Below are 141,340 nucleotides of genomic sequence, written 5' to 3'. Positions count from 1 at the left end.
GCCACCCCAGCCAGGGCAAAACATGAGGGTTTTTTTGTGACCAGTCAACAATGTTAAAATGCTGAAAGAACTAAAAATGTATAGAAAGTAGGAAAATGATAGCATGAGCAAAATGTACCTAGCAATAAAGAAAAAGCAGAAACCATGAAGAAATTTTGGAGCTGAAATTTCAATAACTAAAATGAAATACTCACTAGAGTGATTCAAAGGCAGATTTGAGTAAGCACAAGAAAGAAACAGCAAACTGAACAAGAAGACCATGGAAATTATAGTCTGGGGAACAGGAAAAAAAACTGAAGAAATGTTAACAGAGTCTCAGGGACTTGTGGGACACTATCAAACAGACCAGCATGCACACTGTGGGAGTCCCAGAAAGAGAAGAGAGAAAGGGGTACAGAAAATATTTGAAGAAATAATGGCTGAAATTTTCCCACATTTGGTGAAACATCCAGGAAGCCCAGTGAACTTCAAGAAGGACATACTAAGAGACATGATTAGACTTTGAAAAGCCAGACACGAAGAGAATCTCAAAAGCAGCGAGAGAATCAAGTCCTCACATACAAGGGAGCCTCGATTAGATTAACATTTCTCATCAGAAACTTTGGAGGTCAGGAGGCAGTGGGGTGATATATTCAAAGTGGTAAAAGGGAAAAAAATCAAGCGTCCTCTTTGGCAAAATTGTCCTTCCAAAGTGAGGGAGAAATTAAGGCATTCCCAGACAGAAGTGAGGAGTTTGTGACCACTAGACCTGCCCTGCGAGAAATGCTCAAGGGAGTCTGGCAGGTGAAATTAGGGTCCTAGACAGTAACTCGAAGTCATGTGGATCTCAGTAAAGGCCAATACAGGGACAGTTATAAAAGCTGATTTTACTGTAAGAGCAGTTTGTAATTGTTCTCTGGTTTTTTTTATGATTTAAGACATAATTTTAAAAATTAGTGTAAAGGCTAGTATGATCGTAACACATGTTTTTTACATAATTTAAAAGACTATAAAGAATTTAAAAGAGTTACTTACGGTGTAGGGCACACAGTGTGAGAGCAACAAAAAGGGCTGGAGACATAGCCGTTAGTCGTTTTTCTGTGCTACTGAAATGGAGCAGGTATAAATTCAGATTAGAATGTTATAGCTTTAGGATGTTAAATGCAATCCCCATAGTAACAACAAAGAAAATAGCGTTAGACTACATACAAGGAGACATACAGAAGAAAATGAGAAAGAAGTTTAAATGTTTAACTACAAAAGCCCCACAAACACAAAAAGTAATGCAAGAAATAAGGGACAAAAAATAGCTATACAGTCCTGGCTGGTATGGCTCAGTGCATTGAGCGCCAACCTCCGAACCAAAGGGTCCCTGGTTTGATGCCCAGTTGGGGTACGTGCCTGGGTTGTAGGCTAGGTCCCCCCAGTTGGTGCATGAGAAGCAACCACACATTGATGTTTCTCTCTTTCTCTTTCCCTTCTCTCTAGAGATAAATAAATAAAATCTTTTAAAAAACAAATGCTGTACAGGATATAGAATAGAAATTGCAATATGTCAGAAATTCTTCCTTATTATTATTTTAAATATAAATTGATTAAACTCTCCAGTGAAAAAAACTGGCTTAAAAACAAACACTGTCCAACCTATATGCTGTCTAGAAGAGATACACTTTAGATCCAAAGACATAAATTGATCAAAAGTGAAAGGATGTAAAAAGACATTCCATGCAAATAGTAACCAAAAGATGCCACAGTTGGCTACACTTACACCAGGCAAAAATGACTTAAAATAAAAAAGAAGCCTTCCAGTCAAGTGGAGGAGTAGGTAGATATGCTTCGCCTCCTTGCACAACCACAGAGAGAATTACAACTATATTTCAAAACAAATAACCAGAACTGTTAGAAAATTGAGCAGTATGGAGGTCTGACAGCCAAGGATTTAAAGAAGCCACATTTATCCAGATGGGTAGGAGGGGTAGATTCGCGGAGATGGGCCCAGGGGTCCAGAGGTGCGGAGACATAAGAGCGGTGTGGAGGGGCGGTGGCAGAACAGGTGTTCCCACACTCAAATGTGGATAAAAATCAGGAGGGATATCTTGGGAGCAAGTGATCCCAGCCCCAGGCCACACTGCACTGTTCAGGGTTCCAGTGCCTGGAAGATAAATCCCTATAACTTCTTGTTGTAAAAACCAGTGGGGGTTGGGGCAGTGGAAGAAACTGTCTGATTTTCAAGAGAGTTTGTTTAAAGGGCCTTCACAGACTTAGAATGTATGCAAACCCACCCACTCTGGGATTCATCACCATGGCAGTAGCTGGAAGGGTGCCAGTCACATACGGGAAGTGGGTGAAGTGACTGGAAATGGGACAAGTGCCAGTCAAACCTCCAGAAGTCAGGCAGTGGCCTTGTCCCCTCTCCAAGCCTTTTCCCACACAGAGCCACAAAGTGGTGACGCGGGTGGCCCCACTCTGGTGATTGCCTAAGGCTCTGCCCCACACAATTTACAGGTGCCTTTCCTAAGACAGGGAATCAGAGCAGCTCTACCTACTATACCGAAACAAACAGGGAGACTGCAGAATTGAGGAGACAAGTATGGCCCAAATGAAAGAACAGAACAAAACTCCAGAAAACTAAATGAAATGGAAGTAACCATCCTATCATATACAGAGTTCAAAACACTGGTGATTAGGGTGCTCAAAGAACTCATTGAGTATGGCAAAAACAAGGGAAGAAATGAAGGTTACATTAAGTGAAATGAAAAATCTACAGGCAACCAACAGTGGAGAGGATGAAGCCAAGAATCAAATCAATGACTTGGAACACAAAGAAGAGAAAAACATTCAGTCAGAACAGCAGGAAAGAGAAAGAACTATTAAAAAAAAAAAAGGATAAGGTTAGGAGCCTCTGGGACAACTTTAAACGTACCAACATCCGAATTATAGGAGTGCAAGAAGAAGAGGAAGAACAAGACATTGAAAACTTATTTGAAAAAATAATGAAAGGAAACTTGCCAAATTTGGTGAAGGAAATAGACATACAAGTCCAGGAAGCACAAAGGGTCCTAAACAAGAAACAAGTTGGACCCAAAGAGGACCACACCAAGACACATCATAATTCAATGCCAAAGCTTAAGACGAGAGAATCTTAAAAGCAGCAAGAGAAAAGCAGAGAGTTACCTACAAAGGAGTTCCCATAAGACTATCAGCTGATTTCTCAAAAGAAACGTTGGAGGCAAGAAGGAACTGACAAGAAATAATCAAAGTGATGAAAAGCAAAGACCTACAACCTACACTACTCTATCCAGCAAAGCTATCATTTAGAATGGAAGGGCAGATGAAGTGCTTCCCAGACAAGGTAAAGCTAAAGGAATTCATCATTGCCAAGCCATTATTACATGAAATGTTAAAGGGATTTACTTAAGAAAAAGAAGATAAAAACTATGAACATTAAAATGTTAGCAAACTCACAACAATCAACAACTGAATCTAAAAAACAAAATCCAACTAAGCAAACAACCAGAACATGAACTAAATCATAGATGTGGAGACCATTTGGAGGGTTATCAGCGGGCAGGGAAAAGGTGGAGAATGGGGGAAAAGGTGCAGGGATTAAGAAGCATAACTGGTAGGTTCAAAATAGACCAGAATGTTAAGAGTAGCATAGGAAATGAGAAGCCAAAGAATTTATATTCATGAACTAAGCGGGGGCGGGGGGGGTATTGCTAGAGGGAAGGAGGGTACCAGGCAGAGGGGGGCCAAGGGGGAAAAATTGGGACAACTATAACAGCATAATCAAAATATGTATATTTAAAAGTTAAAGATAAAAAGTTAAAAAAGGATTACTTGATACAAAGGAGGACATATATTTTAAAAGTTTCAGCCCTTGCTGGTGTAGCTCAGTGGATTGAGTGCCAGCCTGCAGACTGAAAGTTCGCCAGTTCAATTCCCAGTCAAGGCACATGCCTGCGTTGCAGGCCTGGTCCCTGGTTAGGGGCATGCAAGAGGCAACCAATTGATATTTCTCTCCCTCCTTCCCCCTCTATAAAAATGGATAAAATCTTTTGGAAGAAATTTCAATAAAAGAAGGTAACATAATTATATAAACATTTAGGCACTTCATGATGAACCATCAAATATTAAAAACAATTGACAGGAGAAATTTTTCTAAAATAACAAGCGGAGACTTTTGTAACCCTCTCACAATAATGGATACAAAAAACAGATAGAACATAAGGAAATAGAGTACTTATAACAAATGAACTACATCTAACACATACCGCATACATATTCTCAGATGCACATGAGACATTTTACTGGATAAACCATCAGGTCTCAAATTGTCTCAATAGATTTAAAAACAGCTATCATACAATATCTTCTATGAACATTATGGGATGAAGTTGGAAATCAACAAAAATAAAATGGAAATTCAAATCTGGAAATTTAACAACATGTTGCTTTTAGAGAGGAAGGGAGAAGGAGAGAAACATTGATGCGAGATAGAAGCATTGATTGGTTGCCTCCTGTATGCGCCCGGATTAGGGATTGAACCCACAACATAGGTATGTGCCCTGACCAGGAATTGAACCTGCATACTTGGTTACAGGATGACGATCCAACTAAGCCACACTGACCAGGGTTAACAACACACTCTTAACAATGGATAAAATCGGAAACCACAGGGAAATTAAAAAATAGAGATGAATGAAAGTGAAACAAACATATAGAAACTTCTGGGACATGGTGAAAGCAATCCTAAGTGGGAAATTTATAGCTGTAAATGCTTACATTAAAAACAGAAAATGTTAAATCAACAATGTAACTTTACAATTTGAGGGAATAGAAAAAGAACAAATGAAACCCGAAGCTAGCAGAAGGAAGGAAAAGATTAGAGCAGAGATAAGTGAAAAACAGTACAGAATATCAATGACTAAATGTTCTTCAAAAAGGTCAACAAAGTTGACAAGTCTTCAGCTAGATGAAGTAAGAAAAAAAGATTCAAATTACTAAAACCAGAAATGAAAGGGGCCATTACTACCTATTCTATAGAAATAAAAAGGATGTAAGAGTATGAAAATTTTTATACCAGCAAATTGGAAAACTTCATTTGAATGGATAAATGCCTTGAAACAATCCTACCAAGACTACACCATGAAAAATCAGAAAATCTGTGTAGACCTATAACTAGTAAGATTGAGTCAGTAATCAGAAATTCCCAACAACAACAGCAATGACCTGGACCTGATGACTTCACATTCTACCAAATGTTTAAAGAAAACCAATACCAATACTTCTCAAACCTGACAAAAACTTGAAGAGGAAGAAACACATCTTAACTCATTCTGTGAAGCCAGCATAACCCTGATTCTAAAGCCAAAACACTGAGGAAAGAAAAGCACAGACCAATATTCTTATGAACATTGATGCAAAAATTCTCAACAAAAATTCTAGCAAACAATTCAACAGCATATTAAATGCATTACACACCACAGCCAAGTGGGATTTATTCCTGGAATGCAAGGTTGAACATAATGAAAAAATCAATGTAATATGCCATATCAACAAAATTAGGGGAGTAAAGAACATGATCATCTCAACTGATCCAGAAAAAGCACTTGACAAAATTCAATACTTTCATGAAAAACAAAATAGGAATAGAAATAAATTATAATACAAGTCATATATGAAAAACCTACAGCAAACATAATACTCAGTGATGGAAAACTGAAAGCTTTCCAAGATCGAGAATAAGACAAGTATGTCCACTTTCACCACTTCTGTTCAACATTCTAGCCAGAGCAATTAGTCAAGAAAAAGGAAGAAGTAATCCAGATTGGAGAGGAAAGGTAAAATTATCTTTTTGCAAATTATGTGATCTTATGTGTAGACTCCACACAGTGCTACTACGCTAAGTTCAGCTCCAAACTACCATCCTCTTCCACCCGCCGTCTCCAGCAACCTCCTGCCTCATTCCTCCAGCCCCCACCTGCACATGACAGCCAGCTCTGCTTTTGCTTTTTCCCAGATTTTTGAAACTAATAAAAAATTTAAAACATCATGAATTTGAACTGGAAAACATACATGTTTCACACACAAATGTAATAAGAACACACTCCAACTCCATTTGAAAATGTGTGAATCAAACTACAGTTTTAGAAGTTAGTGATTCACATTTAAGCAAGTTAGTGCCTTGCTGAATTCAGCCTTTATGAAGAGAGGCTTAGTGCGTATTGTGATGGCACCATGTGCTTTTGTACCATTCTGTTGAATTTCTTCACTTTCTTGGAAGCTGGTAGATAATGACTAACTTCCTATGACGTGAAAGTTCCAATGTAACAGTTACAGTTTGTAGGAGAACATTTCCTATAGATTTCTTCCTATCTTAAAATTTTAAAAGCAGTCACTTGCAAGGATTGCATCAACATCAACTTAGCAAAGGAAAATCAAATTTTATTGAAACTGCTTGCATACAAAACATATTGCACTGTAACCAAACAAATGTCAAAATAAATTCCAATCTGCTGTTGCTAGTATGTACAGAGAATATTGCCCAAGAGCAGTTATATTACAAGCTCATTCTGCATTGGTTAATTATCTACCATATTTTAAACCAAACAGCTTACAGGTGATGTATGCAAGAAACAGAACTTTGGTTTGTACAGCTCTGTACAGATTCAGTGGTGCCCCAACTTGGAGTCTGTTAGTTTTTTTAAGAGAAATGCCGGTTGTACTTCTCAAATACAAATCTGGCGCTTTCAGCTCCCCTACTAAAAACACTACATTGACTTCTCTTAAAAAGACCAAACGGCTTCATGATCTGGTCCCGAGTCTCCCCTCATAACGTGTTCCTTCCTGTGACCTGCACTCCAGTCATTCTTGTTTCTTTGGTCTGTCTGCCTGCCATCCTCCCTCCAGGCACAGGGCCGTCCCAGGGGCTACACCTGGTGCTTGGGGGTCATCGCTCTCCCCCGACCACCTCACTGCTTCCATCTGCTGGTGTCCACTTGTCCTTCTTGTCGCGCCTCCGAGACCGCTGGTCTAGGTCCGTCTTCTTGGTCATTGGATGGTTGCAGAGCCTACCTTCTCCAGGAGCGTTTGCCTCAGCTTATAATTTACCTGTCATGGTGTAGTTAATTAATTAATGGCGTCCTTTCCACTGGACTTTTAAGCTCCAGGAAAGCAGGGATTGTGTCTGCTTTTCTGCTCATACTGTCTGCTTGGCACCTAGTAGACACACACAAAGCATATGTGCAACAGAGGCTGTAAGGGCAAGATTACATATAAATTGTTCACAAATAGTAGTTCCCTTTTTTAGGGAAATTTCAGTGCTTTTAGATTAATCTTAGCAATTAATTTTATTGCAGATGAGCATGTGCGCACTTGTCTGATTGTTGAGTATAGTTGAGTAGCATACATATGCTACCTGAAAACCAGCTGTGGGAGGGGAGTGGCAGCTGGCATCCAGCCCCCTCTGCTGCCCAGGTCTGCACCCTGATGTGGGGCTGGCACTTGACAATAGCACTTTTATCCTGAAGCCAGAGCCCTCAGGCAGCATGTGCCCACAGGGCTTACTCCCTTTTCCAGTTTTCACAGAGGTGAGCTGATGTATCAGGCTGTGGCGCCAGTGTGAGATTTGCCTCTGCTCTGTGGGCACCCAGATTGCTGTCTTGATGCTGGATGGTTGTTTTGACAAGTGCTGATGCCAGTTACAGCGGAGCCAGGTGAGAGACTAGGGAAGGGGCAGCTTAGCGTTCTTTCTTATAAACCCACACGGGCAACTGCTATCAAAGTATCAGAATTTACACTGGTACCGAGTAGGCTGAGAAGGAGGACCTATTTGCTTGTGCTGTGATGTGTCCAGCAGACAGGTCCTCAGGTCTGACTTCTGATTGAGGATGGCTGATAACATCACTGTCATGCACTTTCCTAAATTGAAAATAATCTTGATGAGATTCACTGAGTCATATTGCTCACTCCTTCTGTGCTGGGGAGGGACCGTCCTTTCAGGAGCAAAGCTGTTGACTGTAGTTTTAAATGTCATTTATTATATATCCATGCTGAAGTATTTAGGAATGTAGTGGGTTGATGTCTGCAATTTTCTTTGCCTGCATCAAAAACTATTAAGTAAATAAAGATGGATCAAGACATGAATAGTTGGATAGCTGGGTGATATAGCAACACAGCAAAATGTTAATTGTAAGATCTAGGTGATGGTGTTCACTGTACAATTGTTTCAGCTTTTCAGTATGTTCCAAATTTTCATAAGATGTTGAAGGAAAACAACTCATTTAGTTTCATTAAATTTTTATTATATTTATTTGAACATTTATTTATTTCTATTAAAGTAACCTAGGCATCAGGGAACCATGATGACTGAGAAGGTATGGTCTTTGTTCGTGTAGCCTTCCTGAGAGAAACACAACAGCGGATAAAAATAAAACAGCACAGTGTTTGCTGTGAAGGACACCGACAGTGTTCTGGGGAAATAGAGAAGCACCCGCCACATTGTGTCATGTTTGGGAGTATGGTGGTGGTGGTTGGGGAGGACTTCCTGGAAGAAGGGCTCACAGAACTCAGCCTTGAATGGCAACGGAGTAGGAATTACTTCAGGTAGTGGGGAGGGAAGGCATTCATGTGCAAATGTGGTGGGGTCTGCAGGGCAGGAGACAGGCAGGGACTGGTCAATCTCAGCAAGCTGGTGTGCCCTGCGGCCCTCTGGGTGTGGTCCTGCAGGGGTGGGGGTGGGGAGGGGGCTGAAGATGAGAAGGGGAGTGTCAGGGTCCCATGTGCCCTAAGAGGGCTGGCTAGGGACCGCCCCCCTAGGCACCAGAGCTGGAGAGGGGCAGGGGTGGGTCGAGGTGCCCTAGCCAGGAGATGGCCTGAACGCATGCCTGGAGCTAGGGCTGCAATTGAGAGAGCGGATTTGAGGACTATTTAGGATGTGAAATTGGGGGACTGGAAATGGGGGAAATAAAGACTAGGTACGCACACTGCGTACTGTAAGAGAGGCTGTTGAGGGGATAATGGCTTCAATTTTAAGCATTTTGAATTTGAAGTAACTCTAAGACACCCAAGTGGAGCTGCCCAACTGGCACCAGAAAAAGAAAAAAATCTTAGGAAAGAGCTGGATATATTGATTTTGAATTGAAACGGTGAAGTTTGAGCCTGCGGTTGTGAGGAAAAAGGGGGAGCATGCAGAGTAACCCATGGAAGGCATGGGATTTTCAGTACCTAGTTCAGCGTCTGGCACGTGGCACACGGGGATGAATGTGGGTGAAAATGAACGGAAGGGCGCAGGATTCTGGAGACCGACTTTCAAGGATGGGTGAGGAGGAGAAGCTGACGAAGAAGCCAGGAACAATCCGAAAGGCTGGAGAAGATAAGGGGACACGTTTAGGAGTCGCCAGGGAGGAAAGGACATAAGGAAAGGGACGGGGTTACAAACGAGGACTCAAATCTGTTCTTGGCTTGGACGTGTAGGAGGCGACGGGTGACCAAGGCATCTCCGCGCCGTGGTGAGGGTGGGGCCGAGAGAGCAGGATGGGGAGCCAGACCGCAGAGGCGTCCCCTGGAGAAGTGTGACAGCGCGTCCTGGTTGGATTGTGGTGGACCCAAAGGCTTTGACTGGACTTTCCGTCCCACCCACGATTTCTCAGAGGAAGGTCTAGGGAGGGCTGTCACACCCACTCAGCGCTGTAACTCATGATCGTCATAATTAATACATGCACAGCTGTCCTTCAAGTATGATCAGTCACATTTATTTGGTGCCTGTTAACATGTTTAGTCGCTAGACTGAACCAGGAAAGGAGACAGGGGATGACTGGACCATGAGGAGCCTGCCGGGCAGGCAGACAAGGTCCAACCATGGACTGGCTGGTCGCGAACGTGGCCCACACATTCCCGAAACGAGCTCTAAGGTCAGGGTGATGGTTGAGGAAATGGGCACGCGTGTAGGGCTGGGAGGTCACAGGAGACCAAGTCTGATGGTCTTGGTGCTCTGGAAGGAGGAGAAGGGCCTTCCCCCGAAAAGGAAGTAGAGGAGCTCAGGTGTGGCCCCGGGGGCTTCTGGAAGTGGGAAGGGACTGCAGTGGTCATTGAGGAGCGACGCTGGGATGGGCCGATGAATACAAGTAGGTTTTGCACGCCGGCCTGCGGCCCGGTGAACTGCAAGCTCCCTGCGGGCCGTGGAGCGTTCCCAATCCCGTGGACGCTTGACTCAACGGATGAAGACCGAAGCCATCTTGAATGCTGCTACTCCATGTTTTCACTCATCTTGAAAAATATATTCTTGCTTCATAATATTCAATAAATCTGGGCAACAGTGAACTTTAAAGCCTTCCAGGAGTTTTTACAAGTGTATGCGATTAACCTACAAAACACATAGTTCCTCAAACTTTAAAATCAGAATTCTCAAGCAAAGGTGTGATATACATCATCTTAGACTCAAGTCAAGAGACCCTATCCAGTCAGTTCACCAAGATGTATCGATCAAGGACACACTTGTAAAAGTTCTGATAGCCAAGCTCTACTCTCCAATGGCATGGCAGGGTTCTCCTCACAGCTGGTTTCCTATTGGCCCTGAGATGTGGGCGGGGCCACCCATTCCTGCTGCAGCCACTAGCTCCACCCCCGTTCCATGCAAATGAGGTCAAAACTGGTGAGCCCACGTGATTGATGACACAATTGCCCCACCTCTTCAATGATGTCATTACCCACTCAAACTCTCACGAGAGTTTGCACAGATGATGGTGAGGGGCTGGCAGGCCAGGCCACTGGGTCAGAAGTGGGGTCCGGGTAGGGGGCTCCTGCAGGATACCCCTACTCTCACCCCAGGACTTCCAGTCCAGCTGTAGGCAGGGGCCCCAAGGGGTATGTGGGGCCCGGCCCAGGGGGTCCCATGCATCCTCTCTTCCCATTGGCTGGGTGCACCGACATGCAAATAAGGGTCCGCGTCACTTCCGGAGGCAAATCGAGCGCCATTTTCTCTTTCTGGCAGACCTGGGAGGAGGGGACAGGGTCGCGCGGGGGTGGGAGCGCGCCGAGGCGGGGGTCCCGCCGCGCGGGGCCGAGGCGGGTGTAGGCCCCGGCGGGGCGAGGCGAGAGGCTGCGGGGGACGCGGTGGCGTTCCAGGCCCCCAGCGGTAGGTACGACCCTGGTCCTGCCCCACGACGACGCCCCCGGCCCGGCCCGCGAAGTCGGGGCGGCGGCTCCGCCCCGCCCCGCCCACACCCGCGGCAGCCTCAAGAATCCCGCGGCGTTCTCCGGGCGCGGGTTCGCGGCCCGAACGGTGCCGGTCGTTCTTCCACGTCACGTGGGGCCGGGGGTGGTCGCCGCGGGCGGGGCAGGGTTGGGGGAGGGGCCGGGGCTGGGGCGCAAGTTGGCGAGGGGGCGGGGGACGGGGGGTGGCGGAGAAGGGACGGAGTGGGAAGAGGGGGCCGGGCAGCGGGGAGGGCGGCCCGAGTTCCTCCCGGCGCGTCCCGGGAGCCGCCGCAAGTGGCGGCGAATGCGGGCCGCGGAGCTGCGGTCGCCCCTTGGTCGGCCCCGCGGTGTTTTTCCCCAGGACGGGACCGTCAGAACTACAGCTGACGGCACACCCCGACTCCTTCGCCCGGGAGCGTTTGATGTGAATATCGATGATTTGATAGGCAGGTGTTCACATTAAAATTTGAACTTTTCATAAGCCAGTGCTGACTGCGTTGACGTAGGTGGTTTGCCCAGTTTCTGCCAGCATTTGGCTTTGGAAGGTCAGAAGTGATAACTGCCGGTTGAAAGTGGGCGCAGTGGCAGAATGGCCAGTGATGAGATACTTTAAGTGTTTTCTTTGCGTCTGCGGGAGAGACTTGCCTGCATGCTGTTAGGTGATGATGAGAGGGTATGCAGGTTTTATCCAATAAGTCGGGGTTTGAGCCGTGGGTGGGAGGGAGGACGCCACGTGAAAGCTGCGTGTCCCTCCATCCCCGGTTGGAGTGTCACTCGGAGCTGCTGCGGGAGAGAGGGGATCGGAGAGGGAGCCGGTGCGAGGCTGGAGTTGGGGTAGGGGTTTGCTGATCGCTTCGGGGGTCCGTGCCAAGATCTCTAGCTGAAGCGATCCTGGGGCACCTCTTTAATGCGAACCCAGGTTTGCAATATGCTGTTGGTGGATTTACGGTTGTAGGCACTTGGAGGGGCCAGGCGCCCAGCATTTTGTTCCCTCCACTGTGCCGTCACCCACCTGTCGGGGCAGCAGGTTTTGTAAGAGGAAGCGGGAAGGCCACCCGGCTGGCAGGGCATCTGCCTGGGTTTGAACCGAGACCTTCTGACTCTTGCTTTCATGTATGGCACAAATAATATGTGTGTTTTTTTAAGGTTTTTTTTTTTTTCTTTTAAGCCCCATATTCCAATGCTTGGGACATTTCATCTAGATTTTTGGAATTAGGTCAATAGCAAGCTCAGTGTGGATGTTTTCAGTGCTTTTCTCGTATTAACTCATTGATCTTCACAGTTGCTTCATGGAGCAGCTTGTACTCTGCCAGTTTCACAGGCAGCTGAGGCCCAGGAGATTGATAGACCGAGGGGCGGATTCGAACCCAGGCAGGGTGGCACTGGGACCCTTGCTGGTGCGGTCACGCTGCTGTGCTGCCTCTCAAGGGAGATTCTAGTTAGTTTCAAAGAAACTAAAGAAGTTCTGTGCCTTAAAAGTATTTATTATCCGATTGATTTTATGCTTTAGAGTGTATTTGTCCATAATGGAATATTCTTAAATGATCACGATACTAACAAACAACAAAGGAAAGCCCTTTAAGTGCCCCTTCGGTAAATGACGTTTCCTTGTACACATCAAAGCACGTTCTGGTAGTTCCATGCCTGCTAGTTCCATGCCTGCCCAATGCTAAGAAATTACAGGTAACGTGCTGCCAGCTGAGGCTGACAGGTGAGCGCAGCTGCTTCAGACTGCCGGTCCCTGATGCGCAGTCTCTGCAGATGCTCAGGTTGCACTGAGTACGAAGGATGTGTGGAGAGCAGCATCGTTAGAAGCTCTTATCAATATGAAAACATAGAACAGTTTCTTTCCTGGTTAATCCACCTGGTATTTTGTATGGAATCCTGCTTCTTAGAATAGATAGATCATGGTATTCTGGAATGAACAATCATGATAAAACTCAGCTGCTTTTCCCCAGTGATTGGCAACATTAGACCAGGGCTCTTGAAAGGTTATGAAACTTTTATAATTTACTTATGTTTTAATTTTTTGTTATCCTTAAACAGCAAACTGCTAAAAAAGGGGTCTGTGTGCTTGTTTGGGGGGAACCACAGTAGCAATGATGAGGGAATGTGAGGGAATGGGGCCACTTACATTTGATAATGAAAATTTCCTGTTCTCCAAATTTAAGAGAGAAGACTTGGCAGTTCCTTGACCCTGCTCCTAGTCCTTGAACACCAGGTAACTACAGAGCCTGTTTAAAACCTGCCCCACCCCAGTCCCTGTTCAGCCCCCTCCTCCTGAGTCAGCCCTTCGTGGGGTCAGCTCCTCCCAGAAGTGCTGCTGGGAAGCCCACCAGTCCCTGTCCCGAGGTTTCTCAAGACCCTGTGATAGGATCAGCACGAGCTCGGTGAGGCCAGACTTCCTTGAAGGCAGTCAACCCGGCCTCCTTGGTTCAGAGGGAGCCGTGGGCTTGGGGCAGGAGAGGAGAGCCCTCCAGCCTAGCGGGAAGCGTCTGACCGCTCCGTTGAGGCGCGAGCCGTGAAGAGGGTGGCTGGGCTAGGGAGCGGCCTTACTCGGGGTTCTTGAAGAAAACCGTCATGGGGTTCTTGACACTTCCTCTGTTAGATGACGCTTTTGGAGGCTGGAACCCAGTTCAATGCAAGTTACTTTGGATAATTTTATTACTTTTACCAAGTTCTGCAATACTAAGGGGTCCTTTAATCTCCCGTCCTGAATCTAAGATTCTTTTCACAGACATAGCTTCTCTGAAAATTTACCCGTTCCTAATCAGCCTCTCAAAAACACGCTTCCTCATTTTCCATCAAAATGCCTCCCTCTCCCACTTTAACCCTCTCTGCTTCCCGCCCATCCCTCATTCGGTTCCGGTCTACCTTTTAGGCTTAATTTATCTTTTGCCAAAGATATTCAGGCTTTTCCTCCTTTATCTCATTTTAGCCCTTTCTACGTGTCTCATGATTCTTACTGTTCTTTTTTACACTTTCTGCTCATTTATTATAAACATTTGCTATGTATTATGCTCTGTGATAGGCCCAGCCATGCAAATGAAACAGGATTCCTGCCCTGAGGCTTAGTCCAGGAGGGGAATAGACGTCACTAGACAATCACAACACAGCAGGTGAGTGTCGGGGGCAGGGCACTGAATCCATCCTTGGGTGGCCCAGGAGGGGTGTCATGGAACTGCTGACTCATAGAAATTGTCATCGAAAATCTTGGGAGATTCTGCCCCGTTGCCCTTTAATCATGTGTAAATTATAATTTTTCTACTTCACTACTATGGATATTGTCGATCTTTAAAAGCTATTGTTTTGATAATAAAAATTTGGCTTTCATTATTTTACCTGGTGTTTCTTTAACTCAAATTCTACTGATTTTGTTTTTAGCTTTTATAGTTTATACATTAAAAAGCTTTCTTTGAATTAATTGCAGATTTATGGAAAGTTGCAAGTACGATCAATGAACTTTTCCCCCTGAACCATTTGAAAGTGGGTTACCAGACAGGAGGCCACATTACGCCAAATACTGTCTCTGTTTCCTATGAATGTGAACATTCTCCAGCATATCCAGAACACAACTACCAAAGCAGGAAACTGATACATTATCACCAGTGACGTTTTGCCAGCTGTTCCAGTAACAGTTACAGTGAGAGAACCGAGAGAGAATTGCACGTTACATCTAGTTCCCTAGTTTATTTCAGTCTGGAACAGTTCCTTAGCTTTTCCTTCCGTGATCTCTTAAGTGTGTAATTCATTGATTTTTAAATCAATTCACAGTTGTACAGCCATCACCACAATCCAATATTAGAACATTTCCAGCACTCTCCTCGCCCCCACAAACCTACCCTTTTGCAGTCAGTACCTGTTTCCTCCCCTGGCCAACCACTGACTACCTTCTGTCTGTAGATCTGTCTTTTCTGGGTGTTCCCTGGGAGTGGAGTCAGACACTGTGAGGGCTTCTACATGCATCTTCCACTTGGCACCCAGTTTTTGAGATCATGTAGCGCGTGCCACTGCGGGGCTGCTTTTCATTGCCAGGTAGAATTGTGTCTGCTGGATGCACGTACTTGTTCAGCTGGTCACCATTTGATGGACTCGCGTGGATTGTTCACACCTTTTGCTACTGTGGGAAGTGTTACCTTGTATGATCTGGACATTTTTTACTATTTAAGGCTTTTTTTTTTTTTTTTTTAACAGTGCCTCTTAATTTGGGCTTCTCTGCCAGACTTTTCTGAGTTACTCTTTTTTTTCCTTGGTTATTAAGTATTTTGTGGGGAGAGGCTTGGACACTGTAGATATTCTGTTTCTCATCAAGCTTTCAATTTATTTCATTATAGCACCATGGACTTACGTTTATATTCTAGTGGATTTTGTTTTAGTTATCATTGCTGTATGCCAAACCATGCCAAAACTTGGTAGAATAAAACATTTTATTTAAAAAGCACAGTAATTCTTTGGTTCAGGAATTCAGACAGGAGCAGGGGCGGTGGCTTGCTTCTGTTCCACTATGTCGGGCGTCAGTGTGGGGAGACTCAGAGGCTGAGGTGGAATGGAGAGGGCCACAGAGGCATCTTCACTCACATAGCTGGTGGCTGGTGTGGACCCCGTGGGCTTGTGAGCTTCCTCACCACGTGGGGTCTGAGTTCCAAGTGTGGTGGGCTCCAGAGAACAGGCATTGTTATGGTCTAGCCTGGGAAGTCACATGGCGTTAGTTCTGCCCTACTTGATTGGGGGAGGCGGCGTCAAGGGCTGAGGGCTTAGGTACCCTCACTTTTTGGAAGGAGTGTCAAGAGTCATACTTGAAGAAGAGCAGGTGGGATGGTAGATACTGCTGCTTTACCTTTGGAAAATCGAGTGCCACAGGCTAAGCTCTCACTCTCACTTGATCCCCAGTTGTCCCGTAGTGGCTTATGGGACCTCCTTCAGGGTGGTTTATGATGAGTCCTTTTGACGTGTCTCACTGTGGTTTGTCCAGCTCCCTTAGTTTCTGGCACAAGGTGTCCTTGGAGCAGCTTGTCTTTTCCATGTTCCAGCCCTTGAATTGGCCATTTTTTCCAAGGAGCCCTGATTCCTTTTAATGGAAAGTGGTATCTAGAAGTTAAGATTTGGGCTCTGGGGGTGTTCACAGCTGCTGGGATATGTAGCTGCTTCCAGGCTTTCTCAGTGGGCAGAGCTGTGGGACACACACGCATTTAGTTTTCATGTGTGTACATTGAAGCAGTGAGGTCACACCTGTGCCTTCTTTTCCAGTGAGGTATCGCAGGGTTTTATCTTAATTTTATGCTTTTTCAGGTATTTTAAAAACAGATTTATTGAGATGTAATTTACATATTGTACAATTCACTTTTAGTGTATTTGCAGAGTTGTGCAGTCAGTTTTAGGACATTGTCATTATTCCAAAAAGAAACTGTCCCCCTTACCCTGACCAGTGTGGCTCTCGGTTGGGTGCTGTCCTGCAAAGCAAAAAGTCACCGGTTCGATTCCCGGTCACAGTACATGCCTGGGTTTCGGGCCAGGTCCCAGTTGGGGGCATGCGAGGGGCAACTGATTGATCAATGTTTCTCCCTCTCTTTCTCCCTTCCCCTTCCTCTAAAAAAATAAAAACAAATAAAGTCTTAGAAGAAAAGAAAAACTGTTGCCCTCAGCCATGCCCTCCTAAGCCCTAGGGAACCAGTGTTGTATCTTCTGCCACTGCATACAGTGTGTCTGCTGGACACGACGCGTGCCTGGAACCAGACAGCGCATAACCCTTCGTGTCTGGCGTCTGTCACTGAGCACCCTGCTCCCCGAGGCGCATCCACATGGGAGCCTGTCGGTGCTTATGTCTCTTCAGAGCCCGTGACGCACCCATTTTATTTATCCACGCACCAGGATGGGTGTTGGGGCCAGTTCTACTTTCCGGCTGTTCAGAACAGTGCCTCTGAGAAGGTTCCTGTACGCGTTTTTGCTTGGATGCATGTTACTCGTTTCTCTGGTGGAATTGCTGGCTCCTGGTGCCTGTGCTGTGTCTTTGGAGGACCTGCCAGACTGTCCCCAGTGGGCCGTGCCGTTGCCGGCAGTGGGTGAGGGGTCAGCCTCCCAACGTCCTGGCCAACATTTGGTCTGCTCTTTTCTCAAAGTTACAGCCTTCCTCGTGGTGTAAAGCCTCACAGTGCAGCTTCCATTTGCATTTCCTCGCAGCTAATGCCGTTGACCATCTTTTCACGTACTATCCGTTGGTGGTCTGTTGTCTTTGGAGAAGTAGGCGTTCAGACCCTTTGCCCATTTTTGAGTCGGGTTATTTGTCTTTTAGTTATTGAGTTATCAGGGTTCTTTTTATATTCCAGATGGGATTCCTTATCAGAAAGGCAATTTGCAAAAATTTCTCTCATTTTGTGGAGTCTGCTTTTTGCATGGTTTCCTTTGAAGCACAAAGGTTTTAAATTTTCATGAAGTCCAACTTACCTTGTTTTTCTTTTGTTGTTGGTGCTTTTTGGTGTCATCTAAGAATCCATTGCCAAATCTAAGGTCATGAAGACTTATGCTTATGCATTTTCTGAGAGTTTTAAAGTTTCAGCTCTTACATGGGAGGTGTATGATCTATTTTGAGTTGGCTTTTGTAGATGGTGTAGGAAAACAATGTGACCTCATTCTTTCCCATGTGGAGAGCTAGTTGTCCCAGCATGATTTGTTGAAAATTACTCTCCTCTCAGTGTTTTACCAACCCTGTTACTTATTACCGTTTTGTTTTCTTCTCTTCCAAGGAAAATTTCAAAAATGTTTCAAATTCCCGTGGAAAACCTTGACAGCATCAGGAAGGTACGGAGAAAGGTGAAAGGCATTCTTGTGGATATCGGGCTTGACAGCTGCAAGGAGCTGCTGCAGGTAAGGGGACAGCCGGTGACAGGCTAAGAGCGGACAGTGGTCCTGGAGCTGCCGGGACTGGTGTTTGGAGCTGGGATTTGGGGAGGAAAGGCTCCTCAGTGTGGAAGTGCTGGTAACTGAACTGACTACCTGAGAGCATCGTGCGTTCCTCCTTATGTCTGTCTGACTTAAATTGAGTTACTTTAAGCTGTTCAAGATTTTAAAGTGAGTTTTACGAGGGGCTTTTCATAGTCATTAGTTATAACATACTGTTGGCACTTGAGCGCGGGGTTTGGGCTGCATGGGCCCACACGCACAACTTGTGCCGTGGGTCTGTGGTCGGCCCTCTGTGTCCCTGGGTTTCATGTCTGTGGGCTCGGCCAGCAGCAGATCGAGGACAGTATTTCTGACCTGCGGCTGGGGGTTGTGGGTGCGGGGGGCTGACCACAGGCACTGATCGAGGCCATTCCATAGAGGGGACCTGAGCATCCCCAGACCCTCATATTCGCAGGGCGTCCTGGGACCAGTCCCTGGAAGATGCCTGGGGACAACTACACTCTTGGGGCGTTGAAAATTATATGTGGATTTTCAGCTGTGGGCAGAGAGCTGGGGTGGGGGTCGGGACCCCTAACCCCTATATTGTTCAAGGATTAACTGTGTATTTGTTTTTTCTCTTTTAGGGGAATGTATTGAATTATTTATTATTTTAGCAGAAGACCCTAATTTAATCTCCCATTATTGTGATAGTGATCAGTAAATGAGACGCATACATGACATGATAGGGTGTTGTTTTTTTCTCATCAGTGAATTTAATAATTCATTCTTATAAAAGTTTAAAAATTAAGGTCAGAGTCACACTACTGATAAGTTGTGTTTGCTTATAATTTTATAGTTTTTCTTATAACTTGAGAATACATGGCTGGCATATCTAGTAAAGACGTAAAAATTATTAAATAAGGCGTGTTGTGTAACCTTATAGCCACTGATAATTCTGTGTGTATTTTACTCGTAATGGGGACCATGTCTGCTTTGGTTTTTTTAAAACTTGTGAAGAGTTTGATTTAGTGTATGTTGGCCTTTCTTAATTTTCAAATCTCAGACTTTCAACCAGATTGATTTTACCTGTAAAAAGGCAGCCTGATACTGAAACACTAATAATTCCAGGATTCTCATGAATGGTCAGCAGGTAGACATGTTAATTTCTAAAAGGCCCCAGCGAGCCCTTCCCTCTGAGATGCTTCCCTCTCCGCTGGGCTCCTGTCGGGGACCTGGCGCTCCTTTGTTCATTCTCTTGTCTCCCGCCCCTGAGTGTGAGAAGACCTCATTGCTTTGTCATCAGCTCTCTTACCTGTGATCGGAATTGGGTCTGGCAAGTGGATGCTTCACAAAATTTTTAAATGAATCAATGAAAGTAACTACTTTTAATAACAGACTGACTGAAAGTTCATTTGGAATTAAAAGGATGGGAGATACACTGAAGTGGACGCTCTTAGGTAGACATGATTTCTTAGGAGCAGTAATAAAATAAGGCAACTCCCAGAGGAAGATCAACAAAAGTCAAAAAAAAAAAAAAAAAAGTAACCCTGAAGGTAAAATAGTACCTTTCTTACTGACTGGCTATTATCGAGTTAATTATTTGGGGAGTAAAGAGATACCTTTTATTTCAGGCCTGGCTGTTAGGTGATGGTGTGGCCTTGGCAGCTCAGTCCATCTTTGAACCTCAGTGTCTTTGCCAGACAGTGGGGGACCAGAGAGACTGGTCAGAGCCTGACCCCCAGGAGGGAGGGGGCAGTTGAGGAGGAGCTGAGGGCAGGGATCTATCCAAGCAACGACAGTGAGAAATAGGCAGGAAGGTCCCTCCAGCTGGAGGCTGTTGTGGACTCAAAGGAAAAGGTGGGATTCGAACTGTTGTCAAGACTGGGTAGGATTTTCCCTTGGAAAGCGTGAGAAGGGTGTTCTAGGAGCGTGGGATCAAGAACCGCATCCCAGGCAATGAGTCTGCATCACACAGAAGGAGCTGATTAAGGTCTCTTTTTTAATTGTTCTATTTGGAAATAATTTAAGCTTACAGAAAAGTTAAAATAATAGAAACAGTATGAGGAACACTCACTGCCCTTTACCTAGATTTAACACTTGTTAACATTTAATCCCTTGTGCTTTAGCATCTCATTCTTCTGCCTGTGGGATATGCGTGTGTTTTGTGTGTGATACTTTCCCTGAGCCACTTGAGAGTAAGCTGCACCTCTTGACCTTTATTACCTAAGTGCTTCAAGTATGTTTTCTAAGATTAAGAATAGTCCTTGCCCTGGCCAGGTATCTCAGTTGATCATAGTGTCATCCTGACCTGCCACGGTTGTGGGTTCGATTCCCTAGTCAGGGAACCAGTGAATGCATAAAACAAATTGATGATTTTCTCTCTCCCTTCCTCTCTCTAAAATATCAATAAATTTTTTAAAAATTTTGAAAATAGAATAGTCTCATCACAGGATGATTATCACTGAAGGAGATTTAACATTGAGGAGACTCTTAGGTCTGGTCTGATCATGTGTAGCATTTCTCCTCTGTCAGTGGTGGTCCAGCCTAGGGTCAGGTTGCCGTCTCTCTTTAGTCCCCTTTAGTGCAAATGCAGTTTTTATTTTTATTTTTATTTGTTTAAAAAATATTTTTTTAAAGATTTTATTTTTAGAGGAAGGAGAAGGGAGGGGGAGAGAGAAACATTGATTTGAGAGGGAAACAGGACCAAACCCATAACCCAAGGCAGTGCTCTGACTGGGAATCGAACTGGCAACCCTTTGCTTGCTGGGACGACAACCAACCGAACTACCCCGCTCAGGGCTGACCTCAGTTTTTAAACGAAGTTCTGTTACAAAATTGGATTTGTTTAATTTTTAAATAAAACATCAGTAACAATGTAACTGAAAGTTTTCATCCTGGAGTCCTTTTTTTGACATTGTGTAGAACTGAGTAGTCTTCACTAACTTCTGCTGCCTTCGTCTGTCTGCTGTGTTGACTCATCTAATCTGCTCAAGACTACTTTTTATTTCCAAGACACCGCTGACGCCACTACGTACACACTTAACAAGGGAGAATTCAGAGAGTTGTATGGTTGGCAAATATTAAATGAGTTAGATTAACTGTTGAGTTAAATGTAAGTAATTCTTTTGGGGGAAATTTGTTGTTTTTATTCATTTGTAGTTGGTCCTGTATTTACGAAATTAAAAAAAAAAATCCAGTCAATGTAAAAGTTTATTGCAGGACAATTACAAAATGCTGTAACAGAAATGTAGTGCAGAAGAGAAGACTCGGGTGTAAGCCACTCCCCTACAGTGCCCAGTGTTAATGTTGTGGTGTGTCTTCTGGATTATTTCAGATGGGACGTGATCAGACTGCACTCGCTTTGCGCTGTCTTTTCACTGAATCTCACATTCAGAGCTTTTCCATGTCAAGTGCATTGTTCTTAGTCCACCATAGTATGTAGAGTTCCTTGTTTTCAACGGAAACCAACACTGACCAAGTTAAGCAAAAGGGAATTTATCAGAAGTCTGCTGGGTAGAAAGGGAACCCCACAAACGGCGTGAACTGGGTGGGGGACGGCACCTGCCCATGGTCCTCGTCTTTCTTTTATTGAGGTTGTAAATGTCTTTGGATCATGTGGTCTAGTTTTCAGTGTGCAAGACCTTCAGCTTTCTGGTTGTATTTATACTGAGGCATATTATGTATTTTCAATGGTATTGAAAATAGAATTATTTTCTTTTTTAAAAAAAATTATTTATTTTTAGTGAGAGGGGAAGGGAGGGAGAAAGAGAGGGAGAGAAACATCGATGTGTGGGAGAAACATTGATCAGTTACCCCCAAGTGGGGACATGGCCCAGGACACAGGTGTGTGCCCTGACTGGGAATTGAACCGGCGACTTGTGGTTCACAGGTTGGCACTTCATCCACTGAGCCACACCAGCCAAGTCAGAATTATTTTATCTCCTTTTCAGATCGTTTATTGCACGTTTATAGAAACACAACTGACTTTTGTGTGTTGATTTTTAACCTGCAGGTCTACTGAACTTATTACTTCTGGTAGTTTTTTTGTGTGTGTGCAGATTTTCGGGCATTTTCTATAGGTAGAAGCATGTCATTTGTGAATAGAAATAGTTTTCCTTCTCTCAATTTGGATGCCTTTTATTTCTTTTTCTGAGCTAACTGCTCTGGCTGGAGCTCGAGTGCAGCCCTGTGCTGGCTCAGGCGCGTGCCAGCGCCCTGTCTCCCTCTGGGTCTTAGGGAGCCCCCAGCGTCGCAGCGTTGAGCTTACGGCTTTCATCAAGACCTGCGCCATGTCAGGGAAGTTCCTGAGCGCGTTTGACGCGGGGGCGCGTTTTGTCAGAAGCCACCTCTGTGTCCACGGAGAGGGTGCGGTGGTTCCCTGCCCTGCTGTGTGGCCTTTCGCTGCATTGCGTGGATGGGTTTCCCCTGCTGAACACTCTCCTGTGTCTCTGGTGTAAATCCACTTGGGTGTTGTGTGTAATCTTTTTGATACACTGTAGGGGTCTGCTTGCAGTGTTTTGGTGAGGATTTTTCATCTTGATAAGGAGTATTTGTAATTTTCTTGCAATGTCTGTATTTGGCTCTGGTATTAGGGTCCTAGACATTTCCTTGTTTGACGTTTTTGATTTCTGATTGAATCTCTACTTGCTGTACGTCTTGAAATTTTCTATTTCTTCTTGAATCAGTTTAGATGATCTGTGTTTCTTGAGCTCTGTCCAGTTCGTGTTTTTATGTGAGTTCATACAGCTCTTGGTTGTATCTGTTCTCGTCTGAGCCTCTTACTCCTGTGAGCTCGATGGTAATGCCCCCCTTTCATTTCCAATGTTATTTTTATCTTCTCTTTTTTTCTGCAATGTAGTTCACCATTTGTCATTTTTTTACTTTATTTATCTTTGCTCAGCTCCCAGGTCATTTTGATGTTAATGTGCAGCGGGAGGTTGAGACGCCTTCTCTCAGCTCATACCACTCAGATCAGTTCTGAACCCTGGGAAGCTGAGAACGGATCACATGAGCTTCTGCTGGACTATATTTTAATGTTAGAAAACAGTCATGTGAAGTTTTCTACTACATTTGTTCTTAATGTGTTTTCAAGTACATTCATGATTGTACCTAGATTTTCCCACATAAACCATGACAAGAAGTTTCTTTTCAGAGCTACTGTGGGGCGAGTACTTGGCATATCTGAGTGTCTCGGACCCACAGCACGGTTGGTCCTGACGCCCCTTCTGCCGCGTGGTCGGCCCGGGCGGGCAGGCCCATCCCTCAGTTACTGGCTCTGCTTTTCACTCGTTCAAATGCAGGGAAGCCCGTGCCAGGCTGGAGGAGAACTAGATGGAACCCGTGGCAGAGCAGGAGAGACCATGGGCGCCCTCCCTGTGTGTGGTGCATCCGTGTGTGTGAAGTGAGCAGTTTGTAGCCAGCGTAGAATCGGATCTTGTTTTTATGCCCAGCCTGATGATCTGTGTCTCTTAACTGGAGTACTTCAACCAGGCGTAGGCAAACTGTGGCCCAAAGTGGGCCAAATTTGGCCGTTTTGTACATAAACTTCCCCGGCACGAGTGGTACTTGCCTGCGTTCACGTGTCGTCTCTGGCTGCCCGCGTGCATGACGGTGGGACAGCAGCGGAGCCGACTGCCTGGCCGGCAGAGACTGACCCCCGGAGTCTCATTGGGTCCCTCAGGGGCGTTCACCAGCCCTGCTCAGCGGTGTGATCGCCGACAGGGCTGGCGTCCAGGTTCACATCTCGCTGTTTCTTTGACTTGTCCCATCGGCTCTTTGTTCCTTTCTCTCCTGTTTCCTTTTGGGTTGAGAGCTTCTCATGATTCCATTTTCATCTCCGTTAGTAGCTTAAGAGCTCCACGCTGCTCGCTGCACGTGTGACGGGAGAGCGTGGGCCCCACTCCGGCCCTGGCGCCGCTGTCTCTCACATCTCGCTGCTGCGTGTGGCGGCCCTCATAGCACACGCGTCCCACTTGAAGTCCTTGCCGTGAACTGTGCTTCCCTCTTGTTCTGAGTGGGCTTGGTCCGTGGTGTGTTAGTGCAGGTGTATTCAGGGACAGCGGTAACGTTAACTGTCTTCTTCTGGCTTAACTAGCATTTTTTAATTTTTAAAAACAATTATAAAAACAATGACAAACTGTGGAAGAGAAACTACAGATAATTATTTCTTTAGAAAATAACATTTTAAACGCCCCATGCCTGCCATTCAGAGATGACCTTCGTTAGTGTCTCTTGTTCAGTCTGTGTCCGCATCTTTGCCACGGGGAGCTCGCGTGGGTCACGCTGTGTCATTTATTACTTCACTTTGTTCCGTGACCTTCATCTTCCTGTGTCATTCAATGTCTGTCTTACCTACTACCCAGTTTATATTAAAGTTTCTCCAATTTTCCCTCAAATATTTTTTACACTTGGTTTGTCTGAACCAGGACTCAGTCTGGGCCCGGTCGCATCTGGTTGCTGGGTTATCAGTGATTCCACCTCCTTCTGCCTCCATGCGGTCACTGTCATGAGTGCCATGCCCCGGCCCACGTGGCCTCCCTGTGGCCAGTGCCGGGCGCCTGGCCCACACGGAGGAGCGGCTCCTGCTGCTCACGTCCAGTGCCTGTGCGTCCTCAGCACTGGTGGGTGTGGTGCGTGCTCAGGGGGCTTCTCTCTTCTGAAAACTATTCGTGGGAAGTATCATCTGTTTATTTCTTATAAAATTATAATTTTAGCTTGAATTCTTCCAACCTTTTCCTCGGCTCTCATACTTAAGAGGCATTCGGTTACAATTTGCTGTTGGGCTGCGATTTCATTTAACTTCCTGTGTAGATATCTTAGTGCCAGGTAATTCCATCAGGTTCTAAGTAAATGTTTCTTTATCTGCTGAAATTCCATAACGATGTCTCTCCTTTTTTCCTTTCTTAAAAAGGACCTTAAAGGCTTTGATCCAGGAGAGAAGTACTTTTCTAACACATCATGGGGAGATATTTCTCTCTGGGAACCTTCTGGAAAGAAAGTGGTATGTATGTTTGCATTCGATTGTCATGTTGCCTCAAAAGTTGGGCAAAAGGCTTGAGCCACTTCTGAGGGACGACACGTGTCTGGGGCTGCCGACAAAGGAATGGGCAGGAGGGAGGTGTGGCGGCAAACACTGTCTCCTAGCCTGGGCTTCTCCTACTGTTTTTAAACAGTGTCTTTCAAAGAACAGAGGCTTTCTTACTTTGATGAAGTTTAGTTTATTATTTTTTTCTTCTGTGGATCATATTTAAGATATTCTCTGCCAGCGCAGAGTTCTGTGCCACACTCACAGATGGTAACATGCAGTTGTGGGTGACTTCTGTTGGCTCTGATTGAGTGTAACTTTTGCCGAATTTCTTGTGATTCATTGATATGAGACACTATTTTTAAATAAACCCCTAATAAAGTGAGAGTCACACTTCACTTAAACTGTGTACCACTGAGCCATCGGTTATAAAGTATTCAGGGATACTCCCCAGATTTTAGGGATGTTAGAGTATGAAATGAAGTCTCTCAGAATCATTGAAAAACGGGGGTGCCCTGGGTTTATCATCGATCCCGCCAGAATCGCCAGAACCTGGGGGTGCTGACTGCAGAGGAGGAATAACGTGTCACTGAGCGTGTTTGGGTGGTCTCTGTGGCCTGCGTCCCAAGACGACGAAGTGCCAGAGTAGGAGTGGGACAGGTGACAGTCACAGAACAGGGACACTGTGTGATGGATGAGAGACTCAGCGTGAGAGTGCAGGTGTGGGGTGGTGGGGCTGGCTGGGGCCACTGCAGCAAGGAGCCATGTCCCCATGTGGGACGATGGCTGCGGTCTGCAGCGCGGCCTTGGTGCAGCATTCGGTCTGTCTGGGTCTCACCGCACCCGGGGCTCCATGGTGCCCCGCTCTAGGCTCTGGAGACTCACGAGGCCCGAGGGCCCCCTCCTTGCACAGCCCACAGACGGCGGGCTTCCTTCACGGCCCTCCTCTGCTGGCCCGGGTGGCTCAGGTGTCTGTTCTCATGCCTGAGCCTGTCCAGTTCCCCTCCCCGTCCCTGTGTGTCTTCAAGAGAAATTATGTATTTTTACTGACCTGTGACCTGAGTTTCCCCGAGGGTGTTCCTGGTGCCTCAGGTGCAGGAGGTCGCACGGTGGACTGGGTGTTCACACCTGCTGGGCGCTGTCCCCAGGCTTCCACCTTTCCTGGGACTGGAAATGGGACGGCAGGGTGATGGGGTTCACCATCTGCAGGCCGGGCTTTCCCATCAGTTGTGCAGGGTGTAGAGTGTGGAACCAAAACACATCAGAGAAGGGGGGGAAGAATCTGTCTTTGCAGAGAACTGAGTTTGTCTTAATTAATGCAGGAAATTCTAAGTATAGGATAAAAGGGTGAGATTTGTGGTTTTAGTGGACGGTTTGGAAACGGGTCACATGTGTTTGTATGGACTACAAGTTAAGAGTTGTTAAATTTGTAAATGTTTGAGAAGGAGAAAATGGAAAAGAATACTGTTTTGTGGCATGAAAATGCTAAGAAATTTGAGAGTGTAGTTTTATTGGCACAGAGCCATGCTCACGGGTGTTCATGTGACTCCGTGGGTGCTTTTGTCTTAACAGACGGTGCTGAGTGGTTGACGCTGATGCTGTTGTGCGGCCCCCAAAGGCTAAAATGTTTGCGCTTGGCCCTTTAAGGGAAAGCTGGCCTGGCTAACATGCCCCTTGTTCCTTGAGGGTGACAGCATCAGCCATCTAGCACACTCAGAGGACGAGGTCGCACGCTGCTGGACTGTGTCCAGTGTGGCTGGCATCTGACAGCTTTATTAAAGGACACTTGACTTTTTCTTTTGACAGAGATATCGAACAAAGCCGTACTGCTGTGGCCTCTGTAAGTACTCCACGAAGGTGCTCACTTCATTCAAGAATCACTTACATCGCTACCACGAAGACGAAATTGACCAGGAGCTGGTGATCCCTTGCCCGAACTGTGTGTTTTCCTCTCACCCCAAAGTGGTGGGAAGACATTTCAGGATGTTCCATGCGCCTGCCCGGAAGGTGCAGAACTACACGGTGAACATCTTAGGTGAGACTAAGCCATCCCGGAGTGATGTCATCAGCTTTACGTGTTTAAAATGTAACTTTTCCAATACTCTGTACTACAGCATGAAGAAGCATGTGTTGGTAGCCCACTTTCACTACCTAATTAACTCCTACTTCGGCCTACGAGCGGAGGAAGTGGGAGAGCAAGCCAGAGCGGACGACGCCCCTCCCGCAGAGAGGCTGCCGCCCGCGGATAAGTACTACTGTAAGAAGTGCAGCGCCAACGCCAGCAGCCAGGACGCGCTCATGTATCACATTTTGACGTCAGATTTACACAGGGATTTGGAGAATAAGCTGCGGTCCGTGATTTCGGAACATATTAAGAAGCCTGGACTCCTGAAGCAGATGCACATTGCTCCCAAGCCCGCCGCCCACCTGGCCGTCCCCGCGGGCAGCAGCGCCCCGGCCGTCCCCGCCACGTCCCCCTGCTTTCACCTCGCCTTGCCGCCGCCGAGCGGTCAGAACCAGACCGCCGTGCCGCCAGTTCAGGGCACAGTCCAGCCAGTGACGGTGACCTCGGGCGCTTCCGGAAGCCTCACGCATTCTCCGCCTGCTGCTGCCCAGTCCCATGTGACTCTGGTCTCCAGTCCCCTGCCAGGGGGCCAGAGCAGCCTCACGCTGCCGCCCTCGGCAGCGCAGCCCGTCTTCCTGTCTCCTGGGGTCCCGCTGCCTCAGTCAGCAAACCCGCCTGTGCTGCCCTTGAGCCGGCCGGTCGGGCCTGTCAGTAAGGCCATTGGGACTGGTGTCCTCCCCACGAACCAGCCCATCCGCCCAGGGGTCCTACCCCTCAACCGGCCTGGCGGGCCCATGAGCCGCCCAGCTGGGTCTGGAGTTCTTTCGGTTAACAGACCTGTGGGGCCTGCCGTGCTTCCGGTCAGTTCCTCTGTCCCCCCTGGGGTTCTTCAGGCGGTCTCGCCAGGGGTGATTTCTGTGAGTCGGACTGTCCCATCAGGCGTCCTTCCTGCAGGCCAAATGACCCCTGCTGGGGTTATCCCTTCGGGACAGACGGCAACTTCTGGGGTTCTCCCTGCTGGCCAGATGGTTCAGTCTGGGGTTCTCCCTATTGGCCAGACGGCCCCGTCGGGGGTTCTTCCCCCCGGGCTGACGGTCCCATCCCGGCCGCTCCCTCCCGGCCAGACGGTCCCACTACGGGTTCTCCCTGCAGGACAGGTGGTCCCACCTGGGCTCCTTTCTCCCAACCAGACAGTCTCATCCAGCCTTCTCCCCGGGAGCCAGGGGGTGAATTCCGGCATGCTCCATCTCAGTCAGCCGGTCATGCCAGGGGTCCTTCCCGTGAACCAGCCGGGGAGACCTGGGGTCCTGCAGCTCAGTCAGTCCGTGAACACCAACCTTCTGCCCACACCTCAGCCCCCGAGACCCGGTGCCTCCCAGAACACAACCTTCCTGACATCAGGCTCCATCCTCAGGCAGCTGATACCCACAGGGAAGCAGGTGAACGGCATTCCCACGTACACACTTGCCCCAGTATCTGTCACTTTGCCCATGCCCCCTGGAGGCGTTGCAGGTGTCACCCCGCCGCAGGTGCCCATCCAGCTCCTGCAGTCGGGCGCGGCCGCACAGATGGCTGGTCCAGTGGCCGGCATGCCCTCTCCGGTGGTGGTGAGCGCAGCTCCGAGCGTGTTCCTTCAGCCCTCCTCTGTGGCGGAGGCGGCCCCGGGGCTCAAACAGGCAAAGCAGTGGAAGACCTGCCCCGTATGCAACGAGCTCTTCCCTTCCAACGTCTACCAGGTCCATATGGAAGTGGCCCATAAGCACAGCGAGTCCAGATCTGTTGAAAAACTGGAGCCGGAAAAGCTGGCCGCATGCGCGCCGTTTTTGAAGTGGGTGAGGGAGAAGACGGCCCGGTGCCTCTCCTGCAAGTGCTCGGTCTCCGAGGAGGAGCTCATCCACCACCTGCTGATGCACGGCCTGGGCTGCCTGCTCTGCCCGCGCACGTTCCATGACATCCGGGGCCTCTCCGAGCACAGCAGGACCGTGCACCTGGGGAAGAAGAAGGTGCCCATGGATTACAGTAACAAAGGTTTCCAGCTGGACATCGATGCCAACGGCAACCTGCTGTTTCCCCACCTCGATTTCATCGCCGTGTTGCCAAAGGAGGAGCTGGGGGAGCGGGAGGTCTACCTGGCCATACTGGCCGGGATCCACTCCAAGGCGCTTGTGCCCGTGTACATCAAGGTGCGGCCGCAGGCGGAGGGCGCCCCCGGGGGCCCCAGCAAACAGGCGCTGACCTGTCCCTTTTGCTTCGGCACCTTTCTGACAGCCGAGGCGTATGAGCTGCATTTGAAGGACAGACACCACATCACCCCGACGGTGCACACGATCCTGAAGTCTCCCGCTTTCAAATGTATCCACTGCTGCGGGGTTTACACTGGGAACATGACGCTGGCAGCCATCGCCATTCACCTGCTGCGCTGCAGGAGCGCCCCGAAGGACAGCAGCTCGGACCTGCAGGTGCAGCCGGACGCCATCGAGAACAGCGAGCTGCTGCTGGTCAGCGGCGAGGTGCTGCACGAGCCTGGCTTCGCTGCGAAGAGAAAGCTGCCTGATGGCCACTCGGGGGCCGAAGACCAGCGGGAGGGGGAGCCGCGGCCTCTGGTCGTCAACTCCGATCCAGCCCTGGCTCCAGAGAGGGTGACGAGTGTCGTGCCTTTGAAACGACAACGGAACGAAAGCAGGACGGAGGGACCGCTCGTTGTTAATGATGACGCTCTTCAGATTTTAGCATTAGATCCCAAAAAATATGAAGACCGTTCTTACGAAGAGAAAAAGCAGTTTCTTAAGGATTATTTCCACAAGAGACCATACCCCAGTAAAAGGGAAATAGAGCTGCTATCCTCACTGCTGTGGGTGTGGAAAATTGATGTGGCTTCGTTTTTTGGAAAAAGAAGATATATTTGCATGAAAGCAATAAAGAGTCACAAGCCTTCTGTCCTTTTAGGCTTTGATATGTCTGAACTTAAAAATGTTAAACACAGATTGAACTTTGAGTATGAACCACAAAACTTGTGAGAAAGAAATTAGGAAAGTAGTTTTTTCAATTGAGATTTTTTAAACGTTATTTTCTTCACTGTATGTTGAGCTGATCAATGTCAGTGGTCTTGATGCTGCTCTCGATGTATTTCAGGTGCTCAGCAAGACTTTTAGGTGAAGAACTGATAGTTCTTTCCAAGTCACTGTTCCCTGCAGTTGGATTTTGTCACCGTTATTTTTAGTTTTCTTCCCTGTCAAGTAAATTAAATCCTTTGATATCTCATGCACGCCTTGCTTTCCCAGTAGTGCCAGGATCGTATAATAAAAACTGAGACGTACATATGTTCGCTTCTTCATTTAAGGAAATTTCGGCTTGCTTCAGAATACTTAATTAACTGCAAACTAAAGCTTTGAAGTCCTTCAGCTTCACATGTAGCCGCAAGTGACGTAAACATTCAGCGACGTGAGCACAGGCCCCTGTGGCATGTGCGGGGCAGTCACCCTGCTGGTTACTTTGTAAGATATTTGCTTATAATTTTCATTTACTTTTTTTTCAGGTTTGCCTTGGCTTTTTTTTTTTATCATAACTCGGAAAACCAAATGTTCTCATTTGTTAAAAATAAGTACCTGGAGTCTGGTATTTTAGCTCATAAGTCAAGTTATTTTACAAATAAAGTAATTCTGTAGGTGCAGGAATACTTTTCAGTGTAGACTATTCCTCTTTTTGATATGGTGATAAGTCATGTTTCCATTCAGAGGTAAGACAATGAATCTAGTGCCTTTAGAGTAAACACTGAAAGTACACGAACTCTCCTACTAACCCAGCTATTCATAAACCATGAAAGGGAGGGCATGTTACTCAGGAATAAAATTTTTACCCCTGAGTGTGGATACTGAGTTGTAAACAGGTTTTCAGGGACAAGGGGAAATCAGTAGAAGGTTTCATGGTTAGGCCATTAATTTTTGACAGTTTCCTAGCAGTGAGTTTATCTGTCTTAGGAAAGTGAGTGTTCTGTAGCCTGGTGTCTGGCTGATGGGAGGGGTATAGCAATGAACTCCATTGTGTTACTATTCTTTGAACAGTTAAACCTTGGTGTTTTTTTATGTAATAATACAATATGAAAGAACTTAAAGCCCCAGAACCAGCAGTGGGGACCTGCCAGGTCAGACATGAAGTCGTGTTTCTTGCTGGTGACACAGTGGAGGCCCCTGTCCAGTAGGTTCAGAGGATATGAGTCTCTGGGAAGTCAGACCATGTTACTATATGGATTTAAAATTACTACTTGCATGCAGTTGCTATAATGTGCATTTTTTGAGACAGTTGTGAAACTGGTCTGTGATATTGGTGTACTCTTGTAAATTCAAAAAGAGCTTGTTGAAGTTTATTTTTTTTTTTTACCTATTGGTTTCAGAGTGTCTATTTTGAATTAAAATTTGTTATACCACTACAAATAGAACTGTTTAATTCTTTGATTATTTTTATTTATTTTTTTATTGTTGTTCTTTTACAGTTGTCCCAGTTTTTCCTGTTGCTCTGCACTGCCGCTCCCCCCCCCCCCATTTCCCACAGTCAATCCCCACCCTGTTTAATTCTTTTAATTGTTAAAATGTCACTGTGACTCATAGGAATACTTTCAGCATCGAAAGAGTACCACATTTATTTCATTAAAAAAAGAAAAGGAAGAAACCTTGTCACTGTGAAAATAAGCCAGCATAACCCCGAAGGGCCGGTTAATAATGAGGTTCACAAACTAGGTATGGCTTGGTGTTCTTGACGTGTCTACCCAGATTGTCCCAAGGGGTTCCTTTCTGGAGGTTGTGCCAGTGGGGGGCCTGGCGTGGAGGAGCTGACGGGCAGGCTGCCGTCTCACGGTTTAACCCCCCTGTGTTGTGATGTGTTGGGGTTTCTGTTGACACTTAGCACCTGACAGCTCGCTGGGGTGACTGTCCTGTGCCTTGCAGGACGGCAGCAGCACCCCTTTCCAAGTGTCGCTGGGGCGGAACGGGCCCTGACGGGACTCTCTGTGACTTGGAATTGTGCTTCAGCTGTGGTTCAGCTTTGGGTGCTGAGTCTCCTGTTGTACTAGTCACTGTTCATTAAACGATTTTGGGGGCTCACAAAGTTAGGCAAAATGTGATAGAAGCCAAGCTTCCAAAAGCACATGGAAATTCCTGCAAATGTGAAAAATGAGTGTACCAGGATGGACAAAAGTAGGTTTACAGTTCGAATGGACGAGGGCAAGCGGGTTAAGATGATTACAATAGCTTTATCAGCTCAAAAGACAACTGTTAACCTGCTTTGCCCATCCCTGTATTATTTGAAAATTAGAAACAACTACAGATTAATGGTTGGTGGCGGGGGTTATTAAAACTCTTCAAAGATGATTAGAGCCCTGGCTGGTGTGGCTCAGTGTATTGAGCACCGGCCTGCAACCCAAAGGGTACTCTGGTTCCATTCCCAGTCAGGGCATGTGCCTGGGTCGCAGGCCTGGTGCCCAGTTGGGGGCGCACGGTAGGCAACCACACAGTGATGTTTCTCTCCCTCTCTTTCTCCCTCCCTTCCCCTCTCTCTAAAAATAGATAAATAAAATCTTTAAAAAACAAAAAAGATTAGAAATTGAGAAGGGAAGGAGACTTGGATGGCTACAAAAAATTGTATATTTAAAATATTTTTTTATGTAGCAGTTTTTAAAATATTACGTATTTGAAGTCTATTCAGTTAAATACTAGCATACCATTTTAGCTTCTCTGAATTAAGTGGTGTTTATTTGATGTGTTTTTAATAAGTAATAACATCAGTTCATTAGTTACTAGTGAATAAATGAGCCAGTCAGACACAAGTCAGCGTGAGTCCCGCCAAGCTGCCGGGAGCGTGTGCCTCCGGCTTCTCTGTAACACGGGCCTCGGTACAAATCATCGCCAGATGTGGCCAGGAGGGTGCATGGGGACCAGGCAGGAGGCCAGGCGGAGGAGCGCACGTGGCCATGCTCGAGGCTGGTGCCGGGCACACTGGCAGCCGGGGCGCCAGAGTCGGAGAGCACACGGTGGCCTCCCAGTCTGTAAAGAAGCCCCCAAAAGACTGGTGTCCACCTCCCGCAGGTGACACAAAAACACGTGCTGCCCAGCTGCTGTGGCACCTTGCTGGGCTCTGACTGCCCGATGTCAGTATTTCGGGCATAGAGGCGCTTCAGGGAACCGCAGGGCCTTGCAGGTGCCAGGAGAGGGTGCTGGTCATCCAAGACCTGCCGCCTGCCCCCGTCATGCTGGACAAGCGAACTTGGATCCGTGTGCCTCTCGCTCGTGAGGGTCCAGACGTGCTGCGCTATAGTGCACACTAGAGACTCCCGATCAGAGGCAGCAACTGGCATGGCCCTGCGGGTGTTGTCTGAGCTCAGCAGGTCCCGGTGTGACCTGGGAGGGGCGCCCATGCGACCCTGTCCAACAGCCCCTGTAATCCCATGATCCATGTGCACTCCATGGAACAAAGCAACTTCACCCTGACTAAGAAAAGTAAAAAAAGCTCCAAAACTGGAATCTTCTTTACATTAGGTTTTAAGCAGGGCTTCCTAGTAAATAAACATTTATCAACCATTGTTCGGAAATAAGCGAAATACTTTAATAAGAGTGATAATAGTGTCGGTGCTCACTGCGCTCTGCACTGTTGCAGGGGTGATGTGCATTTTACTACAAAGTAGCATTCCATTTCCCATAGGAAGAAACTGGCAGAGTTTGCCCCAGGGATGGTGCTCATGGGCTGGGGAGAGCTGGGATAACAGACGGAGGCCTGGCTTACCTGGTAAGGTGCGGGCTCAGCTCGTGTGTCCCCCACTTAAACCTCAGCACCCGTGTGATGTGGGTCTTATTTTATCTGCATTGTACAGGACTTGGATTTCTTGGGACTTTCGGTGCCCAAACTGGAAACATCCAGGCAAGCAGGGACAAGTTTGTACCCTATTCAAAGGTCAGTTTGCTCCCCAAAATGACATGTCACTTGATGATACAATACTATGTCTAGTACTCTACTATCTAGACTTGTATGTAGCTCTTCAGTGTCGCAATATGTAGGGAAATCTGATCCAAGGTGCCCTTTCCAATGTCACAGCATCAACAAGAACGGCTCACTGTGCCAGGTACCATGTCAGCACTTTGCGTGATGTCGTGAAGAGTGAAGGCAGGCATGCGTGGGTGGGGTCAGAGCAACAATAACAGATGCACACAGTTTTGCTATTTAGATGCTTGAGGATATTTCCCCTTGTTACTGAAGAGTGTCTGTGCTGAACTTTCTTTTCCTTTAAATCCTCACTTGAGGATATATTTTCATTGATTTTAGAGAGTTGGAAGGGGTGGGGGGGACACGGAGAGCAAGAAACACTGATCGGCTGCCTCCTGCGCGTGCCCTGACTGGGGATGGGCTCTAACCTAGGCCTGTGCCCTGACTGGAATGGTGAACAGGATGACTCTCTGAGTCTCTAAGCCACTTGGCCAGGGCTGAACTTTCATCAGCTAAGGAATAAAATGTCCATGTAGAAGGTGCTGCCAGAAAACTTATTTTTAGCTTTAAAAACTTAAGGTGAATTTTATTCTCTTATTATAGTTTTAATGTTTTCAAACCAGTTCCCATCTCTTGGGTGGTCAGAGTCAACACCTAAATGGACATTTCTTAAATCTAAAGTTTCACTTCATAGCACACCTGCCAATCGATGCTTCTGGAATATAGGTTTTCTGTTCCACCGTTATTAAATTTCAGCTTGAGAATTTTTCCAATTTTCAGTTATTTGTACTACTTAGCCTTTAAAAGTAACTATAAGTTTGAAAATCATTTTAGCAGTAAAGATGTTACATAGGGAAACTTCTCATATTCAGTGACTGCCACAAGAACATACTACTTATAAGCAGTACCCAGTAGTGGTTTTGGATTCCAAACTCAGGAGTTCTTAAATTTGTGCTCCAAGAACCATCAGAGTGAACATGTAAATGTCAACAGAAGTTTAAGCCTAGATTACATTATCTGATTTTCCAAAAGGCACAGCTAACTGGACCTGCACTGTCAACCTCAGGGGCCTGTGCTCTGGTGCACAAAAGCAGCCTAGATCGGGTGATGTTTGGGGTCTTCTGTACACAAGGGCCACCTCATTAAACAGGTGAAAATCAAAATCTGCTGTATCTGATAGGGGTCTTTAAATCCACCATATTTTTGCTCTGGCTGCTGTGGCTCAGTGGATTGAGCGTCGGCCTGCGAGCTAAGTGTCACTGGTTCGATTCCCGGTCAGGGCACATAACTGGATTGCACGTCAGGTCCCCAGCTGGGGGCGTGCAAGAGGCAACCAATCACTGTTTCTCTCACACATCGATGATGTTTCTTTCCCTCTTTTCCTCCCTTTCCCTCTGTCTAAAAGATAAAATAAAATCTTAAAAAAGTAAAGAAAGAAGGTACTTCCCAAACCACTTTATCCCACTCATAAAATCATGAGCAATGTGATTGTTTATTTTTAAACAAGAGAGTACATAAAGTCCTTTTCAGAAGGGAAGCTTTTCCAATAAAAATTTTATATTTTATTAATATTTAAAATACAACCCAAAATTCAGCAGCCATATAGACATGTTTACTATATATAAACTAAGATTGTATGGTCATATTTTCAAATACAAATTCAGAATTAGTTGTCATGAATGATTACAATTTTTCAGAAATTAGTTTCTTGCAGTTTATAACCCACAATATGGAAATTTTAATACAATGTTAACTTGTGTAAAAATAAAAGAAAATTGAGTAATTAATAGCAATGAATAATAATAAGGCTTTAATGGGTTTGGTAGTTTTTCCTAAGACTGTTTCCTGAGAAAGTGGGAAGGAGCTTTCAAACAGACTTGAGACAAGGTCTCCTCAGTACAAGGAAGGGTCTTTGGCCCTAACCAGCACAGCAGCCTCACCCGTGGTCTGGTGTCGTCCTGTGGAAAATGTCGTCTGGAAACAATGGGAAATGCATAAGTGATCATTTTAGAGACATTATGCATTTTGCAGGGAAGGTCATTTTAGGTTATTTTAAAAACTAACTTGGTCTAGATTTTGTAAGTGCTTTCAAATAACTAACTGGAGTGAAGGTGTACACCAGTAAGGCAACTTACACAAAAGCAGGGGCACAGTACCTGGTGTCTGGGGAACCCCAAGTTCAGCCCCCACCATGACTGCCCTCCCCTTAGTCACGTGACAAGTGTGCCAACAAAGGCCTGCTGCTTGTTTGGTCCCAAGGCGGCAGGTGCTTTCCTGTAACCTACTGGAGCATCAGCGGCCTCGGACCAGAGCTGCAGGGTTCTCACTGCGGTTTTCTGGTAAGTATCTGTCTCCCTGTTGACTTTCTTTCACGCTCAGGTGGTGGCAGCAAACATCTTTGTCCACCGTGTTACTGAATTAGAAGCTAGCAGAATACACAGGTATCGACACCCTTACTATACAATTCTCTAGTCATACTCCAGCTATCTTTTGCCAATTATTTCGTCTTCTACATAAAAGTTGAGTTACTAAAAATAGATGTATTACTAGAAAAAGGTTAAACATGGTATCAATTCAGTATTTTAAAAACTAAAATGACAAGCTTGGTCAATTCAATATGAGATGTATTCAGTAATAGATTATTTGGGGACATTACCATATTTAAAAAGTTTTTATCATTTTGAATCCCACTTAGAGATGAATCCTTAAATATATGTTTAGAGTTGCACAATATTGTCCAATTGAAACATATCTTGTTTCTCGGATCAAAATATTTACCCATAATATCTGAAGGACTCAGTATAATTTAAACAATATACCCAGTCTAACTTCTCAACACTGAGAAGTTCTGAATATGAACTGTCAACCCTATTCTGCCATGTCTGGGAATCTGCACCGCGTTCTTGCCACACCTTGCCCGTTTTTCACCTAAGAAATGGTGGTGAGGAGGTGACTTAAGTAACTTCATGAGAAGTGGCCTCAATATGATCGCACGCTCTACTTCCCACGCACTAGGAACAGAGAGTGGCTCTTTGCTGCTTCCTGATTGGTTGGGAGCTGCTGACTTGCAGTGACCTCTGCATGAGGGTAGTTTCTCTGGCGTCTGTACCCTGCTTTCCCACTGGTTTCTAAAGTGACTGCAGAACAAACAAACAAAAAAAGATTAGACAGGAAGATGCAAAGAGTCCAGAACACAGTATATTATCAGGGACAACCAGAACAGTCTTTCTGCTTTGTCATATGAAGTCTGCCTCCATCCAGGTCATCTGGATGCACGCAGGACTGTCTTTCCTTACCTGGTCTGTGCACCTCAGCAGCCAGGTGCCTCCCCCTGTGAGGACATGCAGTGTGCAGGAGAGATGTCTAGAAAGACAGTGCCGGAACAATATTTTTTTAATTTAAAATTTAATATTTATTAATTTAAAAAATGAAGCTGCTTGCTCCATGTGTAATGTTCTGTTCTTGCAGCACTGTTTCCAACTGTTAACACGCTGTCTGTTCGGTCTGGTCCGACGGAGCACGGCTGTGGCTTGTCCCGCTGCTGGCGTTCACTTCCATCACTTCACTCAACGGTGTCTGGCAGGCTCCTGCTCTGTGAAATCCCGCGATTTCCCTTTGTAATTAATACCTGTGTGGGGAGGTACTTTGAGATTGTGCCAGTCTCCTATTCCTCATCAAAAGTAAAGCATGATTTGTATGCATACTCGAAGATGATCAGCAAAGTTATTTTATGAGCTCACTATACAGATCATACTGCTGTCCTTTCTTGCTAAAGCAGTAAAGTATCTTTGGGCCAGATTTCCCTGGGAATGTGCAATGTACATTTCTCCTCCTATTGAAGCTTCTCTCAAATTAGATGACATGTCCAGTATTGGAAAGCGGCTTGAGACCCAATAAAACAAGGTAAAGTGCTTCAGCACATTTCCTGTTTCACGGTGCTTCGTAGATACTGCGCTTTTATCGGCGTCGGGGCAGACCTTCCACCAACAAAAGATTCATGCGACTTGCTGTATGGAGACGCTTTGTTGCGGTGCTCGGAACCAAATCTACAATACCTCCAACGTGTGTACATAATTCTGGGTAAATGTGGCCTCCGTTACTATATCATATATTATAGGTTCCTATAGGTCAAAACCAGTCTTTAATGTTGGACCAAAAGTGTTGGAATGACTCAGTCCCTCGTTGCTGGAGGCTCCTGGGTTTACACGAAGCACCTGTGACTCGGGTCTGTGTTTAGGTCGCTCTGGAGCCTGCGCCTCATTCTCATGTTTCACTAGTTCTCACCTGTGAGTTGGTGTCACGTGGCTGTAGTCCAAAAGCAAGAACTGCCCTCAATTTTAATGTTATTTTCAAACTTTATTGATTTTAGAGAGAGGAAGAGGTTTGGGGAAGAGAGAGAGAGACATCAATTTGTTCTTCCTCTTCTTTATGTATTCATCGGTCGCTTCTTGTATGTGCCCTGACTGGGGATTGAACCCACAGCCTTGGCGTATTGGGACAGCACTCTAACCAACTGAGCTGCCCAGCCAGGGTCCTCGTTTCAGAACTCTGTCTGCATGTCCAGCTCCCTGGCCAGCCCGGTGCTTCTCTCATGGACATGGACTGTAATTCTGGGCCTCTGTGATCATATTTTGCACAAAACAGGACGTTTAGTGAAATTAAATAAAAATCAAATATTGGGTAATGCAATTTGGCAATCTATTAAAAGGGTTTAAATATACATGTTCTCTATGGCCTAGAAATTCAATTTTAGGAGTTAATTCTAATGAAATAATTAGAAATAAGTGAATCCAAGAAACACAGCACTATATAAAAGCTAAACATTGGAAACACCTTAAATATCCAATAATGGAATGGTTGACACTTATGCCTGTATTCATAGACACAGCTTTTGAAAACCATGTTTTCTAAGCACACGTAATGAAAATGTTCTTTACACAACATGAGGCTACCTCTGCAGGCTGCCAGACTGCACCCTCACGATGTTGTAAAATATGTCACTATGTGCGCAGAAAATAAACAGGCATCGAAATATACCAAAATGTTAATAAAATCGAATGCTGAGTAGTATGATTATTGGTGATTTTAACTTTTTGCTTTTCATTTCCTCGTATTCTGTACATTTCTTTTACAGTAAATTTCTATATAGTAGGTGCACAGTAGTGTAACAGATTATAATTATTTACAGTATACTTCGTCATCGTTTTCTCTGGGTCGTAACAATCGACGCCATCTTCCTGCCAGCGCGCGCTTTCCATGACCCGTGGCAGAAGTCTCCTCGACGGGAAGGCCGAGGTGGCTCTGACCCTCTCCTTCCCCCTCTGCTTCGGTCTGCGCGGTGCTGTGCCCCGGACGCTTGCCTCCTGCAGAGCCTTCGCCCAGCCCACCTACCGCCTGGCAGCGGGTACAGACAGGTGTGGTTCCCATGTCATGCCCGACGAGGCAAAACTCAGCCTAAAGCAGCCCCCTTGCCGGACAAGGCGGTGGAAGTGAGGCCCCCGGAGACGGGGCTTTGCTCTTCGCCCGGGCTCGGGGTGACGCCCACAGAAGCTCTCACCTTCCGCGACCCGCAGCCTCGCGGGCGGGACCTGGAGAGACAGGTCCTCAGCATTCGGAGGGCGGGTCCTCGGGGCGCGGGGCGGGGATTGGGAGAGCGGGTCCTGAGGGGGCGGGTCCTCGGGGCGCGGGGCGGGGATTGGGAGAGCGGGTCCTGAGGGGGCGGGTCCTCGGGGCGCGGGGCGGGGATTGGGAGAGCGGGTCCTGAGGGGGCGGACCCTCGGGGCGCGGGGCGGAGATTGTCGGCGGGTGCGCTGGGTGGTGCGCGCCGGCGTCCTCCGCCCCTCCCGCGCGCGGCCGCTGGAGTCCCCGAGGCGCGCGGCCAGCCCAGCTCGGGCCGCCGCAGTGCGAGCAGCGCCGCGGCCGGGGAGCGCGGGCCGGGGCCGAGGTCGCGGCGGGGGGCGCCGCCCCCAGCGTTTTTCTGCAGCCCCTGGAGCGGGGCGAGGGCGACGACGGGGCTGAGCGGGGCCGGAACCATGAACCGGAGCTTCCACAAGTCTCAGACCCTGCGCTTCTACAACTGCAGCGCGGTGGAAGTCAAGAGCAAGGTGAGCCCGGCCGCCGGTCTGCGGCCCCGGCGAATGAATGGGTTCTCCGCGGGCGCTGGGCGGTGCGGGGGCCCGCTCGGGAGACAGCTTTGGCGTGCGGACGCCGTCTGCGATGTGCAGGGTTCGGCCGCCCTTCCCGCCGCTGCGAGCACACAAAGCCCGCAGCCCGGTGCCTCCAACGGGAGCCCCAGCGCTCGGAGGGCTGAGCCGTCGGCCGAGCCGCGCGGGCTCGGGACCCTCCGCGGGAGCGGCTCTTTTGTTCCACGAGCGGGAGGCGCCCGGCACGCTGCACGGTGCAGGGGATTCGGGGGCCCGGCCGAGGGAAGGCCCTGACCTTGCCTCCTCCTTCGCTGCGGAGGAACCTTGGGACCGGCGAGGGGGAGACCGCAGCGGGCCCCGACCCCCGGACCAGACCCCAGTCTCCCGGCGCGCCCCCGGCCCAGCCTCCCCGGGCGCGCCCGCCACGGCTGCTCCCTCTGCCCGCGCCCGGCCTGAGCGTGCCCGAACTTGCGGGCAGCAGTGCGCTTTTGGGTTCCTGGCTGATAGGATCTGGCGCTTCTGTTCTTTGCAGGGGCGGCTCCTTCTCACTAGACGCTTTTGTCTGCGAGGGTCTCGGTGGGGAACCTCGCGGGCAGAGGCGGAGCTGCAGTGGTTCGGGGTGCTGGAGAAGGGGGCCCCCCTCGGGCCTTTCGCTGATTGCTGCCTGGTGGCTGGCTCTCTTGCCCCATCCCCGCGGTCCAGCCGGGCGGAGCAGCCTGGAGGGTGGGCTCTGACCCCTAACTATGCGCACTCTTGGGTCGCGGGGCGTGTGTACGCTGGCTGGGTCTCTGGGGAGCCGAGTCCGGCGGCCCCCGTACCCGGGCTGCCCCTACTGGCAAGGGGGACCCTCTGGTGTAGGATTTCCAGGGCATCCGCCGACGAAGGGGGTCGTGGGGGATTCGAAGCTGCAATGAGTTTCAGGATTTCATTGTCATCTTCACTCTTACAGACTTTTTATGAACCCCTCTTTTCAATAAGGTCAATCCCTTCCCCCCATCCCGATTTCGTGGGCCTCGCCCCCACCCATCCGCTCTTTAGCCATCAGTGCTGCCCCCCCCAATCAAATGTGCCCCCTGAGTCGTGTGGGAGAAAAACCCACAGGCATGAGTGGGAGTTCCAAGTAATTGTCGATTTCTTTAGCTCAGTGGGAATGTGGCTTTTTTAGCTTGCTGTCCACTACAATAGCTGAGCAGTGTGGCTTTTCTTTTTTTAAACTTTATTTTGAGATCATCCGAGACTCACAGGCAGTTGTGGGATAAAATACAGAGAGACTCCTCAAGGTGACATCTTGTAGCCAATGTCCCACCCAGGACCTCAGCAGACACTCTGGCACGTGTGGTGGTCATCACCTCTGTCGTGTGCTCATTTCTGCTGCCACCAACACTGTCAAGAGGTCCCTCTGGCTGCCCCTTCACAGTGGCTGCCGACACTGACAGTAGCGCTGTTCTGGGCCGCACCTGCCACTGTCCGTGCTCAGTCCCTTGGGAGGTTGCAGCAGCCTGGTACACAGCTCCCAGGGCCCACCTGCAGGAACCGCCCTCCCAAAGACCCCCTCCGGCCTGCCGCAAAGGCCTCTGGGGACCAGAGAGTGAGGAACTGCCCTGCTGCTCCTGGGCCCAGTGCGATGCCTCATGCCTTCCCTGTTCTGGGTTCAAGTTCAAACACAGTGAATGCCCCCTGGGGGTGAGTGGCAGAGCCAGAGTTTTGGTTGAGTTTGGGAGCACTCATGGAAGGGCCACACCCACTGGGCCCTGCGAGGCTGGCTGGCTCCACAGCCCCCACCCCTTGCTGTTTGTCCCAAGGGTCCTCGAGGCTCTTCCCTCTGCTCAGCCTTCCACGGACCCTCTTGGTAGTTCATGTTGGCTCTTAGTGAGCCCGTCTCCCAGGGAGCCTTTATTGCTGCTGTCAAAATGCAGGAGGTGCCGTGGCTGGAGTGGCTCAGTGGGTTGGAGTGTCCTCCCGGAGCCCGGTGGGTTGCAGGTTTGATTTCTGGTCAGGGTATGTGCCTGGGTTGCTGGCTCGAGCCTGGAGTCCTGATCCCTGGTCTGGGTGAGCGAGAGGCAACCAATGAATGCTTCTCTTGCTTCCATGTTTATCACATCGATGTTTCTCTTTGCCTTCCTCCCTCTCTAAAAGCAATGAGAAAAAAATGTCCTTGTGTTAGGATAAAAAAACACAGGAGGCAGAACTCTGTGACAGCGATGTCTTTATTTGACCATAATACCTGGGTTTGTATGTGAGGAAAATGGTGCCAGGGAGCCAAGTCCAGACGGTTCTGACACCAGTGACCCGTGTGAGCTGTCAGGTGTGTTGCCTCGCCCTTCCAAACCTCAGTTACTCATCTATGAACAGCACGGCGCCTGCCCTGTCACCTCCGCACATGCAGGGAGGTGATGGGGAGAAAGTGCCCTGGAAGCTGCGCGGAACCCCCAGTCGTGAGAGTGAAGGCCGCAGGTCAGGATCCCCCTGCACTTCAGGATGTTGGATCTGAAGGTTGTCTCTGATCCTCTCAGAATAGTTGGGATCAAGCCACTTGTCACAGCTGGTCCAGTCCCAAAGCGTTGGGGACATTATTTCTTGACCTGGTGGCTGTCCTGTCCTTGTAGCCTCTTACACTCTGCCTTAGTACCTGTGATTCCCCAGTTCTGGCTTCAGGTCCCCTGTTTTCCCACCTATTTGGGCTTCTGCCTCTCCTCCCGCAAGACCTGCCGTAGGAGGCAGGGGCTGAGCAGGCATCTGGGGGAGCAAGTTTTGGCTGGGAGGGTCTTCGGTGGCAGTGACTGGAGGTGACGTGTCATCTGGAGAGAAGTTAGGAACTGACACAGTGCCATCGAGGACTCACCGGGCCGGCGTGCCTGTCCCCCCAGCACCTGCAGGGGCCTGAGAAAGCAAAGGGGCACAGTCTGGCCGGCTCAGGCACGAGCTGCACCCTCACCAGGCCCCACTCGGGTCTCCTCTCCGTTCCCGGGACCCTCCCTCAATGCTCTCTTGAGTATCCGGCCCTGATGGCGCTACTGAAAGCCCGTCCCCTGCCTCCACCAGGCCGGCGCCCCCTGTTCTCTGGTCCCTTTTCCGTGGTCCCTCATCCCAGGGCCCTTGCCACGTGCTGGCCCTGAGCAGGGGCCGAGGTCCGTTTCCTCGCACAGCACTCGCGTGCGTTGTGTCTGGGGGAGAACGACACTGCTGCAGCTTTTAGCACAGCTTCTGCTACTCCGTTTAAGGGATCTTGGAGGCCTCTTCGGGTTCTAACCAAACACATGGTCATCATAGACGTAGAGGCCGCGGGAGGCAGAGGCGAGGGTAGTTCTCCCCGGCCCCTTCCCTGCAGAGCGCGCGCTCTCCTGCTCACCGAGGGAGGGTCGGGCGTCACTCCTCGCTGCTCCTCAGCGTCCCCTTCAGCCTCACTGTGCATTGCATGTGTTTTCTCCCGTCGTAAATAGTTTTAGAAAACATTTAAAAGTAACTATACAGTATTCCATCTTATTTGTAAACTATAATTAATTTAACTAATATCCTATTTCAGATTTTTCTATAATAGTGCTGTGAACAACATCTTTATAGTTAAATCTTTATAGAAGTATGTAAAGTATATAACGAATATTTTTATATTAAATCAGTGAATAACTCATTTAATTTATTTTTTATTGTACAATGTTTTTGGTTTTATTTTATTTTTTAAAGATTTTATTTATTTACTTTTGAGAGAAGGGAAGGGAGGGAGAAAGAGAGGGAGAGAAACGTAGATGTGCAATAGAAACATCGATCAGTTGCCCTTTGCACGCCCCCAGCCGGGGACCTGGCCCGCAACCCAGGCCTGTGCCCTGACTGGGAATCGAACTGGCAGCCTTTCTGTTCGCAGGCCAACCCTCAACCCACTGAGCCACACCTCACAGGGCTATTTTTTTATTTAAAAACATTTTTTTATACTTTTATTATTTCTTGAGGACAAATTCCTGGAAGTCAAATTACTGGGTGAAGGCTTTGGATACATAATGCTAAGTTTTCTAACAGGAAGTCTCTTCTCAGAATTCATATGCCTGTTTCATGTCTACTCACCCCTCTCACCCCTCTCCGTCCCTCCCACATGTTTTCTTATTCTTTCCCCATTAGACCAGGAAAACGCTGTCCCTTGGTCTTAAGTAGGTCTCAGGTGTTAGTGAGCTGCTGTGTGTCTTGCTTCTCCCTGCACCCTTTCCTCTCTTCCTGCCCTGTTCTCGCTGGGCCACGAAGCTGCTGGGCCAGTCACTGCCGACGGTGCTGGCGTGACAGTGCTGCAAGTCCGTGTGTCCCCTGTTCCCCACCTCTTGTCTCCGGCTGCCTGCCGCAGGGACACGCCTTTCCGGCTGCTGCGCTGGCTCCCGGCCAGGCTCCCCACGGGAGCTGGGCCCTTGCCTTCCCAGGGAGGCCCGGCCCATTGAGAACCACCTGACACGGTTTGACTCACCTGTGTGTTGGCTACACCCTTTTAAGGTTCTGGTTTTGTATCTGTGCATGCCACGTTTAACAGGTTCGGTGACTTGGTCTGTGACGTTGCACCTAGAGGACACTGCTCAGGAACCCAGGTGGCGTGTCACCTGTGGGCACTGAGGGTGTCAGCGAGAAGCCTGCGTGTGGCACGGAGCCTTATGAACCATCCTGGGGCACCCTAGCTAGCTGGGGCTCAGGTCCTTACCTAGGACCCCTGGTGTTTCAGGACAGGGAGGAGGTCAAGGGTCAGAAGATGCCACCGCCGTTCAAGGTGTCAGAATTTCTTGTCTGTGAATCAGCTCAGAGGGGCGGCATCCTGACCTTTCCCGGGACAGGCCCTCCTGGGCTTTCAGAGACCAGCAAGGCAGGGGGCTGGAGGGATCATAGCAGGAGCCCCATGGCATGGATGCTGAGGGGTCCGGAGGTGTACTTGTTCAGTCGCCTGTTGTCATGATTACTGGCTTCTCCTGTCCTGGCCACAGATTTCTGCTCTGCTGTGAACCTGGAGCCGTGGCTGCCCCAGAAGGCCTAGGTTGGATCCTGGCCTTGGGACAGGTTGTGGGCACAAGTATTTCTTCAGATGTGTTAACCACCCACCCCAGTATAGATGTGTATTCATGTGCCAGATGCTGCTCAGAGTAACAGATCGCAAACAGTGGTTCATTCGCCCGCGTCACAGCCCTGCAGGGTGAGTCCTGTTCCCGTTCCCATTCCGACAACACCGGGTCCAGGCGGGGTCGCGAGGCTGCCCGGAGTCAGAGTCCTGCTTTGTCACCACGGCTGTGGCCTGACTCCTGTCTCTCAGGCGGCCCCGTCCCTCTCGGTGCAGGTGGTCCCAGCTCGCTCTGCGTGCCAGCGGACAGGCCCTTGCAGTGTGGATCTAGAGCCGGAGGGTAAGCTCTTGTGCTTTTGGGGGAACAACTTCTGCTCTTCCTGCCTCTCTGTAGCTGGTTCCGCCTGTACGGCCTCGAGGGACGTCCTCTACTCAGTAGCTGTCCCTAACAGTCTGGTTCCATGTGCTTACTCACAGCCACTATGTGCCAGACATGGGTCTCGTGCTGGGGCACAAAGGTAACCCCCTTAGGTTACGGTCCAGTGAAGGTTCGCTTGGCCAGTGAGCAGATTGGGGGGGGGGCTGGGTGTGGGACCCTTCACATCTCCTGCGACTGGAGGTGTCAGAGCCACCTGCTGCCCACCTGCCCAGCAGGACCACACGGGAGCCGGGGCCTCCAGGAACTGCTCTTTGCTGCTTCTTCTCATCAGCCTCCCCTCGTTGGGCGCCAGTCCCCACCTTTCGTCACCTGGGGGCTCTTGGGTCCTATCTCCCGTCCCCACTGCCCTCCAGCTCAGAGAGTCGGCCACATTTCCCAGCAGCAGGCTCCACAGAGAACCCAGCACCTACAGTGTGAAGGGCTGCGCTCTGCACACAGTAGGTACCCAACAAGCCCTGGGGAGCTGGAGTCAGGTGGGCAGTCACTGTCTTCCTGGTCGCTGCTGGTTCAGAAGAGGGGGCCGGGGGGCGTCAGAAGGGAGCTCCTTCGTGAGGGGAATCAGCAAAGTTTGACCCACCTACTGGCTGGTCCCCAAGGCGTCTCAGAGGGGTCAGCGGCCTGTCCCCTCCCTGCTTGCGCCATGAGGGAGGACGGGGACCTGGGGGGGGGGGGCTGGACAAAGAGAGGCTGTGAAAGTTGAAAGGAAGCGGCTGTGAAGGTTGGGAGGCGGGTCTGCGGTGTCACTGGCTCCGGCCCTCATCCCAGCGCCATCTCCGTGCTGACAGGTGCCCTCCCATGTCCCCTCAAGAGCCACTGGGCAGCCCCGTGTCACCCGTGGGGTAGGGCTGTCACGGCCAGCGGGGACACACATTACCTTTGGTCCTAAGTTCCCGGGCCCCTAAAATTCCTGGGGTCCAGGGATATTTGTCCTGCACACACTGTCCATCCCTCCATCTCCCCAAGGCCGTGTTTCACTGAGCTGGTGACCCACTCCACGTCCCCAACCCACCGTCTGGTCTGTACTCGGGGTACATGTGCAGCACTTTACTTGGGGTGGGGGGGGTGAAGAAAAACCCTTAGCTGCTGAGAGAGTTTGAAAGCCCCCCAGGTCCTCCTGCATAGCCCGCCTGTTGAATTCTTACTTTGTCGCCACCTGGTACAGTGCCCCGCGTCCAGCCACTGCCCGTCCGTACTGCCCCCCGCGGAGGCTCAGCCTCCAGGAAGCTGCTGCGGGCCACCCTCTGGCGTGGGGGTCTCTGCGTGGTGTCCAGTGGGCGGGACAGCAGAGCGCGCTGGCCGCGGGCATGCCGCGGGACCCAGCTTCACGTGCGCACCCTGGTGACCGCGGATCAGCTTGAGATCAGCATCTGCGCTCTCCTGGCGGCTGTGCGCTCTTCCCCTTGCGCACACTGCGGTCCTGCGCCCCCGTGAGCCCCGACTTAGCAGGGCACAGCTGACTGTCCAGGTGGTCCCGCTCAGTGTCGCCCCAGCTTGGTGGACTGTTCTTGAATCTGCGGTGTGAACGCCAACCCTGGCCTGACTGCTGAGGGCTGGGGGTTCCCACAGACCTTGCCGATGGATGCACGAGACAAGAGTCGCGAAGACGCTCCTGGCCTTACAGAGTTTAAGGTTCCCGCCGTCCGTGTGCGAATGGCTGTCCAAGTCCTTTGTTTAATTCTGTGGCTTCACTTGCTCCCCTTATGTCCTTCCGGGCGTTCCTGGCCACACCTCTCTCTGTGGGCCTTTCTGGGGGGCCGCGCCTGAGCATGGGAGGGCCTGGGAGCCCTTCCGCAGGTCATGGGACAGCTCAGGCCACAGGCTCTTCAAACCTTCCTTTTAAAAAGTTTCCCATGTGGGAGGAAGACCCCAGCAGCCTCCAGTGTGGGGGACTGTGGGGACCTCCAGAGAGTCACCTGCAGCTCACACCTGCGCGCACCTCAGGAGGGTGGTGGACACTGTGTGACTGACTTCAGGGGTTTCTCTGCCCTCCCAGAAGCCCTGTCTAGTGAGCAGGCACATTAGTTATCCGTGTCACCTCAGAATGCTTGTCAGAGGCCGGGTCCCAGGCCGGTCAGGTCACCCAGCAAAGCCCCCTGTGCCTTTGCGTCTGAGACATGACGTCAGCCCTGGTGTGTGGTCCAGAAAGTTCCCCTCAGGTGACTCCCGTTTGGGGACACATGATGTTGTGGAGGGCCCTGTGGCCCTGGGTAGGAGCTGGGGGGCTGAAGTGGTGCTGGTGCCCTGTTCCCACGGCCCAGGGGCCTGAGCCTGGGCTCCCCACCCAGAAGTCCTGACCTCACTTCCCTCACTGGTCTGTAATAATAGCGGGGTGTTGCTATGGGACCAAACACACTTATCCGCCTGTAGTATGGGCCCCAGTCCCCACACGTAGGAGGAAGGGACCCGGCCCAGGCAGTATCAGCAGACGTGCAGGTGCAGGCGTAGGAAGGCGCAGACCAGGCTTCCCGGGCACGTGCTCCTTCTGCCTCGAAGGTGCCGCGGAAGCTCTGGGTGTCTGCACAGGTGTTAGGCAGACACCCAGACGTCACGGAACACTCTCGTGAGAAACGGTGTATTGAGGAAGCCCCGTTTTGCTTCTCACCTTGAGCTCAGAGTCCCCTGTCCCGCCCGCACCTGCCCTGAGCTGGGAGCATTTTCCTGGGATGTGACTGATTGCTTGTCACTGGCGCCTCTTCTTGGCCCACATAGTCATGGACTCTGGTCGCAGCCTGAGCCCCAGCGCCCACCCCCAAGCGTGGATAGGCTGTGGGGCTGCCCTGCAGTTTCAGCTCAGGTACGTTTCAGGGAGCACCCAGTCTCTGGGTTCCTTCCCTGCCCCGGGGGCCTGGTCCAGACTGGTGGGAGCAGCTGCCTCCAAGTCACAGCAGGTGGAGGAGAGTCCAGGTGAAGTGTCATTTCTTGGAGCATCAGGTGTGCGCTGGGCTTTCTGCTGTCCCTCCTGCTGGGTGAGCACATGGCACAGCTGTTCTCCTGATGCTCATGACACCTTGTTCACTGGGGGCAGAGCGGAGGCCCCGAGGGCTTGACCTGGTTGTTCGCTCCCCCAGCCAACCACAGTCCCAGCCAGAAGTGGCGGAACCAGGTCCTAAATGCCCAGCTGCCACACCTGGTCCTATCCAGTTCCCCTGTCCTTGGATTCCACCTCCTGGGAAACAGACAACACCTACGTGCTCAGAGATGACCTGAAGTCACAGCGTGTGTCCCAATACCTCCCTGCCCAGGCATCCTGGACCCTGGCTCAGGGCTGAGCTGCTTCCTGTGAACCCCCATGAGCACAGACTGTGTGTTGGGGGAGGTGGGTGGCTGCAGGGGGACCCTGGCTGCCTGTCTCATTTCCTCCTGTCCTGCTGCATAGGCTCTCTGCAGCTGTCACCTGAGTGTCATTGGTGACTTCCCAGGGCCCTAGCACACCTGGACATGTCACTTAGCAGAGGCCACTTAGATTTCATGGCTGGCTGAGCAGCACCCGCTGGCTCTGAGTCTTGACTTGTGAGCACAGCTTTCCTCTTTTGGGATAAAAAGGTTGTTTCACTTTGAAAAATAGCCCTGAGAAATAACTGCCCGCCTGCAAGGGAAGGGACCGGGCCTGGGAAAGCCGTGACCCGATCAGAGCTGAGGAGGCGCCTCACCTGGGGGTGGGGTGCCCCCGGCACACGTGCTGGTCTGCCGTGGGGAAGCCATGCACGCAGGAGGGCAGCCCTGTGCGTGTGGGAAGGCCCCAGTGTGCTCCCTGCCCCCACACTGGGCCCAGATGAGGGGGCTCGTGGAGGTCGGCGGTGGGCAGCTGCTGTTTGCGGGTCTCTCTTGGCTCACGCACTTGAATTTGATTCTCATAATAACCCCAAATAGGAACATGCTTTGGCCCCTTCCTTACGAAGGAGGAAATTCACTCAGAGATGGCCCAGAGTCATGCAGCCAAGAATGGAGAGCCGGGAATTTGAGCCTGGTGTACCCATCCTCAGCCTTGCTCAGAATATCCGCCCCAGAGCTCGTGTTGATTAGATGCCCCTGAGCGGACTGCACCCCTGCTCAGCCCGTCCCTGTCCAGTGCAAGGTCATGCTGGGATGTGACCCTGCTTCCCTGTGCAGCTCGGGGTCCAGGTTCCTCAGCCTGAGAAGATTTCTGCTTCAGAGTGTCCCATGGACAGGGCGACCCATGAGAGCCCCGTCCGCACCAGGGTCTCCCCACCTGCACCCCAGCTCTTGAGCAGCCCCTCCTGCCCACACTGTCAGCTGTCCTTTCCTGCGGCGTTCCTGCTCCTGCTTGACCTTCCAAGTGGACCTCACCCTGCCGGGGCCTCTGTGGGATGCTCTCAACTCCCTCCTGGGTCAGCCTTGGCTCCTGTGGTTTGTGGCCTGTGGCTGTGGGCAGGTTCTGAGTCCTGCTAGCCGTGAGTGGGGACAGGGACCCCTCTGGCTGCTGTTAGGGTGAAAGAACATCACATGGCGCTTGGTGCTGGCCACAGCTTTTCCTCCAAAATGGAAATCCCCGCTGTGCAGAGGCTGTAGGCCAGGGCCCTAAATCTCTGTGCCCCTCCTCAGCCCTGCCGCATGCTGGATGCAGGTGAGACACGTGCCCTTGGATGTGTATTTGTCAGGGCCATTCCGCAGGTGCCGGCGGGGGCCCCATCGTCGCCCTGGATCGTGGTGGGCTCATGCTCAGCTGCACCCCGTCGGACTCCCAGGTCTGTGGCCCGATTTAAATTGTCCCAACGTGCCATCCCAGGAAGTCATGCCACGGCAGGGACCCACACTCCGGCAGACTCAGATGCCTAGGCAGGTCAGTCTGCACTTTGTGGCCCTTCCCCAAAAGGAGGTCTTTCTCAGTTTTCTGTGTGGCCCCTTGGCTCTGTCCCCAAATCGATCCTGAGGTGCTTGCACAGACCCTGCCAGCGCACAGACCTTTTCTACTTGGGTCCAGCCCCCGCTGACAGGAGCCCTGACCCTGCTCGGGGTGGGGGACTGTGAGGGTCATGCGGAGTCCCGGGCCCCGGCAGTGTGGCTCAGAGAGGGGCGTGGGATCCTCCCCATCCTCCCGACAGTGCGACAAAGGATCCTCTTCCCCTGAATGTCATGTTGATCGTGAGTGCAGGACCTGCCTCAGCAAACAGGGGCCATCGGAGGTCCCGGCTGCAGAGTCGCCCTTGCAGCACCCTAAGGCGCACGTGAGGGCCTGTGGGTCTGGCCGCCCACGCCGCTCCCCCGGTCCTGGGCCGCCTCCGCGGGTGCTGCGGCGCCTGCCCTCCCTCTGCCCTGTAAACCCGGCCTGTGTCTGTGTCGCAGGGGCCTTCATTTGCATTTCATGGCTTGTAACTGCACATTTGCTCACCACCTGGCTGTCAAACAAAACGGTGGCCCATGAGGAGCTCAGGGCCAGGCCCGTCTGCATCCAGTCAGTTTTGTTGAATGAATCAGCCCGTAGCGGTGACGAGCAAGATGCTTAGTGCGTGCTTCCGACCCTGCGTTTCAGACCAGCGTGCAGCTGGGATGCAGCCTGGGCGTCTCCACAGGCCCAGGCGGGCTGCTGCTGCACCTTTGGGAGCAGGACCTGGGGCGTCAGAGCCTGGGAGCCTGGGGGCCTGGGCGCAGCCCCCGAGACCCTGGCTCGCGACCGGCCGGGCCAGGTGTGCTGGGCTCGGGGCTCCGAGAACTTCTACCCACGCCCCGGCCCTGCCGCCTGTTCTGCGTTTTTCTGCCTAAGTGGGATCACTGCGCACACGTGTTGTAAAGGCTTCCAGATCATTAATCCTGAAGCGGCTCTCTGCGGCGTCGTCACATTTCACCCCTGGGAACGTGCTTTGTCTGTTTGAGGAACTTTCACAGCTTCCATTTCCCACTATTGTTTTGATGAACATTTCCTGTCACCGTCTGTCTGTTTCTGATGACCTGCCACTACTGCTCTCACCTGACAGGCGGGGCTGGGACTCAGCAGGTGGGGGCGGGGCGGGGCTGCCCTTCCTGCAGCCAGGGGCTCAGAGCTGCCCTGACACCAGTGTCACGTGCGTGCCTGGTTCAGGCCTGTGTTGTAGGACAGACAGATAGCAGGGGCCATTCGTGTGCGAAGGGCATTGTGGCTCCCGGGTGCCGGCAGGAGCCTCTTGTGTCCCAGAGGAGCACAACCTCTGGCACTGGGGGCCGGGGGCTCCCGGGGGCCTTGGCCAGGCCCCAGGCAGGGGAACAGGAAGGTCTGGAGTCCAGGGCCCTTGGTTCCTGGAGATCAGGGCAGTGATTGTATTGGGCGGAGCAGTCACAGCCCTCAGCTCTCTGTGCTGTGCGTGGGAAGCCCCACAGCCCCGCCCTGACATGGGTAACGGGAGTCCAGGGTGGCCCGGGCTTGTCCCAGCGGCCAGAGCAGGACATGCAGAAGGAACGCAGGCCCTCTGCGGGGACGGCCTGAGCCCCACATCGTGCCCAGCGACCGTGAGATGGACATGGCCGGTCTCCTGCAGTTCTCTCCTTCCCCCGCTTCCCACGGCTGTGTGATTTAGGGGCTCACTGCCTTTACTTCTACTGTCTCTCTTCCCCGCCAGGAGGTAGTTCCACAGGGACAGGCATGTTTCCGCGTTGCTCAGGTGCTCCCCAGTGTGTAGGACCGTTAGTCCCTGGGCCTGGAGCCGTCGGACAGAAGCTGAGGGTAACGGAAAGCAGGGCCCACACGTCACGCTCACGGTCCCAGAGCCGTGTTTTGAGTGCCTGCTGTTGCCGAGGCCTGTGGGACATGAAATAAGGTCACTTTTTTGTTTTTACAACTGAAAAGACCAAAGCAGGAGTGCCTGTTCGATTGTTCGATAAGTTCCTGTTGGCAGTTGGGAGAAGGGAGTTCACGTAAAGAGGCGCATGTCACTTAAAATGATACTTTTATAAGAGTGTCCTAGTGGTTTGAGAGTGCTGGGGGTCACTTGTGAAGGGAGCAGCAAAGGAGGATGGTCGTCCTGCCTTTTCTCAAGGAAACAGCCACTGGTTATAGTTGAGACTTCATGTCTTTCAAACTGGCATTTCCTGTTGAGCTTTGACGTTTGAAATAAAGTCACAGCCAGTGCCCCTCTGGCTTCCTGCAGAGAGTGTGTTTTACACATTTGGAGACCCCCAGGTCTCTCGTTTACTTGTCCATCTGCAGATGTTTCAACATGCCTTCTTGGTGGTGCCCCCGAAAACATCTCCCCTCTTGCGGACACGTGGCACCTGCTCCAGGCTCATGGCCGCGGCAGGAACGCTGGGCGAGGCAGGTGCAGGCAGGTCACATCTGGCCTCCTGTCTGGTGACTGTCAGTCCATGCTAACTTAATTGAAACACTTGAGCTTTATTTAAAATGGGCAACAGCAGTTCACCCCGTGAGTTGGCGAGGAGTTGAGTGCCTGCTGTATGCGGAGCATGCTGGGCTACAATAGCCAGACCTGCCCTCATGGCCTGTCCATGCAGTGATTCAACTTCTGTGGCTGCTTGGGGTTTGGGAGGTGTCTTAGGGTGACCCACTTCCTAAGCAGATTTTAACTGGTAAACACTCTTCCTTACTGCCTGGTTCTGCGGTCTTGCCTGGTGAGTCTTTCAACACCGTCATGCCCCTTGGGCACTGTACAAACCAGGAGCCGTTTGACTTAGCCATTCTGAAGCTCAGAGCATCTGGAGTCCGAGCTCCGCCCCCACAGGGCCGGCCAGTGTAGGGGTCGCAAGGGCACTTCCAAGTGGGAAGCTTGCCAATGTCATGGTGGGCACGCAGACAGCTGGCAAGCCTTTCCTGCTCCAAGTTAAATTTGTTTCTACCCACAATGGAGTTGTTTAAACCTATGGGTAAGTATGGAGACACCTCCTTGGGTATCAAGAAAAAGAAAAGTTTGCACTTCTAATATCTGGAAAACAATAATCGTGTAATGGATTATCCTTGGGGTCACATGACATTGAATCTTGAAAATAGATTTATATTGCCAGAGCCCTGTGACTCCAAAAATATCATTCATATGAAGTTTGAGTTCCTGAATTGGATAAGAGACTGCGGGCCCTTTGCCATTTGTGGTCGGGGTGGAGAGGGACATGTGAGAGAAGGCAAGTTCTGTCCTGCTCAGGGTGCCTGTCCGAGATCCTCCTTCCCAGTTCAGCTCCGTGGACCAATTCGAACTGGAAAAGCCTGCCCTGCCAGCTTGGACCAAGTGTCACTTCCTGCTTCTCTGTAGCAGGGCGGGCAGTCACCAGCAGTCACCTGGGGCCTTTCCCAAGTTCTTAGATCTTCATCCTCTAAACTGGTGACAGCATCGGTTGGACTCTTATGCCTTGAGGTCCCTGTCTGTCCGGAGCCAAAGCAGACCCTGGGTTTTCCATGGTTTTTTTGTTTTTTGTTTTAAATTGTTAGCGTTTTTAAATTTTATTTATTTGTTTATTTACTTATTTATTTTTAGAGAGAGGGGAAAGGAGAAAGAGAGGGAGAGAAACATCACTGTGCGGTTGCCTCTCACTCACGCCCCCAACTGGGGACCTGACATGCAATCTAGTCATGTGCCCTGACTGGGAATCGAACCAGCGACACTTGGCTCGCAGGCTGACGCTCAATCCACTGAGCCACAGCAGCCAGGGTGTTGCCATGTTTTTTGAATGTGGCTTTCAATCACCCTTCAATTGGCTATTTAAAAAAAAATTTTTTTTTTAAATAGTTCTTTAAGCTATAAGTCACAGGAACTAAAAACCACAGCTCAAAAGTGTAAATTCAGTAGTTTTTAGTACATTCACAGAGCTGTGCGATCATGACCACTATCTAATTTCAGAACATCTTCTTCACCGGATACCACTGGCAGTCTTTCTCAGTTCCTTCAGATCCCCAGCCCCTGGATCCACCTGTTCTGCGTGTTCCGTGTGAATGGAATCGTGAAATATGTGCTCTTTTGTGTCTGGCGTCTTTCACTCCACGCCGTGTTTTCGAGGTTCGTTTCTGTGGTGTCATGTGTCAGTACTCATTCCTTTTGGGGCCGAATAGCACGCAGTTCTAAGGACGGACCACATTTTTGTATCCATCGTCCGTGAGGGGCATCTGGGCTGTCCCCACCCTTGGCTGCTGTAAGTGACGCTGCCGTGAACACTTACGTACAGTTTCTGTGTGGACGTCTGTGTTGTCACTCTTGGGGGTATACCTGCCTATGAGTGGAGTTTCTGGGCCCTGTGTTAGCTCTGTGGTCAACATTGTTCAGAGCTTCCAAACTGGTTTCCAAAGCGATTCCAACCACTTCGCGTCCCTACCAGCAGGTGATGAGAGTTCAGTGTCCTCTACTTCCTTCCCAGTGCGCCGCCCTCTGTCTCTGTGGTTAGAGTCATCCCAGTGGGTAAAATTGCAACTCGTTGTAGGTTGGCTTGCACGTGTCTAATGAGCAACGATGCTGAGGTCCTTTTGTGTGTGTATGAGCCATTTGTACATCCTCCTTGGAAAAATATCTATTCAAGTTTTTTGCCCATTTTTAATGGGGTTACCATTTTATTATCGGATTTTAAGGGTTCTTCATATATCTTTGATGTAAGTCCCTTATTATACATATGATTTGCAACATTTTCTCCCTTCCTTTGATTTTCTTTTCACTTTCTTGATGGTGCCCCTTGAAGCACAAGTCTTCTGTTTTGATGCTGGCCAGCTTATCTGTTCTTTTCATTTGTTGCTTATGCTCTTAGCACCGTATCAGAGAACACTGCCTAACCCAAGTCATGAAAACTTAATTCTAGGTCTCCTCAAGGTTTTGTAAACTTATTACATTTAGGTCCATATCCAATCTGAGTTCATTCTTGCTTATGACACGGGGTAGGAATCCAGCCTCATGTTCTGCATTTGAGTATCGAGTCAGCACCATCTGTTGAAAAGACTGTTCTTTTCCGCCCCTGAATTTTCCTGGCATTCTTAGTGAAAGCCAATTGATCAGAAATGCAAGGCTGTTCTTTTCTGGACTCCGAATTCTATTCTATTGGTTGTACGTCTATTTTTATGCCAGCACTACACTGTAAGATTTGAAATTGAAAAGTGTGAGCCCTCCAGCTCTGTTTTTTTTCAAGAATCTTTTGGTCTTTTGGAGTCTCTTGCATTTCTGTGTAAATTTTAGGAACGGGTTGCCAATTTCTGCAAAAAAGGCAGCTAGAGTTTTAATATGGGTTGAAATGATTCTTTAATCAACCTGGGGGTATTGCTATCTTAAAATATTGTCTTCTAATCCATGAACATCAAATGTCCCCCTCCTCCATTTTTAATGTCTTAAATAACTTTATCTGTTCCCTGAAGACATCTGCTGTTAACCTTGAGGAGAACACCTGGCAAAATGGGAACTCATTAGGTAGCTGTAGTTCGTGTATTAGAGATGAAGCGCAAGATGGCTAATATTTCAGATAGTCCAACTTCATGAACGAAAGGCTGTTTCCTCCTGCTTTGTCCTGTCTAGATGCCCACCTGTGTGCTCGTACTATTTAAGTTGCCTTTAATTTTTTCAACAATGTTGTGTGCACTGCAGTTTTCAGCGTACCGGTCTTTTCACTTCTGTAGTCACACAGCCGTCCCTCTCTGTATTGCGGCTCACTTATCATGGCCTCGCTGTATCACGGGATTTTTGTAAATATTATATGTAATTATTTATCGCGGATTTTTCGCTATATCGTGGGATTTTGCGGTACCGTATCGAGGTCGGCAGCCGTCCGTCTCGAGAGACGATGGTGTAGCTTCTTAAGAGTCTATCTGCACCGCCGAGAATGGCTGTGCAGTCCGACTCGGGAGTGACACGGTATCTGTCTCCTCCCGTGTTGAATCGACATCTTGCGATGACGCTGGAGTGTCCTCTCCAGTGAAGCTGAAGCTACAGAGCCTGGGCAGGGTGATATGGAGGGTCTGCTGTTGCCCATGCAGCAGACCCCCCCTCTCTTCGCAGCTGAAGGGTCCAAGGGAAAGACGGAGTCAATACAGCTTGGCTTCAGGTGCGCCGCAGGAGTTGCCGGTGTTGACTACAATGTCAAACCGCCTTAGGGACTCCGGCTCCGGATTTTCTGTTGGGGTTTACTCCCTTAGCCTTTCCCCTGAAGAGGTATGCCGCAAGGCAGCGGAGGTTTTTTGGAGTCAGAGTTTTCCTTCTCTGATGTGCCCTGACTGGAAACCTTCAGCCTCTGCTTCTTGGCTGCGCAGAATCCCACGGTCGGCTGGACACGAGGGAGGGCGGGCTTCTCAGGACTGTCCTGACCCGCAACAGCCCCGCGCCTGCGTGTGGCTTCCCAGAGCTCTAAGAGCAGACTTTCCCCAAGCTGCACGAACATTTCATTCCCCCGCATTTTTTCCTCCTTTTTTCATTATAGTAAAATACACATAACAGAACTGACCATCTAAGCATTTGCGGCGCACAGCTCGGTGCTCTCACAGACGCCTGCGCTGCTGTGCCGCTGCCACCGCCCACTCCACACTGTTCTTGTCCTGTGCTGTGAATCTGCAACTGCACCCGTGAAACGCCCACTCCCGCTGCCCCTGCTGCAGCCCCTGGCACCCGTTCCACCTCCGTCTCTGTGACTGTGAGTTGCTCATTCAGAACTGTGTACGTAGCATCAGCCAGAATCTCCCTTCTTTTAAGGCGGAAGAACGTTCCAGTGCACGGATGGTCAGCTGAGTGGCTTCTACATTTTGGCGATTGAGAGTAAGGCTGCTGTGACCGTGGCTGAACAAACGTCTCCGAGACCCTGCTTCCAGTTTTCCTGGGTATATACTCAGAAGTAGAATTGCTGGGTCAAAGGATAACTCTATTTTGAATCCTTTGAGGAGCCTCCATGTTGTGTTCCACAGTGGCTGCACCATTTACATTCCCCTCAGCGGTGCAGAGGGGTTCCGATTTCTTCGTGTCTTTGTCAACACTTGCTTTTTGGTGTCAGAGAGTGTGTGTGTTTTTATAGCAGTTGTCCTCACAGGTGTGACTCCCCAACGTTTCTCTGTATTGTTTGTCCGGGTCTTGTTTGCTGCAGCGGCACCTTGCCTAGGGTGCTCCCACCGTGGTTCCTTTACCCTTCAAGTTTTCAAACCTCACAACCCCCCTGAAAGAACCGTGAGAATTATGTCTATACAGGTGATAATGTATTTGGAGGTTGGCATCTGAATTTTCTCATAGTAAATATAGTTGCAAAGTACATAATTTCCACTATGTTGTAAAAATTTCATTTGCAAATATAACTTTTATCATATGATCTTTAATCATTAAACAATTGCTGCTGATTGTTCTTAACAAATGCCCCAAGGAAAGGGGTTTGCCTCTGAGTGAGCTCCCATGCAGGTCGGTAAGGACCAACCCTGTGCGGTGGGCTTCCCCAGGGGCGTTTAACCATGACAGTCCTGTGGGTGAAGGGTTTTGGGTGGGGTGCACACCGGTCCTGCCCTGAAAGGCTACTCGGCCGCTGGGTTCCAAAGCTGAGGAGAGGGAGCTGGGAAGTTAAAACACCATGCAGCTTGCTGCTCTGAGGTTCAGACTGAACGCCCCTGGGTTGTTACAAGCCTTTGGTTAATTCCCACAAATCTCAAAAAGTTGATTTGGACCATTTTTGCCAGTATGCTTATTGCTTTTAGGAGGAGTGGAGCCCTGCAGATTATGACTCCATGGCTCCAGAGGTGCTCAGAGTTGATGTCTTAGAACAGCAGCTGCTCTGTGCTGCCGAGGGCTTAGCTGTCTTGGGTTTCTACCGCGTTTGGTCTCCTAGCTTCTTGACCAAGGAGAACTTTCCTGTTGTTTGACAAAGAACTTACTCAATAGTACATTACTTTTGTAACAGCGGGTATTATTTACTCCAAAAGCTCTTGTCGAAGCCTCCCCTTAACGGTGACAAGAAATTAGATAAATAGATAGCTAGATATCTTCTAATTATACATAATGACCATGTTGTTATTAGTTGTTTCACATTTTTAAAGGGAATATAAATGAGTTACATGTAGAAGCTGATTGATTCACTTTTCCTCATTGGCCTCCGTACTTTGTATTTGAGATAATGTTTTTTAAATTTTAAGAAATAACCCCCATTTTTATTATTCTGTTGTAGAATAATAGTTGGGTTCAGCTATGAAATATAATAATTATCAAAATAATAATAGAATGACAGTTTATCTGCAAGTTCTGGGAAATAAGGAATTGTACTTCTGTGAATTTCCTGATAACAAATGATGTTACTTTTGAAAGAGTGTTTGATTCTTTACCAGGTTTCAAAATAGTGAGTTGCTTCCCTGGTCTCATCCAAAAAGTGAAAAATAAATATTTGATTATTATAAACAAATATATTTATACATACTGTATATGTTCCAGCCCATGAGAATTATGATCCTTGCTGATGATCAAACGCACAACTAATCCCATCTTTGGCTGTCAGGAGATTAGTCAAGCTCGTTCCTCAGTCCTGGTTTGGCCCTAATAATCTTTCAGGTGACTAGTGTGTCCGCACCACTGGGCCCCACAGGACAGCTACTACCTAAGGCCATAAGAATGTCAGCTGATTTCTCAACAGATACTTTGCAATCTAGAAGGGATTGGCATGAAGTAATTCAAATTGATGATAAGCAAGGACTTACAACCAAGATCACTGCACCCCGGGAAGTTAGCATTTAGAATCAAAGGACAGATGAAGGGCTTCCCAGACAAGGAAAAGCTGAAGGAGTTTACTCCCACCAAATCAGTATTACAAGAAATGTTAAAGGGACTTTTTAAGAAGAAGAAGAAGAAAAGATAAAAAATGTGAATAATAAAGTGACAATAACTGCATACCTATCAACAATTTCTTTAAATGTAAACGGATTAAATGCTCTAATCAAAAGACACAGGGTGGCTGAGTGGGTAAGAAACAAGACCCTCACACACGTTGCCTGCGAGAGACCCACTTCAGATCGAGAGACACAGGGATGGAAAGTAAAGGAACGAAAAAGATATTTCATGCAAGTGTAAACAAACAAAAAAGGTTGGGCTAACAATACTTATATCAGACAAAACAGACTTTAAGACAAAGTCTATAACAAGACAAAGAACATTTAATGTACGATAACCAAGATATGGACACACCCTGAGTGTCCATCGATAGATGAATGATAAAGAAGCTGGGGTACGCAGATACAATGGACTGTCACTCAGCCATAAAAAATTATGAGATCTGTCCTTCGTGACAACATGGACGGACCAGGGAGCAGACTGGCGGTCGCCAGGTAGGAGGGCGTTTGGGGAGCTGGGTGAAAAAGTGAAGGGACTGAGAAGCACAGATCGGCAGCTGTGCAGCAGTCACAGGATGTCAAGGCGAAGTGCAGCCTGGGAAACAGCGATATTGTAACACCCGTGGCTGGGGCTGGGGGGCCCTGGAACTACCGGGGGACCACTCTGTGAAGTGCATGATGGTCTAATCACTGGGCTGTGCCCTGAAACCACTGTAAGATCGTATGTTATTTGATACTGAAAAATAAAAAATAAAAGAATGCTTAAAATTTATGTTATGTGTATTTTGCCACAATTACAAAATTGGAAAAAAGTGCTTTTATCATGTTGCATTTCACATCTCTTTTTTCAAACTTTGTAGTTCATCTGACAGAACCAGCCTTGCGATCAAACACAAATCAGACCTGCTTCCCTCATGGAAAAATTTGAATTTGTGTTAATTTTAAATCATTATTGTACACCTGAAACTAATATGACCAATGCAAGTTTATATGACAACCATACTTAAATTTAAAATGGGGCGCCCGCCCTCCCCGGCCCGTCCAGGCCCTGCTGGTCTCTGAGCCTTCCTTCCCGACCCAACCACTGAAGGAGGCTTTTTTCAAACCGGCGCTATGAGCTGTCCCACTGCTGTGTGCCTTGAAGTTCTTTATTCCCCGGGCAGTGAAGGACAGTGAGGAGTCAGTTTTCCTTTGCTTTTTAGAGGGGAAATGGCTCAGGAGGCTGGTTCTCCCATCAGTGGAAGTTGACGTCTGGATCGCAGTTCCCTTAAAACCCGGGGTTTTGTGTGTGGGGTCCCCAGGCCAGCAGCACCAGCTGCTCCTGGGAACTTGTTAGAAATGCAAGTTATTGAGCTGCCGGTCGCAGAGCCTGGGGCTGGCCGGGTGCCTGGTGCCAGCCCTGATTTGAGGCCGCGCCGGCCTGGATGGTCTGAGTGGGTTTGCCTTGACATAAAGACCAGAGGATACAGCAAGTAGTTTTGTGTAAACACCAGGCATCTCTCTTTTGTGTATTTTGGAACCACTCTAATTAGTTCGCAGTTATGTGGAAGAGCGCAGAATCTGTCGTGCCTGTTGCCAAGTGAGGAAAACAGCCAGAACCTCAGTCCAAACAAACAGAGGCGGTGTCTCTGGACCCCTGGACGGGTCACCCGGTGGGAGGTGACCTGGGATCCTCTCCTGGACGTGGCCCAGAGCCCCACAGGCAACGCTGTGGCGTCTGAGTCAGGGCTGGCGCAGCAGGAAAGAGGGGGCCTGGGCGGTTCCCAAAGCAGGAAGCGTGAGGAGCATCTTTTTTGAAGAGAGCCCTGCTCTCTCTCTGGCCAGTTCCAGAACCTGCGCTCTGTCTCCCGTGATCCGTGACGCATCCCTCTCACCAGGTTCCTCCTTTCTTTCCTTTCCTTCCACTTCTGACGCCTTCAAAGTGCCGCCGTTTGTTCTTTCTAACATGCAAATTATACCAAGTCATTTCCTTGCTTAAAATTAAAATTGTTCCAGGACTTCTGTGCCCCGAGGAAAAAGTCCAGAAGCTCCAACCGCACTAGCCCCCCCACCCCTGCCTTGGAGCCCCTGGGCTGCCTCGGCCTGTGTGGACCGGAGGGGAGGGATGGACTCTGCGCTTCATCCGCTGGCTCACAGTTCGCGTCCACGTCGCCCTTCCCCTGCGGCCTGAGCAAGGGCGGCCATGCTGCTCCCTGGTGCGTGCCGCAGGCCTGCGGAGGCTTGGTGAGCGCCGCTGCTGGCGGCCCTGCCCTTTCCCTGACGTTCATTCATGCCCGTGCCTTGCATTGCAGTTTGGGGCTGAGTTCCGGAGGTTCTCCCTCGACCGCCAGAAGCCCGGGAAGTTCGAGGACTTCTACCAGCTGGTCGTGCACACCCACCACATCGACAACACCGAGGTGACTATCGGCTACGCAGACGTGCACGGGGACCTGCTCCCCATCAACAACGATGACAACTTCTGCAAGGCGGTGTCCAGCGCGAACCCCCTGCTCAGGGTCTTCATCCAGAAACGAGGTACGGAGGCCCCGCGGCTGCCCTGGCCGGGCTCCCGTTTCAGAGAGAAGCGCGCCCTCGGTTTTGTCCGGCAGCACAGAGCTGCGGGGCCTGCCTTCTGGCCAGTGGTAGGGGACGAAAGGAGTTAACGTCTGCTTGGTCAACGTTATTACTGTGTTAGAAAGGCTTACAAACATTTAAACTGCATTTTCCACTTTAAATAGTGTTGACTTCTGATTTCTAAATACCGAGGAGAAAATAATATTGACACTTTCAGTATTTTAACTGGAAGCAAGTTAATTCAATAATGAAACCTTAGTCAGAATCTAGGAATGAAACTTAAGGCTGCCAGTATGTTTTCCCCTGTTTCTGAGATTGGAAAAAGATGTCCGCTCTCAATTGGGCCTTAGGGTCACTGTAGCTCTGAAGGCCCAGCTTTGCTGTAACAACGTCACTGTCTTATGTGACAATAAGGGACTGACGTGGGTCAGTGAAGAAAGGCAGGACCTCGTGCTGCTCAATCCTCAGAGCCGCATCTTAAATTTGTCTTCTCTTTTGCTAAGCTTGGGAGAATCTTAGCATTTCAGAGCAGTATGCTGTTCATCCTTGAACAACGTGGCGTTGGGGTGCCGAACCCCACACACTCGAATATCTATGTAGTTGTCCCTGGGCACCCCTGGGGCTCGGTTCCAGGACCCCCGTGGGGGCTGGGATCTGGGGATGCTCAGGTCTGGAATGGCCTGGGTCAGTGCCCACGGTTGGCCCCCCACACCTGTGGACCCTGTTGCGGATCAGAAACGGCAGGTGTTTATTGGAGGAAGGCCGTGTGGAAGTGGACCCGAAGAGGTCGTACATGTTACTCAAGGGTCAGGGGTCAGCTGTACTGATGGAAAGAAGTCCCCGATACGGCACCTGACATTCTGAAAATGGCATTTGATGGTTGACTTGGTCATGACCCTCTTTCCCCAAGGGCGCTAAGCGCCCACCAGAACAGAGTAGCCGTGGGGACACGCGCAGTTCACATGTGTGCCACTGTGACTTAGAGCTTCGCAGGAGAGGAAGGGTCCCTGTCTCCGGGTGGTGGGCGGCGTCCCCAGGGCAGAGCCTGAGCTCCGGCTGAAAGCAGCAGCCACGGTGTCCTGGGCGGAGGCCCTGGGGTCACAGGCCCGGTGCGAGCAGGTGTCGCTCTCTGTCACAGATGGTCCTGAGGTGAGTGGGCAGCACATGCAGAGCTCAGAGCGACCTGGCCGGTGGCCAGCACTCGTGGCTGTGAGCTGTCACATCCTCCTGTTTGTGGTGACAGAAGGAGCAGCAGGAGGCCGCTGACCTCACTGTGGACAGCTCTTTGGCTTGAGATCACAAAGCTCTGCGTCTGTGTTCTTGCTGAGCCAGGTGTCCCGCTGATGGCCCCGAGAAGTCAACACAGCTGTCCTTTCCTCAGGATGGCCGGGGAGAGTGGCTGTGGCGTCAGGAGCCTCCTCTGCCTCTGCTGGAGCTGCACTGCAGCCCCCATCACATGTCACGTGGGCAGGTGTCCACACGTCCCCCTGTGGAGGGCGCTCGCCCAGGCTGCTTCCTCTGCCGTGGCTGCTCGCTGCCCTCGGGGCTGGCTTGTCCCGCAGCTGTGCCCGCACCGTCACCGCTGCCGTGCATCAGTGTGGGAGGTGTGCGGGGGGTGCGTGGCACTGTGGGGACTGCCGACCACAAGGGCTTTGTCTTCAGTGGGACGGCAACGCCTCTCTGTGCTGCTGCGTGCAAAGCTGGGCTTGGAGCAGGACAGAAGGCACCCTCTGCCCTTTGCAAGGCCAGGCCTCGTGACACTTGGCAGCCTTGCTGTTGGTCCCCTGATGCTGAGTGACACAGGAAGCTCCAGTCTGTGCTTGCAGGTGGGGATGCGTTCACTTCCCCGGCTCTGCCGCTCCCATGGGGCCGAGCTCTGCATCCTGTCCTCTTGATTTACCTCCCTCCTTCCTGTGGCATCAGAGGAACAGCCCAGAGTTTTCCTAGCTGCCTGTGGTTCCAGCCCCTCCTCGTCTCGCGTGAGCTGGACACCTACAGGCCCTGCCTGTCTCTGTCAGGTGATAACAAGGTGCTGGGGACATCTGAGTGCAGACCGTTCCTCCAGCACCTGGTTCCTGGCTGTGACCAGCAAGACCCTCCTGTCCTCATCTGAGGCTTGAATGGGAGGACTCACAGGCTCAGGGTCAGGAGGACCTGCTACGTTGTTGCCAGTAGAAATCATACACGTGGCCATATCTGCTCCTTGTAGCCAGATATCTGATTGTCAGTTGCAGTAAATCATTGTTTTAAAACAATGGTGCAGATTGTTATTTAATGCGTTAGTGAGGAAGGACATCAGCCAGCCCTCCCTCTCTGGGCTCATCATCCACAGGTTCAGCCAACCACAGATCAGAAACACTCGGGAAACAATGTTTTGTTTGCGATGACATGGCTGCGCAGCGGGCCCAGAACGGCTGCATCCGCACTAAACACCAACAGACCTTTTTCCTCGTTGCTTCCTAGACAATGTAGCGTAACAACTGTTTACACGGCATCGGCACTGTCTCGGGACTTATGAGTAATCTAGAGCTGACCTAAGGTATATGGGAGGTCGTGTGCAGGTTAGGTGCACACGCTCAGCTGTTTTATATGAGGGACTCGCGCCTCCGCAGACGTCAGTGTCTGGGGGGGTGGGTCCTGGCACCTGTTCCCCACAGACCCTGCAGGACGGCGGCTCGGTGTCGTCTCACTCGTCTCTGCAGTGTTCTGGTCATTGTCCTCAGTGATTGTTTGCTCCGTGATCCCTTGAAGAACGTTATCCCAAGACGGCCTTTTTCCAGCGTCTCCAGGCTGCTGAGGGTCTTGGGCACTGGGGCTGAGACCCTGTTGCAGCAATCAGCCAGGAGCTCAGACGACAGGCCAGGACCCACTTGGAGGTCCCCCTCCAGCAGCCTGGTCAGGGCCTGCCCTGAGGACGCCAGAGGGTGTTGCTGTCTGGTGCACAGGGCCAGGCTCCTGCTGCACTGACTGGATGTCCCCACCCTTGTCCGGGCCAGGCTGCTGTCGAAAGCTTTGGCTTTTCCTTGGTTAAATGATAGAGGTTACCTTTTGCTTCCCTGCTTTGCCCACTTTAGTAAGAGGAGAAAGTGCTCATAGTGGCAGAATCGAGGGTCCGATTTGCATATTTGGGTCAGAAGCCTAGCTGGTGTTGAGGAAGCTGTCTGTGCCCGGAGGCCGATCCTCTCCCAGGAAGCCGGCCCAGGCCAGAGGGAACGCAGGACGAGACCACAGACACTTGGAGGATCTCTTTCTAATTTTAGCAGAATAAACAGGAAGTGTGAACACCCATCAAGTAATTACTTCAACTACCCGTGTCCCCTTACTCTTGTTACTTAAAAGATGGGCCTATTTACTTCTCGGTCCAGCCCAGGAGAAGAGGTGGGACCCTCACTGAGTTTCAGCTGCGGTCTGTCCCTGGGGTCCCTGCCGCCCAGGGTGTCAGTAGCGGATGCAGTCTTCCTTCTACCGCAAGAATCCCAGCACCAGTCGAGGGCGTGGACTGTTTACTGTTAAACTAGCCTCAGTACAGCACGTCTGCGTGAGTTAGTGAACTGTTCTGCGGCGTTTGTTGGGTTCCTAGAACGAGGAAGACACAGTTGTCAATTTTTAAAATTAGAAGTTGCATGATTGGCAGCTGGGTGAGGGGCGGTGCTTGCTTGTGATGTCACTTAAGCGAGTTGTCAGAAAATGTAATTGGGGGTGTTCTTCAAAGTAAAACGCATAGAATTATGGAGAGTTTGGTGTAGGCACTGACAGAATCTTAAGGTACCAGGCATATAAATCTCGATCGTGATGGCTGTTCTTGGATTCTTCATGCAAAGTACGGGAGGCATGCTTGGCTTTCAGTCGGGCTCACTGTGCGGCAGGAAGCCCTCCGTGCGTCTCATTGTGAAGCTGCTGCCACTGCATTCCTGGGTCCCTGCCCTGCTCTGGGCTTTCCTCCGACGCTGCCCGGGCTGTGGAGGCGTTTGAGGGAAAAGGCACAGGTTTGCAGAATTGAGCTCGTCTGTGTCCCCAGGTCCTGAGGTTTAACTCCTTGTGCTTCAGAGGTTTTCCTGAGACATGTTTGCTTCTCGTCACTGCTTTCTGGAAGTTTTCATTTTTGGAGAATTTCTTTCTTTTTATTTTTAATTGAAAAATAGGGCAAAACCTCTCCCACTGCCTCCCGTGGGAACATGCAGAAAACAAATGCCTGACCCGCCCCCTGTCCCCCGAGGAGTGGGAGTGATGGGAGAGAATGTGCTGAGGCAGCTCATGAGAAGGAAAACAAAGCCCAGCCACCCACCCGCCAGGGAAGCCGGGGCCCGTCCCTGCGGCCGGCCACCCTGAGTCTCTGTGAGCACCCAGCTGCCTTGTGTCCCAGGTCTGCGTCTTCCCCTCTGGCCGGTTCTATGTTCTGGGAGCCCCAGCAGCACGTCTTGTGTCTAAATAGGCATAGTTTACACAATGGAATTGGAATATAATCTTTTCTTATGTATTTTCCATTTATATGTTCTTTTACATATTCAAGTCTGTAATTTGGATCCATGCATTTGAAAAAGATCATAACCATATCCTATGTCATTAAATTCTTTGTAAAACATTTTGTTTTTAAAAGTCTTTTATGTTTTTAGCATATTTGTAAAAGAAAATTAAACAACATGGAAACAAACCCCTGCCCTGAGGTGGTCACTATGTCCATTTTGGTGGGGGCTCCAGCTTAACATTCAGACAGGGACATGACACATGTACCATAGCGGTTAATCTAACCTAGCATTATATTTTTTACTGTTTGTACATGTATGTAGATATACACATTCCTTTTATTGGACTTGTCAGTCATATGAATGTAACAAAATGTAACCAATTTTTATTACTTTATATTCCCACTGTTCCAATTCCTCGTCATCATAAACCGTGTCGTGCATGCTTAGGTACTGTCCGCTTAGATTAGCAGACATGTTCCTGCCGGACTGAGGGGCATGTGTGTTTTGAACCGCAGGGCATGAGGAGAGTGGCCTTTGAGTTGGAGGCCGGCGCGCGGAAACAGATGCGCTTTGAACTTGCTGTATTGACTGCCGTGGCGAAGGCCCATGAGGGTCTGGGCCCAGGCGTGGGGCGGGGTCTGCCCAGCTTGGGCCTCCATGGATCCCAAGAGTCTGGAACCCCCGCTGCTGACTGTCCTGCCCCCAACACCTGGTGTTTCAGGTCCTGCGTTCAGGGGCCCCCTCTCTGCCTGGCCTCACCGGGTAGCAGCTGTTGTCCCCGAGGGGGCTGTGCTGGGGACCGGTGGCTTTCCCAGAGGCCACCCCATTGTTTCTTGTCTGCTACATTGGAGTGGCTCTCTGTGACAAGCTCACATTTATTCAAGCTGGTTTGCAGTGAGAACGAGCTCAAAGATTTATGTGTCTGATAGGAAGCAGGGCCAAGTGGGCTCTGGGCTTTCTTTCCATGGTTAAGCCCGCACCCCTGAGCTGAGTGGTGGCTTCCAGGCTGCCTGTGTCAGCAGGATTTCTGTGTGAAACAAAGAGCAGCAGGCTCCTCAGATCAGAGGCAGACGCTGCATCTGTCTGCAGGGGGTTAGGGCTGGGGCCGGTGCTGCTCCCTGGGGGGGTGGGGGCTTCCTCAACCCTGGGACAGTCGGCAGCCCACACCTCACTGTCCTGTATGCCTGACCGCGGGGTGGTTCTCTGCCCCCAACCCCCACCCCCTGGACCTGCAGGCTGCAAACTGGCGTTCCTTCCCGGGCTCTCAAAACCTCGCACCCTCCTCAAGCACCGTCGCTGCTGTCAGGTTTTACAGGGGCTGTGGGTGCGCAGCGGAGTCTGGAGGTGGGCAGGCCCTTCCGGGTCTGCAGACTGTGCTGCGTCTGAGCGGGACCAGGGGGAGGGTTAGGCAGAGGGTAGACTGTTCAGTGTCTCCTGCAGCAGGTGTGCAGGTCGGGAGGGTCCTGTCGTGTCCGGGAGCATGGAGTTAGACCCTGGTTTTCCTAAATGTCGCTGAGACTGGAAGAACAAGAAGTGCACCCCCCTTAGGGGAATGAGGGGTAAATTTGTGCTCTGTGGCCCTGGGCGGGGGTGGGGGGATGGCCACAGGAGTCAGCAGAGAGGTTTTGGCCTCTGGCACCTTCCAAAGTGGGTTCTTGCTTTGTGCCCTTCAGCCTGGATGGCGGAGCCCAGGCCAGTCAGCTCCAGCTGCACTGTGACAACATCTGGAGCCCTCGCTGCACCGTCACCACCGTTGTGCTCCCTGCTTAGAGACAGTGGACGTCCGTGGTAATTCGTGGGAGGTGTTCATTGTATAAAGGATTTTACCTGCACCGGTTTGGGCTCTAGAGATATGAAAATTTCCACCCCGACCACTTTCCCAGCAATGGAAACGAGATTTGGATTTCCTCCTGCACAGTGGTTTGTCTTCCTGTTTTCTCCCTCTATCTCCATACTTTCCACCCTGTCCTGTGGGAAAGTGACTCAGGGCGGAGGCTCCGCCTGCACCCCAGGTTCCCGTAAACACCAAAGCGCTTCGTAGCCTTCAGCACGTGCAGAGAATTGGGGTGAGGCTGACAGTTGAATTTGCAGCTATTCACTCCTAAGCTGCCTTTTGTGGGGGGTGTGGGTGCAGGCCGCACCCCCACGGGCCCGCCCAGCCTCCACAGAACCACGGATCGCAGACGGCGGGCTAGTCTTTTATTGTGGCGAAGCACCCGTGACGCAAAAGTTACCACTTTAACCATTTTTAATTGTGTGATTCAGACTATTAAGTGCATTCGCGTTGTTGTGGGACACCAGCCACCTCCTGAACCTTGTCGCTTTCCTGCCTGGGACTGTAGCCTTCACGCAGCGTCTGTTTTGCTGAGTTCAAGTCAAGCTCCAAGCAGTAGCTCTGCACCTGTAGGTTAACTTCCTGGAAGGTGTGCACGGGCACTTGTACAGGTGATATCTGTGTGTAGTCTTGTTAGAAGTTTCAAATCAAAGCAAATCACAGGAGATCACTGTCACTTGGGTAGAGGCATCGTGTCCCCGTAGACGCCAGGCTTCCCCCGCCCCGCACCCCAGGAGCTCACACCTGTTCCCAAGCAGGAGCCTGTGTCAGGACTTTCTAGGACAGGGGGTCAGTCTCCAGTTAGATGACCAGGAAGAAGCCCCTCCCAGCTCATCTGGGCCAGCGGGGCACCAGCAGGGACGTGGAGGGGTTGGCGGGCGTCCTCACCTGTCCTCACCTGCCAGGGACCCTTCTGAGCTCCGCGCCTCGAGAAGGGGGCTGCGCTGTGTGTCGTGACACAGCCGTACGGGTGCTGTGGACCTGCCCCCGCCAAACGTTTCCATTTCGCCTCCCAGAGCCAGGTGAGGGCGCCTGGTGACAGCGGCCCCCACAGCCCCTGCCTGCTGACAGATGAGACAGGACAATGGGGAGGCCTGGGTTGGATGCCGCTCACCTGGTGACCTGCTGGTGGTGCCTCCTTGCCCCTGCCCTCCCACGTCCAGCTTTCTTGGTGCTGATGGACCCTGGGCTGCACACACAGCGTGGCCCAGTCCCACTGCCCCGGGAACTGGCCCCCAGCAGCATTAGACCTACCCCCCTGGCTTGGCTCACCTAGGGTGCAGTTGGGGTGGATGGCTTTTGGGGGCCTCTCCTGGGCTCCTACACAGATGTGCCCCAAATGGCCCCTGCCCATCCCCCGTGTGGCCACAGTGCAGAGGTCAGACAACGGTGTCTGTCGAAGCTGCTAGCCTTTCGTGAGCACGTGCCATAGAGCCCTGTGTCCCCCAGGGATTTCTTTTGGGGTCATGAGACGATGGGGATCCACGGTGAGTGCGCCGGGAACCGCGGAACTGTGCCCGTTCACGGGTGAGCTCAGAGGCGGGTCAGCCGGTCCCGTACGGTGTCCCAGTGCGGCTGCCTCACAGCCCAGCCCAGAAGCTGGCGCTCTGCTCCTTCTCAGGAAGGAGGGTCTCGCCCATGAAGCCAGGTCCCCAAAGGTCTTTAAGACCTACTGAGTGGGAGACACAGGCCAGAGCTGTAGGCGCAACCGTGGGCAGCTGACGTTGGCGACATCTTGGGAGGCTCAGAGGGAAACAGACCTTGGCTCGTTGGCCCTGGGTGCTGCCCGTGGCCCCCTGCTGAGGGGGGGCTGCTGCTGTGTTTGCACTGACCGGGCTGGGGGGGCTGCTGGGGCTGGGGGGGCCCTCCGCTGAGCTGGGAAGGGGTGGGGACCTGGCTGGCAACCCCAGGCCTCTCTGTGGGGCCCGTTCCATCTCCTGGGGATGGAAAGAATATGGGGGTCATGGGGTCCCGGCCAAGCTGTGGCCACTGACCACTGCATATAAGTTGCTGGAGGGTCCCTCTAAGTGTGGGCTGTCCTGCCAGCAGCTATTTTCAGCTGTTTGATTACAGTTGTCCTGTCTGGTCACTGCTGCTATGTCCTGTAAATACAGGCTGAGTCACAACCCTGGAAGGGGCAGGGACTGGGGGGAGGGGCCGTGACTTGGCCTTCACCAGGGTGTTCAGGGGCTGGAGTGTTGGGTCTGGACTGCGGACCAGCAGGGCCCAGCACACGGCTAGTTAATTGGCGGGGTTGGAAGGCTGACTGAGAGAAGCTAGTCAGACCCTGAGCTGCTAGTGACCGGTTCCAGGTGCTGGGACCTGGGCTACTGCAGTGACATGCACCCCGAGAGGACCTGTGGTAGCCCATACACCACCTCTTGGGGTTCCTGAGTCTGGATGCTGAGTCTGAGGCTTCAGATAGAATTTTCTCCGAGTACATTTGCATGACTCATAGGAGCAGGAGTCCTGTCCAGGGATGGACCAAGTCCGAGGCCTTTTCTTCTGGGGATGAGTATTTGTGGTGAGGCTCCTTGCCTGAGATCATGCCAGGGCGCCTGGGCGCTCGGTCCAGCTCCCGGAGGCCACCAGCATCTTTTGCTGGGGGGCTGCCATGGTCTCTGGACAGGACAATGGTTAAAATGACCTGCTTCCTCAGCTTAGTGGCATGTGGTCTCGTGCAGGTTACTTCATCTCTCCTGTGCCTCGGTTTCCTCGCCTGTTACCTGTTAGAGGTGATTAAATATTTGGAAATCACTCAGGACAGAGCCTGCACATCAAGGTTCTGCTGAGGGTGAGTGAGCGGCCACCCTCCTTTCTGTGGCCCCAGGAGTTGTCATGGGGCTGGGGGTCCTGGTCTCTGAGCAGCAACAGGGAAGGGCTAGGTCTGCCCGGCTGCCCTCAGTGCCTGACCCACTGCCGCCCAGCTCCCGGCCCGAGTCACTGAGTGTCCCCTGCAGATGGCCGTCAGGCCCCGGAGCTGTAGTTTTCACGCTGCCTGTGGGGCACCTGCTCCTGCCTCCTGGAGCACAGTATAGGGACAGCGAAGCCGGTGTTGCACACTGAGCTCTCGCTGGGAAGGAGTCCACTCTGCAGAACCTGTGTAGCCCCCCACACACCCCCCGCACCCCCAGAGCACAGCCAGGCTGCCTCGCCGTGGGAAGAAGCCTAATTCAGCTTCAAGGCCATTAGAGTAGTAACTGTTACTGGATTCTTCCTCGATTTTTTAAGATGTTTCTGATGACCAGAAAAGATGTGGAGACATTGGTTGTGAAGTAGATTTTAGGGATCAAGGGTAGAAGCTTGTGTGTTATAAAACAGTGATCTTGTACCAGTTTCTGTGTAGACATATGTGCTCAATTCAGTTTGGCTGTTCCTCAAAATGTTAAGCATAGAGTTACCATGTGACTCAGCAATTCCACTTCTAGACATAGTTTTACTTTTTCCTTTTCCACCTGGATGCCTTTATTTTCCTTTGTTTTAATTTTTAAAAAACAATTTTTTTTTTATTTTTAGAGCGAGAGGAATGGAGGGAGAAAGCGAGGGTGAGGAACATGGGTGTGAGAACCGTCACTTCCTGTGCCCGGACTGGGGACTGAACCGGCCACCTTTCGCTTGGCAGGACAACACCCCGCCCGCCGAGCCACACTGATTTCTGTTTCTTGCCTAAATTCCCTGGCTGGAATGTCCAGTGTAGTGTCAAGTAGAAAAGCAGGTGCCATTGTCGTGTTAAGTGATGGTCGTTGGCACCAATTTGGTGCCCAAAGGAATTCCCAGTTTGGGTTGTGGTGAAGGAGGAAACGATGTAGTGCAAACAGCTCAATTACGGAGCAGCACAGCTACGAAGTAGCCCAGGCCCACTCAGGTCTGCTCCACATGCGGGTCTGGTCTGCTTGCCCTGCGCTGGGGAGATGTCTTGGGAGTGTCAGGTCATCAGTCTGCAGCGGAGAGGGAAAGTGCCCCCCAGAGCCAGAGGGAGCCGACTTCTCCGGGCAGAAACTCCCGCTCCTAGTCCCTGATGGGTCTGCCTGCATGCAAATGAGGGCTCCAAATCTTCACAGTGTGATTGGCCCAAAAGGCACTGTCCTGATTGGTCAGAATGGAGCCACTCTGATTGGTCAGTGAGAGGCTGATGGGGCTATAGCTGCACAGCTCTGATTGGCCAGGAGAAGCCTCCCTCCTATTGGTGGAAACAGGGTTCCAGGCGTCTGTGTAAGGGCTGCTCCGGTGGCAGGAACGCGGTGCAGGCGCGCAGGGCAGGGCAGCTGCTCCCCGCTGTGCAGCCGCGGCGGCCGGGAGCCCTTCCGGGCAGGTGTCTCCGTTCGCAGGGCCCGCAGTGCTGCTCCAGAGCTTGGGGTGAAAGCGTCCAGTCTCCATCAGTGAGCGCGAGGCTCTGCTGTTTGTTTCTTCCATCAGCGCGAACGCCTTCGGGGGAGGGGGCGGTGTCGTTCATTTCGCCTCGTTTGGGAGCTAAAAAGGACCAAAGGAAAGAGCCTGCGCGGCCACTGGCACAGTTATGGAAAGAGAGTCCGCAGAAACAAGAGCTACGTGACTCGGCCGCGCCGATGCGCGCACACGCGTCCTCGGGGCTCCAGTGGCGGTTCGTGCCGTCCGTGTGGTTTCCTGGTGGCCCTGGGCTCTCGGCCACACCCGGGCGTCTGAGGCGGTTTCCTGACTCGGGGAATTTAAACTGCAGACCACAGCTCCACTTAGAGGGTTTGTTGTATTGTATTTTCCATTCCTTTTTGTTTAAAAATTGTACAAAACGCTGTTGAGGCTGGTTTTGGTATGGGAGGGTCATTATGACTGGTTTTGCGAAGTTCACAGCCCGTTGGTCTGGGGAGCAGCAGGGGGCTGAGGCCGGAGGAACGTCTGCAGAGACCAGCGAGGGCTCCCCCAGCCTCCGCGGAGCAGCGCCGTTACTCACAGCCGAGCTGGGGACGGGGACCCCGAGCCTGGTGCTGGGGTGGGGGGCGGGGGAGCCGGAGAGGCCGGCTCGGCTGTGGGTGGGGTTGGCAGGCCCTGCTCTGCGGCTCTGTGGGGGCTGGCGGCCAGCGCGTGCCCTCGGGCGTGGAGAGTTTTCTGGACCTAAAATAAAGGCAGGACAGTGACGCCGGCCGTTTGTGTCTCTGGGTTTTTCAGCATCGCTGCTCAGGAGCAGCTCTGGAAAGACCAGCCTGCTTTTCCACTCTGACGGTTATGTGGCTTGCCCCGTGCCCACCCCCCGCACCCCCCTCTTGGTCATTTGTGGCCTGTTTGACAAAAATCGGCTGTCACCATCTCACCGCCTGTCACATGACCAGCTCCCCTTTCTTCCTCAGTTTCCCTTCAGAGCCTTCTTCAGACAGGGAGCTCCGAGGGTGGGCTGGGATCCTGTTTCTGAGGGAGGACCCCTGGGCCCCCCGACCACCTGCACAGACTGCCCTCCCGCAGGGCTCCCCTGGCATCCTGAGCATTTGGGGTGTTTACCCACAGGATGCCAGGAGCACCCCTAGTCATACAAATATCTCCATGGTCACCACCTGTCCCCTGGGGTCCTGGCTAGTCCCTGGGCTGCGGCCCAGGTTGGTCTCCCCAGGAAGGCTGCCCTGGGGTCTCAGGCCCAGGGCAGCCGGGCACGTGGCTCAGGGTCCCCTCGCTCTCAGGACTGCCGGGGTCCCATGCAGTCTGCCCCACCCTCGGCATGGAGCTGAGTGCTGCTCTGGGGGCCACACTGCCCGTCCCTGCCTGTTGTCACCAGCTGTCACTGCCACACCCTGCCCGAGCCTCCAGTCATCAGGGCTGCCAGGACCATACCGTCCAGAGCAGGGCACATAGCTGCCTGCAGCTGTGCAGGGCACACGGGCACCACGGGGCTGGGGCAGGGCTGAAGCCATAGCTGTTGGGGTTGCGGCTCTTAGCTGCTGGCTTCCCCCAAACCTCACGGAGTCCCTGGTCTTGGCGGCTGGTGGTACCAGGACCCAGCCCTGTAAGGAAAGGAGCATTCTCCCCGCTGCGTGGTGTGGGCAGGAGGCATGTGGCCGCACTCTGGGGCCTGCCAGCCAGGCTGCAGGCAGGCGCCCCTGCCCCAGCCTCGTGGTGTCTGAGGCAGCCTTGCTGAGACACACTTGAGTGACTTCAGCTCCTGGGGGATAAGTGAGTGGAAATGTTCCCCTCTGGCTGAAAATGTGACTGTGGCCCTAGCTGGTGTGGCTCACTGGCAGAGCGCTGGCCTGAGAACTGAAAGGTCGCCGATGTGATTCCCAGTCAGGGCACAGGCCTGGGTGGCGGGCCAGGTCCTCAGTTGGGGGCGCACAAGAGGCAACCACACATAGATGTTTCTCTCCCTCTCTTTCTCCCTCCCTTCCCCTCTGTCTAAAAATAGATAAATAAAATCTTTTTAAAAAAAAGTGACTGCGGGCATCTTCCCCGCATCCCCTTTATAGGCGAGGGCACGCCTCGTGGTCCTGGCTGTGGGCACAGTGCGGGAGGTCTGGGGCGAAGTCCCCCGTGTGGGCTCTAGGCAGGATCCGGAGTTCCGACTGGTGCTTCATTTTCAGCTCCGCTTCGAGACTTCCACAAAAAACGTAGGGAATTGGAGGCTCAGCTCTCTTCTTCCCTGACACACAAGTCACTCATCCGCTGGCTGCCCAGGCTGGCCCCTCCCCTTCCCACTCACGACACTTCCTTCCGGGACCTGGCGCGAATGGCCTGAAACCTTGGGCGGTTTTGGAGTCACATGGTCCTGGAGGGAGGGGTGGGCTTAGGGAAGGACATTCAGAGAGATCACCTTGGAGGCTCCAGGTGCCCCTGAGGTGGTGTCCCTCAGCTCTTTCATCTTTGGTCCACATTCCTCCTGAGCAGCAGGGACCAGCTGGCCCCCAGCAGCCCCCACACCCCCTCTTGCCAGGGGGACTCTCTGTCCACCCTCACTTGTCTACTTGGGTTTTCTGCCATGTGTGTGTGTATGTTGGCGAAAAAGACTCTTTGGTTTCCCAGAAGGACCACGATAAGGAGTTTGTGTGGAAGGTGATGTTCCTTCACACCAGGTACCCCACCCTTCCAGCTGCCTTGTGAATCACTGTCCTGGGGTGGCCCAGCCCGAGAGCACCGGCGACCCACAACCGGAGGGCGTGCAGTGGGGCTGCGGGCCAGCCACAGGGCCCATGAGGAATTGCCCCTGTGAGCTCCTAGCACCTGTGCTCCTCTCTGCACCCTGGAGAATGGAAGGCTGCTGCCATGAGTGCAGCCAGCGGGGAGCACGGGGCTGAGCAACTGGGGCCTGGGAGCTGCACTCAGGGAGGACCTGGCCCCGAGGCACCGGGTGTACGAGGCCTCAGCCAGCATCCCAAGTGTCTGCCCTCGTGCCCAGGGGACGAGCCCTTGGGAGCTACCCTCTGCTGGGGTGGGGTTTTTATTGAGAATTTCTTTGAGATGATGGCAGTCATCAGAAGTAACACAGATCCTTGCCGTTTCACCCAGTGGTGACAGTTTGCAGAGCTGTCACACAATGTCCCACATGGGGACACTCTGCCCACCTTCTCAGAGTCCCCAGCGTTCTTGCACTCAGTCTTAGTCATGTGGGCTTGTGTGGTTTTAGGAGCAGATCACAGCACTCTGCCTGGTGAAGCAGGACACAGAACAGTCACTACTTCCCACCTTTGCAAGACACGCTGTCTGATGGGACTGCAGCCTGCCTGGCATGTGCCCTCTGTGTTCAGGGCTGGGGAAGGGCTGCCCCCCAACCTCCCACCCTGGGCAGCCCTGGAGAGGATGGTCTAGATGATGAACTTGCAGCAGAGTTGGTGTTTGCAGGTGTCTTTGCATTTCATGCTGAGGGAGGCATCAGGAATGTTGCATCAGCGGACACTGGCTTCTCCTGCTGTCCTGAAGCCGTGAAGCCCAGAAAAGCAGATCCTGAGACTCTCATCATTGGTCTTGTCAGCAACCGTTGTACCCTAAAACTCAGTGGAGAATTTTGGGTGCTGCCAGGAGTCCCACAGTCGTCACCATGCACAGAGAGAGTCTCAGCAGACCCTCTGTGGAGCGGTCCAGGGCCTCCCAGAACTTGAGCGTGGCTCCCTTTTGGCAGAGAAACGTATTCCAGAGCTGATTTTATTTTTATTTTGAGGTGCTTCCAGGAAAGATCTGTTGTTTGAGGAAACTTGTAAGAGAAAAGGTGAAGCTGTGTGTGTGCTTTCTCCCCATTTTCCAGGTGGTGTCTGCCCAGGGGCGCTGCCCCGCCTGGCAGGTGCCGCAGCTCATCTTCTCCATCACAGACTCCTCAGCCTAGAGCAGCATCCTTCCCAGCCTCACACTCCCACGAAGTTGGGGAAAGTGGGAGCTGAATTCGGGACTTAATTCCTAAAATTAGGACTATCCACATCGAGCGCTTGGTTTGTTCAATGTTATATCACGCTGGTCCCGGCTCCTTCCACTAGAGCCTGGTATCTTGGGCTGGGCACCTTCTCCAGGGCAGATAGGACCTCATGAGACCAGCCCCAAGCACAGGGTGTTATTTTTAGGGTTCTATTTTTTTTAAGCCAGGGCCACAGCTACTTTTGTTTGCTACTTTACTAAGAAACACACAGGGACATGACCTTGCATCAGATGATGCTTTCCTAAATATAACACCAAAAGCACAAGTGTCAAGAGAAAAAAAATAGATCAATAAATTGGATTTCATCAAAATTTAAAACTTTTGAGTGTCAAAGGGCACTGTAAGTAAAATGAAAAGACAACCCATAGAATAGAAGAAATGGTTTCAGATCACATGTCTTATAAGAGCTTGTATCTAGAATATATAAAGAACAGTCATGGCACAACTGAAAATGGGCAAAGGATCCTAATACATACATATTACTTCCAAGAGATACACAAGTGGCCAACGTGTGTGTGAAGACAGGACAGACAGGGAAAAACTAACGCTGAGGGCGTGAGAAGCTGGCGCCTCAAGACAGTGCTGGTTGGTGGTGAGTCCGGAGACAGGTGGGCAGAGAGGTAGCACGTGACCCAGCCATTCCACTCCTAGGTGTTCACAGACGTCCACAGGAGAGCTTGTCCACAAATCTCTGGGGCAATGTTATTCACAATAGCCAAACAGTGGAAAGTGAAAATAGCTCAGGTGTCCATAAGGACGCCTGGATCCACGCAGTGGAGTCCGTGCAGCCACGAAATGGGAACATTCAGCAATGAGAGGAGCAAAGGCCTTTTAAAAAAAAAATAATTTATTTATTTTTTTGTTTATTTATTTATTTTTTAGAGAGAGGGGAAAGGAGAACAAGAGGGAGAGAAACATCACTGTGAGGTTGTTTCTCACTCGCGCCCCCAACTAGGGACCTGACGTGCAACCTAGTCATGTGCCCAGACTGGGAGTCGAGACACTTGGCTCGCAGGCCGGTGCTCAATCCACTGAGCCGCAGCAGGAACAGGAGCGAAGTTTTGATAGTCGCTAGAACACACATGAACCTAAAAGATACTGTGCTAAGTGAAAGAAGTCAACAGAAAAGGCTGCACCGCGTATGATTCTGCTTGTATGAAATGTCCACAGGTGGCGAGTCTATAGAGAGAAAGTGATTAGTATCGGTCGGGGCTGGAGTGAGGCGCTTCCAAGTCCTCAGCCTGAGCCACGGGACCGCAGCCCCAGCCAAGTCCTTGATTCGGGACTTGAGAGTTGGTTCAGGGGGCCTCGGGGAGGTGTGTGCAGGGGGCTCAGAGGGACCAGCTGCCCTTGATGCATGAAGGTACAGTTTTCAGCCAAGAGCTGCTTGTGACATGTTTCCTTTGTCACTGGAGCTGACGCTATCAGAGGCCCTGTTGGACTCACTGCCCTCCATCAGCTTCCTTAGTGCCAGTCATTTCGTGAGAGTGTCCATTAAACTTTCCTCGAATCTGGAACCAGCCCTGATCAAAGCAACTGCAGACCCTGGGAGCCCACGCAGGCAGCTCCTGAGAGGCAGGGGCCTGTGTGTGCCGCGAGACGTCCACAGGCACCCCGACTCCGGGGCGGCGCACCCGAAGGACTGTGCCTGTGGAGGACGGGAGGGCCCGACCAGCCAGCTTCCCGGGCACCACCCAGATCTCGTGCCGTAGCGCACAGGCTCTGCAGAGGTGCTGGGGCCGCTCCGGGAGCGCCGCACGCTGGGGGCTGAGGGGCCAGTAGAGTAAGGACGCAGCTTCAGGCCTCAGGACAAAGTCTGGAGTCTTGGATTCCTTTATAAAATGGCCACAGTTTTTTTTTTGCTTGCATGGCAGGCTTTGATAGAGTTGGTATTTCCGGAGCCTGTGAGAGTGAAGTCTTGTTCTGACTTGCTTCAATCTGGGAGAGCAGCCCTTCCCGAAGGCCTGCGTGTGTGTGCGTGTCCGCTCAGGTGTGGGGAGGGAGCTGTGTGGTCTCCCTGCCCTGGACAAGCTGGGACTGGAGCCGGCGCGGGCAGCGGCCCTACCCGTGGTAGAGTCTAGTCTGCAGCAGTGCTCAGGCCGCCGTGCAGTGGGCGGCAGGGACAGTGGGAAACGGCACCCCTCCTTTTATTTCTGGGGTCCCCCTGCTTTGAAGCCAGCAGCCGTTTGCTTGCTCGATTCCTGTGGTGCTTGGCTCCCATGATCTTCCCAGGTGACCAGGTGGGATGGGCTCCCGGTGCCCATCTTGTGACCCTGGTGTCCAGTTTGGCTGAGAAGGAAGCTCTCCCTCTCTTCCTGGGTGGTGGGATGGATGTGGACGAAGCAGGGCCAGCCCGTCAGATGGACAGTGGGGTGGCCATGCAGCCCTCTCATCCCGCAGCCCAGCTGTCCTCCCTCTGATGGACCAGTCTCCACCCTGTGCCTGGGTTGCTGCTGCAAGAATCCAGTGCCTGCCGGCCCTGCTGCGGTCCACAGTGCTTCTGCGAGGAGCCTGGGCTTCACTGTCATTTGCACGGAACGTCCGCTCCAAGCTGTTTCCTCGTGGTCCCACAGCTGCTGGTGCACACGACCTGTGCTGTGCGGGTGACGCTGTCTCACAGCTGTTTGCTATTGTCACCGTGAGGCCTGGCTGCGTGTGCTGTGCGGGGTGGCTTGGCAGCCCGCCCCACGGTTCTACAGTCGGCAGCCGCCTCCCTGCCGTCTGTGTGGCTGCAAAGGGGAATCCCAGCCCATGCGGCTGCAAGGCTGAGGCTGCGTGAACGCAGGCAGGTCACCTGGGGGGTCTCGTGAGTCTTTAAAAGCCGCTCAGAGCAATGTTTGCGGCGCCAGTGTGGTGCGGGCCTCCCTGCCCACCCGGGACGTGCCCACCCGGCTCCGGCGTGCCTAACAGGCGCTGGGCGGTGGGCCCTACGACACGGTGATGCTGCAGGTTTTCACACCAAAGGAGGTTCTGAGAAGCACTGTCTGGTGTCACGTGAGCAGAGGGCGCGAACCTTCGGCGCCTTGTCCTGCTCCCGCTGCGTCTGCATCTCCTCCTGCTGCTTCTGGACACGGAAGCAGAGAAGGAAATGTCATTTAATTCGAGTGGAAATGGGAAGGAGAGTGGGGAGAGGGTGGTGGATATTTACCTAAACCATCTGTACCTGCCTTGTTTACTTTGGGGACAATACGAGATTGTCCTTGATAAAGAAGCTGTGACGATTTCGCTCTTGTAAAAAGGTATTTTAGGAACCAAAGTTGGAATCTGCAGAATGAGACAGCCTTTGGAAGAATTTGTTTTTAGGACGGCTGGGAATTGTTGACTGGTCTGCATGCAGAGCTCCCTGTGTGAAGAGCGGCGGAGACGGGCGCGTGGGCGGCTGTGTGGGGGGCAGTGGGTGCAGCAGGGCCCTGTGGCCTTCACACCTCCACCCGGTGTCCACGTGGCCAGCGCAGCCGGTGGGGATTGCCTCTCCTCTGAGCCACCTCCTCTGACAGACATCTAGACTTGCTCACCTTTGAGTTTAAACAACTGCTTTGCAACTTATGAAATGTTACCACCGTTGCCACCTCACACGAAAAGCTGTTGCCGGTGGCGGAGGCACCCTCTGGTCAGCCCATGAGCCCCCAGCGTGGGCTGCCCAGTGACAGGGCCAGAAAGAGGCATCAGTCCACCGACACAGAGGGACCTCCGACGTCCCCTGAGCACACGCACAGGGTCACACATGGGGTCCCCTCCCCTCCCGCTGAGCGTCCCAGGCCTGCCACACCCAGAGCCTGGAGGACTCGTGTCTGCCAGTGGACGAGAGGCCCAGTGGCCTCTGTCTTTCTCTGTTGTGACCAACCAGCCTCTGTCACTGGAAACCAGCAGGCCCCCAGTGTGGCGACACTTTGGGTCTGTTTTGCATTTGCTGAGACCCCCCTGGAGGCACAGTACAGAGGAACGATCATTGTAGCATGCGTGACGAAGGTCCAGCATTAGGAGCCCTGGTTTTGGGGTCCCTACAGAGGAGGGGCACAAGTCTAGCCCCACCTCCTCTTGTCCTCCAGCCTCCGCACCTCGGGGTGGACAAGGATGAGGGATGTGCTGCAGGCGCAGAGAACAGAGCCCACGTCCCCACCTGGCCGCTGTGCACATGGCCGTGGCCACCTCGGACTGTGGGCTTCCAGCCCCGGAGCCCATGTGCCTGGGCCGCCAGTGGGCGTGGGCCTGGCCTCCGAGAAGCTGGAAACATGCTTTAGAAGCTGCAAGTTTCCTGTGGCTGTAAAAACAGCTGAAACGTGCAGCCCCACCTGTCTGAGAACCTGTGCTGAGCGCAGGCAGTGCGAAGTTGGAGACGCTGCTTTGTTTTTAAAGAGTAAGCTGCTGCTGAGCAGGTGCGTGTTTTCTGATGTTGGGAGGGTGGCTCTAGGGTTGCGCTGCGTGGGGCAAGGTCCGCGTCAAGTGCATCCAGGAAACGTGTTGTTGTTGTTGTTAGGATTCTTGTTTGTTTTTGTTTTTGTCTTTTTACAGTAACGAAGGCCTAAGCCTTGGGACTTATTCTTTTTTTTAAAGTATATTTTATAGATTACGTTGTTACAGTACTCCCAATTTTTTCCCCTTTGCGCCCCTCTGCCCAGCACCCCCCTTCCCTCCAGCAATCCCACCCCCTTAGTTCATGTCCATGGGTCGTGCATATAAGTTCTTTGGCTTCACCCTTTCCTATGTTATTCTTAACTTCCCCATCTATTCTGTACCAACCGATCATGCGTCTTAATCCCTGCACCATTTCCCCATTTCCCCCTCTCCCCCCTCCCAGCTGATAACCTTCCAAATGATCCCCATACCCATGATTCTGTTCCTGTTCTGGTTTGCTTAGTTGGATTTTGTTTTTATTTTTTAGATTCATTTGTTGATAGTTGTGAGTTTGTTGTCATTTTAATGTTCATAGTGTTGATCTTCTTTTTCTTAAATAAGTCCATTTAATAATTCATATAATAATGACTTGGTGGTGATGAATTCCTTTAGCTTTACCTTGTCTGGGAAGCACTTCATCTGCCCTCCCATTCTAAATGATGGCTTTGCTGGTTAGAGCAATCTTGGTTGTAGGTCCTTGCTTTTCATCACTTTGAATACTTCTTGCCAGTCCCTTGTTGCCTGCAAAGTTCCTTTTGAGAAATCATCTGATTGATAGTCTTATAGGCACCCCTTTGTAGGCAACTATTTGCTTTTCTCTTGCTGCTTTTAAGATTCTCTCTTTATCTTTCACCTTGGGCATTTTAATGATGATGTGTCTCGGTGTGGTCCTCTTTGGGTCTAGCTTGCTTGGGATTCTCTGTGCTTCCTGGACTTTATGACTATTTCTTTCACCAAATTTGAGAAGTTTTCCTCCATTATTTTATTCCCATAAGCTTTCGATTTCTTGCTCTTCCTCTTCTCCTTCTGGCACCCCTATGATTTGGATGTTGTCACATTTAAAGTTGTCCCAGAGGTTCCTAAGCCTCTCCTCATTTTTTTCAATTTTTGTTTCTTCATTTTGTACTGGTTGGCTGTTTTTTTCTTCCTTACGTTCCAAATCATTGATTTGAACCCCAGTTTTCTTTTCTTCTGTATTCAGTTTGTGTGGATTTTCCTTTGTTTCATTTAGCATAGCCTTCACTTCTTCCCTTATGCATCTGCCATACTCAAACATATCTGTCAAGCCTGTGAGCATCTTTATCACCATTGTTTTGAACTCTTCATCTGTTAGGTTGACTATCTACTCATTTGTTAGGTTGGCTATCTCCTCGTCTTTAGTTCCTCCACTGGAACCTTGATCCATTCCCTCTTTTGGGCCATACCTCTCTGTCTCCTCATTCTGACAGGCTCCTGTGTTTGTTTTCCTTTATGTCTTAGGTAGAGCTGTCGCTCCTGTTACATTGTAAGGGACGGAGCCTTAGGGATTCATCAGTACAGGGAGACCCGTTTCACCACGTTGTGGTGCTGTGGGGGGGGGTGCCTGAGAGGGAACAATGCCACTTGCTCAGCACTCACCCCTTTTCCAGGCACTTCTCCCACTTTTGTATGGGACTGGTGCCTCTCTAGCTGTCACCCTGGCCACTGTCCCCAGAGTGGGTAGGTCTGCGGACATTCTAGGACTGTGGGGGCCCTTTAAATAAGGGGACTCTGCTGAGAGACCAGCAGTTTCTGCCTCCGCCCCAACCCCCACTGGTCTGCACAGTCAGAAGCAATGAGGCTTTATTGTTCCCGGTGCTGGAACTGTGAGCTGCATGGTCTGGTCTGGTGCTGGGAGCGCACCCCAGGTGTCCCTCCTGACTTTTTAAAATGTGTGACTGCACTTTTCGCTGGCCTGCTTCTGCCACCACTGCTGCCACCACCACACCACGTCCTCTCTGCCCCGGCTCCGCCCCTCCTACCTGTGTGGGTGAGTATTTCTTCTTTATTTCTTTGTTTGTTGGACTTCCACGCAGCTCAGTTTTCTAGAACTTCTGGTTGTCTCTACTTTTGAGGTAGTTGTGTTCCTTCTTAGGTGTCCGCTGTATTGATTTTCTCTTTCTCTGTGTTCGGTTTTATTGAATCACTTCTTAACATCATAATTTCCTTCCTGTGTCTCTCTTGGGCTTCTTTTGCTCTTTTCCTCGGTTTCTGAGGTCGGGGCCGAGAGCACGGACTTGACCGGCCCCCCCACTGCTGCACATGGTGCTGTGCACCCCTGCGCCGGTCTGCCGTGTCCCTCGGCCGTGGTCTGTGTTCACGCAGGTCAGCACAGTGTCTTCCTTTGAGGCACCTTTGACCTTTCGGTTATTTACAAGTGTGTTGGTTATTTTCCCAGTGTTTGGAGATCTTCCTGTGGTTGCCTTGGTGTTGATTTCTGGTTTGATCTCATGATTCACAAACATGCTCAGAGTGATTTCAGTTTTTAAAGACCTGGTGAGGTTGGCTTACCCAGCCCCAGACGCCATCTGTCCTGGCTGAGCTCCTTGGGCCCTCGCGTGCGTGTCCCAGTGTTGGCTGCTGCGACCTGTCTGCTGGGTCCTGTTGTTGGACTGCACTGTTGAATGTGCTGCTGATTGTCTGTGAGCTTAAGCTCTTGCAGGTTTTCGCTATTCTTCTTAGTGTGTTCCGTTGCCCACAACTTGCACATAATTCGCGTAGTTTGTTGGGCTACTGTTGTGTCCTCGTGTGTCCCTCCCGGTCCCCGTTCCTCTCAGCCCCTTTGCCTGAAGTCTCCTTTATCTGAGGTCAGCAGAGTGTCTTGTGCTTTCTTTTAATGAATGTCTGTGTGGGTCCGTCTGTCTTGTTTTTGTTGCCTGCCCTGGCCTCTTTCATTCTGTTTGGCTCCTCCTTCCAGCTGGTGGGAGGCAAGTCCCCGCAGTCCCAAGGCAGCACTGTCCCCACCAAGTCCAGCACATACTCTTCTTACAGCCTTTTCCGGAAATTTTTATTTAAAACTGAGCCTGTATCTTTCTCTGCCACTAGCTTTGTGGTGTCTTCAGGACAGACTTTCTCCAGCTTGTCGCTTATTTCCCTAAGATCCCAGGTCCTGGCGCCCATAGGAGCTCGGGGAGCGTGTGTGAGCACAGTAGCCAAGTGCTGGCCAGGGATGCACGCTGGCAACCAAGGGGACAGAGGCGGGGATAGTCGCACGTGTGCCCAGTGAGTGTGTGGAAGGGTCCGCCTGTCTGTGGGCACATCTGTGGAGCAGAGAAGAATATGTTCATGTGTTACAAGTACAATTTTTTTAAAAATTACCTCATTTCAAATGTCTTTCTGAACCTTGATGAATCAATGTGGAATAAAAGATGATGCTGATTTGGCTCATGGTGTAATCAGTTCATTGATCGGTCAGTGGAAGGCTGGTGTAGGATCTCGGCTGCAGGCACTGGGTGCTCGTCATACCCAGCTGTGCTGACATTCCCGTCCTGTGGGCCTGCTGGGGCCTCGGCTCCACGCTGCTGGGATTGCTGCTCTGCACGGGGACGCTGTTTTGTTTTGAAGTTCTTTCCTGAGCTGTGGCCCACGCCCTGCAGGCCCAGAAGCCATGCCACTCGGTCAGCCTGCTCACGGACGTGCAAAGGCCGCGCTGCTGCAGATCCGGGCAGCACAGAGGTGGGCCCGGGGGTGGGTGGGTGCTGGGCTCCTGTCACTTAAAGGACATATGAAGACCTTTCTGGAGGGGACTAAGCTGTGAGAAATGTCCTCGTTCATAGGTATCTGAGGGAATTCTCGTGGTGGTTCCCATAATTATTCCTAATCCCTCCTCCCGTTTTTCCTCTTCTCCTCCCGGGCTGCCGTACCCCTGCTTTCTGTGGTTTCTTTCTTTTTAATCTGTCCACCTGTTGTCTCGCAGATGCACAAATGAGGGGGCGGACAGGGTGTTGACACGAAGACCATTTTGTGGATGCTCGTGAGTGGTTCTTGGGGGCACCTGTCAGAGGAATGGTCAGCCTCTGGCAAAAGGTGAGGGGTCAGAGAGGAGAGCAGCACCTTTGTCAAGTTTTTATTAGCGAAGCAACGGGGACGGCTCCCACCTCACACCAGCAGGCTCTGGGGTGCAGCAAAGACTCCACAGGAAAACGCAGACCCGCACGTGTGGCCGCACCCTGGGAGTGGGCAGAGCTCCCAAGGTGGCTCCTCCTGCCCAGTCGTCCTGAGAGAACAGCCTTGTCTCCTGCCCCGTAAACCACGCCCACCCGCTCCCAGCACTGTTCCTACACAGCCCTATGCCAAGAAAAAACACAAACAAAAAAATCATAGTACAAGAAAAATAAAAACTAAAGAAACCAAACAGGCTTTTTTTCTGATAAGAGGAAGTGTTTACTTCAGGTTTCCAAACATCACCTGCCTGACAGGTAATTTCTTCCCAAATCACTCATTGCTTGTGTATGGAGATGCCTTGTGTGGGGGCTTTGTACCCGGGCACTTTGCTGAGTGCAGTTTTTAGATGTAACAACGTTTTTGTGGAGTCTTTAGGATGTTCTACGTGTAGGATCATATGTGAAAATAGAGATAATTTTAGTACTCCCCCACGCCCCTAAATCTGAAGCCTTTTACTTATTTTTCTTGTCTAACTGCTCTGGCTGGAAAGTCCAGCACCACGATGAACAGAAGGTGTGAGAGTGGACCGCCCACCCCTCTCATTCCTGATCTTAAAGGAAGGTCTTTCCATCTTTCTCCATTGATAAGATGCTTCCAGACCTCACTTCTACTATGTTCAGGGAGTCTCCTTCTATTCCTAGATGCAGAGAGTTTTTATAATGAAAGATTAAGTTTACTTTTTCTGCATCAGTTGAAATGGTCATTTCTTCCACTTTATCTTGTTGATGTGGCAGATTACATTGATTTTTCATGTTGAATGTTCCATTCCAGGAAAAACACCACTTGGTCTTGCTACATAATTATTATAATGTGCTGCAGAATTTTGTTTTCTAGTATTTTGCTGAATATTTTTACATCAATGTTCATTAGGAACATTGGTCTGCAGTTTTCATTCCTTGTAGTACTGTAGTCTGGCTCTGGATCAGGGCAGTGCTGGTCTCACAGAATGAGTTGGGAACTGTTCCCTCCTCTTTGATTTTGGGGAAAGTTTGAGAAGAATTGGTATTAGTTCTTTAAATGTTTTGTGGAATTCACCAATGAAGCCATGAGGTCCATGGCTCTTCTTTCAGGGAGGATTTTTGATTACTTATGTATCTCCTTACTATAGGTCTTTTCAGCTTTTTTATTCCTTTGTAATTTAGTTTTTGTAGGTTTTGAGTTTGTAGGACTTTGTTCATTTCGTATAAGTAATCAATTTGTTGGCAGGAAATTGTTCATATCTCTTATATAATCTGTTTCATTACTGTAGAATTGGTAGTGATGTTCACACTTTCATTCCTGATTTTAGTACTTTGAGTCTTCTCTTTTTTTTTGTAGTCCATCTAGCTAAAGGTTTGTTAATTTTGTTGATCTTTCTGAAGAATCAACTATTTGTGTCATTGATTTTCTCTATTGCATCCGTATTCTGTATTTCATTTATCTCTGCTGCAATTTTTATTCTTTCATTCTGCTGGCTTTGAGTTGAGCTTATTCTGTCTCACGTAGTTTCTTAAGTTATAACGTTAGGTTGTTGATTTGAGATCTTTCTTGGTTTTTAATGCAGGCTTTTCTTGCTGTAAATTTCTCTGTGACCACTGCTTTCACTGTGTCTCATACATTTTGCTAAATTATGTTTTTGTTTTCATTCATCTCTCCATATTTTCTAATTGCCTTGTGATTTCTTTGAGACGTTGGTTGTTTAATTTCCCAGTTTTCTTTGTGTTATTGATTTCTAACTTTATTCTGTTGTGGTCAGCAAAGATACTTTGTGTGGTATCTCTCTTTTTAAGTTTATTGAGACTTAATTTGTGGCCTAGCATATACTATCCTTGAACATGTCCCACGTGCATTTGTGACAATGCTGCCACTGCTGTGGGGGGGGGTGTGCCTATTGGATGTAGGCGGGTCATTGTGTCCTCACTTAGCTTCTCTCTGGTGACTCATTAGGTAGCTCTTTGTGAGGGGCCTGCTGAAGTCCAACTGCCATTAGAGAACTTTCTTCCTTCAGTTTTGTCACTTTTTGTCTGTGGCTATTGTCTTCATGATTGCCCTGTAGATTACATGTATATTCCTAAGGTTAGATCATTCTAATATAAATTCATAGCTACCTAACTTCAGCAACATAGGAAAACTGCTCCTTTACAGCCCCATTCCCAGTACTTTTTGATTGTTGATGTCATAAAATCACATCTTTGTACATGTGTGTCCCCAAAGACAAACTAATAATTCTTGCAAATGCTTTAGTGTTTTAAGTAAGGTAGAAAATAAGACTTGATGTTACAGACTAAAGTAACAATAATACTCGTCGTCGTCGTCGTCGGCAGCTGTCCGTCTCGAGAGACGATGGTGTAGCTTCTCAAGAGTCCATCTGCACCGCCGAGAATGGCTGTGCAGTCCGACTCGGGAGTGACACGGTATCTGTCTCCTCCCGTGTTGAATCGACATCTTGCGATGACGCTGAAGCTACAGAGCCTGGGCAGGGTAATATGGAGGGTCTGCTGTTGCCCATGCAGCAGACCCCCCCTCTCTTCGCAGCTGAAGGGTCCAAGGGAAAGACGGAGTCGATACAGCTTGGGTTCAGGTGCGCCGCAGGAGTTGCCGGTGTTGACTACAACGTCAAACCGCCTTAGGGACTCTGGCTCCGGATTTTCTGTCGGGGTTTACTCCCTTAGCCTTTCTCCTGAAGAGGTATGCCGCAAGGCAGCGGAGGTTTTTTGGAGTCAGAGTTTTCCTTCTCTGATGTACCCTGACTGGAAGATCGAACCAGCAACACTTAGCTCGCAGGCCGACGCTCAATCCACTGAGCTAAACCAGCCAGGGCAACAATAATACTAGCTTTCAGATAAATAATAGTTTCTCTAAATTTTCCTTTAAGTGTCTTAGTTTCTTACATCACAGAGAAACAAAGTGTGCAGTTCCGAGCCATTGTTATAATAATACGAGCTTTTAAAAGTGCACATGCATCACCTTTATTGAGATCTGTACTTCTCCATGCGGCTCCGAGTGACTGTCTGGGGTCCCTTCTTGTTACCCACAGGACTGTCCTGAGCACTTTTGCCAGGTGGGTCTGGTGCTCTGAGACTCCTCAGCTTCTGTTTATCTGGGAATATCTGGATTTCTCGCTTATAGTTTTGCTGGATATAAGATTCTTGGTTGATAGTTTCTTTTCTTTTAGTGATACTTTATATCAGCCCACTGCCTTCTGCTCCCAAAGTTTCTGATGAGAAATATGCAGATGAACTCACTGAGGACTCCTTGTATGTAATGTATGTAATGCCTGTCTTCTCCTGTGCTGCTATTCAAGATTCTCTCTTTGTCTTTGTCTTTTGAAATTGTTATTGTAATCTGTCTCAGTTTGGGGCTCTTTGACTTCATCTTACTTAAAGTTTGTTGAGCTTCTTGGATGAGCTTCTATATTCATACGTTTTATCAAATTTGGGAAATTTATGGAGTTACTCTTCAAATAGTCTCTGCACCCCTTTTTTTCTTCTGGTGTTGTTTGCCTAAAATTAAAGGCCTTTTAAAAAGAGAAGCAAACGAGTGTTTATTTGGGATAAATAAGAAGAGCTAATCAGGAAGCACTGATTCAGGCAGAAGCCCAAATAGTGTTCTGGGTAGGAAACAAGGCAGCAGCATTTACGAGAAGGGGAGGGGACAGTTACATCCGTAGAAGGAAGATGTTTCTGTCAGTGCAGACGACACAACAGTGACGCCAATTCTAAGTCGCGCTTTAGGTTTCCAGTCTGGTCGTCGTCGGCGTAGTTGTAGTATTGTAGCTGTTTTACTGTTGTCGGGGCAGTTCGGGGGCTCAAGTTTGCTTAGGCCCCACCCAAGTTTGTTCTGCTGCTTTTTAACACTCAGAGTTTGAGACAGAAGACATGCAAGGCAGTTTGTCTGGGACGGCAGCTCTGGCTCCACTTTAAAGGGGCTCGTTTTTATTATTATTTGCAGTGGGCTTGTGGTGTCCCACAGGTTCTTGAGGTGCTGTTCATTCACTATTATTCAGTTATTTTATTTTTACTATTATTCAATTTTTTAAAAATATTTTAATTATTTTTAGAGAGAGAGAAGGGAGAAAGAAAGAAAAGGTGAGAGACATTGATGTGAGAAATATCAATCGGTTGCCTCTCATACGTACCCCGACCGTGGACCGAACCCACAACCTAGGCCTGTGCCCTGACCAGGAATCAAACCGTTGACCTTTCGCTTTGCAGAACGACACCCAACCAACTGAGTCACACCAGTCAGGACTCAATATTTTTTTTTTTTTGACTTCTCAGTAATAGTAATTTACATTGACCTTTGTTAAGTTAATTGATTTCTTTTTTTAAAAAAATTATTTATTTATTTATTTTATTTCTTTAGAGAGGGGGGAAAGGAGAGAGAGGGAGTTTAGAAACATCACTGTGCGGTTGTCTCTCACTTGCGCCCCCCACTGGGGACCTGACATGCAACCTAGTCATGTGCCCTGACTGGGAATCGAACCAGCGACACTTGGCTCGCAGGCCGACCGACGCTCAATCCACTGAGCCACAGCAGCCAGGCCTAATTCCTTCTTTTGTTTGTTCAAAGCTGCATTTGAATCTCTCCAGTGAATTTTTTGTTTCAGTTATTATACCTTTCAGCTCCAGAGCTTCTATTTGGTTTCCTCTTAGGTTTTTATCACTTATGGATATTTTCATTTTGTTCACGCATTGCTTTCTTATCTTTTCAGAGATAGTTTCTGTTTAGTTTTTTTGTTTTTTGTTTTGTTTTGTTTTTAATGAGCCACACTCTCCTATTGCTTTGAAAGCCCTGGGGTTTTTTCTTTTTGTTTTTGTTTTTAAACTTAACACTGGACATTTGGATCTAATAACTTTGGAAATCAGATTCTTCCCCTTCCCAAGAGTTTGTGGGGTTTTGGTCATTTAAAATAATTTTTTTTGGTAGGTCTCTCTCTGTGCCTAGAATCAGCCTGAGGTGTAAACATGTCTCCTAGGGTCTTTTCTGAGCCTTTTCCTAGGGAAATGTTTTCACTTTCTAATTTTCCTCTATCTGCAGTTGTTTTTGAATGTTGTAGTCCTTAATGTCTGGCCGAGTGGCATGGCTCCCTTTAAATCTCCTGGAAGCCACTTAAGCCATGGGGGGAGGACCTTGCTACCTGGGGAAAGGGGCCACAACAATGCTCGCCCACCTCTTTGTCCTCATCTCTTTACCCAGAAGTGGCACTCAGCCATCAGCACTGACTCCCAGTATCAGGAGAACAGACTCTTTTTGCCTCGGCTGGCTCCCATAGTGTGTGTACAAGCTGCTCCGTGACCACGTGCACAGCCGCCTGCCAGGAGGGCTGGGGTTGGCGATGGCAGCTGCTGTGGTATAGAGGGAATCGACTAAAATTGACCACTGTTAGGTCCACCTCCTCTTACAATTGCAAGCCTTCCAAAGTTCCCCAATAGTGACTCCAAACAGATTCCACCCCCGCAGTTGTCCGAGGAGAAGTTCCTGGTGCGCCCTCTGCACCATCTTCCCGAACCCAGGCAGGCACATCTAACCCTTCAGTGTGTTGTTAATTTTCTGTATTGCAGGGTCTTGTCAGTACCTCTTCACCTTTCCATCATTTCATTGGTTGCTGTGGGTCAGTTTGGAGATTGGTAGAAAGTTAGTTTTAGGGAAGCAACTGTACTTGAACTTGGCCTCAGACGTTTGCCTGGTGATATGGTTGGGCCAGCTTGCTGGACACCATGATAGCGGTGCCGGGGGCTATTTGATGCTTTTCATAACAGGGAAGTGTGACAAGCGTGATAATATGAACCGACAGTGCCACTCCGAGGCACGTGTGTGAGATGCATGCGGGGTTCCCGTGCCCTGGAGAGCTGAGAAGTGGCTGGACGGGGAGCGGCCGCCGCAGACAGAGCCGAGCTCTACCGCAGGCAGTCTGGGCTCCTGGGGTCGCCGCGGGGTTTGACTGCGCTTTGCCCCCGCATGTCCTCTGTCCTGACTGTCCCCTCTGCTCTTCCAGAGGAGGCGGAGCACGGCCTGGCCACCGGCTCGCTGTCGCGGCGCAGGAAGGCGCTGGTGCTCAGGGAGGAGGGACCCCGCCGGCGCGCGCACCTGCACATCGGGCTCCCGCACGACTTCCGCCCCGTGTCCTCCATCATCGACGTGGACATCCTGCCCGAGACGCACCGGCGCGTGAGGCTGTACCGGCACGGCTGCCAGAAGCCGCTGGGCTTCTACATCCGCGACGGCACGAGCGTGCGGGTGGCGCCGCAGGGGCTGGAGAAGGTGCCCGGCATCTTCATCTCGCGCCTGGTGCCCGGCGGCCTGGCCGAGAGCACCGGGCTGCTGGCCGTGGACGACGAGGTGCTGGAGGTGAACGGCATCGAGGTGGCGGGCAAGACGCTGGACCAGGTCACGGACATGATGATCGCGAACAGCCACAACCTCATCGTCACGGTCAAGCCGGCCAACCAGCGCAACAACGTGCTGCGTGGCGGCCGCGCGTCCGGCAGCTCCGGCCGCTCCTCGGACAGCACGGCCAGCCGCCACAGCCTGCCCGCGCCCGCGCCGCTCGGCCTGCACCCCGACGACATGGAGAGCGACGAGGAGCCCGACGTGGTGCTCGAGGGCGCGCTGGAGCCCCGGCCGGCGCCCAGGCCGCCCGGCAGCCTCACGCGGCTCAACGGCGCGGGCCCGGCGTCCGGACTGCACGGCCCGGGGCGCGACGGCGGCGTCCTCCGGCTGCTGAGCTCGCTGCGCTCCGACCCCCGCCACAGCCTGGCGCTGCCCCCGGGCGGGGTGGAGGAGCACGGGCCCGCCGTGACCCTGTAGCGGGGCGTGTCCTCTCACTTCTAAATCAGAACGTCATTGTGTGCGTCGCCCCTCCTTCTGTGTTTTTATTTATCCCTCCTTTTTCTCCCGCAGCCCTGCTCTTCGTTTGAACTCATGGACAGAAGACAAAAATACTGTCTATTTTTATAAGGTTCTCCACAAACAGAAATTGCACGCGCGCAGGCGCACCAGGCCAAGTACAGGTCCAGGGTCTTTGTGAAGTGGTAGAAAGGATCTGACCAAGTGTAGAAAATACTCCATTCTTAAATTTCAAAAACTGTGTTTCTTAAATGGAGCTTTGAGGTTACTTTTTAAATGGACAAAGTCATGCTTTTAACTTTAGCCATGCAAACACACGCTGCTTGTTGTCACCCCCTCTTCTCTGCTTCCCGCCGACCCTGCTGGGGGGCCGGACGCTGTGCACACGGTCCAGGGCGGCTTCCGAGAACAGACGCACCCACGCCTGAAACAGGCCCGGCTGCAGAAGGTGGCCTTCAGGTTGTCGTTGTTCATGGTCCTATTTCAAATAAGCAAACGGGTGCTGAGCTCGCAGGCCTCACCGGGGAACGCTCTCCTGAGGTCGCGCTGTGGGGCGCGCGGGGAAGGGCTGTCAGGGGGGTGGCAGGGAAGCAGCCGGCTGCGCTCAGCAATACCGTTTGTGATCAAAAGCCAATATTGACTCGGAGATAAAGCCAGCCTTTCCCATGGCTTCCCTGAGTCAGAGCGTCAACTTTTGAGATGTTTCCGCAGAACCTTGAAATGTCATAGACATTTGAGAGGATAGGTCTGTTATCTTCATTTTTAAAGAAAAAGTCATATGAAACTTAGTAATTTTTTAACACAGATTAAGTCACTTCACTTTGATCTTATAGCAATATTTACATATTTAGTAATTTTGAATGTTTATTCCTGTTTTATACCAATGAAATTTTATATGAAGTGTATATTCTGTCTGACTCCTATGTTGAGGAGAAAATGTTACAGTTATATTTTGAAAACTAAACTTTGACCAAATAAAGCTTTCATATAAATACAGGTGAAAATATTTTTTTAGGTGCCTTTTCAATGCAGCTTCTTCCCCTGTCGCCCTGCACCCCCTGCTGGTTGGTGGCAGATTTGTCCTGCCTTCGAGGATGTCAGGCTAACAGGAGGAAAACTGTATCTCGTTTTTATTTTTCCTGAATTTGTTAAGTGAAAAGCAAATTATTTTTATTTTGTGCAGAAACTATTTATTGTTCAGAAATAGCTTTTGTGGAGTAGTTGTTTCCTGCACCTATGTTTGGCTTTTTTATTTGAATGCTAGGCTCTCTGTCCATTTCGTTTCTAGGCACAGGGCAGACCAAAGACACTCCCCCTTTGAGGTCGGAGAGAGAGTGCACACACTCTCAGATTTATGAGTTCCAGCGAACTGTACGGGTGTCTGGTTCGGTGTGCCAGCACTTGGAAGGTTTTTTTTTGTTTGTTTCTGGTTTTTTTTTTTTTTTTTAATATGACAAGTATTATATAACCAAAAATGCAATGGTAACGTACTACCACAAAGGAAATGTTCTTTTGCTATGTTATTGCTGGTTCATGAGTATCTTGTTGAATAACTGTGTCTGTTACCAAGAAAGAAAATTATATTTCTTACCATGTTTTAAGTTGTTAAGCAAATGTGAACATTTTCTAAAGAAAACAGGAGTATTACTCAGATTTGTAGGCTACCCATAATTTCAGGAGTTATAGACTGCTTGGAACAGCTGCTTAAGAGTATTTTTCTACCCAGGTCTATCCTTCTTCCATTTTCTTAAAAAAAGAAGCAATGTTGTATTACATGTTAAAGCTTTCTTGGTTTTATATATCAGAGAATAAAAACATTTTCTTTGCTTTCAGTGTGTTATTCTTTATTTGTGTTCTAAACAACAGGAAGAGTGTCAGTGCTAACACTGAGCAGAGGCAAACTTACAGCACAGGTGGGACCATCAGCACGTGCCTGTCATGGGTCATATTTGTTCACTCAATCCTCTCATGTTCTTCATGAGGCAAGTTTTATCCTCATTTTACAGATGAGAAAATGGGCCCAAACTCAAGCAGATAGTAGATCAATTTAAATCACCAAATTATGGGAGATTGATGTGTCTTAGGTGTAGAACCTTTGAAGTCCTCCAAAAAAGCTTTCCAGAATACTTACTATACAGTCTTTCCTAAATAAATTTTGGTTTGAAAATTTCTGTTAACGTGTTATCCTTCTGATATGACTAAATGTATAGTGCATAGCCTCATGATCTACTCACTCAAGAACTTTACTCTTGTTACGGTAATGGAGGGAGCACCAAAAACTCCTGGGAGAGTCAGTCTCAGACAAGAACACTGAGCCACAGGCAGCCCTTGCCCAGGTCCAAGTTGGGCGAAACAAACAGTTGGACATTTGCCCTCACAGCCTGACGAGATGGTGTCGAGGCACTATCAAAAAGACAGGAAGTGTTGGTGAGGACGTGGAGAAAAGGGAACCCTGGTGTAGTGCACTGTTGGTGGGAATGTGAACTGGTGCAACCAGTGTTGAAAACAGCATAGATGGTTGTAAAAAAATTAAAAATATAACTACGTTATGATCTAGGTGTAAAAAAATAAATAAAACACCAAAATACTGATTTAAAAAGACATACGAATCCCTATGTTCATTGCAGCATTTATTTCAGTAGCCAAGGCATGGAAACAACCTAAGTGCCTGGCACTGGATGATGGATAAAGCTGTGGTACATCTATACAATGGAATATCACTCAGCCATGGAAGAGAATGAAATCTTGCCAAATGTGACAACATGGATGGACCTGGAGGGCGTTATGATAAGCAAATAAGTCTGATTATAAAGACAGATACAGTATGATCTCACGTGTATGCAGGATTAAAAACAAAAACCCAGCTCATAGGTACAGAAAACAGATTCATGATTGCACAAGGCAGGGGGTGGGTGGGAGAAATGATGGGAAGAGATGAAAAGGTACAAAACTCAGTTATAAAGTAAGTCATGGGGTTGTAATATAGAATGGTGACTCTAGGTAATAATACTGAGCTGTATATTTGAAAGTTGTAAGAGTAGATTTTAAAGTCCTTATTATATTAAATTATACCTCAATAAAAAAGGTTTTAATGAGAATCCAGATTATCACAACTTACAGCACTGTAATTTTTTCCATTAAATAATATCTCCTGCCCTGGCCAGCTAGCTCAGCTGGTTGGAGCATTGTGTTGATATACCAAGGTTTTGGGTTCAATCCCCGGTCATGGCACATACAGGAAGCAACAGATGACTGCATCAATAAGTGGAACAACAAAGTGATGTTTCTTTTCCTCTCTCTAAAATTAATAAAAATATGTAAAAAATTGATGACCCCTCGCTCCAAAACCAAGAAGTTAACATTGATATCCTTGATCTCATTCTCACTTTGCCACTTGCCTCTATAACATCCTTTACAGAATCACTCATCACAATTAGTTGTCTTCAGTTTCCTTCAATCTGAAACTGTTCTTCAGCCTTCCTTGATTTTCATGTCCTTGAAACTTTAGAAGCATACAGTTATTTTGTAATGTGGTTTTGTCACATGGTAAGTTTTGGGTCATGTCCCCTTGGCAGGAATAATAAGTGACACTGTTCCTCATACTTTCATACAGATGGCACACCATTTTAATTTTTCCCGTTACTGATGTTGCCCATTACGCTGACCACGTCATCAAGGTGGTATCTGCAAGGTTTCCCCAGCAAAAAGCTATTCTTTTCCCCTTAGTAGTTAGTATTATGTAGGGAGGCACTTTGGGACTATGGGAATATTCCTTATCAAATTTCAAGTAATTTATTTAGCTCAATAGAAGCTAATGGATTCCTGTTGTACTCAATGAGTTACAATCCATTACTAACGTTATTTATTTTGATGTCCAAATGACCGAGATTTGGCTTGTGGGGGTCTCTTCAAGTTCACTTGTAGATCTTCATTATATCCCCATCATTCCTGAAGTACATTCTTGCTTTCTGGGTCAACAAGCTGTTTTATGTTCACCTTATCCTTTTCCTGCCTGAGACCTGAAGTCAGCTGCTTGTCCAGGAGCTCTGGTTCCTGTGGTGGAGAACGGGATTTCGGAGCTTAGATCTGCGCCCTAGGTCAGCTCCTGGTGTCGCAGCTGTCAGCCTCCTGGGGATGGAACTGGCTGCATGTTTGTGTGTGCAGTAACGCCACATGTGTGCATGTGCATGTATGAGACAGTTGGCTCCCAGGACTCTTGTCCAGTAGGTTCTGTACAAACACACAGGTCACCACATGCACGCCACACAGGGCCGCCCTCTGCACACTTGGGCTGTTCACCTCTCTGTGCCTGCCCCTGTCTGGGGCTTCTCCATGCCCAGAAATCCTCCCCATGGCACACGTGCTGACAATGGCCGTAGTAACTTCCCGCTGCGCCAAACCCAGCTTCCTTCCCAGTCCTGCTCCCCTCGCCAGTGCCCCACACCCGCATGGTCCCCGATGTGATTTGCCCCATGTCTGACTGAGAGGGAAGGAAGGGGAGAGATGGGCTCTTGATACGAGCATACAGACATCCTGCCATAGGAGTAATATCAAGTGTATTTACTCACAGAAATTACAGCAAGAACCTGTCAGCTTCTCAGACTCTGGTTCGCATATCACCTGATTGTGCCCTCCCTGATCCTGTAACACAGACACAGTGCGGCTTATGGCTGAGGGCTTTGGGCTCCATGGATTCCTGCTTCATCCGCAGCATCCAACAGACTTGCACATAATAGCATCCAGCGGATATATGGAGAATAAGTCACGATGGTAACATAATTACAAGAAAGAGGCAGGAGAAATTGTCGCTAGCACCCAGTCTCTGCAGGCAGTTTACAGGGTGGGACTGGGCCCAGCAGAAAACCCCACTCAAACTCGCCTGGTGTGGTGATGAGGCTTTATTTCAACAAACATCAAATTTGTGTCTAGACCAGATAAATGTGTATCATCTGGCTCCTTGCCTGTCCACCCCACAGGCAGCCTCGACCCCTGGGCTCCTGGGCTCCTGGGCTCCTGGACGGGGTGGAGAGTCATGGGGCATCTCCACCTCTGGGAATATCCCAGAGACACTGCAAAGTGCACAGCTGCAGCATTTTTGCTGAGTGAAAGGGACAGTGCAAAAGGAAAGTTTCAAGAACACTTTCTTGGGACTGGTCCTGACAGGAGAGCTTGTTCCTGCAAGGCACTGCTTTTTGTTTTCTTGCACTCAAGTTTCAAAGGCAATGAAGACATTAAATTATTTGTTTATCCTAGAACTTTGCTACAGGGGGTGGTCAACAGTCATACCAAGGACCTTCCTTCTCCTTCTCAAACTCCAAGCTTTGAAACATTCACGCAGTTGAACAGCTCCTCATTTCAACAATGACAGCAATGACTCTGTGTACATTGGCTTCATGGGTCGATTGAATCTAGTCTCTTTCCCAAATGCAACACTGTTAGATGAAACAGTACTTTTATTGTAAGCAATTAAATAAGGACACATTAACTTTGTGCAAAGTACAGAAAACACAAAGAAGAAAATTACTCCCAGCCTCACCATTCATTTGTGGCAGAGGCTTTCCTGCACGTCACTTCTTGTGCCACACACATGCTTCATATTTGAGCCACACTAGTACCTTGGACACTCAGAGTACTAGTTAAAAGCAAATGAGAACCATATTTGCACACCATGCTAATGGCAGCATTATCTACAGTAGCTGGAATGTGCAAGAAATGCAAGTGTCCATGGGCAGATGGATGAGTAAGAAAAATGTGGTCCATGTACACAATGGATCATTATTCAGCCTTAAAAAGAAGGACATCCTGACTCACACAACATGAATGAACCTGGAGGCTGTGATGGTAAGTGAAATAAAGCAGTTACAAAAAGACAAATACTGTGTGATTTCACTTATGTGAGGTACATAGAGTTGTCCAAATCAGAGGCATCTTTCTGTGGCATCACAATGGCGCACACAAAAGTCTTGGCAGATGCACTAAAAAGTATCAGCAATGCTGAAAAGAGAGGCAAGAGCTAGGTCTTATTAGGCTGTGCTCCAAGGTTATTGTCTGGTTTCTAACTGATGATGAAGCATGGTTAAGTTGGTGAATTTAAAATTACAGATGACCACAGAGCTGGGAAAATTGTAGTGAATCTCACAGGTGTGCTAGACTAGTGTGGAGTGATCAGGCCCAGATTTGCAGATCAACTCTAAGACCTAGAAAAATGGCAGAATAACTTGCTTTTGTCCCATCGGGTTGTTTTCATTGTACTGACAACGTCAGTGGGCATTATGGGCCATGAAGAAGCAAGACAGAAACATATGGGAAGGAAAATCCTGGGATTCTTTTTGTAGGGATATAATGCATATGTGCAAATGGTGCCTCAATGGGGAAAAAAATAAGAGACATAAAGTAGGTGGTGGGTGTGAGGGACTGGGGAGGCAGAGGGGGGAAATGAGTGTTTAAATGGGATAGAGTCTCAATTTGGGAAGGTGAGGAAGTTCTGGAGTGGATGGCTGCGTTGGATGCACAACCATGTGGATGTAAGCAATGCCACTGAGCTGTGCACTGAAAAAATGGTGAAGACAGTTAAATTTATGTGTATTCCCCCCCCCCAAAAAGGGAAAAAGAGCAAAGGAGTACAACTTACAGTTGTAAGCAGCACTAGAAGTACATTTCTGAATTCTTAGATGATTTGTTCACTGAGGTCCCTGCCTCTTTTCAGGGTGCCTGTGTACAATCATTGCTTTTGCACACTGCTCTGTTTGCCTGTAGTCTGATAACACTTTAAGACCAAAAGTAAAGGGAGCAATAAGTCATTTTGGGGGTCTGTGTTTGGAGGGATATTAAAGGTCACATGACAGTCTTTTAATGATACTCAGACCTCATTGTATTGCACTTCACTGGTGCTGTGTTTTTTACAACTTGAAGGCAATATCCTCCACCCGCAAAAAAAGCACAACTCCTTTTATGGTGAGACTTGCTTTATTTCTGTGCTTAGAACTGAGTCCATAGTATCTGTTCCTGTACACTGAGTTCTTACCAGTGTGTCAGGCTGGTCCTTAATTGCAAGGAACAAAACGACTGATTTAAGAGTGCTTTGGAGTACTCCGGGGGGAAGGTGAGGGCCGAGAGATCGGGGGTCCCGTGGTAAAAGGAAGGTGGAGTCTTCTGACTGGATGTGAAATGCAGTCCCTACAGGAGAAACCCAGAACAAACACCATCCTCTTTCAGTGAAAACAGGACCTGTGCACCCTTTACGTCTTGTGGTTTTAAAGAACAACATCTTTCTGCCCTTCCCTGGCAGAAGCAGAGCAGGTACAGGGTCGCAGGAACTGTCATCATATACCTCCGAGAGTAGCCCAAGGAAGAAAAGCACTTCACTTCTATGATGCTATCTAGTGTGGAAGCTAGTAATAACTCCATTGTGAAGGTCATCCAAAACACACCTCTTTTCTGCCATCTAGTGTGCATCTTAGGAATAACACCTGTGTGGAGCTCACCTGAAAAAACTGTTGTATGTTGCCATTTCGTGTGTAAATTTGGAGTAACATGTGTAAATATCACCAGGAAATTCAGAACTGTACTGCCATCTAGTGTGCAACTAGTGAATAACACCTGAGCATGTTTCATTATAAAAAGATATTTTCTGCTGCCATCTCATATGCATTTGGTGAATGACACCTGGCTGGTTGTCCCCCCCAAAAAAGAAACAAACAAAAAAACTAAAAAAAGGTTCTTCTTTGCCTTGAAAATTTCTCCTGTTGCAGGTTATGAAGAAAAGCATTGTTCTGTTGCCATCTAGTGTACAAGGAAAAACTATAGTAGAGGTCACCAGGAAACTCAGTGCTTTGCTGCCATCTAGTGTGCAACCAGGGGATAACTCCTGAGTGTATGTCCCGAAGAAGTTTTCTGCTGCTGTTGAGTGTGCTATAACACCTGAGTGGTTGACACACCGGAAACTTTCCTTGCTGTAACGTGGTGCTCATTTCGGGACTTATTTTCCTACCTATGTTAACAGTGAGCTCCATAAAGTGATGCTTGTCACTTCAAGTGAAGTGTGTCCTATTATACACTATACGTCTGTCCCTGTGCCTGACATTAGTAAATGCTTCACATATATTTACTAAGTGAACGCTCTCCCTTACTAAGGTCCTAAGACCTCCCTCCTTGAAGAAACACTTGCGCAGCCAGGTTTCCCCACTCCGTCTTCTCCCCGTCCAGTTGGGGCCGTCCGTCCACACCCCTGCAGGGCCGCTGTCGGGGGACCTCACCTGGCTGGGCTGCTCAGTTCACCGTCACTGTCGTCCTAAGACCAACACTGTCCAGCCCGGGTCCGGAACCCTTCGCAGATCTCAGATTCTCCCCACCCGTGGCTCGTCTGTCCCCTCTCTTCCCTCCCAGCGGCCGCAGGACCCCGCATGCGGTGCGCAGACGCATCCACCTGGATGGTGGTGTGGTTGGTGCAAGGACTCGGGAGGGACAGTGTGGGGTCGGCGAAGGTCTCAGGAAGGAGAGTTGAAAGGACCCGGTGGCGGAGTCCGTCTCAAGAACTTCCAGAACTTCAGGAGGAGGAGCGACTGGAACGGTGGCAAGTGAGGGATGGGAGGGGTCGAGGAAGGGGCGAAGGAGCGCAGCGTTGCTAAGAGCTTAAAAAGGGGCCCCGTCTTGGCCGGGAAAGGATGCGACGGGTGCGGAGGTGAAGGGGGGGCTTTTATCCCGGCCGGTGTGGGTGGCGGGGGCAAGGTGAGGAGGGAAGAGCGGTGGCGCGTTTGAAAGGAGGCTGGAACCTTGGGAGGGGTGTTGGGAAGAGGTAGGGACAGGAAGGGGCTGGACCGAAGACCTCTAGGCGGAGGTTTTGAAAGGGTTAAATTGGAGGGGAGCGGAGGGCCCGCGGAGGAATTGGGTGAAATAAGAGCAAACGGAGGTTTTGCTTTGCGGAACGGAGACCTGTCGGTGGGCGGAGGTGACGCAGAACGTGAGAAACTAGAAGGACAACTGGGCAGGGAGGGCAAGGGGCTGGGAGAAGGGATACGGGGGCCGCGCACGCCTGCAGGTGTGGGGCTCCTTTCCCCTGTGGAGAGTAAAACAGAGCAGAGCGAAGCAGCGTCACCGCAAACGACTCTACTGGCTGGCCATGTGACATTAATGACTGGGACACTAACTTCTGGGAAGTGCGGCTTCTGAGAGATCATGGACATCTTCCAGCAAAAGTAAGCGTTATTATTAAAATTTTTTTTGCTTTGTCAGTTTTGGGATCAAGGCAGGTATCTGGGGCTCAGCTTTTGGTTCTGGCTCTGCTTCAGAGTCCAGGTTCTGGAGTCTAGGGCTTGTGTCCAGGGTCCTGAGTGTGTCTTGGGCAGCTGGTGTCGTTGTGGCTCCTTAGTGCAAACAGCTTAATTTTGATACAGAACAGCTGTGAGTGCAGCAGGGCCATTAAGGAGCTCAGCATTGTTACAGGTGAATTATGAAGCAGAACCGCTGTAAACTAAGTGGTGCCTCTTCTGAATTATGAAGCATCATGTCCCTGAGGAGCCCTGAAGTGAGACAGCCATGGGGCAGATTCCCTCTGAGGCTGTGCTCCTCAGCTTTTCTCTGCTTTTCTACACAGAGCTCTGGTCTGGTCCTGCCATTTCTTCTTTGCTCTGTGTCATTTGCATGCAGAGAAGTGCACATTTGTAAAGTAGCCCCAGTGAGTGACGAGATGAGCAAAGAAGAGGTTTCTGGTGTTTCCACCACAGCAGTTTAGATTATTGGAGTGTCCTCTCCAGTGAAACTGAAGCTACAGAGCCTGGGCAGGGTGATATGGAGGGTCTGCTGTTGCCCATGCAGCAGACCCCCCCTCTCTTCGCAGCTGAAGGGTCCAAGGGAAAGACAAAGTCAATACAGCTTGGCTTCAGGTGCGCCGCAGGAGTTGCCGGTGTTGACTACAATGTCAAACCGCCTTAGGGACTCCGGCTCCGGATTTTCTGTCGGGGTTTACTCCCTTAGCCTTTCCCCTGAAGAGGTATGCCGCAAGGCAGCGGAGGTTTTTTGGAGTCAGAGTTTTCCTTCTCTGATTTTAGAGATGTCCTTCCTCTTTCCTCCTTTACAGGAGTAGAGATGGCCCACTTGGTGTCTGAGCCACCTGCCCCTTCCAGGACCTGATTCCCTGATTCTGATCAGAGGGGGATGGGTGGAAGGCTTGGGCTTGATCAGCTCTCAGGAGTCAAGCGCATTAAAGCGCAGTCTTTTGTAGCCCACGCGGTCTTCTGTGGGTCCCGGTAGCTGCCTCTGTACTTCAATTCAGCGGCCCGTCTGCCAGGCCGAGCAAGCTGCTCACCTGTTCTCTGTTACCTGTCTTCTGCCTTCACCCCGGGGGGTGTATCTACCAGCACTCCGTCGTCGTCGTCGGCAGCCGTCCGTCTCAAGAGACGATGGTGTAGCTTTTTCAGAGTCTATCTGCACCGCCGAGAATGGCTGTGCAGTCCGACTCGGGAGTGACATGGTATCTGTCTCCTCCCGTGTTGAATCGACATCTTGCGATGACGCTGAAGCTACAGAGCCTGGGCAGGGTAATATGGAGGGTCTGCTGTTGCCCATGCAGCAGACCCCCCCTCTCTTCGCAGCTGAAGGGTCCAAGGGAAAGACGGAGTCGATACAGCTTGGGTTCAGGTGCGCCGCAGGAGTTGCCGGTGTTGACTACAACGTCAAACCGCCTTAGGGACTCCGGCTCCGGATTTTCTGTCGGGGTTTACTCCCTTAGCCTTTCCCCTGAAGAGGTATGCCGCAAGGCAGCGGAGGTTTTTTGGAGTCAGAGTTTTCCTTCTCTGATGTACCCTGACTGGAAGATCGAACCAGCGACACTTAGCTCGCAGGCCGACGCTCAATCCACTGAGCTAAACCAGCCAGGGCACTAATAACTTATATATTGACTCATATGTCAACATATGGGTTGACCATATAGCATGTGATCATAAACATTTGTTGACTGATGGAATGATTGAATACAGAGCCTTCCCCAGGACCTGGGGGGATGACATCCAGCTAATTCCAATACACTTCCACACTCAGGATATTGGCAAATAATGTCATAATGGGATGCCTGCAGGATAAGACTACTCAAAGAAAAATTGCCAAGTTACTGAGCCTCGTACCTCCTTTCCAGATCATTCTTTTGCTTCCATCTACAGAGTCACAATGCTTTCAGATAACCTAGGTCCCAAGATCAGAATAGCCCAGGGAGTCATCAATACCTTAAACTAGTTTAATGCACTACAGCTTCCCATGAGCATGTACCTCAAAACACATCATTAAGGTCAGAAGTTGGAGTTCTAGCCCCAGCTTGGCTACAAGCTATTTTGAGGCCTTGTGTAAGCTTCTGACTACCTCCATGTTCATAAGTTTGTTCATAGCAGTTTTTTTTAACCTTGTTATTTGGAAATAATTTTAATATTTACAGAATAGTTGCAGGAAAGCACAAAGAACAGAAATATGTATACTTTTACTGAGACTTATCTATTGTGCACATTTTCCCCCATTTGCTGTATGACTTGTCACTCCCGAGTTGGACTGCACAGCCATTCTCGGCGGTGCAGATAGACTCTCAGGAAGCTACGCCATCGTCTCTCGAGACGGACGGCTGCCGACGACGACGAGTTTAGATTATTATTATTTTATAATTATGCCATGTTTTCCTCTAGTTGTTGTTGTTCTTCTTCTTCGTCTTTTTTACTGAAACGGAGAATGCTTCTTGTTTTGTTGCCACTTAAAGAAATTATGCAAAAGAAGCCCGCAACAACACACAGAAAAATTTAGTCAAAATTCTGCCCAAACAGGTAAAAAGTACTATTGCTTTAAGTATGTGCCTTTCCAGACACTTCTATTTTCCTATTTTTATTCTTCTACTTTCTCTGGATTTAATTTATTATTCTGGGTTTGTAATAGAGATGTATGTAAAGCTTGTGAATTTTCAGGTGTTTTCCCCTAATGTGAGGATTTATCACTCCATTTTCCTATAGGTTTTTAATGTACTATTTTTATTATTCAGTTCTAATTGTTTTTTAACTCCAATAGTGATTTACTTTGAGGATTATTTAGAAGTGTATTTCACAACTTCTGAATGTTAGAAACTTCTAGTTACCTTTTATTAGTGATTTCTAGATTAACTACAATGTGAGCAAGAAACACACTTTAGTCCTTGCTGGTGCAGTTTAGTGGATTCAGTGTTGGCTTTTGAACCAAAGGGGCGCCGGTTCAACTCCCAGTCAGGACACATGCCTGTGTTTCAGGCCAGGTTCCCAATGGCGGGTGTGAGAGAGACAACCGATGGACATTTCTCTCACACACAGATCAATGTTTGTCTCCCCCTCTTTTTCTCCTTCCCTTCTCCTGCCTCTAAAAGTAAATAATTAAAATTTATTTTTTAAAAAGGTAAGATACTTCATATAACTTCCCTCCTTGGAATTTTCTTGAAACTGCCTTCTTTACAATATGGTCATTGTAAGACATGTTCTAAGCGTGAGTCTGCTGCCATCTTGTGGTCATTTTTGGAATAAAAGCTTAGTGCAGGTCCCAGGAAAAGTTGTGTATAGTTGGTTATCTGTGAATGTTGAATCCAATTTGCAGCTCTTGTTGTTACTGGAGTTTTTGAGGCAGTCTATTGCTTGAGAAAGAGTTGCGCTCCATCCCTGGTGATAGAGGTGTATTAAATCTATTATGATTATCAATTTTTCCTTGTATCTCTGTTCTATAAAACTTAAGTTTATGATATCAACTGCGTTGTGAATTTGGATCTGTCAGGTAAATTAAACTTCCTGATGTGAAGTGGTCTTCATGTCTAGTAACTCTTTTCACCTTGAGGTCTACTGTATGTCATCATATAATTTTAATTCGGTTTATGTTTGCATAATACAGGGTGGGGGCATATGTCGGTGTAGAGTTGTGATTTTGAGCAAGAAAAGTCATTGTTGTAAGATTACTTTATAATTATTAAATTATTTTACATATGAAGAAGTGTTCATTCTTTCACTTTGAATCTTTTTGTTTCTTATGTTTTAGATAATTCATAGTAGCCAACCTGTGAAGAACAGAAACGGGTGGCCAGACTGTTTATGGTGTACACGTCTCAGCTCTGAATTTAAGGAATAGTTTTCCTATTTTAACCTAGATTGTATCACATTTATAGACAACTGTGGTAAATAGGTATCATGACTCAATATCATATTAATATTTAGATAATACAGTTTGCGTCTTTTATTTTTTTTCTCTGAACAAGTCCTTCTCAGAGTAGTCCTTAATTTTATAAAGTATATTATTAATGCATTTCCTAATTAAAGCGCCCGTCCACAAATATACCCGATTCCCGGCTGTTTTTGTTTAAGTGGACCACTGAAAGGAGCGGGACTCATCTTAAGCACAGAGCCTGTACCGGACCGGGCTGGAGGTGAGAGGAGGGGCCAAGCCAAAGCCACGGGTCCGGCGGGTCCGGCCAGTTGGGGGTGGAGGGCGTTAATCGTGGCGGACAGGCTCAAGGCGAAGGCTGTTCTGGAGGAGAGATGAGCAACTGCGTGGATCTGAGGTCAGGAGCCGCCGGCCTCGAGTCTCCGTGGGCCACGAGGTGAAACTCAAGGCCAAATGAGACGCAGGCAATGAAATCCAGGAACATCAGGTGAGTCAGGTGGGGGATTTGAATTGAGGGCGTCAGGGAGCAACTACAGGCAACCATTGAGGAGCAGGAAAGGGCGGCCATATCATTTCCAGGGTACATGTCTTAGGTCCCAGTTAAAGTGACCAGTTTTGTTATTTAACCTAGATCAGGTCACATTTATAGACAACTTTGGTAAATAGGCATTATTATGTGTTTTTTAAATCTGTATTAAGTTACAGAACATGATGACACTTTTCATGTGTTACAATTTCTGTCATTGGTAGCATTTTCCAATTTTGTTCATACAGCTCTTGTACATTGTGGTTAAGTTTATTCCCGGTTTTTTAAACCTGTTTTGTTGCTATTGAGTCATTTAAAAGTTATGTCTGTAACTTACTATTTTTACATACAAAGTATTTATTTCTGCACTTTATTTCCTCACCAGCATACTATATTCTATGTGCAATATTTTTCAGGTGATTGTCATCAGTTGTGCTGTCAGCAGCAATGATCATTGAACTATTGTAGCTGTATATGACCTAGAAATAATGAAATGTTGAAAGAAAACAGAAAGGAGATAGTGTGAAGAGCTAGGAAAAGTTCTGTTACTCATGAATATATTAACGACAACATGAAATACATAATTCTTAGCTTTTTAATTAAGTTTAGGGCCTTGATGCATGGTGTTCTAGAAATGAGACGTATTTTGTTAGTGGAAATGTGCCCTGGGTTGGTAATCTGAGGAATACATAATGTAGAAAATATCCACATTTTAAAAAAGGAAAACTTTACCTGGTGAATTCTTTAATCTAAATCAGGAAGATTATTCTAAGTAGCACTCTGAAAGAGTTACTAAAGTGATTTATGTTATGTATTTATTTTGGTGGTTAATTTTATCATATTTTTAATTTTTTTAAAAGTATGTGTTATTGATTATGCTGTTATAGTCCCAATTTCTTTTCCCTTTGCTCCCCTCTTTCCATTACCTCCCTTCCCTGCAGCAATCTCACCCCCCTTAGTTGGAACCATGGGTCATGCATGTAAGTTTTTTTGGCCTCACCCTTTCTTACATTATTCTTAACATCCCCCTGCCTATTCTGTACCAACTGATTATGCTTGGTCCCTGGACCATTTCCCCATTTCTCTCCCTCCCCCCTCCCAGCTGATAACTCTCTAAATGATCCCCAAACCTATGATTGTGTTCCTGTTCTGGTTAGCTTTGTTGGATGTCGTTTTTATTTTTTAGCTTCACTTGTTGAGAGTTGTGAGTTTGTTGTCATTTTTGTGTTCCTAGTTTTTATCTTTTTCTTAAGTCAGTCCCTCTGACCTTTCCTATAATAATGGCTTGGTGATGATGAACTCGTTTAGCTTCCCCTTGTCTGGGAAGTACTTTATCTGTCGTTCCATTCCAAATGATAGCGTTGCTGGATAGAGTGAGTCATCCTGGTTGCGGGTTGCCTTTCATCCCATAGAATGCTGCTTGCCAGTCCCTTCCTGCCTGCAAAGTGCCCTGTGAGACTTCAGTTGATAGTCTTATAGGCATCCCCCTGTAGGCAACTCTGCGCCTCTCTCTTGCTGCCCCCAGGACTGTGTCTTTATCTTTCTCCTTTGGCATCTCAGTCATGATGCATCCTGGTGTGGTCCCCTCTGGGTCCAGCTTGCCCGGGGCCCGCCATGCTTCTGGGACCTGTATGTCCATCTCCGTCGCCAAACTTGGGAAGTTTTCCTCATTTTTCTTCAATTCTTGCTTCCTCATTCTGCACTGGTTGACTGTTTTTTTCTTCCTTGTGTTCCAAATCATTGATTTGAACCCCGGTTTCCTTCCCTTCACCATTGGTTTTGTGTGGATTTTCCTTTGTTTCACTTAGCATAGCCTTCACTTCTTCCTTTATGCATTTGCTGTACTTAAGCATGTCTGTCGAGCCTGTGAGCATCTTTATCACCAGTGTTTTGAACTCTTCATCTGTTAGGCTGGCAGTCTCCTCGTCTGTTAGGTTGGCTGTCTTCTCATTGCTTAGTTCTCCTACTGGAACCTCGATCCATTCCCCCTTTTGGGCCTTACTTCTACGACTCCTTATGTTGACAGACTCCTGTGTTTGTTTGCCTCTGTGTCTTAGGTAGGGCTGTTGCACCTGTTAAGTTGTAAGGGGTGGAGCCTTAGGTTCAGTGCAGGGCGACCCATTTCACCACATTGTGGTGCTGTATGCAGGGGAGGGGTCTGAGAGGGAACAATGCCACTTGCTCAGCACTTGCCCCTTTTCCAGGCACTTCTCCCACTTCTGCACTGGACTAGCGCCCCTCTAGCTGTTGCCCTGGCCGTCGTTCCCAGAGTGGGTGGGTCTGTGGACGTTCAAGGATCATGGGGGCCCTTTAAACAAGCGGACTCTGCTGAGAGACCAGCAGTTTCTGCCTCCTCCCCAACCCCCACTGGTTTGCACCGTCAGAAGCAATGAGGCTTGATTTTCCTCAGCGCAGGGACCGTGAGCTGCGTGGTCTGGTCTGGTGCGGGGAGCGGTCTCCAGGTGTCCTTCTTGACTTTTTAAAATGTGTGACTGCACTTTCCACCAGCCTGCCACTGCCACCTCTGCAGCCACCACACTGCGTCCTCTCTGCCCCAGCTCTGCCCCTCCTACCTGTCTGGATGAGTATTTCTTCTTTATATCTTTGTTTGTTGGACTTCCATGCACCTCATTTTCTGGAACTTCTGGTTGTCTCTAGTTTTGAGGTAGTTGTATTTTTTCTTAGTTGTAGAGGGAGACCCAGCGTGTCTGTGTAAGCCTCCATCTTGGTCAGAAGTGTCCAAGTTCTTACTTTTAAACAATTTTTTCCTATCCTCACCCAAGGACATGATTATTTATTCTATTTTATTTATTATTCAATATTATTTTTAGTATTTGTATTGCATTTTTCCATTACCATTTGTCCCCCTATCTCCTCTTCCATCTCCACCCATCCCTGTCCCCCTATTTATTTATTTTTATCCTCATCCAAGGACTTGTTTATTTATTTTAGCATGAGGGGGAGTGAGAGAGAGAGACTGAAAAAAAACACTGATGCGAGAGAGAAACATCAATCAGTTGCCTCTTGGACACGCTCCGATTAGGGACCAAATCCACAACCTAGGCACATGCCCTGACTGGGAATCGAACCTGCAACCTTTTGGTTTACAGGATGATGCTCCAACCAAGTGAGACACAGTTGTCAGTCTAAACAAATTATTAATTTTTAAAGCTTTCCTCAGTAACCTTTAAGAAGTCTGATCTTTGAAGACAGCATATGTGGGTGACAAACTCCCCAGGGGAAGCTCTCAGTCAGACACTGTCCAGGGTAACCAGGACCAGGGCCAGACTAAGGCCAGACTAGGGTCAGACAGGGCAGGGCTTGGGATTCAAGACAAATCTGCCAAGTTTCAGAAAGTCTTACCTAACCCAGCTGTGGAGGGCAGTGAGCTGTTCTGTGTTCTTGGCGGACCGTTGCGGTCATTGACCCCCTCACCTGCCCAACTGTGGTCCTCAAACAAGCCGCAGCTCTCTTGCATGGGTGGGAGACAATCACGGCAGAAACCAGGTGGGGCTGGCCACAGCTGCGGTAGCCACTGTGGCACTGAGTGAAGGGTGTGATGGAGGCAGCTGAGCATGCCATCCTGTCACCTCTGCTGCTGACGTCTTTTCTGCCCAAGGATGATCAACCCATCCCATCCAGGGCACTCAGAGTCAGGGGGAGGAGTTGGGAAGCAAACAGGTATAGGTGGAGTGGCTTTGGAGGCCCAGCATGTATCATAGGGACAAGACAGTGACCTCAGCTGCCTGACAGGGGACAAGAGCCAGCAGATGTGAGGCCGCAGTCACTCGTTGGAGCTTCCTCTTCAAACCAAGGGTCCTGGCTGCCTGGCACTGACAGGTGGGTGGGAGGACTGTGTGACACCCATCCCCCTGTGCAAGGGGATCAAGACTGTGTGAACTATGCAAGCAACCTGAAACACAAGTGCCTGTTTATGACTCAGCTTTGAGACCCACACGCCATTTTCACAACACAGATCAGCCCAGTTGGGTGAAGGAGGTTCTTACAAGGGCAGGGGTGACAACAGGTGGGTTGGGGGGACATCTTGGAGGCTGGCAGCCACACTAGGAATGTGGTTTGTTGTTGAAGGGGAGGGAAAGGAAACGGACCTCTCCTTACTGAGGCTGAATTGATCAGCCTTCTAAGAGAGTTCTAAGGTCAGTCCTGGTGGGGGGTGGAGGTGACCAACCACTGGCAGTCTGTGGGTTCCCCTCCCCAATGTATTTCAGTCCCAGCCCCTGTGCCAGCATTGCACCACGACTCTCCCTCTTTCATGGCCCATGCCAGCAGCCACAGAATAGTGAAAGTTCATGGTCTTCTCGCTGTTAGGGGTGGGCGGCTAGAAGGAAAGAAAACCCAAGACAAACGCTTTTAAATTTTTTAAAGATTAAATTAATTTCTTTTTAGACAGAAGGGAAGGAATGAAGAGAGAGAGAGAGAGAGAGAGAGAGAGAGACATCCACGGGTTGCCTGTCACACGCCCCCCACCAGGGACCTGGCCCGCAACCCAGGCATGTGCCCTGTACTGGGAATTGAATCGGCAACCCTTTGGTTCACAGGCCGGGTACTCAATCCACTGAGCCACACAGTCAGGGCCCAAAACTGTTTTGAGCAGTGGGAAAAACGTCTGGATAGGTGTATGGCATCAAATGGAGAGCACTTCGAAGGTGACTGAAGGTTAAACATGTAAGAATAAATACACAACTTTTTATAAATACATCTTGGGTTTTTTTTTGCCACCCCACACCCCATATACTGCTCCCTGGGTGGTAGCCTAACCAGATTGACTCCAGACTCAGGCCTTTGCAGCAGCTGAGTCTCTGTGGCTGGGAGCACTAGTTCTCTGAGGCCCTCCTGGAACGCTCTGCTTTCAGTGATGGGGGGAGTAAGGCGAGTGGGAGTCAAAGTTGTATGGAGACAAAACGTTTCAGCACAAGAGGCCAAACCACCAGGGAGGAGGTTGGTGTTGGCATCTCCATAGCATTTAAGGAACTATTTGTGTATGTAATCTCTTGTTATGAAAGTAGAGGATTTCTTTAACCAGTTACTTCTTTACAAATGACACTCTTGGGAAGAATCAAGGGCCCGTATACTTATCTGAAGTGCCCTCAGGGCTGCGTTGTAAAGTGCGTGGAGGCTGCATTTGTCCTATGGCTGTCAAGGTGCTAATGACTTACCCTCCCTGCAAACATAGGGTTTCTCCCCTGAGTATGTCCTCTGGTGTCTGATGAGAACCGACTTCCGTGCAAAGCCTCGCTCACACTCCCTGCAAACATAGGGCTTCTCCCCTGAGTGTGTCCTCTGGTGTGAGATGAGATGTGACTTCTGTGCAAAGCCTCGCTCACACTCCCTGCAAACATAGGGCTTCTCCCCTGAGTGTGTCCTCTGGTGTGAGATGAGAACTGACTTACGTGCAAAGCCTCGCTCACACTCCCTGCAAACATAGGGCTTCTCCCCTGAGTGTGTCCTCTGGTGTGAGATGAGAACTGACTTACGTGCAAAGCCTCGCTCACACTCCCTGCAAACATAGGGCTTCTCCCCTGAGTGTGTCCTCTGGTGATTGATGAGAACTGACTTATCTGCAAAGCCTCGCTCACACTCCCTGCAAACATAGGGCTTCTCCCCTGAGTGTGTCCTGTGGTGTCTGATGAGATGTGACTTATCTACAAAGCCTCGCTCACACTCCCTGCAAACATAGGGCTTCTCCCCTGAGTGTGTCCTCTGTTGTCTGTTGAGCTTTGACCTGTCATTGAAGCCTTGCCCACACCCTCCATACTTGATTGTTATAATTCTTGACGCTCCTACTCCCACGAATAATTTCTCTGTGTCCTCTGGATTCGCCTTCTGGCCTGTGCTGAGCTCTTCCTCCATCATCCCCTCATGCTCATTCAAGCTCCCCATTTGTTTATCGGGAGGTTCAAACAAGGCCCCTGAAACCCTCCTTTGCCTGATCCTTTTAAGCAAAGGTTTGGACCTTTCTTTGGCTGCTCGGCCTTCCCCTGTGTCCTTCCGGCTGTGTGTAACGGCATGGTGCTGCTGCTGCTGACTCTGCTCCGCTGGGCAGCAGTCCTCTGACGGAAGGTGTTTTCTCGCAGATGTTCCCGGGAGAATCTGAGAGGGGTGACTGCGTTTCACATGTTGGCTGAGGAATTTCTCACAGAAGGCGAGAGAGCAGGAGGGACATGGGTGGACCTCTGGCTTTTGTTCTGCTGAAAGAGAAAGTTTTGGTCAGCGGTGACCTGGACAAGGCTGCCTCAGCTGCACACTTGGTTTCCTGATAAGACCTGTCTCACCAAGCAGTCTTATAGTGTTGACAATGCAAGCTCTGTCCCCCACACTGTTCCTATTTTTCTTTCTATTTCTATGCACTGCAATGTTTTCAGAAAGCAGAAAGCCCGTATCATGGGTCGTGCCTATACATAGGCCAGACTAGGGACTTTCAAGTAGCATCAGAGGCTGTTCCACTCCCTGTGTGGATGGAACTGCAGTGACCTTTCCCATGTACATTATCTTCTAAGTCATAGTAAAGAGAGAAACCACAGGCCCCAACTAGCAATTGCTTCTCTCAGTTTTCTCAAATTATAAAATAAAATAGGTCCTTCCTCAGCCTCACACCAAGTATTCACATTTGATTTCATTTAGTGTTAGCCCATTTCAAATACACTAGGAAGTCCTGTTTTAAAATAGTTATCCAACCACAGTTCCAACACACCCGACTCCCATACCCATGCAGCCCATCCGCATCTTCTCTCACTTATAGATGAAGTCATCACTGTGGGATTCTCCACTGAGGTTCATTTTCCAAAATTTAACAAAGCCTAATTTTAGAACAGAGTCACGCCCTAGCCTCTGCGGGGCTCTCAGGCCATCACACTCTCCTGCTCATGCTGCAGCTCAAAACAGCACAGTTGTTCCCATCTCGCCAAGGAACGTCCAAGTGGCTCAGCTTGTATCAGCTTCTGGACCTCTGTCTGATTTGCATTGTTACCCTCCATGTTGAGGTCGAGACCGAGTGGCCCTCAGCCAGCTCAGTATCCCCCACCACCACTTCCCTGCACTAGCTGCCCCTCTACCTGGGATCCTTTGCCCACAGGTATTGTTGTAAGTGTTCTCCCTGGACAGGACCCTCCCTGAGCACCGGCCACACTGCACCCTCCCGTCACAGTGATCCCCAGGTACTGGTTGTGGATTCCTTTTCCCTAAAGCACTAATCGCTGTGTGATATTGTGCACATGGCAGCATGCGTCCCTGGGTCTCCCTCCTTCGCCCGTCAGCTGCTCAAGACGCAGTGATTCTCATGTTTATGCTAATCGGTATCTCTAGTTCCCAGAACTCTGTGTGGCATAGAGTAAGAACTCACAGAACAACTACCTGAAATAATGAATAAGTGCATATTAACATACACATTTCATCTAGAAATACAAAGTAAGAAGAAACAGCTATAAAAAGGTTAGAAAAATCTGCCTTGGTGAGAGATTTGGTTATTGTTTAAAAACTTTTTTTTGCTCTGACCATGGTGGCTCAGTTGGTCGGGTGTTGTCCCACAAATTTAAAGGTCACGGGTTTGATTGCTCATCAGGGCTCACGGCTGGGTTGAGTGTTTAGTCCTCAGGGTCAGGGTGCGTACAAGAGTCAATGAGTCAATGAGAGAGGTTTCTCTCACACATCGATGTTTCTCTCCCTCTCTCCCCCCCCTTCCCTTCTCTCTAACAATAAATAATTAAAATCTTCTTTAAAACTTGAGTTTTTCGGCCTCTAAGCCTTTCAGCACTATATGCTGTTGTGTATTTAGTGCATGAAACGTTTTAAAAATTGGAACACAAAGAAAATAAAAATTGTTCCTAAGAGTTAAATACATGTGAAATCACTCCTTGATTTCTGAAGCATCTGACTTGAAACTGTACTGACTTTAGAGTGGAGTTGGACTGTGAACATTTCTACGAGAGTTCTCTCTTTTACTTCTGTCTTGAAGGAGAACAGTGGTGCCCACCTCTCCTGGCCGCGAGCTCTGTCTTCCACTTGCTGCCCCACTTGATGCCCAGCTCCTGGCCGTACTCGTCTCCGTACCAGACCAGCAGCTCACAGCCTGGCCTGATGACCCAGCAGGTTCGGTAGAAAATCTGCCTGTGATACTGAAAGGCCACCAGGTTCCGTTCTTCATCATCCCGGGCACAGTTCACATACCTGGTATTGAGGGAGAGGAAGAAAAGGAAAAACACAGTAGTGAGTTTCCACTACCTGTCACATCCACGTCCAGCTCCTCACTGATGCTTAAGGTCCTCGGGGTTTGATGTCACCCACTCCCCCCAGTGCTCCTGGGGAGCCTTCTGTTCAACATCTGAGCCTCTGTCAGATGTCATATGAATATCTGTCTCCAAGTCCTGCTCATGGGGCTCATCTTGCCTAAGACCATTTTCCAAAGCCCAGTTCCAGACTTAAGATCCACCCCGACTGGCCATGAAAGCCAGCTCCCTCTAGCTTCTGTAAACGCTAAGTTGAGTTCTGTTTCACACCAGAAACCTGGTGCTTGATCTAGACTGTGCTTCTAGATTCATCATCATCATCGGCAGCCGTCCGTCTCGAGAGACGATGGTGTAGCTTCTTAAGAGTCTATCTGCACCGCCGAGAATGGCTGTGCAGTCCGACTCGGGAGTGACACAGTATCTGTCTCCTCCCGTGTTGAATCGACATCTTGCGATGACGCTGGAGTGTCCTCTCCAGTGAAGCTGAAGCTACAGAGCCTGGGCAGGGTGATATGGAGGGTCTGCTGTTGCCCATGCAGCAGACCCCCCCTCTCTTCGCAGCTGAAGGATCCAAGAGAAAGACGGAGTCAATACAGCTTGGCTTCAGGTGCGCCGCAGGAGTTGCCGGTGTTGACTACAACGTCAAACCGCCTTAGGGACTCCGGCTCCGGATTTTCTGTCGGAGTTTACTCCCTTAGCCTTTCCCCTGAAGAGGTATGCCGCAAGGCAGCGGAGGTTTTTTGGAGTCAGAGTTTTCCTTCTCTGATGTGCCCTGACTGGAAGATCGAACCAGCGACACCTAGCCCGCAGGCCGACGCTCAATCCACGGAGCCAAACCAGCCAGGGTAAAATAAATACATACATACATACATACATACATACATACAATTGTAAAAAAAAAAACATAGTGCTATCTTCAAAAAAAAGAAAAAAAGAAAAGAGGCAGCAGCTTTTATGGCGGAGGTGCCACACACATCCTAGGCTCAGTTGGAAGTTGCTCTGTCCAGCAGAGGCTTCGTGACCATGGCGGAAGAAACTTTTTACCCAGGACACTTTGTTATGTCTAGGAGAAAGAACGTGACTGCCTCTCTAGTGCAGACCAGCCCCTAAACCTTCATCCCTTGTGCCTTTTATTGAAGAGGATGCATACGAGAGATACAAGGCTAAAACTCATAAATCGTCTATAGCCATTACGCATTTGACAGGAACAGATTACGCATACCAGTACAGGGGCCACAGTGACCAGTCTGTGTCAGGGTCCATAAAACATCTTGGCGCCACACTGGAACTAAGGGCGAGGTTTCATACACTCCTTGCTAGAGACTATTTATGTTCCATTAATGATAAAGAAAGCAAAGCAAGTTCTAAAACATGAGTACAATACGCATTCTTTAATCCAATTCCCATGACAACCCTCTGAGTGGCTGTCAGTCGTGTTCCACACACAGCCTTATGTTGAGACTTAGAGACAAGCACGGCCAGGACGCCGGTGGCTCGTCATGCTCAGACAGCGGCTACAGTTCCTTAAACCACAAGGAGAGGTTGCCCACAAGCTTTGTTTTTTTTTTTTTTTCAATTTTATCTTTCGTTTTTATTCAAGAGTATACTCACAGGCAGCACTTTCCAATTACGCTTTTAAAATAAAGGCCAAAACCAAAAAGAATCTGCAAATATGACAGTGCTTAAAGAATGATTGTCATCATAATTTACACTCTAAAATGTCCTGTGGAGTTAAATACTTTATACATAGATTGTGTAAGAGCGATGTCATTTAAAATAAACAACAAAAGAACCCACAGGTCACGGGTGAATTTGTCGTTGAGGATAAACATCAGTTTCAGCCTTCCAGAGTATGAAAACCAGCAACTAATTCATCCTGTGACAGAATACAAACTGTGCTTCACATTTTGGACTTTAAAGTTTCTTTCTGCAGCAGCAAATCAGCATATCTTTGCTGAAGTCCCTTTTCTCTTTCCTGTTGTCGCTGAACATCTTCTTTAAGACACTCCAGCCTCCAGAGAATAGCAGAATCTTCATGTTTCCTGAGTTCTTCAAACGTGTGTACCTCCAAGTAAGCCTGCTCAATTTGATCCCATAAGTCATTCACCTGTTTCATGAGCCCCATAGTATGGGACTGGTAACCCCCGAGCAAAATTTCTATCTTCTTTCCCGTCTTTGCAGCTCTCTTGGCTTCTGTCATCATGTGACCTCTGTTAATCTCGAGCCTCTTTTCCAGTGACTCGATTCTGTCCTTTTTGCTTGCTAGGTTGGCCCGTGTGCAGGGGCTCTGTCTAGGGAGATACAAAACCTGACTATAGCATTCTTCCCACACCTGGTTATAAGCTTCGCTTGAGAGTTCTCCATGACTCATACCTTGTTTTACCACTTCCATCTCCCGTACCAGAACATCCTGGGCCTTTTTCATCTCTTCTTTAGAGAACTTTTCATAAGGGCTGTGTTCCAGATAGGAAACGTGCTCTGAATTATTGGTAGCAAACCCTACCTTTTTTCCTTTTTTATTTCCAGATGGTTCATAAGGGTGATGTAGAAGGTCATAATGAAGCACTGCGATCGTTTCTTTTTTGATTAGTTCTTCGCTTTTCTGTAAATCTGTTAAAGGTGGTTCTACATTTAAGGCTCTTAGAGTAGTTTCGTTTACTTCTGATGGTCTTGGAAGATCTTTCTGGCCAGCTTTGTGCGTTCGTTTCATTTGCTTCACACGCTTTGCGTCTCGCATGGCCTGCTTTCGTGCATCCACATCAGCAGCATCTTCAATGTATGTGCCATCTATTTCACGGTCTTCCAACTCTTTCTCAGCATTTTCTGGTAGAACAATTTCAAAGTCATTCTTGGAGGCAGGAAGGCTCATCAACCCTATACGGAGGTGTTCACGAGACTCTCTTTCCACCTGCTTCACATAAGAGGGATCACGGTAGTCTGCCATTCCATCCTCAGGATCAGTGTTTAACTTGTCTCGAAGAGGAGTTCTGCCTGGGGTGGAGTTAACTGGTTTGGGAGTTGCCCCACTCCAGGGAGTCAGCCCTTCAGATCCATGAGAAGGGATCCCGAATGGGGTAGAAAGAACTGTGTTTGGAGTCTGTACAGCCTGCCACTGTGGAGTCACACCCGAGCAGTCACTCTCATGCAAGGGTGTGTTAAGTCCACCTTTTAATGGCGTATCCACAGTGGTCAGGACCACGAGGTTCTGGCCTTCCTGGAGCATTCTGTCCTGGGAAGCTGGTGTTCGTGGTATTCTAAGAGCCATGCTCTTGTTGGTGACATTGTACTCAGACAGAAGAGTACTGGAAGCAGAATTGGTTATGCCCGACTCCTCAGCAGTCTGACGTGCAATTTCACTCGCTTTGCCTACCTTCACAACTTCCTGCAGTTCTGCACCTGAAATCTGAGGGGCAGGAAGTACTAGTTTACTTCTCCTTTTAGTAAATTTAGAAACACCACTAGTTTGAAGAATAGCTGATGGTAAACCCGATCTTTCTTTCCTTTTCAAACGCTGCTTGTCTTTTTTCCGATCTCGTCCTTCTTTCTCAGATCTTAGCTCGCCATCAAGATCCTGTCGTCTTAACTTCCTGAAATCTGCATCAAGAGCCTGGTAGTTCTCCTCAGACGTATCATAGAAACCAAGAGCAGGCTTTTTTTCAAATGGGATTTCAGCATTATAATCAACCCCTCTCTTCTTTCTTCTTTTCTTCTGAATTTCTATGCCAGCTGCCCAAAGTTCTCTTCTCTTTTGGAGGGCAGCAAGACGCCTTGCCTCCTCCAACTGTTTCTCTCTCGCTTTCCTCTTGGCCTTCTTTCCCTGAGTATTAGCCAGCCGGGCTCTAGCTTCAGAAAGGATCTCAAGTTCATCCTCATCCATATCCATTGGATCAGGACGTGCTGGCTTTGTTTCTGGATTTGAAGCTATTTCTCCAGGTTTAAGTTTTCATGAATCGTCTGTTTCCTCTTCGTTGTCTCTTTGGGATGCTTTATCCAGAAGAAATTCATAGTGTTCTAAGCACTGGGCAGCTGTTCTTCCAATGATTGGAGCAATGGTCCGCCACTGCGTTGACATTAACTTGGCCAAATGCAAGAGTTTTTCCTCTTCTTCTCTGGACCATTCTATTTTCTTGATGCTTGGATCCAGCCACTCACACCATCTGGCTTTGCACTGCTTTGCCGATTTCCTAGGCAGCAATGAAGCAACCCTAGACCACTGATTTTTCCCATATTTCATAACAGCTGCTTTCAGAAGTTCATCCTCGGTATTCCTCCACATGCCCCCCTTAATCACAATTCGAGGCATTTTGGCGGCGGGGTGTCTCGGCAAGTGGCTTCTAGATTAGCTCACATCATTCAATACTCAGCCGAAGTCTATCTTCTCTTGAGAGGTCTTTCTCCAATTGCTGCAGTTTTCTTAGGGTAAAATTAACTTGTCTCCCCCAAGGTTCCCATAGAAACCTGGAGGCCTCTCTGTCTCAGCAAAATAACAGAGCAATAATAGTTGATTCACATTCTCTTTTCCCTGATTAAAAAAAAAAAAAAAAAAAGCTGCTAATGAAAGGGGCTCATGACCACTCCTCTGCAGGCCTGAGAATGCGGCTCTAGTTAGAGGTGATGCTGGGCTGCTTTGCTGCCTGCACTGGTTCAGGCTGTCCTTGGTTTAGGCTATCCTGGCACTGTGCACTTCTGTAAAGTTAGGAAAACTGTAGTCATATACTTCTAAAAGCAATGATTTAATGTCTGTCTGCAGTAAGTCCTTCATAAGGACACGGTTTGTGTGATCTCTTTAAGTAATAAATAACTTGGTCTAAACTGGAACCACAGTAAGTGCTTAATTAATGTTAGATGAAGTAAAGTATAATCCAGTATTCCAGTACATCTAGGCTCTTCGAGGTTTCTTTTCCCCATTGCCCAAAGTTTGTCTAGCATACATCTTTATATTTTGAGGATGTACACTGTATTTTTATCTCCTTTTTTCCTAAATGTCTCCTGATATGAAAGAATCCCATGTGGAGAACAAAAGAAACAGGATTGAGGGAGGCCACCAAGGGGGCAGGATGACAGGGAAAGCCTGTGGCAGACAAGAGTCCTCTCGGGCACCCAGAAACTGATCGACCGTACCTCATCCAGTTGGCCCAGGATTCGTCCTTCCCATCCACATACTCATAGCAGTTTCTGCCTTTGGTGATCTGCGTTTCAGGAGAAGAAGTTAAAGGCTTTTTTTGGTGGGGAGGTAACAGAAGAATTATTTCACTATACTGTCATCGAAGCTCTTTCAGCTCACACGGGAATTCAACCGCCAGTTGCGACCACAGGATATTTTTCTTACTCATCAGGATATATTTCTTACTCATCATGTACACATATGAGTCTGTCCCATCAGAGCAGGAGCCTATAAGGGAGGAGCCAGTGCCTTGTGTGTGTACCACTTTGCTCCCAGTTACCCTCTGGTCCTTTTGTTTTTAAAGAATTTATTTATTTTTAGAGAGAGGGGGAGGGAAGGAGAAAGAGGAGAGAAACATCCATGTGTGGTTACCCCTCACGTGCTGACTGTGAATCGAACTGGCGACACTTTGGTTCGCAGGCCAGCACTCAGTCCACTGAGTCACAACCGCCAGGGGTACCTTCTGATCCTTAAACAGGAGGAGCTTCCCATTCACGCAAAGCCCATTCAGTACACAGAGCTAACCATATTATTTATCCCCATCTATGTCTAGCATGTAGAATGTGAGGTCCTACCAGGCCTCAGGAAGGATGTTGGAAGCCAGAGGGCAGGGTAGGAGGCAAACACTTCTCTCACCAGCCAGGAGTACCCGCCTTTGGCTGCCTCTTCATCGTCTGTGATGCGACCCTCATAAGGGCCAAAGTGCAGAACCACAGGCAGATCAGAAGCCTCGTTCCACACTCCAAGCCCAGCCTCAGGGATGCCTGATGTTGTAATTCTCAGCCCAGGCGGTAGAGTGAGGGCTGAGCGGTCGGGATGCCCCTTCTCCACTGCATGATCTTTTACAAACGTAGGGGGCCCGTGCACAGCACAGCTGTCAGTGAAGAAGTTCTGACACTTCTCACAATCTGGAGGCGAGAAGAACAGGGGTTAGGAGTTTCTGAATACGGAGAGCTTCAAAGAGAGCGGAGGCCCTCACCTCACTGAGGCTCCATCCTGCTCTCCTGGTCACTGGAAGAAGGGAATGATTTGGGGACCAAGTGGCTAGATGAAATTATGTAGCAAGACATAATGTGCCCCTTTGGGAGGGTCATTCACAGAGGTAGTCATCATCCTGGGGCTCGCTAACCTCTCGGTACACATGGCTCTTTCTTTCTCGTAGGCTGTACATCTTCACGTCAACCTCCTTTCTCTTGGGGTATGAGTTTGAGGAAGAAGAGCAGGCGAGCTAGGTTGGTGGGGTCTGGAGCGTCAGTCTCTGTTTTGTCAGAAAGCACACAATCTCCTCCCCTGAAAGCATCACCCGTCCTTTCTACGTACTCTGGTATTTCCCTCCATTCACTACTGGTTCAGAGAGACTATAAGAGTCCACACTGACTAGAGATGGAGGATTCAATGTCAGTTTCTAGATCGTCCCATGATCAGGTGTAACTTCCTAACCTTCACTCGGTTATAAAATATTGATTGAGGGCACATTACGTGTCACCATTAAGCAAAGGCCTGAGCATACGACACCAAGGATGTACGGTCGGGTTGCTATTATCACAGGTGGGTTTATTGGACAACTCACATATGTCAATAGTTTTAAATTTAATGTAATGCTTTCAAACAATATATGAATAATGTGTCCTTATCTTGACTTTACACATCAGCATTCAGGAGCTAAGAGAATTTATAAGATCAGCCCAAAGCTCCAGTGCTGACTTCAGTGTCAGCTTTGTCCAGCTTAAACCCAGGACTATCCCAAGTGCGCCCCACACACCTAGGCCATACTTATCATCCATTCCAGAGGACTTAGAGGAGCTGTAGCGTCCAAGTGATTCTATCTTACCCAATTTTCGTCTAGAGCGCTCTCCAGAGGTCCTTGCTTGTCCAGGAGGGGCCACGGGTTTCTGGGCATGCTCTGAGCCACTTGCAGCAGTCAGCAAACTAGTCATTGTGGACAATTCCTTCAAACTAGATTCATTGCTTACTGGTGGTCTGGAGATTGCCTTCAATGTGAGAGTCACATATTAAAAGATAAGATGCATTTATTTAATTTTAAGGGCTTTGATATATTTCCACATGTATGAATCTAAGTAACACTTCAACAGCCCCTGGAAATACCGGAGGAGTGTGGATATCAGAGGGAGAAGAAAGGGCCTGTATGGATACTGAATTCAAGACCAAATTGATGCCTTAGGCTGTTTTATTTCAGGTTTCTCTATGATAGTGAGAGTAAGGGGCATTGGGAAGAGAGTAAACAAATAGTTGGCAGAAACATATCTAGACACTAGTGAAAATGATGCTCAAAACTTCAAATTGCTATATTTTGGAAAGTACATCTGTAATTAATTAGATTAGCTGGTTCCCGTTCCCACCAATTTTGTTTGAATAAGGTTGTACCACTAGCTAGTTCTCTTCATCTTCTGGATCTATAACATACTCATTGTTAATGTCATGGCAAAGATGAAACACGACAATGTTCACCAAAGCGTTGTGTGAGCTGTGTAACACAGTCTGAATGTGAGATCATGGTCCTCCTATCAACTTACCCCTCAGCTATCTCCATATTGAAATCTAACAGAAATTATCTTCAGCGTTTGAGGATCCGTGGTAGTTTAATTTGTAAATGTGAAATCATTCATTCAGCAAAAGTTCAGGGGCTCTCAGGGTCCCTGGGACTCCTGAGAAGAATCAGGTATGGACCAGCCTCTCAAAGAGCTCTCAGTGCAGAGGCAGGCAGGCTGAGCCCATGAGTCCGAACAGGATGAGAGTGGCCAGGTTAGCGTTCAGAGGAAGAAGCTGTTACTTCTTCCTACACAGATGGGCATTTGAAGTCAGTTCAAGGTGGACGAGTGTCTGTCAAATAATGAGTAACCTGTGTGACGTCCTTAAGACATTGTACTACTTGATTTTTACAATTATCTAACCTGAAGCTCCTCATGGTTGGGGGACAGGGGGCCCTTTCTGAGTGGGGTGCTCTGGTGCCAGGAAGCCTATATCCTCCTTCACCTGGGACCATCTGCTGTGCAAACCGCCTATACATCAGTATGCTTCCCTCCGTCAGAGGGTCTCAGCGCACCTGTCACTTCAGTGCAGAAGAAAAGGAATGCGGTGGAAACTATCAGTTGGATGAACTATGTAACGGTATATGGCTGAGAGTGTAAACTTGGTACCACGGTGAAAGTTTCAATGTAAGAGGTATGGAGTAGGAGCTATGGGTCAGCTTGCACCACCGCCGATACCGTGATCTCAGGCATCTAATGAAGCATTTCTACATCTCTGAAACTCTCTGCATTTTGCTACTCTTACCTGCATTGTATTCATGGGGAAGAGTTTCTTGTCAACAGGATCTGGGAAATACTCACCTTTGGGTGTTTACTGTGTCCCCCTCTGAAGGCCACCGAAGGTTTGACTAAAAGATAAGGAGAAATCAGTGCTTTGGTTGGCAAATATTTCCAAAATCTGGAGATGCTCATTAGGTGCACAGAATTTGGAACCAGAGAGCAGTCCAAGGGCAATCCAAGGGAGTGCTGGGAATGTTTTCTGAGCTATCGTTAAGGCCTGTGTTGCTACGGGGGGGCACCAACTAATATTCTTAAGAAGTTGTAAAAAACTAGACAAAGTGTCATCTGTGCTTAACGCTACCTTTACAAATTAGCTATTATATTTATTAAAAAATAAACTGGCCTTTCACGGCAGAAATAAAAGAAAGGCCATGTAACTGTGCAGGAACTCCATTTAGGCAACACGACCCGTTCCCCTTTCTGTTGTCTTCACCCCGACAGCCTAAGGGCCCCACGGCCGCCTCGCCTCCTTCCTATCTAATGCTCCACGTTTCACACTCTGGCCGTCCACCCGCTCCCTCAATCATCAGATTCTGGTCAGCAGCGACCAGTCCGGGGACGGAGCCTCAGGTCTGTTGACCTCAGAAACGGACTTTCCATCAAGGCAAAGGTAACATGTTGCTTTCAGCTGTTTCAAGCTCAGACCCCTGAAAGCAGACCGTCCCTGCCCACGATGGGCTCAAGGAAACTAGACCGGGCGAGTCGGTGGCCGACACCAGAGGCCGATGCAAAGGTGAGCTGCTCCCTACCCCGGCCCAGGACCCAACTCCCTTAATCGCGGGGATCAGGAATCTTCCCGCGTGTGCCCCGCGCGGGCCGTCGGCACTGGGGTCTCACGGCCCTGCCCACCCGGCCGACCTGCCTTCTCTCTTGTGATGGCCACTCTTCTGAATCGGTCGTTTCTTATCCGCTTTTATATCTTTATGCAGTCACCGCTTACTCACGCATGTACACATACGTGTAATCAACCCCACATTCGGAGAGTTCCCACGAACGCGCCGGCCGCACAAAGCACCGTTCTGCGCCCCGCTGGCCGCTGACGCTCGTCAGCTCCTGAGACGCAGCCGCGGCCCCGGCGCTCACCTGGCTGCCGGGGGGGTCCACTCCTCGTCGGAACCCTCGCTGTCCTGCGCCCGGGGCCCGGCGGTCCGCCTGCGGTGGCACATGAAGGCTGGCCGCGGCGCTCGGAGACCTGGGGAGGAGCAAGATGTCCGGGTGAAAGCAGCAGCCCGAGGGGGACCAAGCACCGCAGAGCCAGTGCGACCCGCTCCCACGGGGCGGGGAGGGGGGGTCCGGAACGAGGCGCCGCGGTCCCCGGCCCGGGGTGCGTGTGTGTGCGCGCGTGTGCGCAGTCCGCCCCCGTCGGCGTCTGCCTGGACGTTACCGAGGCCGACGAGCACTTCGTAGTTGCTCTTCACGTTCCGGTAGCGGCGCTTCTCCCAGTCCCCCATCGCCGCCCAGTCTTCCCGGGAGAAGTAGACGGAAATGTCCTGGAAGGCGTCTCCGGCCTGCGGAAACGGGATCGCTCAGGGCTCGTCGCGGCGACCGAGAACGGCAGCCGGCCTCCCCCGCCACCCCCGCCCTGGGTGCAGGGGGCGCGCCGGGTCCCTCCCGGCCGTGCCCGGGGCGCCGAGACAGCGGGGTCCGCACGGGCGCAGGCGGGGCCTCCCCAGGCCAGCGGCCGCGGAGCTCTGGGGCCCCCGCCCCCCGCCGACGCCGGAGCTCACCTTTGGCTTGCGCCCGGTTCTCCCCGCTTCTCCCTCAGGGCACCCCCGCGGCCCGGAGTCGGGGTCCATGGTCTCCCAGCCCCGAGGCCCAGGCGCCTGTGGAAGGAGAAGGTGCCGAGCGGGCTGAACGCCTTTCCCGCCGTCGGCGGGGCGTCCGGACAGGGAAGACGTGGGGACCCAAGGGGACGAGGGGATGGGTGGGGCGCAGGCCGGGCGGTCACGGCGATGCGCCCGCGGGGGGTGCACTGCGCCCGCGAACCCCCGGCCCGCGCGGCCGCCTCAGCAGAAGCGCCGGCTCCCGAGCGCCCGCGCGCGGCGGCCCCGACGGCGACCGGATCTGGGGAAACCCGCGCGTGACGCAGGCGCGGTCTGCAGCGGACGGGAGTGTCTGAGGCGCCGGGCCTCGCGGTCCCTCAGGATAAGCTCGGGGGCGTCTCAGGCCGAGGGCATCTCCAGCGCCCGGGGGGAGAGGCTCCGAGACCGCTGAGGCTGAGGAGAGTTTGGTCAGCCATTGCGGCCTTTCGGTTCCCCAACATTGCGTTCCCCCGCCGACGGCATTCAGGGTGTCAGGGTTTGGGGCCATTCGGTCTTTCCGGGCCAGCTGTATCAGGCTGCGCCGAGCCGAGGGGAGCTGGGGTTCTCAGGGCGTTTTGGGGTGTAAGCCTTGAGGGATTGTTTGGGCGAGACTTGGGGCCCTCCGGGTTGCCCGCCGTGGGCCCCTGGAGGCTGAAGGGATTTGGAGCCTGTCAGGTGAGAGCACCGGGGCTCTTAGGCTGGACTTGGAAGGTCTCGGGCTAAGCGTTTCGCACGGCAAGGTCCCCCGTTTTCCTGTCAGTCTCCCGGACCCCCTGCCGCGCCGCCCACCCTGGCTGTGGTTTCCGAGTTGCAGCGCGCTTCCCGCCCTCAGCAGGTCTGAGGCCCGGACAGCGAGGTTCCAGGTAATATAGTGGCGTGGGCGCGAGCGGCCAATCAGTGCGGAGATCGCAGCGCCCTGCCCGCCAACGGGTGGTGAGAAGAAGCTGAAAGGGCGGGGCAGGGGGTGGAGTGTGACCGTCGGCGGAAGACCCGCCCCACTCCCCGGGGATTGGCTGCTCCGTGTCTGTCACTCAGCCTTCAGCGAGGAGCGCAGCGCGCGGTGTCCGGTTTACGTGGTGGCGGGTGTACCAGCGGTTGCCGAGGGACACGCCCCGCAGGAGCTGGGGACCCCGAGTCCGGCAGGTGTTTAGCGTGGACGTGGCCTTCCTGCCGCCTGGTGACAAAGCGTCCTCGTTCCACCAGGCCGTAGTGGGGAACCCCAACTTCCGTCTAGGCCCTTCTGTGCTCTTGCTTGTCAAACCCGCCTTCGGCAGGACCCGCGTAGCCCAGTGAGGACGCGGGCAAGGCTGCATCGCCGTCCGGGGAAACGGCAAGTCGGTGGATTCGGACCACCCAGTTCGTAGGCACAAAATAAGTTGCAGAGGGGTCATAGATTCGCACACAACACACGCAGCGATAAGCATCCTGGAAAAACCACGGGGAAGCAACGCAGGTCTCCGAAGTCTCCAGAAACGGGAAGACAAGATAGAAGCAACCTGAGGCGAAAACAAAGCAACTGAAAACTCGAGACAACCTACAAGTATTTTGCATAAAAAACAAGGCATCCACTTTAAGGATCTAAGGCCGGGGTCCACAGAGCAGGGTCAGTTTAGCTGCCACCGGCTTTCAAGGGATAACATGGGCAGAGGGTCTCTGGCCCTTGCCTGGTTCTGAGCACAGAAATATAAGTTGATTGGCATGGGTTGGAAATAAGCCAACTAACTGTAATTACTACTGTGAAATTGCATAAAGGGAAACGTCAGTACAGTGGAGTCGGTGGGTCTGGTCACGGGGGTCTTCCCAGGTAGCACCACCCGAGGTCAACGACAGGAAAAAGTGTCAATCACGGGACCCAACACGACGATGTACAGGTGCCTCCGAGAAACCGACTCCCCGGGCACTCAGCCAGTGAGAAACCACCATCACCCAGAATTATTCTTTTCTCCAATGGACTTTTCTTCAAAATGACCCCTCCCGACCGGCTGGTCCCACACCCCGCGTTTGCATCAAGGTGGGCTGGGAGGAGAGCAGATCTGTTTCAGCAGCATCCCGACTCTGCAGTCACCGTGATTTGTACACCGTGTGATGTCTGTGCCTCCTGTTGGGAAGTAGGTGACACGCCTAGGTCTTTGTCCTTCTGAGGCCACCCAACCCTGGGACAGATGTTTCACCCCCAACCCCCAAGGCACACATTCGAGGTGCCTGGGGAAGGAAGGCGGCTCTCTTCCACTGGGCAGCGACTTTGGGCCTTGGGTCTGAATGGCTGGAACCTCACCCACCTGGACCTTGCTGCAGAGCTTCACCTCCCTTCTGTTCAGTGTCTCTCCGTGCTCCAACCCAGGAACTTCCTAGGGTGCTGGTAGCGTGAAGCTCTTCATTTTTGCTCATTTCTGTTTGGTTTTAAAAGAAACCCAGTCTAGCCATGACACCACCATAGATTAAGCAAAACAAGTTGCTTTATTTTTCTTTATTTGGCTGTATTTGAGATCACTGTTCAATAAACACATGGGTGTTACTCTGGGTCAGACAGTGCATGTGGCCACCACTCCCGACCACAGGAGGCTCTTGTTCATAACCCCTTTCCTGTCTGTCAGCAGTGCTTGGCCTTATCACGGCACCCGTGACCTAGGAATCTGTGTTTCCTTAGTTACTCCTGACAGTAGCATTCTTTCATGGGCTTATGGGCCACTGGAATGCCTTTGTTTTTGAAACGTCTTCAGTCTTGGGAGATGTTCCTCGTGCGTCTCAAATTTTTTTTTTTGCCGTTCGTCTTCTAAAGCCATCAGGTTGTTTGCAGCTCTGTCCTTATTTCCCTCTGTGCACAAGAATAATACCCTGTTAATGGATTTCCTGAAATGCGCCTCTGACCCCACTGAGCCTGAATCATGGGCCCCGCCAATTTGCATGTGACACATGGGCTTTACTGGGCACAGAGCGTATTCCAGAGAGCAAGGCACACCGGAGACCGAGGACAGCGGCCACTTCGGTGCGTGTCTCGGCATCCAGACCGGTTCGGCTGCATGGTGGTGTGTGCCACAGAAGCAGCTCGGGCCCCTGCTTCTATTCTCTGGGTGGACAGAGGGTGGCACCCCTCCATCGCTCTCCAGGGCATGACTGTTCAGTTTCTGCAGCCATATTATTTAAATTTTCTCCCGCTCTTTCCACCATGGGGAATTTAACTGGCTTTGCCCTGTGGGGTTCATGTGAGTGAATGAGTTGGCGTGGGTATCAGTTTCTGTTGCTTCTATGAGAAATCAGCCTAAATCAGGTTACTCAAGCAACAGAAACCGATCACCCGTGGCTCTGGCCTAGGAGGGTGGACCAGGTCTCCCGAGACAACGCCACTTTTTCCACAGGGTGCTTCCCTCCGAGGCTCCAGAGAGCATCCATTTCTTGCTTTTTCCAGACTCGTGGCCTGCAGACCTCATTTCCGCTTCAAATCTTCCCTGATCCTGACCCTCCCACCTCTCCTTTCCTAGGAGAGACTGTATTGAGACCTATTGGCAAGTAACACTGTAAGTCTAAGATGTGCGATGTGACGATCTGATAGTCGAATGTGCAGGAAAGATCCCACGTCCTTCACCTCCCAGTTACCGGTTTGCTGTGGTGACAGCATTTAATATCTACTGTTACAGTGACCTTCCAGTGTGTACATGGTGTCGTCACCACGCAGCAGTCACTCATCAGTAAGTGGCAGTTTGTACCTGGGACACACCTCTGCCTTCCCCTCCCCTGGCCCCACAGCCACTATTCCTTTCTCTGTCCCTATGAGGCTGTGTTCTCAGCTTCCACATGTAAGTTCGATCAAGCCTACATGTCTTCCTCCAGCTTATCTCAGTTAGCACAGCTCCCTCACGGTCCCTCCACACTGCTGCAAGTGGTGTGATTCCGTCCTCATTTGCGCTGCACAGTGTCCATCACACACACACAGACAGCTAACATTCTAATGTGTCCATCGCTTACACACAGCCCATGCCCTCGGCACCTACTCTCGGTCTGCAGAAACATGGGCCGCTTCTGTGTCAGCTAGCACGGATCATGTCGCAGCAAAGGTGGGAGTGCAGATGCATCTCAGAGGGAGAGACCTGCCTCCCTATCCTAAGGACCCCCATCATGACACCAGGATAATTGAGGGTAAACTTTCATCTTAAAAAGAAAGCGGAACACAGTTTGTTTTTTGTTTTAAAGCACCATACTTTGAATTCCTAGCAACGGAGTCTATGAAGAGCACCGTGGCAGGAGGAACTGCACACTGGTGGTGCTGCAGGCAACACAAGTCCAAAGCAGGAGGTGAGGCAGAGCTGGCTGGCCTCAGATGGCACTGTTGGTGAGTACTATTGCTCATCAGAGGACAACGGGCAAGGATGGTGGTCTCGAGGGAACATCTGAGTCATTCTTTGTTCCTACAAAGACAGGAAGGGTGATGTAGACGTGCCATCTACTTGCAGGCATCTGTTTGGCCTCCATTTTGCTCTCCACGGTTGTTTGGGTGTGAGCCGCCGGGCCACAAGGTCACTGTCACAGAGGTTGAAGGGCTGGGGTGGGTAGCAGCGGTGGCATCGACATCACTGAGAATCATAAAATCCTTTTCCCCTTTTTCCTTACCAGGCTCCTGTTTCTTGGTCATGAAAAGTGGCCCATGAGTTAGACCCCTGGTTGTGAAAGTAGGATACAAGAGATGTGCACATCCAGCCTCCCAGACCCGTGATGTGAGTTGACAAGTCAGGCAGACAGGCATTCACTGAGGACAGGGGTGCCTGGGGTGATGTGGCTCTGACCCGGACGCAGAGGTGGGCCTTGTGGTGTCATCCTAATCTTATAGTGAAATCCCTCGTGTCTTTAGGTCTGTGTCTGGTGTGCATATAGTTTCATCAGTGTCAGTGAATCTGTGCACGGAGACCATCTTTCTGAGGCACGTGGCTTTTCACACTTGTGAGATCTCTGAGTCAGGATGCATCTAACAAGTCATGAGTTAATCATCAATGCCGTTCTCAGTGGTCCAAGAACCCATGGGGCGCCTTAAGATAAATAGTGTCCTAAATTTGATGAAATAGTAATAATCGTGACTGAAATGTTTTACTACCTGGTATGCCTCACTATACCTCACTGCCCCCTTTTTTCCTTCTTAGAATTCTGAGCACATTAAAAGCCTAGGACACTTCCCCTACAGATGACGCATATAGTTCTGTTAACCGTTTGTATAATCATTGTGATGAACTTGCCAAGTCGAGGTCCACCCGTTGTCTGTATACTCTCCCAAAGAAAACGGTCTCAAAATCCTAAGCTGCAGAAGAGTCACAGCGAAAGGTCCACAGGCCCCTGGCTGCCTGGCCCATCATACACCAAATTCTCCCGAGCCCTTTTCTGAACCCATCGGAGCAGGTGAGCATGACCTTCACAAATCGGCAACTCGTCCTTGGTTTTCAGAGAGTCTCCTGTGTCTGTTGGTTTTTAAAAGGATTTGTCCCGACCAGTATGGCTCAGTGAATTGAGTGCTGGCCTGTGAGCCAAAAGGCTGCCGGTTCAATTCACAGTGAGGGTACATAGTTGGGTTGCGGGCCAGGTCCCTAGTTGGGGGTGCGTGAGAGGTTAGCAATTAATGTCCTTACATTCATGTCTCTGTGCCCGTCTTTTCCCTCCCTTCTCCTCTTTCTAAAAGTAAATCCATAAAGTGTTTTAAAAAAAAAATCAGCTGAAAATAATTCTTACATCAGGAAGCCTATTTAGGGGCTCAGGGCACATCAGATGAGGGGTGGCAGAGGGGGCGTGTCATGAGGTGAGCGGGGCAAGGAGCAGAAAATGGAGGCAAGGCTGTTTCTAGTATACAAGCATCAGGTCTCAATGTAAGAGACCAGTCTCATGAGCACATCATGCAGAGCGGACACGGGATTTGGGAACGGTGTACGTCCGTTCCCAGTTTGCCTGAGCATGATGAGGGCCAGTGCCACAGGCCCTCAGGAGGGAGAGCTGTGTGTTATGCCTAGGTGTTTCAGCAAGGAATGTTTTAAGTCTAAAATGGGACATTTTAGAAGTGACCAAACAAAGACTCTGGTACGTTGGTTCCGTGCCCCAAAGAACATAGATTGCCAATGGCAGGCACAGGTTCAGATTAGTTCCAGAGATGAGAAGTTTGGGGGTCCCATCTGTCATAAGCGCTGCAATCACACAGCAGGAAAGGCACATGATAACAGGAGGCACTTGGGCTAAGCATTCATAAAGAATATTATTCCTCTTTTACCGAGAAGAGACCAGGCTCGGTGAACAAAGAAAAGGCTGGCGGGGGAAGGGTGTACAGTAGCGCCCCTGTATATCATGGTTCACTTATCGCGGTCTCGGTGTATCTCTGGATTTTAAAAGATGTTCCATTAAATTAATTATCGCGGATTTTTCAGTCTATCACGGGATTTTGTGGTACTGTATATGTATGTCGTTAAAGGTATGTAGTTTTAAGAGTGTAGAATATGTTTAAGAACCTAAGTAGTGTTTAGAAAAGTGTGGAAAAGGTTAATAAGGGAGTGGGAGAGGTTGATAAGGGACTGGGAATGGTTTATACGTGTGTGGGCAAGATTTATAAAGCCTTAAGATATATATGAGTACCAAAATGAATGTAAGGTTCCTACTTTGCAGATTCTGAGCTATCGTCGCGGGTGTCTAGAACGTAGTCCCTGCGATAAGTGAGGGATCTTTGTAGCGGGGAATAAACGGTGACAGACGGAGACTCAACTCAGGGCGGTGAACGCACAATGCAGAGCACAGACTACCTGTCGTGAGATCATGCTCCTCAAACCTGTCTAATTTTGTTCTCTCAATAAAAAGGAAAAAGAGGGTCGTGTCATTGTCACCACCACGATGTCCAGCATTATAATTTTTACAGTGCCATGTTTTCCTCTACTACTCTTTTTTTCTAAAGTAAAAACAGCTCCCGTTCCCGTTTGCATAAGCAGTACAGAAAACTGAAATCGAACTAAAATCCTACTCTAGGAAGTAAGAACCACTTCAAGTCAAAGAAGATCCTCCTTCAGACAGCGGCAAGGGAATGTTTCCTTCATTGTATGGTAATTTTTCTGAATTTCATTGTGGCAGGTCCTTGAGATGGATGCCAAACTTGTCCATTTTCAGCTTTTTTCTTTTCCTGATACGGGCATTACGAGACCGTAAAATTTGCCATGTGTTTCATTATGTAGCATTTTTATTATTATTCATTTCAAATCATTCTCTAACTCTAATATGGATGCGTTCTGGGGATTATTTAGAAGTGTCATTGTTGACTTGTAGCTATAAGGACCATCTAGTTCCCCGTTGTTCCCGGTTTGTCGATGAACTGCAAGGGGAGCAAAGTACGTACTCAATCCAGTTTCATGCCGCGCAAGATTCTTGAAACATGGTTTCCAGCCAAGAATGTTCCTTTTTAAAAACGTTCCGAGTGTGATTCGGTGCCGCTCTATCGGGCGCATCTTCAGAATAATAGCTCGGTGCAGATCAGTAGGACCGTCGTCAGGTATAGCGGAGTAAGTAGGAATGTGTCATGCCATCTGATGTTTAAGTTTTCTCTGTCTTTCATCATGTTTGTCGGGTTCCATGTGTTTCTAAAGATGTTTGTTGAACCCTAACCCTGAATGAGAGAAGTGTGTTAAAGCTCTAAAGAAGTATGTTAAATCAATAACGAGTATAAATTTGGCTGTTTCCTTTTATCTGTGTCCTTTATCATCAGAGTTTATCCCAGTCATTGCCCACAGACCTGGGACTTGTTGATACGAGGATCTTTTTATCCCTAGCAACGCCCCTCCTGGAAAATCAGGTGGTGACTTCCAACAGGTGCCCTTATCCTTCAGATCGATGGAGAGCATCGCTGGCCTGTATTCAGTGAGCAGAGAACGGGTCATCTTCCATGAGGATATGGCAAGAGCTCATGCTTTTTTGCTGAGCAGGCCGAAACCGTCGCAGCCTGGCAGGGGAGTTGCCGGTCGGGTCGCATTATTCCGCAGACATGGGCCTTTCAGATTTCCATCGGTTTCAGTGTTTCCCAAATTGTCCTTACGCAGAAGAATTTCAATTCCTTGCCAGGCTGCCAAAGGCACCCGGGTAGAGGTCTCCGCTCCAAAGGACAGAAACGTTTGTAGAAGACGTAGTCGGAAAGTTGCCGGGGAGGTGGCAGGGGACGTCGGAAGAAATGGCGGTCTAACGTCGTTCATTCCCGTTGTCGGTGGCGTTGAGGAAAAAGTGCGGGCTACCGTAGCAGTAGCTACAGGTGAAAACGAAGGAACCTTTTGGCGGAGCCCGTTCCAATGGTGCGTCTGTGCTGCCATCTCGTGGGCGTTTAGGGGGATGACACGTGAGTGCGGTCCAGCGGGAGAAGGGAGTGGGATATCAATGACCGTGGATCGCAATGTTCCTCGTCAGCCTCCTTCCAGGAGTCTAACCGGAAGGACTTTCCATCGGCTCTGTGACAGGCTTGCAGATCAGGGGCTAAGGGAGCGGTCCTGGCGGTGTATGCGGCATCTGTCGGAAGCGTGGTTTGTTGCGTCCAGGAGTGAGGTTCGTCAACGTCACAAGCGCCCTTGACAGTCACGCGCCGTTGCTTTTGGCCGCCGCAGCTTCCTTACAGAACGAGGAGAGAGAAATGTATCCCTCATTCTCCCCGCAGAGGTGAACAAGCAAAGAAAACTAAAATAAAATGGTTATTATTTTACGCGCGCTGCCTTGCAGACCATGTGGTGCCTTTAGTAACATTCATCGTAAATGGTTTTGCTGGGCCTCGGGAGGGGCGTCAGCGGGAGAGTGTGGCGTCCGGCAAGGTCTCGGGAAGGGATGGGGCGTGTGACGTCCGTCGGAGAAGTTCCCGCACTCGGGGAGCAGCGACCAGGGTGCCGCCAGGTGAGGCAGCGCGGGGGCGTAGCAGGGGCCGCAGGAGCGCGGTGCGCCTGTGAGCTTCCATGAGCGCCCGGCCGGGCTGGTAGTGGGTTTTACGGGAAGGAGGTGAAGGGAGGCTCGAGCTTCCGGCAGGTCTGCGTGGGGAGAGTGAGGGCGGAGGTGGGAGAAGTGCAGGTGAGAAGGAGAGCGGGGTGGTGCGTTTGGTACGAGGAGCGGACCCTGGCGAGCGGTTTTGGGAAGAGGCGGGTACGGGGGAGGGTCGGACAGGCGACATGGTGGTGGTGGTGGTGGGGTCACCTCGACAGGTTTGAACCGGAGGGGGGGAAGAGGCAGGGTTTTCACGGCAGAAGAGAAAACATAGGTTCATCGAGGAGACGGGTCGGGGCGCGGCAGTGACAGAGCACGAGAGGCTAGTAGGGGAGACGGGGAGGAAGGGCGACTGGGTGGAAGACGGGACACGGGGGCTGTCCGCTGCTACAGGTGTGGGGGCTCCTTCCTCCGCGGAGAGGAGGAGGGAGCGGGGCGAAGCATCCTGAGCGCAAACAGTTCCAGTCGCCGGGCTTCAGCCTTGACCCGGGCGGGAAGGTCCCAGGGGTGGACGGGCGGGTTTGGAGAGTCGGCGTCGGCGGAGGGTTCTAAGGGTCTGTGGCTGGAACGCTGCCTAGTTTCCTCTGTATTCGTGTCTGGGTCCTGAGAGGAAAATCAATGGGCTCCCCGGCGTCCCGGGAGTGCGGTCCGGGGGCGGAGGCGTTTTCCAGCCGTTGGCGGAGCGAGAACAGGGAGAGGTCGTCCCTCGGTGGACTCCGTCTGCCGCCGCGGGGGCTCCGGACGCGTGAGAAAGGAAACAGGCGGCACGCACAGCGGGGCATCCCGGCCGCAGGCTCGGTCCGTGAGCGGTTTATTCAGCGGCCAGGAGGGAGCGGTCACGTCCCCGCGCGGCGGAATGAATGCCTGGGTGCGAGCGGGCGGCGCCCCCGCCGGCATCGCCGAGCGATCAGGAGCCCCGCGCGCCTGTGTTTTCTGCCCTTTTTGTCCCCTGTTGCGTCGCGTGGAGACAGCAATGGTGGGTTTGTGGCTTCCATTTTTCTTAACTATTTTCAGGGAAGTCATGGACTACGTGGCTCCGTCTCCGTGTGAATTTCCCCCAACGGAGGGGATGGAAGCGGAGCCGCCGGAAGGGGCCCCGAAGCCCCGCCCCCGAGCCGTGAGGCGCGGCCGCAGGTGTGTCCGGCAGGGGCGCCCAAGCCCTTTGCCTTCCGGCCCGGCGGCCGCGCCCGCGCAGCGGGGTGTTGGCGTCTGGCCGGCGCTGAGGACGCGTCTGTCCCGTCAGGACCTCGCCCTCGGCTTCGTGCGGTGGCGGTGCCGGTGCCACTGGGCCGAGGCGAGGGGCTGGGGAACAGGTCTGGGGAGGCACGGGAAAGGGCGGCTGGACCGTTTTTTGGGTCCACGTCTGTGTTTTTACCTAGAACATGTTACACGTGTAGAGAGCTGTGATAAATAGTCGGTATCCTCTGTGTGTGTGTGCGCGTGATTGTGCGCGTGTGTGTTTCCAATGCAAGAACACTCCGCATTGGCGAACGTTTCGTTCGTCGTGTAGCATTTTCCATCGTCGTTCCCGTCGGTCTCGTCCATCATCTGTCAATTCATTTCCAGGTGTTGTTTTTCGCCTGTTTTGTCGTGTGGAGTCGTTTTAAAAAAGTGCTTCAGTTCGTCTTCTTGCCTAAGGAGCCTATTTATTTCCGCACGGCATTTTCCCGCCCCTGTGACGAAATGTACGCGTCCCAGTTTTCAGTGTCCATTGACCGGCCGTCAAGGGAAACGCGGTGTCACGCAGGAGCGTGACAGTCATGGCATGTCCTGTTGTCCCCTGTCCTGTGTGGAGGCCCATCTGTATTGTACTGCAGAAGAAAATGAGCCTCTTTGTTGTGAGACTTTTGAGTGTCCAAGTTGTCCTAGTCGAGAGTAGTGAATTCCAGCTGTGATAGAGCGGGGTTGGGGTGGGAATGGAGGGCATCTCTGTTTCTTGGCTTGTGTCCTATTGAGAAAAGAAAAGGCAAGGCAAGGCAGGGGGAGGGGAGGAGGTGGGGGAGGGAAGAGAAGATGAGAGAAGAAATGGTCCAGGAGAAAGAGAGACATAAAGATAAGAGACTTCTGGGCTCTGAGAGGATCCCCATGTCCTTGTTCCAGGAGTCAGCTAGTGGGATGTAGGGTGTCCTTTGGGTTTTTCAGCATAAAGCTATTGGATATCTGTGGTGAGAGGAGAGAGAATGAAGGCGAGTTGCTTGTTGTATTTGGAAGTGTCCCCCTGGATCACCTGAGGGGGTGGACAGCGAGGTTATTGTTACTCACCTCAGGGTCGAAATGGCTCTCGGGACGTGTTCCTCACCCACCCGCTGAGCCTGCATACCCAGTATAGTGACAGGAAGGCATAGGAACAGAAGTTGTCACCATCGTTGGAAGTTCCCGGGACAGTGGGAGAGGAACAGGGCCTGACATGGGCCAAGTCAGAAGCCCGTCTGTGGCAAACTTCATCCCTAAGGTGTGTGCAGTTACCACCTGGGGATTCAGGTCTCGTGATGCCGGAAACGCCGGGGGATGCCTTACGGGTATGTCAGCTCGTCAGCTCGTCGAACCACTGCGGTGATTTGGTGAGGTTTCTCATTCTGATTTTCAGTTTGATACCCAATTTTGTATTTGTACTGTCGTATTCTTTTGCTTTAAGAGGACACCCCCCCCACCCCGCTACACACACACACACACACACACACACACACACACACACAGATAGTATCTTCTATATAAACCCGAATCAGCCCCTGCTTTCCCTCGTCTTGAGAATGAAGTCCACTTTCTTCATTCTGACCTGCAACTCGCCACTGCCTTGTTGCTGATGCTCTGTCCTGGACCCCCACCCCCACCCCCTGGACCGCCCTCTGTCTGTCCCTCACCCTCTCTGGAATGCTCTCCTCTCTGCACTCTGTGTCCCGTCCCCGAAGAACTACCCCGCCCTCTTCCCTGTCCCCGTGGGACTTCGGGGCCCTCTATCCTGCTCCCGAAGGTTTTACACATCCTCCGCCCCGCTTCCGATAGGCTGCCGGCACCTCGGCCCTGCCCCTGGAGGACTTAGAAGCCGCTTCCGTGAGGTCGGACCTTCCGCCACACTTCCGGGACACGTCCGCCCTCCCGGTCCCACCCCGAAGGACTTCCGGGTGACTTCCGCTTCTGGCACGCCCACCACCTTGTTCCCGCCCTAGAAGGTCTCACGCAGCCGGGGCCCCGCCCCCGAATGTCCACGCACCCTGTCCCGCTTCCGGTAGTCTTCCGCCACCCTGTCCCCGCCCCGGAAGAACTGCCGCGTCCTCCTCCCTGCCCCCGTGGGACTTCGGGGTCCTCTGTCCGGCTCCCAAAGGTCTTACACATCCTTCGATATGGTTCCGGCACCTCGTCCCCGCCCCCAGAGGACTTAGAAGCGGCTTCCGTGAAGTCTGACCTTCCGCCACACTTCCGGGACACGTCCGCCCTCCCGGTCCCACCCCGAAGGACTTCCGGGTGACTTCCGCTTCCGGCACGCCCGCCACCTTGTTCCCGCCCTAGAAGGTCTCACGCAGCCGGGGCCCCGCCCCCGAAGGTCCACACACCCTGTCCCGCTTCCGGTAGTCTTCCGCCACCCTGTCCCCGCCCCCGAAGAACTGCCGCGTCCTCCTCTCTGCCCCCGTGGGACTTCGGGGTCCTCTGTCCGGCTCGCGAAGGTCTTACACATCCTCCGATAGGGTTCCGGCACCTCGTCCCCGCCCCCGGAGGACTTAGAAGCCGCTTCCGGGAAGTCTGACCTTCCGCCACACTTCCGGGACACGTCCGCCCTCTCGGTCCCACCCCGAAGGACTTCCGGGTGACTTCCGCTTCCGGCACGCCCGCCACCTTGTTCCCGCCCTAGAAGGTCTCACGCAGCCGGGGCCCCGCCCCCGAAGGTCCACACACCCTGTCCCGCTTCCGGTAGTCTTCCGCCACCCTGTCCCCGCCCCCGAAGAACTGCCGCGTCCTCCTCCCTGCCCCCGTGGGACTTCGGGGTCCTCTGTCCGGCTCCCGAAGGTCTTACACATCCTCCGATAGGGTTCCGGCACCTCGTCCCCGCCCCCGGAGGACTTAGAAGCCGCTTCCGGGAAGTCTGACCTTCCGCTGCACTTCCGGGGCACTTCCGCCATCTTGTTCCTGCACACTGACTGCCGCTTCCAGCAGGCCAGCCATCTTGTTCAACCCCTCTTTCCACCCACACATCTCTTCCCTCTGCTCTCCACCACGCTGCAAAGTAGGCAGGGAACCAGCAGTGTCCCCATCAGGAATGAGAAACCGGGACCCACTCAGCCCTGATGCCAAAATCTGCGTTTCTATGAAATCCCCAGTGATTTGCAACCATGTCTGAGATCCGCTGACAAGGAGCAAGAAGGGTGGGGGTGCTCAGATCCTGAGACTCATCTGAGCAGGATGAGCCTCTCAGTGACCGCGGAGACAATGTGACAGAACCCCTGGGCTGCTCCAATTGAAAACAAACCCATGGGCTCTTTAGTCAGGGGCCCGATTGCCCGCCGCCAAAATGATAACTCTGAATACCAGAATTTAGTGAAAAGAAAAAGAACTGTTTATTTAACAGTTATGTAGATTTAGATTATTTGCGGATTTCTGCTGTTAAGTCTTATGTTCTTTAAAACACCCATAAACACATATCCTTGCCTCCCCCCTACCAAACCAGGCTAGTTTTAGAAAAGTTAGAGAAACCGTTTCCCCACTTTCCAAACACAGTTCAGCTTTGGCAGCAGCTGCCAATCACTCAATTCTGATTGGGGAGGTCCTTTCTGTGCTGTGGTGCCCTCCAGGTCTTAGTGCAGAACCGCCTGGATTCTCAGCCTCCTTGGAAACTGCCTTCTTCCTGTAAAGCGCATGGATCTCCTCTCCTCAAAACCGCATGGCGAGAGCCTCTTAAAGCAGCCTGGAGACCCCTTCTCTAAGCCACATCGAGAACTTAGCTTCTTTATTCCGCATGGAGAAGGCCCCTTCACCAAGTCGCGTGCCTTTTCTAGGCACCCGTCCCACTTGCACACTGGATTGGTGCTCCTCTAGCTGCTTTCCTGACCGTTGTTCCCAGAGTGGGTGGGTGGGTGGGTGGGTGGGTCTGTGGACATTCAAGGACCTTGGAGTCCTTTTAAACAAGCAGACTGTGCTGAGACTATCAGTTTCTGCCTCTGCTTCAACCTCCACTGGTTTGTATAGTCAGAAGCAATGAGGCTTGATTTTCCTTGGTGCTGGGACTGGGTGCTGAGAGGCCTGGTTTGGTGCTGGGACTGGGTGCTGAGAGGCCTGGTGTGGTGCTGGGAGCACTGCCCAGGTGTCTCTGCTGAGTTTTCAAAACGTGTGGGTGTGCTTTCTCTTGGCGTGCTGCTGTTGCCAGTGCCACCACACCGTGCCGTATCTGGCCATGCTGTGCTGCTCCTACTTGGTGAGTGTTTCTTCTCTCCACGTTAGTTTGTTGGACGTCCGTGCAGCTCGATGTTGTGGAGCTTCTGGTTGTGTCTACTTTTGAGGTTGTTGTGTTCTTTCTCAGTTGTGGAGGGAGAGGCAGCGTCTGTCTAGGCCTCCATCTTTGCTGGAAGTCCCTGTGGTGTTTTTTCATGGGTCTATGGAGCGGTTCAGGAATTTGCTTGTCATTGGTTTGTAGGGGCCATGCTCACGTTCTCATCAGTGTCTGAAGTATGAAGTTTGTCTGCTTGTTTTAGGTCCCTGTGTTTTAGAAATGATTGCCTTTTCCTTTTTAGAGCAGCATGTGATCAAAAAAACAGGTGCCTGTAGGCCATATCCCAGGGAAGGGTGAAGATATGCAAGTCATGTAGGAAGCAGGGAGGGATCCTCAGGGAGGCTTGGCCAAGTCTTCGAGTGTCATAGCAGGTGAGCTACTGAGAAGGGTGTGTGTCCCCGAGTGGGGCCTTTCATGCGTGCCATCTGTCTCATGGGTAGGAGGGCAGATAGGGATGGGAGGTAGTCCTGTCTCTTGTCAGTATTCCCTGATGGAGTGGGTTGTTGAGTTGGCCACTTTGGGTATGTGGTGGAGCAGGGTGGAGGAGAAGTCATCGTTGTCTACTGAGGGGTTGGGTGCTTGGTGTGCTGGGGCCCAGTAGATTTTCCTGGGAAGATAGGGGAGGCAGCCTCCCTTGCCTACTTTTGGGAGATGGGTGTGGAAGTTAGAATGGGTGTCCATTGGAATGTCACCGCCAGTTACCCAAGTGGATCTATTCTTTGGCAGAGAAGAGATGTGTCTTTTCAGAATCTCTGGCTATTGTTCTGGCCTCCAAGTAGAGTCGATGGCATCGGAGTAGGGTGCCATCATCCCTATTCTGACAGTCAGGGTATGTCCCGTTGTCCCCTACGTTGTGTGGAGGTCCATCTTTATTGTACTGCAGAAGAAAATGAGCCTCTTTGTTGTGAGACTTTTGAGTGTCCAAGTTGTCCTAGTCGAGAGTAGTGAATTCCAGCTGTGATAGAGCGGGGTTGGGGTGGGAATGGAGGGCATCTCTGTTTCTTGGCTGGTGTCCTATTGAGAAAAGAAAAGAAGAGAAAAGGCAAGGCAGGGGGAGGGGAGGAGGAGGGGGAGGGAAGAGAAGGTGAGAGAAGGAATGGTCCAGGAGAAAGAGAAACATAAAGATAAGAGAGTTCTGGGCTCTGAGAGGATCCCTGTGTCCTTATTCCAGGAGTCAGCTAGCGGGATGTAGGGTGTCCCTTGGGTTTTTCAGCATAAAGCTATTGGATATCTGTGGTGAGAGGAGATAGAATGAGGGCGAGTTGCTTGTTGTATTTGGAAGTGTCCCCCTGGATCACCTGAGGGGGTGGACGGCGGTTCACGGGGTGTCCCGTCGCTCCCCACCGAAAAGCAGTGTATGTGTCTGGTGACATGATGCTGTGGTCAGGCTGCAGAGATTTGTTGTATCCATGTTGTTTTCCAGAGAGCAGAGATAGTTTTAGATGAAGGTGGATCATTTCTATCCATGTCAGTGTTTTTCTCTGTGTGGCTACTTTCTTGGAAGGAGCAGGAGAAGGAGGGAGAGGGGGAATGGTAGAAGTTTGATTGGAGATGTTATGCAAGGAATGTCGGTTGGTAGGCTGCTCTTGCACTGAACTGGAGAGGTTTGTAGTGTTTTAAAACATCTGCCCCCTAGATGTCTTTGGCTTACTCCACTTTAGCTTTGGTGGGTATATTTTAGGAAAATGGAGGATGCTCTTAAAGAGGAGTCATCAAGGCATCTGTGTAAAAGCATTCCTGGTGAGAGGTGGGCTGGGATAGTAGGCTAACCTGTTTTAGAAGGATCTCCTCTACGATGGTACTTGTTGTCTGAGTGCATGGCCTGGAGAGAAACAGTGAGAGGAGAGGAAGATTCTGGCAGTAGTTGAGAAATGGGCCGACTTTTACCGTGACCCTGTTTTCTATGCTGTGTCGTAGAGGCAGGTATTTGTCATTTTAAGTGTAGAATTGACAGCCTTTTGTAAGAAAAAAGGAAAAGCGGTGAGTCCCAAAGCAGTGAAAAATAATTAGGAGTCAAGGGCAAATGTCATTAGAGGGTCTGTAAGTCAGAATAGACTGTATAGCCTGTTGACCAATGAGGAAAGGGGCTTTCCACAGCTTAACTCTGATATCTTCTGAGGACCCAGGATATCGGAGATGAAAGGAGGGGAGGTCGTTGTCACCAAGCTCCTGGAAGTGGGAAAATGTAATTGGACAGCCCAGCCAACCAGAAAGAGAAAAGTGAAAGGAGAATCGGTGGCAGACCTATCACCGGAGCACTGTGAGTTAATTTTCACCTTGAGGGAAGTTAGGTCGTCCTGTGTGATTGCAACTGTGGAGTATCCAGCATGAAACACGGAGAAGGAGGGGGAGAGGGGAGGTGGGGCGGCTTTAGATGCTATTAGGGACAGAAGCAGCCAGCTGCATCTCTTCATTATGTACGTAGGTTTGGCTTTTTGGCTGTGGGAAGGGCTGCAAATCTGTGAATACACAACTGCCTCACTGACCGGTGAAGTCATTCCTGAAGGTGGAAGAGAACTTTCAGTAGGCTGTTATAGACTCTTGTAGAATTTCCTTCCTTGAGAAGTATGTGCAGGGGATTTAAAGTCATCATGAATCCTGAGCGGCTGAGAATGTATTTTCTGTGGTAAGAAAAAGGTGAATCGCAGAGATATCGGAAGGGCTCTTTGCAAAGTATGGGA

At 50.1% G+C, this 141,340-nt stretch overlaps 2 protein-coding genes and 2 pseudogenes across 3 annotated transcripts; 3 read left to right on the top strand and 1 right to left on the bottom strand.

The window, feature by feature from the left end:
- Nucleotides 1-13,294: 13,294 nt before the first annotated feature.
- On the top strand, nucleotides 13,295-31,621 carry ADNP2 (ADNP homeobox 2). Of its 2 annotated transcripts, XM_090285362.1 has the most exons (5): nucleotides 13,295-13,396; nucleotides 14,207-14,294; nucleotides 17,916-18,036; nucleotides 24,962-25,051; nucleotides 26,882-31,621. In XM_090285362.1, exons 3-5 carry the CDS (start codon nucleotides 17,929-17,931, stop codon nucleotides 30,155-30,157), a joined length of 3,474 nt encoding a protein of 1,157 aa, XP_090141488.1. In that variant the 5' UTR covers nucleotides 13,295-13,396; nucleotides 14,207-14,294; nucleotides 17,916-17,928; the 3' UTR covers nucleotides 30,158-31,621. The 2 variants fall into 2 exon arrangements, with proteins under 2 accessions (XP_090141488.1, XP_090141489.1); XM_090285363.1 differs by lacking the exons at nucleotides 13,295-13,396; nucleotides 14,207-14,294; nucleotides 17,916-18,036; nucleotides 24,962-25,051 and having other exon boundaries at nucleotides 26,991-27,082; nucleotides 27,190-31,616.
- An 8,381-nt stretch (nucleotides 31,622-40,002) lies between these two features.
- PARD6G (par-6 family cell polarity regulator gamma) lies at nucleotides 40,003-93,417 on the top strand. Its single transcript, XM_090285361.1, has 3 exons — nucleotides 40,003-40,213; nucleotides 61,690-61,912; nucleotides 91,165-93,417. The coding sequence occupies exons 1-3, from the start codon at nucleotides 40,142-40,144 to the stop codon at nucleotides 91,974-91,976; spliced, it is 1,107 nt and encodes a 368-aa protein (XP_090141487.1). The 5' UTR covers nucleotides 40,003-40,141; the 3' UTR covers nucleotides 91,977-93,417.
- A 4,543-nt stretch (nucleotides 93,418-97,960) lies between these two features.
- Nucleotides 97,961-98,350, top strand: LOC150002415 (small ribosomal subunit protein uS8 pseudogene; annotated as a pseudogene).
- A 7,154-nt stretch (nucleotides 98,351-105,504) lies between these two features.
- Nucleotides 105,505-123,916, bottom strand: LOC150002414 (histone-lysine N-methyltransferase PRDM7-like; annotated as a pseudogene).
- Between the last annotated feature and the right edge of the window lie 17,424 nt (nucleotides 123,917-141,340).

The sequence above is a fragment of the Furipterus horrens genome, unplaced genomic scaffold (genome assembly GCF_987537825.1).
Source record: "Furipterus horrens unplaced genomic scaffold, mFurHor1.1.pri manual_scaffold_8, whole genome shotgun sequence".
NCBI classification, from domain to species: Eukaryota; Metazoa; Chordata; class Mammalia; order Chiroptera; family Furipteridae; genus Furipterus; species Furipterus horrens.
The sequence above is the reverse complement of the archived record's forward strand: the minus strand, read 5'-3'. Positions and strand labels throughout refer to the sequence as shown.

Bases quoted from the DNA above. Each gene is read 5' to 3' on its own strand.
- ADNP2 (XM_090285362.1), top strand. From the start codon at position 17,929: ATGTTTCAAATTCCCGTGGAAAACCTTGACAGCATCAGGAAGGTACGG. The intron at 18,037-24,961 runs GTAAGGGGACAG...TTTCTTAAAAAG, and splicing joins GCTGCAAGGAGCTGCTGCAG to GACCTTAAAGGCTTTGATCC. The intron at 25,052-26,881 runs GTATGTATGTTT...TTCTTTTGACAG, and splicing joins AACCTTCTGGAAAGAAAGTG to AGATATCGAACAAAGCCGTA.
- PARD6G (XM_090285361.1), top strand. From the start codon at position 40,142: ATGAACCGGAGCTTCCACAAGTCTCAGACCCTGCGCTTCTACAACTGC. The intron at 40,214-61,689 runs GTGAGCCCGGCC...CTTGCATTGCAG, and splicing joins CGGTGGAAGTCAAGAGCAAG to TTTGGGGCTGAGTTCCGGAG. The intron at 61,913-91,164 runs GTACGGAGGCCC...CTGCTCTTCCAG, and splicing joins GGTCTTCATCCAGAAACGAG to AGGAGGCGGAGCACGGCCTG.